A 129,646-nucleotide genomic window follows, 5' to 3' on the forward strand; every position below is an offset into this window, starting at 1 on the left:
TTGAAAGTGTGTCTTTTCTCAATAAATATTTCTAAGTTTTATTGTGGGTTAGGCATTCCCGCAAAAATGTTTCAAAACAAAGGAAAGCATGCAAAACAAAGAAACTCAAGCTGGGGTGATCTGGTAGGGATGATCCGGCACAGATCACCCCTGGTAGAACAAAGGAGCTGGGATGTAAGGTTTATACATCTACATGGTCCAATTCATACTTCGTAACTTATTTGGCATTATTGGATTCGAGCGTCACTAATGAGTCTTTTGAAGAAGAAACGCGCGTCTGACATTCACAATTTTAATCCTGGTATGTTTATTTGGAACACACGTTAACGTTGTTCAATTCATATGTTAAAAGTAGAAATTTGAACTAAGTAAACCCTTAAACTGTTTCATTCTGCAGCTAATAATGAATTTGCTTGACTTTATTATTTGTTAATATGATAATTCAAGAAATTATAGCTCTTTCTGTGCGGTCAGATTGTAAAATCAGATCGCATTATTGTAACATTCCTAATCTACAAAAACAATAAACAGCATGTCATCACGAAGTAATCTTATGAATGATGAAACTTTAAGCTGCACGTAGAGCTAAGTCAATTACAGTGGATAATAAAAATAATTGAAATGCACACTTTCGCAATGTGTTTCCCCTTAAAAGATTTTGAATCACTTTGCTAACTATTGTTATTTTTGCCAGTTCCTAATGTCCGTTATCAGTCTTTGTACACGCTCTAAGATTGCTGAAACAATTGAAAACAAACATATCTAATATTTCTTGTGATTGTACAGATAAAGAATATAACTTTAAATTACCAAAATATTGTTTTTTCTGATTTGCTGCCATCGACATGAGCTTGCTGAACCCATTTAAATGAAATTTGATAAAACGTATGTTTCATGTTGTACAATTGTTACTAATGTGTCCATTGAAATAATATATATTGAAGGTTTCCGGCGATATGTAGAAAAAGTGCAAACGTCTGAACAAATGCAAAAAGATTTCTTTTTGTGGCGCTTACATATTTTTTTTTCACAATGGAGCAAATATTATATAAGCCGAAAAATTTTCTTTCTGGTTACAACTAAGTTATTATCAGTGGAAAACTCATCGGAGGTAAAGTATTGGTATTTGATGAAACTCGTATTAGTTAAAAGTATGTAAAATGTCACAGCGTCATATACTTAGCTGATCTAAGAACATTTAACAAAAAAGATCGAAATTGCTGTTTAGAACGAAAAATATATCAGCCAATCTATATTGCTCACAGATAAGTCCTCTTCTTTTTTTTAGATTGCATACTGTGTAAAATGTAATAACTCATCAAAATTTCTTACCTTATATAGTCAATAACGACGTTGAAGGGCATTAAAACCAAAAATTGCAAAACGTTGTGACACATATGACAGAGGCCATATATGCAATGGGTAGACAAACCATGTTGTTTCGAATAATTAGAACATTTTAATATCAGTAAATCAATGATGTTTCATGCAAGCATGTGGCATTGTGCTATAAAACAGATTTCAATATATTTAAAGTATTTAAAGTCAAACCCTCTTAAACTTTATATGAATAACTTATTTAGTGTCCCTCATTATACCTGATTTGGTGGCAAACATTGTCTAGCTAGCTCTAAAACTGCGAAATCACATTCGTTTTGTTTCATGGGATTTGATACCCTTTTCTAAGATTCCATATTTTGGGCTGATTGAAACCTAATTGGAAATCTTATTTGAACTTTTTTCTTAACCTACATAAATAAGCTGAATCAAATGGTAAAGATATAATGTCATGATTGAAGACCTTTTTGTTTTAAATATTTCATTTTTATCTGATCAGGGGGTTAACATGGCTGATCTGATCAAGGGTTAACATGGCTGATAGAGCCAATTCCTTAATTCAATTACTCAATACAGTTTTGATTCTGATTCCGATTGGTCAATTTCTTTTCCTCTGAAACACCAAGGTAACATTCTTTTCTGGTTTACATAAATGAAAATTTGGGCTTGTATCCTTTTTGGATATTAAATACTGTTTTCTCTGAAAGCGCACAAATATATATGCAGTATTAAACATTCAAGTTATTATATATGGAAAGTCTTTTGTTATACAAAAAGTAAAATAGCAAAAATATAAGGAAAATTCAAAACGGAAAATCAAATGGCAAAATCAAAAGCTCAAACACATCAAACGAATGGAATAAAAAACTGTCATATTCCTGACTTGGTACAGGCATTATTTCCTTATGTAGAAAATGGTTGATTAAACCATCTTGCCTTTAATCTGGTTAGGCTATAGGACGGATTAAGAGACCTTGTCGTTGTGTATTGATCACGTGGTTCATATATGGCGTCAATGATTTCTAAGAACCTCATGGGAAATCTAAATAACTCTTACTTCTTAATGTTAATGGATAGTCTTTCAGAAAGTTGTTTGCTCCAATTAGGTGAAAAAATTACTGCTTGATCCAATTATTAATTCTGATTGATGAGTTTTGTAATTATTCCACCACCTAAATTAAAAATCTAAATCCGTCTACACTTTATACAAGTAATGATTCGAAGATGCTTTATAGGAGAGGGTTGTGCGCTCACAAACATCATTTATACCCCGCCACATTCCTGTCCCAAGTCATAAGCCTGTAATTCAGTGCTTGTCGTTGGTTCATATCTGTCATATTTGTTTTTCATAAATTGTATTGTATAGATTAGGCTGCAAGTTTTCTCAGTGGAATTGTTTGACATTTTTTTCATTTCGAAGCCTTTTATAACTGATTATACGATATGGGTTTTTCTCATTGTTGAAGGCCGTTCGTTGACATATATTAGAGTTTATCTTCGTACTTTTGAACTCCGGTGGATAGTTGTCTCATTGGTTATGATATCACATCTCCTTGTTTTTATATTTATAAAGATTATTACAGCAAAAATGCTTCACACTATGTTCAACACGCTGGTCCGTGTTAAGCCAAAAGCGGTTTTGATTTAGGTCGATTTTAATACAAAGATAACTTTCTGTAGAACTAAGGAGATTGAATAGGTATATGATAGTGCTGGAGCTGTCCGTTGTTGACATGGAGAATATATATATATAATTATTATACAGTGATTCAGGCTCTACTTAGTCTTTCTTTACAGTCCTGATCCAAATCAGAACACCACATTACCAGTAAGTGAGTGTTATACTGTTTTTGTTTTCTTTCTGCAAAGAAAAAATCACAAACTGTGATTTCGGGTAACTTTTGATTTAAAAGGTTTCTTGGGATTCTTTTCTTGATTGTTAAAAATTTTGTGTAAAGCACTACTCACGAGAAATATAATTTTCAAAACGTGTAAAGTGTATGTGCTTTACAAAGTGTGTGCCAATTCAAGAAGTACGTCAGTGGTTGTCGACATTCTTTTGTATCTGGTTCTTTACGTAACAGTTACTTTGTATGAAGACTTAACGTGTATTTGAATCGCATAAAAAATCTTTAAAAAAAACAACAACAATAAAACGAAACAAAAATAATTGTTCAGTATAATTTTATATTTCTTTTCAACGAAGTTAAAGGGATGGCACATGGCTTAAGCATGTTAAATGTACACATTTCATGTATCTCGGTAAAAAATACTCCTACCTAATAAACATGATAAAAGATGTTAGTCCTCAACATGCATGAAATATTTGCCATTGGACATATAGCTCACAACAACTAGTATATTGAATGGCTAATGGAATGATCATACAACCAATTATCCGTTTGAATAACGTACAGACGTTGTTGATATAGTATGCTGTGACTAAAAGATTTGATTGGTGAAACAACTCTAATGAGCATTAATTAAATACGCTGGATATTTACACTTGTGAAACATTTGTAGAACAGTGTTGGATAAAAATCAGTATCTTCAGTCGACACAGATGTAGTATACACGTTTTCTCTCACGAGTTAATGTAAATAATTGATTATATACAACAGTTAATTGATATTTTTCCAACAGTCTAGAATACAATAAGTATCTGACTTTAAGACGCACGTGTTATTCATTTCACAGTGACCAGTGATGTCTTAATATATTGAAATGTGTAACATATAACTATGTAGAAAAAATGTGTTCGATCATAAAAAATTTGTCGCTATTTATATTTACTGTGATGTTTACGTGAATTTATAAATCTACACTTAAAAAGTAAAAAGGTAAGATTTTTTTGTTTTGTTTTATCGACTTTTTTGTCGTTGTACAAAAATGTAAACAAGATTTTTTTCATATGAGTATATAAAGCATCGAAGTTTGATTTCAACATAAATAGCATAGGACAATAGGTTAAACGTGTCAAGTCATAGCAAATGACAAAAGATCAATTACAGATCTTCATTTTAAATTCCCAAGTAAATACATGTAGCGAACAAACTATAAATACGCTAAATCAGTTTTTTAAATGTTCGTGAAAACATACATAACTTCAAATGATAAAAACCCTAATATTATTGTATTCGTAGATTTTAAAACATTAAAATCAATTAAAACTTTTATATTGAAAAATATTGCTATCTTTAGCGAGGAATCATTTAGTTATTTGCACGTGTCCATCTTTATATTCACTTTAACTACGCAAGATATGTGATATCAATAATAAGAAATTAAAAAAGATTGCCATGACTAAACCACAAAAGACCGAAAGTTTAAATCCATTAAACGTTTTTTTTTTTAATCGACTGTTCTTTGCAACCTCAGGTTTTATTTGTTTTATTTTACAAATTTTACAAGAAAAAAAACGTGTATGCTAAAGAAACAGATGTACATGGATGAAATCGCAGAAGGACAACACTAAGACTGATCGACCTTCACCTTAACAATATAGGTTACATTTATGTCATATCTGGGTGTCATCTACTTCATCTCATATGGAGCATAAGTCACAATAATCTTCATCTTTTATCTGTTCCTGTTGTTAACCACGTGCTTAATTTGTCAACAAATATAATCAATGTTTGTACATCTGCTACAACAGATCCCCCAGATGATACGATGTCTGCCCTGGCTTTGCCATTGCAGTAATGATCTTACAGCTTCTTCTTTTCATGTTGACAGCAGCTCTTACGTTTTCTTTATTTTGTTGAATTTATTGTAAAATTTTCTAGACTCTGATCGATTTAGAGCTTATAATTAAATCAATATATATAGTGTAAAAACTTGTGTATCGTTGAAGACTATTTTGCCATCTAGATCTTAACTGGTTCCATTGTGTATCAGGTTAACTGTACCATTGATATACACATCACATTATTCTATTTTTATGCATATGTATTGTTTACCGTAAACAATATCACCGCACAGAAAGATGGAAAAAATGCAAATAAACTCAATGACTTAAATCAATAGACACTTCAATAACGCCTTACTCTTCAAAGTTTTTCTTAGCTTTTCGACTTCAAGTATGTTTGCCTCGAGCATCAATGACGAGACATTAATTATAGAAATGCACATCTTATGCAGTAAACTTAATGTAACGACAGGATGCATCTAATATTGTTATAAATAACAAATTATTTATCTTGTAACATCTCTACCAAATGTCCTTAATGTATGTGTACATTGTAATACATAATGTACATGTCGTATTACTTTATATACGTCAAAGCATTGGTCCGAGCTGTGTTGAATCGAGAAAATTATTACTAGACTTTGTGTATTAAATGATATTCTGAATCCGGGGTGTATTTCTCAACTAAATTTTAAAATAACATTTTTTTCAAAGCATTCCTACCGTTAATCTTACATAACTTTACAATGATATATGACAATCTTTTATTGATTTTCCTACATTTTCCTACATTTTCCTTGTTAGCAAGCAGTAAAGATATTGCAACCTCTCAGGGGATTTCTTGCGATGAACTACAGTGATATTTCCAAAATGTACATATATATATATATATATAAGTGCCTATAAATAGCAGCACATGACATACAAATCTATGGGAGTGTGGATTAATCAGTACAGAGATTAATTCAATTACACAAATAAAATTATAGATTGCCTAACAATGTAATTTTAACACACTATTTAGTATGTAAATATAAGAATGTTTAAAATATTTACAAAATGATGAAAATAAACGCAATATTTCGCTAGACTAACTAGCTTTATCAACCGTGCATCTATCCAGGTGAAATCGGATGTAGATGATAAGAAACTTTTGCAGCTCAATGTATATGTTGCACTTGAATTTAGCTGCCTTGAAAATAATACATAATTTGGATGAAGTTCAAGATTTTTACAAAATTGGTAGTTGAAGTTAGCAACGTCCATTGGCCAATATTACAGGATAAAAAGGACGATGCTGTGTACTAAATTATTCTTTATCTTTCCTGTATCTTTTCTCATCTTTTTCGTTAAGACCATCAGGTTCTAAAGTGTGGAGTTGGTGGATCCAAAAATTTTCTCTTCTCCTTCTCGCCGTGGTGTCCCACTCGGTGTTGACTTCTATGATTTGGAAGGTAACATTATCAAAAGAATGTTTTGTTGAACGAAGATGTCTTGTGAGAGGACAGTTTTTGTTGGTTTTGTACCATGAACGATGGTTATTGAGCCGAATATTAAATTTATCCATTGTTTCTCCCACATACTGAATGCCACATGTGTCACATGTTAATATATAAATTGAGTTCTCCGTTTTACAGTTGGAATTTGAGTAGATGGTATAATTTTGTTTAGTAACGGAGCTGATGAAAGAACTGCTTGTATTGGCAGCTTTACAACACAAGCAGTTCCTTCGACCACATTGTTTGTAGCAACCGGGAGATGGAGTAGGCTGCTTTGCTAATACAGATGTCACTAATTTGTCACGAATGTTTTTAGGTCTTCTGAAGGCCATGACTGGTGGTGAGGAAAATACTTTTTTAAGATTTGAATCATTTTCTATAATTTTCCAATGCTTCTGAACAATGGAAGACACATTTTTAAAATCAGGATGGTAAGTGAGTACAAGGGGTGTTCTGTTAGCTGTTTTATTCTTATCTTTGTACTCTAGAAATTCTTGGCGACTAGTTTTGTTTGCTCTTTCGAAAGCGCTATCAATGATGTTGTTATTGTATCCTCGAACAACTAGATGTTTACGTAGTTGTCCAAGTCTAGCATTTTGCGTATTTTCAGTAGAGCATATTCTCTTGATTCGCAATGCCTGGCTGAATGGGATGCCACGGGAGCAGTGTTTAGGATGGCAACTTTTAGGAGAAAGGAATTGATGTTTGTCCGTTTGTTTTGTATGAAGGTCCGTTATAATGGTTCCGTTCTTGATGTAACTCGTAGTGTCGAGGAAGTTTATTTTCTCCATAGATGATTCATATGTAAATTTTATTGAATGGTGGAAAGAGTTACAGTGTCCTAGAAATTCATTAAGATGTTCTTGTGAATCTGTCCATTTGAAATCAATATCGTCAATGAATCGGAACCATGATAAGGGCTGGTATGGAGCACTAGCCAAGAGGCGTTTTTCAAGTTGGCCCATAAATATGTTGGCATATGACGGGGCCATTTTTGTGCCCATACTAGTACCGTCTATCTGGAGATAATGTTTTTCATTGAAAGAGAAGTTGTTGTTCTCTAGCACTAGTTTCAGAAGTGTAACAAGGCACTCAGTTGGAGGATTTTTTTCACTACGAGTGTTCCATACCTCTTCACACGCTGCTATTCCTTCGTCTTGTGGAATGTTGGTATATAAAGAAGACACGTCCATGGATGCAAGTATAGTATTGCTTGGTAGAGGATTGAGGCTTTCCATTTTCTTTAGATAATCAGTCGTATCTTGGATGTAAGAGGGTAGTTCTTTCACATGAGGTCTTAGATGATGGTCTAAAAATTCTGATATCTTTTCAGTTGGATGACTATTTGCTGAAACAATTGGTCGACCTGGAGAATATATATATATATTTGTCTTATTTCTAATTTACATATTTTGGAGATATTGAAATCGTACTAAATCATTATCGAAATACTTGTTACATGTAAAATGCAAGTGTCAATATTTTGACTGTTTTTTTTTTTTTTTTTCTTTCTTTTTTTTTTTAATACAAAAGGAATGAGTGTTTTATAGGATATTGCAAACTTAAATAATCAATAGCCTACAAAGCGCAGTTGCTCCGAATAACTGCTATTATTATTCCTTGGTGTCTAATAATGATATTAACATAAAAGATGCTATCAGTTTGTGAATCCATTTTCACTGCTTTTAGCGTAAATAAATCACTCTTTTCAAATCTATAAATAATCCCCTGAAACTTATAATAACATTGCAGCTAATACAGATAATATTATTACATAATCCTATATAGAACAGTTATGCATTCACTTAAAGGGTCGTGTTCTTTTCGAACTTATCAACACGATAGATATATCCGTACACTATAATTGTTAACTTGTTATAGTTACATTGCGACTTGGATGGAGAGTTGTCTCATTGTCACTCATACCACATCTTCTTATTTATGTTGAAGTATTTGTGGTTTTGCGGTATACTTAAAAAAAACAAATGAAAATGTTAAAAAAATTTGAATGATATACAATTATATACCTCTTTGGTAAAAAGGTCTGTTCTGTGTGTTGGTGTTTACCGCCACTTTCAGCGAACCTTTCTAAATCACAGTGGCCATTTTTTTATTGCTGACGGAAGCTGTAGAACCCGGAGGGAACCACCGACCTTCGGCGGGAAAACTAAAAATCTTTGTCAATTAGGATCGCAGTTCAACACATCACTCAACACGGTTGAAAAGAGGAGAATCATATGTCGAACCCAATCGCTCCGAATCTAGACAAAGTGAGAAGTTATTTAACAGAGACGAGCATTGACTCATGGACCTAATGGGAAAATAATCAGTCAATTGCTTCTGTTAAAGAGGAATTTACCGTAAAACTGCTGTAGTATACGAATTGAGTATCTGGTCATTTTTCAAACGGTATCTTTGATTTCATGTGGTGTGAATATTCTTTTTTGTGTATAAAGTAGAGATTGAAGGTAACTGTATAGACTAACATAAAAATGATAATTCAAACGTATCAATATTTTTTTTCAATTTCATATATGGGTCATTTTAAAAAAATGTCGAATTTTGAAATTGCAATATTGATTTAAAGTTACTTATTCAAACAACCCTCGTCATAAGCAAATCAAAACAAACAGTACTTATATAAAAAGATGCAATCTTGATAATGTCATACAAGAATATATTGAAACATTTTTTGATAGGTGGTGCAATATTTTGTCTCTCCTGTTACCATGTTCAAAAGAAATTTCGGGTTATTTAGAAAAGGTTTCGATAAAATTTTGTTTTTCGTAGCCAATAAGATGGTTTTCAAGAGTTAAAACTTCTATATATATTCATTCTATGAAATAATAGATTATTTGCCAATTTTCCATGTTGTATGTTGTACTGAAAAATGCCTCTAAAAATTGTTCAGCATTTGTTCTCTCTTTCAAATAAACCCAACATCAAGTAGATCCCTCGCAGGTTGGTTTATTTTTGTCTTTATTTTATTGGTAACAGGAACGTACGTTAATGATATATCACTATATAAAGTTCCATCCTGTTACCTTTTTGTCTATCTTGTTATTGATAGCAGTATTGCACCTGCAAATGCTAAATTGCGAAGATTATAACCTTTAGATGAGTTCAAACAACGAAAAATTTCATTATGTGTGCAACTATGTGTTATTATAAACTTTTTAAAGACGTTTCTGTCTACTATTGTCTATCCTGTTACTGTAACCATAGCAACCATAGTAACATGATAGACATAACAGAATAGTCAAATTTCTTCATTTTTGAATGCTGTTGTGAAATAACTACTCCCTTTGATGAAGTGATAATGTTTTTCTGTTGTGATTTTGGTTTCCAACACGTTATTGCACTTTTTGCAAGTATAATATTGGTGTAATTAATCAATATGTTGGTACAAATGTAACAGCATAGACATAACAAAAAAGTACCCACTATTTTTTTTCACTAAATGTCTTCAAATTTCTTTTCTCTACACTGTTATACAAGAAACGTGCTGTGTTAAATGTTTAGGTTACTTTGCGCTTTTAAAATCAACACTGACTAGTTCAATATGCAAAGGGAAAATTTTAACGGCTGATTTAAGTAGCGGTAACAGGATGGACATGAACTTCATGTACGCTGATTGAATTTAGTTTGTAGAAAATATGTTGCATATAATAATAAAGAAGCTACGATTTTTCGTTAGAATTATTATTTACTTTCTATAAAAGTCCCTTTTGCAGATATCAAGGCGATCAGAAAATAGGACAAAAATCATTTGAAATGTGTTACTCCGACACTGTATGCACATTAATTACGCAAGAATCGGACTTGCATATATTTTAATCTTATCAAAATAGATCTAAATCGTGTTTATTATTAATGTTCTGACTCATAAATCCTACAAACTTTCAGTTAAACACTTACAACTGCATTTTCCATTATACAAATTTTAGCATGGGTGTACTGAAAATTCGACATTTTTTGAAAATAACCCATGTCCTATTGAAATAAATGATACCTCAATTACATCTACGTTTTGTTGTTACCTTGACCTACAACAGCGAGGACCCTTTGAGCATCAACATTGGCACAAACTTATTAATTTATTTATACTCCCCTTTTTTGCAGATCCATTTTTCCGTAGCAAAAACCTTGTCTTCTACGCTCAAGACCTATTATTGAATACGCCTCGTCACGTGATTTTTGCATGGCAAGAGCAACATGACAAGTACTATTAGCGGAAGAGGAACTGCTCATCGTTCAGAAGCAATTGCCTTTGTTCCCTTTTCATTGTTTTGTTGATGCTTGCTACGCTTTTGATAAAAATATTGCCTTTTTTTTTCTTTCTTAAATCTATGACATCACTGGGTGTATAAATGTACCGTGTAGCTATGAGAGGATATCCTAATTGTGTTGTCATATTATGTTTATGACATTTATAACATATTTACATGCTGTTTTAATCATAAACATTCGTTTCTTAGATCAATGAATTGTATGTTCGACATAATTGTTTCGCATTATTAAAGATATTAATAGGGAAAACAAATAACTGAAAAAACAACACAGCATGATGTTTGTTTTTTGCTTTTTTTATGAAAAGAAATATAAAAAAATTAGAGTTATATATATATATATATATATATGGTAAACCTTTTATAATTCTTTATTATTACTATTATGTTGGAATAGATGGCAAAACGATTTTTTTCATTTTGAAATAAATTCTACTCATAGAACCATGTAAAAGGGTCTGGATGGAGGTCATCCTTTTCTTTATTCTTTGACTTTTTAGACATTTTTTCTCTATAATTCTTTGTCTATTTTTTCCCATTATTCTTTTTTCTTTATAATTTACCACCCCATTATTCTCTATTCTTTATCTTTTTTTCCTATTTTCCTCTTTCCTTTATTATATGTGCCCATTATTCCAAACTGTTTGCAATTTATATTCTATTCTGTAAACCTCAATCAGACCCTCATGTAAGAATCAATGTAATATTTTTTACATTGACCAGACCTACATGTAATAAATCACATCTTAATATTTGAAAATATAGTACTAATATTTTGAAACACGTGCATTGTATACGTAACTGATCTAACTTTTTGCTGATACATCTGTTTTGAAAGCTATTTCAAAATAAACATTATAAAAATTATATAAAAATGAGAAGATGCTGTATGATTGCCAATGAGACAGCTCTCCACTAGAGACCAAATGACATAGAAGTTAACAGCTATAGATCACCGTACGGCTTTCAACAATGAGCAAAACCCATACCGCATAGTCAGCTATAAAAGGTCCCGAAATGATAGTTTAGTACAAGTATCAAAACAAATAAGATATACGCTATCTGTGCTCTTAGACGAGTCTTTTTGTTAAAAACAAATTAAACCCAAGATAAAAACAAAACTATATGAAATACTGTACTATTTAAACGCATAAAGACTTATTAATATACAATTGTTATACATTGTATCTTCTGAAGTAGTCAATGCAGTGATTAACAAATTTGAAATATGGGTAATTTTGTCGCCCGTCGTTTCCGTTTTAATCTACTCCGATATATATGATTATACATGAATACACACAATTAAAATTAAATCTATCAAATCGTAATTTTAAAGTTTTGTCAATTTGTGATTTCACTGATCGAACAAATAATAAAATACTGATATTCAAAGAACAGTGCTGCCAATTAAAATAGATGTCATTTACTTCTTATATATATTACACAAGAAGTCCATTACTAGGGAATGCGCATTTCTCATTGCAGATTTGTTAATCACTACTTCAAATTCTTCAGGCGAAGCTTTTATATCAACAAGTCTGTATGCATTAGATAGTACAGTAATTCAAATCGTTTATTTTTATTGTAGTGGACTTCTGATTACACTTTATCCTTCGTTAAGTTGTATAAACTTATCTGATATTACACTTAATTGATTTTCCTAGTCTCAAAAACATAAATGTAGTCATTGCATTACGAACAAGTGCAAATAGTTTTAGAATGACCACAAATGTTTCAATGATATAATGTTAGGGAAGAGTAACCACGATTGATATATTGCAGAATATGCTTTCTGGGATTTATCAAATCAATCACATTAGCAGGTAGGACAACCCGATGTGCCTTTTTGCCAAAAGATGATTCGGTGGTGGCGTTGTGCTCAGTAGTCCTACGCGCAAAATTGGACTATTTTGCATTGGCCGACGTCAACTGAAAATGGCGCGCTTTCGTTTAATGCAAAATACTGACAGTTAAGACTGGTGATTATAAACACAGATATACAAGAAAAATATATGAAAATACGTATTATTGTCATTTTTATATTCTAGCACTAAATATCATCATATGAAAGGTAAAAAAGATTGACTTGATTCAATATCTTTGAGTTTGAATTTCCAGACTGAAAATCGAAAGTTAATTTTTGGATCTGAAATTTGAAATTAATAAAAGTATATAAGTACTACGTTCGCGATCCGAAATTCTATATCTATAAAATATGTAACATGTAACCGACAAGGAGTAACCTTTTAATGTGATTGGCACGCTAATAAATTAGTAAGATAGTTTCTTTATGACAACATTTAGCATGTCATACAATTAGCATGATAAGAATTACTTTCTAATTGACCTATGACATAAAGCACATGATCACCGTTCACGGCAGATCTCTTATAACAAATAATTGTCTTTAGATATATGTCAAAGGCATTATGCATGTCTTATAAACATGCCAACAGATACAAAAAAAAATGCACTAAGACGTTTCCAAACACGAATTATTACTTGATAAGTCTTAGAAATGTTTATTCTTTATTCACAACCCTCCATAATATAGAATGGAAACGGGGAATGTGTCAAAGAGACAACAACCCGACGGAAGAGTAAGGATCAGCCCAAGGCTACCAATGGGTGTTCAACGCAGCGATAGAATCCCGCACCTAGAGGCGGGCTTCAGATGGCCTCTGAATAATAATGTATACTAGTTCAACGAAATGGACGACAGACTAAACTCCGAAACATACAATTGAACCAAAATTTAATCCCACACACACACACAACACTAATAAAGGCTAGAGGTTCCTGACTCAGGACAGGCGCTAAAATGCGTTGGAGTTAAACATGTTTTGTGTTTCATCCCCCCCCCCCCCCCCCCCCGAATTTCAAATTTCTAATTTCAAACTTAAGATGTCGAATTTCAAATCTCTAATGTCATAATTCAGATACAAAATTTGGAATTTCAATAAACCTTTTGGGCTTCATACATAACCAAAGCACTGCCTACCAGGCCGATGATACCTTTGGGGTAATTGGACTAGCAGTGTACCAGGAAAGATGTCGTTCTTTTAAAACTATCATAATGTGAATCCAGATGGTTGATCCCATCCTTTTTCAAAGTTACCAGCAAAATCATTGTAGTCTTGTTCTTATTCCACCAATCAGGTACTAACATACATAATTTTAATTTTTATAACTAACATGAATAAACGCTTCAAAAATAAAAAAAAATAAAACAGATAATAAAATTTCTGTGCATACAGCAAGATTCTTGATTCAATATCATTGAAAGTGATATAAGTATTTGTTGTTTTCCTTCCTGTCTGTTAGTTTGATATCTTTCATCGCTTTGGAATGGTATGTCATCTTGGGATGCGTAAGTGATGTCTTGTTGATGCAAGACAAAATGATTGGAAATTACAATACACTGGAAATTCCCCAAAAAATAGACACTCACTGCATTTACATTTAGAAATCTTATCACTAATATTTGATTGTTAGTGCTAAGTACTATTCTCTGGCAATACCGCTAAAGTACTGTGTACTTTTACTACACTCTTTCGTCTACGATATCATCATTCATGTTTTCAAGTTCACAATTATATATAGTGCAAACATTATGACAATTGCTACTTCTGTTCCGAAAGTCTATCGTAGTTTGTAGCTTACAATAGATCAAAAGTGATATACTGACGGACTTTAACAAAGCAACACTAACTGTAACAACAAAAGTGGGAGTAAAACGAAGTCCACCCCAGACCAGAGGCAAACACTTTAATGCTCATCAGTTCTTGTCCATCAAGTGACATCAGTCACGTCAACGTTTCTTCTGTTAAGAACACTGATGGGTCAGTTACACTCACTGTGATACCTGTACGACATCAAAAAGTAGTTGATTTGTAAATGTATCTTGTGTAACCGTAGGATTAGACCAAGTTTGTAAATCATCGGTAGTACTGGGTTTTCGTGTCGAGTCATATATGATGTTTTAGAGTTTTGAAGATGTTTTAGAATTTACATACATGTATCTGTAGAAAACTAATAAATCTCAAAACAGGAGAAATGATTGATGTAGCAACTACACTTCACTGTTGGCTAAAATACTATCAGTATACGACAGTCGTCTGTCTATGTAGTTCTGATATTTCGAAAAATAACTGGAAGTGTTGCGTTATTAAAGGCTGCAACATTCTGTATGTGCCTGTCTCAATTCAGGAGCCTGTAATTCAGTGATTGTCGTTTGTTGTTGTATATCATATTTGTTTTGCGTTTATTGTTTTGTACATAAATCAGGCGGCTAGTTTTATCGTTTGAATTGTTTTTTATTTCGGGGCCTTTTATAGCTTACTATGCGGTATTGGTTTTGCTCATTGTTGAGGGCCGTACGGTGACCTATATATAGTTGTTAACTTCTACTTAATTTGGTCTCGTGTGTCAATCATGCCACATCTTCTATTTTATTTTTCGATGTTGATTTATTGCACTAGATTATTCGGAAAAGTGATTCATATTTACAATCAGGTACTACGCTGTTGATCTCAATCTCATTATTAAAAAGATAAATTACATATTGATTGATTCATGTGTGTTTAGTGCTCATTGACAAATATTTCATGAATGACGACAGTATCAAAGTGTCTATTATATATGTTTGTGATGTATCTGTCTTAAAGCAAACTGAGAATAGGTATTATTTGAGGCGGATTTTTATATATATATATATATATATATACAAGTCTAAATTGAAAACAACGTTCAAACCTATGATTGCGTTGGATAAAAACCGCAATTTTTATACGTGTGCATGCAAAACAAATTTCTTGTTAGAGGGGTCTAAATACAGCACAAACAACATTTTCCAAAAGACCAAAAGAGTGAAAAAGTATATTTTAACAAAACGCATTTGACTAACAGGTCGAACAACAAATCTTCTTAAACCCTGCTGACTGCCATTGGCGATTGCCAAATAAACGGATCACCGATAAAATAAATGGATCTTAAATATAAATTTAATACTAAACAGAAAACAATAAACTTGCGGAAAAGTATATATATATATATATTGCAACAAGTCCGTATATTGACACAAGCAAGTGGCATATCTTTTACTTTTTCTTACAGCTGTTAAATTGTAACTCGACAAATAGACAATATTTCTTATAGATAACATTTAAACAATCGAAACCATGCTAACTATACCCATCTCTGTGTTTAAAAGTGTAATATTGTCAAGAGTGTATATAATGTGATATAACATGTTAAATAAATTTTTTTAACAATAAATCCATGTTTTACCGTGCATACTAAATGAAACATTGTGCTGCGCTCTAGCGATTTTTCGTCCATACCATCTCATAAGATTTTTCGTCCATACCATCTCATAAGATTTTTCGTCCATACCATCTCATAAGATTTTTAATTTCGCATTAAGACAAAGAATGCAGAAGACGGACTTATTTTAAATACCGTGTATTCTATGTCTGAAGATAAAACATTAAAATGTGTAGTTGTGATGCAAAAGAAATTATTAACGATATGAAAATGTATACAAAACAGTAGAATATAAATACATGTATCAAAATTTATTTACGCAGCATATGTCACCTTAATCCTATCATCTGCACTAAAGGCTTCTCTTTTGAGCTAGATATTTATGTTGTATGAAAATAGGTTCAACATAGTATTATTGTTAGTTATCAAACGCTTAACGTAAATGTGAATATTGGGAAACGGTAATTCTTAGCAATAACTATATCAGATTGCCTCATGTCAAGTTAATCGTTTTATAGAGTCATGACATGCAACACAAAACTTAATCATCAATCGATTATTGGTATTACTGAAAACTACAACAGTAAAGGATAGTAGTTACTGTACATATTATCTTTTTGGGTACTGTTATAGACTCCATCCTATAATTGATTTTATACACGGACATGAACCGTCAGGATACATTTATGTTACATTTATCCTGCAATCGACTTTTCATTTGTACTAGATGTAAACTTCTCATATCGTAGCCCGAAGATGTGTGCCGATTTCATCTGATTTACATAGAAGTAATAAATAAATGTTTAGGTAGATCATAAGTATATATTTTTTGAGACAGAATTTTATTATAATTTGCCAAAATGAAGATTTTAGTATGCTTTTTTCAAAAATATGATAAAAAGTATGGGTCACCGTGCTATTTTTCAAGCTATGAGTCGTTGAAAATAGCCTAAATTTGGTTAGATTGTTCATGAAAAAACACATTTGTGTGCATAAGAAAAATTCTATGAGATAGAATTTTGAAATAAATTGTGAGAAGATAGGTTTCATAATATGTTTTAAGAAAATAAAAAGAAAAAATGGTGTCACCGAACTTGTTTTCTTGCTACAAGTAAAAATTAAAAATTTCCCTATTAGTGCAGTATAAATTGTTTACTAAAAGAGTTATTTCCCCTGAAATGGCTCATTTAAAAAAATGATTCTAAAAACAAAAAAAAATTGATATTTGTTTAAATGTTTTGAATTATACAATAAATCACCAAGTGTTCTTTATATAAATAAACAGTCTAAGCATTAAATTGCAAATCTGTCTCCAAATTTGCAGATTTGGGCAAATAACTAGACCGATTTTGTACGGCGATTGTACAATCCAAGATGGCGGTATACCATGAATCTACCTTAAACAAGAAAATAGTTTGATAAAACAGGAAAAGTGTCATTATCTCAACTTTTTTTTGATGGCGCAACACTTTCAGAAGATGTTTAATTTGTAGTTATGGGTTTGGAATGAAATCTTAATTGCGTCTTTTTTTTCGCATTAAATTGATACCTTACCAGTGCTTTTGTATGGCAATTTGTAGTGCCTTTTCTGGTTTGATAGCCAAAATCTGAATTTTTTGTTGATAAATGATAACACTTCTAAGTAAGTATTAGATATACAAATACAGGTTTAAAGATAACACAAAACGAGAACGTATACTAGACGTTTACAGTCGCCTGGTATTTTGCTTATGTTGCGAGCGAACGGTTATGTTTAAATTACTGTCGATTTCATTCAAAAACTAATTAAACGATTGTGGATTGGAATGAAAACAAAAACTAAAACGTTAAAGCTCAATGTTAAATTGCAAGAAAAAAAAACAATATTCGTACAGTGTAGGAAAATACAAAAATTTGTATTAGACGCAAAACTTGAGAAAAACTCGGCGAGCCTCGCTTTTCTATCTATTTTTTAAGCTCGTCAAATAAATATTATAATGTCTAGGCCTACTCTGTACGAATATTGCATTTGTATGTTTTAAATGAAACAGGATTCAAACAAATTTAATGGTCCGAGTACACAGTTATCGTCCTTTGATTTTCGTTGTCCACAAATGTAGTCCCTAGTGTTGACAGTGTGTTACTTGCCATTTTTTTTTATACCCCTTCCAAATTTATTTCTCCATGTTTTATGACTCAAATAGCAAGTAGGGGGGTGAAATGACACTGTAAAAAAATTTGGGTCATGAATTTTAAAGTAAAGTAGTGATTTGGTCCAGCTGAAAAATGTTAAAAATTAGCACTTCGGAAGCTGTCAAAAGATTTGAAGACCCCCTTAACATAAAATTGTCCATATTTTGAGTTAGAGCCGATGAAGTTTTCTATAATTTTGATATAATTTGTCCCAAAAGTAGTACAACACACTGTAAAAATATTATTGAGAAAGCGCAGGTGGGATTTTTTTAATTTTCATTTATTGTCTAAAAGAAATGCACTACGAAATAACTGTGTACTCGGACCTAATGGATACAAGCGAATAAAAAGATTAAGTATGTCTCACCAAATCAGGTGACTGGGGAATAGAAATATGGTCATCATTAGTCTTCCTCTGACCGGCAGTAAAACCCTCGCCAAAGTGGGGCGTCCGTTTGGCTATGCGGCATGTACAAGTACGCTGCCGCGTCCAGTCAGAATGGGGACGTTAAACTAGATGCCTCGTTTAAAAAGAGTGCCACGCTCTTTGAACCCTTGCAATAACTGTTTGAGGGGTCCGTAGGTGGCCTGTTGCAAGGCTACATTTCTGTCCCTATCCATTATACCCTCATTTTCTAGTGGCAATATAAATTTCCCCGACCTTCATCCCGGGTGGCCTCTATTACAGGACCTACCTGTTGTATTAATTGTTAATTTGTTCTCGTCCTGAATATGCATGAAATATTTGCCACTTGGCGTTAAGCAACCAACAACCAATCAACTAAATCAGGTTGATAGATAGATTTATTTGATCAAATATCATCATAAAACATTACAAAAATAGTATAAAACAAAAGCAGACATGTAAACATACTAGAATCATAAAATCTTAAAACAATTGCTGATACCTAATCAGGATTGTCCGTGAAAGTCATACGGCCTATTTCCAATGGGATTCCTTTATTTTACATTCTTAAAAATATCAAATATAGTTATAAGAAATCATGACCTGGCTGGCTTTATACTCATTATGTTAAAATTAAAACTTACGATGAAAATGTCTAGAATATTTCAGCCAATCAATAAAATAAAAATTTGCTATTAAAATCGTTGTTTTCCTTTTTTTGACAGAAAATCGTTATCACCAGATTTACAAGATTCAAAATTTGTGTTGCTCTTTAATTCATTTGGCAAAAAGTTCCAATCCTTTATAGCATTATAATAAAATGTTAAAGTCTGTTGCCCTTTTATAGGTGGTTTAAAAAATTGTATTCACTAGATCGTGTTGAATAATTACAACAATCTTTGTCCTTAGTAAAATAACCTTGCATGTAGTAAGGGCTTTTGTTATAAGTTGTTTGACCCTATTTTCTAGATTAAAAAAAACAATGCTATTTAGTACATTAAAATTTACAGAAGTTCTATTTCCCATATCTTTAATAAATCTAACAGATTTATTTTGAAATATTTGTAAATTATTTTTAAACTTTTTAAACAAACAAAAAGTTTTTCTAGAGTTCTCTGATAGACATCTACCATGTTTATAAAAGAACTTCAGTCTTGCATTCCGTTTTTGTAAAATATTATTGACAATAATTTCTCCAGACAAATGTCTGTCTGTGTTTAGACTCAAGTATTTTAAACAATTTTGAGCTGGAATAATATGGTTATTGCAACTGACTTGAAAATTGTCTACCTTTGCAAGTTTGCGTGTTGAACCAAACAAAATACATTCAGTTTTGCCTAAATGGAGGGATAATTTGTTACAAATTAACCAATGAATGCAAGACTGGAGTTCAATTCCAAGTTTTACAGATAAACCACCGGGTTCCTATGCGAAAATAAAATTGTGCTATCATCAGCATATAATAATAATTTTCAATTGGAACTAATACTAATAGACATATTAAAATCAAAATATGGAAAGATTGATCCTTTAGAGGTGCCTTTGGTTGATCGACCTTTATTTAGCTTGACGCTAAACCCAGTGCAAAGCAGTCATGAAAATGATTTTATTCTCGTAGAGAGAGAAAACAAAAAGAAATAAACGAATGTATACGCAATTCTCGAGTAAACTTTTGGTCTGTTATTTTCAATGTAATTCAAAGTTATTAATTATAGAACACATAACTGAAAAAAAGTAATATAATTGTTGAACATCATCAATTATTAATAATTGAATTAATTCATATTGATTGGCTAATGGCCTCTGATATACGATAGGCTTTTATTTTGTTTTTATCTTTTTAATCATGAATGAATAAAAAAATAATTGGTTTATTTAATTTACAGGAAATGACAGTCATAAAAGATGATAGCTCCGGGAAAAATAGTAAAGCTTCTTCTTTTAACTTTCATAACATTAGCATCATCAAATAAAGACAATGAAAACAATAGCAATGCAGAATATAGCAAAGCAAGGTAAGTTACAATTTATTGTTACAATCAAATGAAATTATCGGGTTAACAAACATAATTGCTTTATAAAGAAAAGGTGGGTTTAACTTAAAAGACACAACAACAAAAATTACCAAAAGACATCTAGTGGTCCACATATATAGTTTACAACGACCAAATGCTTCAAATAACAAAACAAAAACATTACTTACGGCAACTTCTGACGAAATTAATGTATGTCTTTTGCATCAGTGACAATAGAGAGGCTCTTCATTTTGATAATAATTTTATGTACATCTTACACAAATAAACTGTTTTGTATTGTCCATAATTAGGGGGGGGGGGGGGGGAGGGGGGAGGGGGGGAATGAAAATCAAACTTTGTCTGAAATTCGAAGAAAAATCGTAATAAACACGTTTCTGTATTTTCTACAATTTTATATAAGTCATTTTGAGTCTTATAGTACTGAACTTTGTTACATGTAAAAAGAAAATCTAAATTCAAATATTTAAAAAAAAACTACAAGAGTTAGACAATACAGAAGTAGACAATGACTTGAACACCTCATACATTACATTTATCATTGTACTTTCACACACACACAAAGGCACTGAAAACTAAAACTGAAACAAAATTATGTTGCTTTTAAAAATCATTTCGTTCATGACAATCATATGGAACTATCTATTTTTCAGAGAGAACGTTTTGAAAGAACTTTTCAAGGACACTGGATACGATCCTACAATATCTCCAAGTTTTAATGAAGGTAACAATTGATTTCTGTGCTGGTATTTGCAAATAACATCATCAGGCTAACATGTGTTGACAATCACAGCTTATCATGCACATGCAAGTAACGATTCAATTCCGTATACATGTTATTGTGTTTAGTTTAAATTGTTTCCAACAAATGCACTACTTTAGATTTCAAAAACACAAACGAATCTTCATATTATATACAGAAAAATATCCTGTAACCAGTACTGTAGTTTATGAACGGACATTAACTTTTTATGTTCATCGTTTATTATGTTATTGTCTAAATGATAATGTACAGAAATGAAATGGATATTTCACATCAATTTTTATCATTGTAGATGGTCCAGTTGTGTGCCAGGTCCAGCTGTATATTATGAGCATTAACTCAATAAGTGATTCCTCTATGGTAATATAAATCATAATTATATATATTAAGTATAAATATTAGGACTGCTTCTTTCTAATGTTACATTAAATCTGTTATTAAACATACATCAATGATTGATGCTTCAGGATAGTTTTACCTAATGAACTTCAACTGAACCATGATTTACAATAATATTGCTTTGCATGACAACATATGTGTATACAAGTAACCTGCAACAAAGCTACATTTATCAATGACAGTTTCCTCATCGAAACATATAACTGCCACATACAAATATCGTGATAAAACAATTTTGATATTTGTTACATCTAGTTCCTTATCACACAGGTTGTTATTAATTATATCTCTTTATATTCTGCTACTTTTATCAAAAAAGAAAACAGTTGGTATAGCTATAATTATAGCGAATACCAAAACCTTTTTCCAAACAACACATGTATAGTGCCCATAATCAGTTACTTTTAAAACAGTACATGCATTTAAACAATCTGAGTTCACTGTTGTTACATCCTTTATAAAGACATTTGTTCAAATGAAAATATTTCTTTAAGAACGACATTCAATTTGTATCAACATGCATACAATTAAACTTTTTATTAATCAATTTAAATTATGAACGAATGGGAACTTCGATATATTAAATGAACAGAACAGTTTTTGAAGTAGTATGGGGTAAGTTATACAATCGGTCTATATTTTAATGAAATAAGCAAATTTTGAGACACTTAGGATTGCAATGTATTCTACTATTTTCTACATAAGGAAATGCCTGTACCAAGTCAGGAATGTGACAGTTGTTTTAATTTCCATTCGTTTAATGTGTTTGACCTTTTGATTTTGCCATTTGATAAGGACCTTCTGTTTTGAATTTTCTTTGGAGTTCGGAATTTTTGTTATTTAACTTTTTTCCATAGATTTTTTTTTTAATTGAAGGAATACAATAATGGGATTCAATTAAAATCTTGTCATTATAACTGTTCTTCAAAACAGATATTGTGTTGATTGATTCAAAATTTTTTAAACTTTGTCTGATACGGGGAGATACTTCAGATGATTAAAAAAAATGAAATGTACGATAATGTTTCCATTATTTATCATGGAAAAACAAATTGATGAGCTGTAGTAAGGGGATGCTTTTATGACATTTGAGTTATTTCCTTTTGTCATATATAATTTATTCACAATTCGGATGTGGTAAACCGTCATGGGCATTGCTAAACACAACATACTTTGCAGATGACAGTCATGAACGCTGAATTTACCATCGAACAAAACCATGATGTATTAAAAGTGTCGGTTCCGCCACCAGAAAACTCGCCATTGCTTAATGGAATATAAGGGGAAATTCAAGTAATCGTCTAATATCTTAAAATTTAATATATAGACATAGAAATGAGTACAATCAAAGATACTCAGAATTTTATTTTGGCCAAATTTATAATACAGCTCCTGATAGTGGTCATTGTCCCTAATTCACGATTTTAACCCATGTATGCGTTTTCGTCTATTATCTTGAAAACTATTATACGTTGAAAATTTAGAAATTAAAAAAAGGAAAGAAAAAAGAGTAAATGCAATTGGAGTTGTTAATAGATTAATAGTGAATCGAAATTCATTCAATATTCACAAGTATACAAGTTCTACATGTAGCTGTTTTTATATGAGCTTAATAGGAAAAATGCGCTCCGCCTGGAGCAGCTGGATACGACCGCAGAGGTCGAAATCTGAACAGTTGGGGCAAGTATGGACACAATATTCAAGCTTGATACAGCTCTGAATTTGGATAGTGATTAAATATTTGACGCATTTGAGATTTCTGACACAGAATAAATGTGGTCAGATGACTTAAAAATTTGAAATTGGACATTTAATTTGCTTAATGGTCCAATATCTTAAATCTAATTCCATGGTTAGATTCAGCATATAAAAAAATAAACCATGAATTCAAACAAAGTTTAATTTTTGACCCTTTGGACCTTAATATGGACTAATTTGAAAACAGGGCCCAAAATTAAAAATCTGAATGCACAGTTAGATTCAGCATATCATAGAACCACCAGAATTAAGTTTTTGATGAAATCAAACAAAGTATAATTTTGGACCTTTTGGACCTCAATGTAGACCTATTTAAAAATGTCCAAATATCTAATATAATAATACATGGTAAAAACCTCAAACAATTCAAGACTTTAAATTAATCCTCATTGAAATTGGTTAAAAGATTTTTATTTATTTTCAGTTGAAGATTTCTTGCTGTTGTGCAATCCTTTGTTTTGCGCAATACTTAGTAAATCTGTTTACAAACTAAATATAAAAATTTACACACCCTTTTTGGTGTGTATCTCCTGCCCAATCAGTATTTGTTGTTTCTTTATGTAGATCAGATATAATTTATGTTAGAACCAGAACCAGAAGTTTTGTTTTGGCCCCTATTTGGCCTCTAGTTTCTTAACGATTAACGCCACAACCTTAACAACCCACAAGATCGACCCCAACCTTCTGTGTGTGGTATGGAAACTTGTGGTACAATTTCATAGAGATCCATACACTTATACACAAGTTATTGTCCGGAAACTAGAAAAATGCCTTTTTGGCCCCTTTTTTACCCCTAATTCCTAAACAGTTTGGACCATAACCCCCAAAGTCAATACCAACCTTCCTTTTGTGCTATTGAACCTTGAGGTTAAATTTCATAGAGATCCATTCACTTATACTAAAGTTATTGTCCGGAAACCCAATGTCTTCGGACGACGAAGACGACGACGACATAGCAATATACGAACGCAAAGTTTTTGCCGTCGTATAAAAACGGTATCCTCTCCAAAATTCCCAATAATTCTTTCCCCTGAGGTTATAGTTTCAGCGGAAAGCAACTTTTATTTTTACTACGCAATATAAGTTAGAAATACATTTGACTAAATCTACTTTTACATTCAGTAGATTTACGGAGAGGAACACGTCTGTTGTGGTATGGAAAAGCGAACAGAAAAAAACCTTAGATACTCGCATACAATATATCGCAAATTAATTTGATTATAAAAGTACGTCAACTGGAAACCAATATTTTCTATATACATCATTTCTGTTGAGCTTGGAATACATGTCAAGTTTCTTGAACTATACACGTATATTTCAACGAGGTGTAACATGCAAACGCATGCATAGCTTTTTACTATGCTTTAGATTAGATTGATAAATGTATAAGTAACTCGATCCAAGCAGGTGGTCGTAAAACCTCTGTATCTGTTTTTCAATCTGCAGGATTACTCTATGAGTATGTTTATCCGACAACAGTGGAATGACAGTCGTTTAATGTATAATGAGACTCTTGGAATAACCCATTTGGAACTGGATACCAAAGTAATGAAAAATGTCTGGGTACCAGATTTATTCATTAACAACGAAAAGAAAGCCAATATCCACCACGTCACAGTGCCTAATATGTTGATGCATATATATCCCGACGGAAAAGTAGTTTATAGTATGAGGTATGCTATTGTATTTGTTTTATATAATAATCAAAAATTGCAGTAAGGAGTTATTGTATGAGTTTCTTGCAATACAAATGTATATTGTTGGTCAACTTGGCTGCCTTTTTACTTTAAATAATAGTACCGTTCAATACACGGACAACAGTTAAATATTAATGAAATAGAATAAATATTTAACAATCTATAAAACTACATAATTACATGTAATTGTATGTCAGATAAATCAACTGTTAAGTTGTTTGACACGAAACCTCTAATGCAATGCTTCGATTTTTGTTAGTAAAGAGCCAACCAAATTGAACTCTTTCAAGAGAGCATGTATACATTTACATGAAATTCCCGTTTGTTGGTCTTATTTGTTTGTTTGTTTTTTCTCGACGGGGTCGTCTTTCGCTTGTTCATATATAGAAATTGTTGTCTCTCAGGCTTCATCGTTCTTTTATTTTGTGCAACAAAATCAAATTGGAGCGAACATTAAACACATTTTTTATACGTTATTAAGCTTAGTCGCATCAAGATATAAATAAATTCATCATAGATACCAGGATTAAAATTTTGTACGCCAGACGAGCGTTTCGTCTAAAAAAAACTCATCAGTGACGCTCGAATAAAAAAAAGGCCATTGGCAACAAAGTACAAAGTTGAAGAGCATTGAGGACCCAACATTCCTAAAGTATATGTTAAGTAATACTAATTGATAATTAAACTCTGGCATTAAAACAAACGAATTCTTTCATGCAATACAAAACAAAGAAGAAAAAACAACAACGAAATAAAAAAAAACAGGCAGAAGAAAGAAAAACAACCCCAGGACAAAGGGAAAAAAGACGAACAGAAAAACAGTCCACACAAGTACACAAAAGCGATTACATTTTAGTTGTATATGTTAGTAGACCAGAAAGTTGTATTATAGTTCTTCGATTCACTGAAAATGAACCTGCTGTGTAATACATACAGGATAATAGGTTATACCTCTCTCAATGTAAATGTTTTGACGAAAGCATTTCAATTAATTTTTTTTCTGCACAGAATAACAGGAACATTTACCTGTGAAATGAATCTGCTGAAATATCCATTAGATACACAAATATGCTCTATGGGAATGGAAAGCTGTAAGTACCAATTAGGATCATTGTGTCGAGCGATAACGAGGCACTAGTATCTACGAAAGAAAAATTGCAGATCAGTTTTTAGCGTACTTGATGCTATGTCTATCCAGTTTCACCGAAATTTCTCGAATGCTGAAACTAAACTCAATGTGTCGAAAGAAAACTCTAGATATGATACAAGAGTACTATCCATTTCTTCCTTCTTTGTGTAAAATGTCGGATAGGTGATCAAAATAAGTTTATGTTATGCCTTTATATTACAAATACATGTATAGTATGTTATATCCATATATATTGTTTATAGTGGTTTATACTTTTGTTAATTTGATTAATTATTTTTGTTTTTCTCTTTTCTCTCTCATGTTTATTTTATATTGAACAATAGTGTATACTAAATGTCATTTCAAAGTAAATCATGAACAGTAAAGATGAATTTGTATCAAATGTTTTAGATGGATACAGCACAGAGAATTTAGTATTTGAATGGAACGAAGACCCTATATCGTACCCTCCTAACATGTCTCTACCTCAGTTTGAATTAGATGGTATGGCAACTTATAAATGTGACAAAGATTATGTCGGTAGTAAGTAATATTTATACTTCATTTTAAAACGCCTGTTTCTATTGATTAAAACAAGGGTAATATTATACGTTTGTCATGACAGTAGGTATCATTTTTTTAATTGTTACCCTCTCGTTTTAACCAATTAAAATTGCAAAGCAAAGATTTATAAATTAAAAGACAGCAATACAGTTGAGAGGATGACAGAGCAGACCGGTATCCCTGTCAAAATTTTCTCTGGGCGATACTTTGCTCTATCACTCTCTCAGCTATAAGTACGTGCTATCAAAATATTAACCCTACAAGACATAATGGAAACACTTTATATAAAAGGATCAGCGGAACAATTCATTTGTTCGAGCTTTAGAAATGGGAAGATAAGCTATATTGTTTTTATATCCTGCACTTTATCGTATAAGATTTAAGTTTTTGTTTTTTTTATATCCCAACAGTGGTCTTACTTTTATAGAAATCGACTTGGCTGAATCGTAGATGTTGAATGTGTATTGATTTATATTTTAGTCTTGGATACACTATTTTCTTATTAGTCGTTATTGGCTTTGAACTTGCTTTCAGTTACTGCGATTACTTTAGATCTATTATAATACTTTGTGTCTTTTGTCTTTTAAATTTTAGTTATTTTATTTTTTGCTTTGGATCAATCTGATGAGTTGAACCCTTTTCAACTATATTCATAGTGTGTTTTATGTTGTGCTGGTCCACCACTGTCCCATGTTAGAGGAGGGTAGGGCGCTTACAAACGTATTTAATACCGCCATATTCTGTATGTCCCTGTCTTGAGTCAGGAGCCTGTAATTCAGTGGATGTATATCATATTTGTTTTGTAAATAAATCAAGTCGTTATAGGTGTCTCGTTTGCACTGCTTTACATTTGTGATTTCGGGGTCTTTTATAGCTTGCTATGCGGTATCGGTTTTGCTCATGGAATTTGTTGAAGACCGTACGATGGCCTATATATATATTCAGTAACTTTTATCATACCGTACGCACAAAATAAGATCTAGAAAGCTGGATATTATATTTGAAATCAAAAATCAGGTTACGAAAACATGAAAACCCACATGAAAACTAAAGTTTGATTAATACGAATTACCATATAAATCAGGATGGTATTAGATGCTATAAATAACCCTGTCCATATGCCGTTCAACTCGGCACTACCAAGTTGTCAAATAAAGAAATGCTTTACAGCCAATAAATGGCCAAACTGGTCATAACGGGTCACAATCGGGTAGAAACGTTCACGGTAATTGTCATCCAACTAGCAATGGCGGTAAAAAATAACAGCATATTTTTCTTCACGTTTACATATTTTGGTGCTATCCCTATGATAGTATATCCGCCTTGGATTTTAACATCCGGATTTCAAAATTATGAATTACTGTTAATATAAATGATAGTCTGAGATAAGACCATCTTAGATAATGGTTTGGATATCTTCTTTCTAAGTGCTTTTTTATTTCATAATTGTGTTGAAACTTCTTAATTCTATAACCTTTTTTATTCACTGATTACACATATTGTACTTGCTTTGATATTTGTTTATTTCAGTAAGTTACACATGTCTGAAAGTGGACATAACTCTTACCAGGAACTATGGGTACCATATAATCCAGATTTATGTTCCAAGTTTCCTCATTGTATTTCTCTCTTGGGTTTCCTTTTGGTTAAATATTGACGCCATACCTGCACGCATATCATTAGGACTGCTGACAGTTTTGACAATGACAACACAAAGTTCTGGTGCGCGTGCATCATTACCTAAAGTGTCGTATGTAAAGGCTATAGACGTTTGGATGGCGATGTGTTTACTTTTTGTGTTTGGTGCTCTAGTAGAATTTGCTTATGTAAATGTTCTTGCCAGAGTTGAACGGAGAAGACAAGCCTCGATATCAGAGAGACGAAAGGTTCATACAGATCCCGATACAAATGGAGAGCCGGTAAGCTCAAACTATTGATTGTTGTTTGTTGAATTATATTAAGCGTTATAATATAAGTTGCGACTAGGTATTGAATTATATAGGTCTCCAGATTGTATGATTACGCAGCTGTTTGCTAAATATGAGGCAAAATCTTTATGTGCAAGGTCATTCCAGTAGTTTTTTGTTTTTGTCAGTTTAGAGCAATAAAATAATAATAAAAAAACACAATTAATGTGCATACAAATACCAAAATTCAAACAAGGAAAAATCATGAAAACAATTAAGATTTTATTAACTCTGTCCAAAAATCGACCGCGAATGAAACTAGCAATAGGCAGAGGAATTATTTATGGTGATGCTGCAAGAAATCTTGTAGACTACATGTAAAAGTCAACGTTTTGTAAACAATGGTAGTTTTATTTAATAATTCATCTTTAAACAAAACATAACATTTTTATCTTCTACACTGACTTTTGTGAAACCAGTTTTAAGGATGTACTTAGGTCATATTTAGGAATTTTTGTCAGATGTTCGGACTCCATGGTTTTTTTCCTACGAAACAGGGTAAAATAATTTGCCTCATAACAACCCTTTTTCTGTTCATATAAGACTTCAATAGCTCATAAAAGGTCATTTACCAAAATTTAAGCAGATTCTAGATTTCTTTTCTTTCGATTTGAGACCCAAATAATACTAATGCAAATTTAAGGTAAAAGTCCGAGTCAGCCTTTTCCAGCCATTTTTAAAATATCAAATATCTCGAAAAGGAGCTCCATAACCTATCAATATTTTAAGCTTATTTTGTTCCGTAACTAATACTCTTCTGACTTATAGTATCAATTTTAAATTCTAGATTTTTTAATTTCACTTAAGTACATCCTGCATTACAGTCTTCGTTCTTACTTTTAAATTCTGTGTGCTTAGCGAGATTGTTTTCACATTGTATGACCTTTATATTTCAGGTTGAATGGGAAAAAGCTCCACGATATCGGTTATTTCTCAAGAGTGTTACAGACCGAGAGAAAGCTAGAGTCGTTGATAAAGTTTCCAGAGTGGCTTTTCCTCTAGTCTTTGTAACATTTAACATTATTTATTGGACTGTTTATATATTTTGGGAACCAGTTCTTCGTGAAGAGAGCTAGTTATCGGTTATCTGTTATTGACAAAGTTAACCTGTGATACCTTTTTATATAACACCTTGTTATTTTTATACACCAATCATTGTTATGTATACACCATTTTCATCGAACTCACACCACTACATGTAGATGGACACTGACTTAAGATTTATGTTATATTGCCTATCTGGTCAACTCTGTTTATAATGTATTAATCTTAGAAAACAAATAAAAAAATATCAAAAATTTCGATCACACACTCTTGGTTGTATACGAATAAAGCTGAATCATTAACGTTTTTATATGACTCGAGCTTCCAGCAAAGTGTCTAGGTTAAAAGACTGAAAAGAAAATTTTACATACTAGGTATTGAGGCCAGGTGCTATGTGAAATAAAGTACAGACATAGGAATACAACTTCTTTCGATGCAGTTTTGAACTAGTTCATTATAGTGTCATGTGATAAGTGAAATCAAGTGAAGGTTTAGGATTGAAATGTTCTAAGAATGTTCAATGTATTCTTTAACCAATCGATGAAGTAAGATGAAATAGTTAAATTTACACATCATTTGATATAAAGATTCAACATTAAACTAATTGAGAATTAAGAGATTGTAATGTTAAACCTATTGAATTTTAGGTTTTAGTTAATATGTCTTTTATTATAGTCAAGTTAAACCGTATGTTGACCACTAGGTGACTTTTGGTTTTGTGTCTTCGGGTTGCTGTCCTTTTGAAGTAGTCCCATTATCTCATTTAACCCATACATAAGTTGACCGTTATATATCCATCTAAAGCGAAGAAATAACAAAAGGATTTGTTTTGCATTTTTTGCGACTCTCGCGTATGTTTTCTTGTAGGTGTGGATTTACTTTTACCATGATTATGTGTGTTGTAATTGTGACGATTCTTTCAAAACAATTCATGATAAGCAAGATAAACGTTAAGAGTGACATAACCAACAATATTTATATACATTTATTTTGTGTTAACGAGAGTGTTTCGCTTAACATTGACAGAATATACTAATTACATATCAAAATGATGACGCTATTTTTTATTTATTTATTTATATTTCTGAAGAGTACATTATCCATTAAGAAATACAAACTGAGGAATAAACATCGTTTGTGTACAAGAGGGAAATTCAATAATGAAAATTACCCATATACCACAGTTCATTTTAGAAAGTATACCAAAAACATACTAAAATGTATTTCTATTTGTATCCATGTGATGAGTTAAGACATTTTCAACTGATTTTTAACCGGATTTTCGAAAGAAAAATCGATTATTGATAATTATAGTTTGTTCTTATGTCGTACTGTCACACCACTGTCCAAGGTTAGGGGGAGGGTTGAGCGCTCACACACATGTTTAAACCCGCCACAATCTTTATGTGCCTGTCCCAAGTCAGGAGCCTGTAGTTCAGTGGTTGTCGTTGGTTCATAGATATAAGAAGATGTGGTATGAGTGCCAATGAGACAACTCTCTATCCAAGTCACAATTTATAAAAGTAAACCAATATAGGTCAAAGTACGGTCTTCAACACAGAGCCTTGGCTCACACCGAACAGCAAGCTATAAACGGCCCCAAAAAAAATACTAGTGTAAAACCATTCAAACGGGAAAACCAACGGTCTAATCTATATAAAAAACGAGAAACACTTATGAACCACATCAACAAACGACAACTACTGAACATCAGATTCCTGACTTAGGACAGGTGCAAACAATTGCACCGGGTTTAAACGTTTTAATGGTACCAAACCTTCACCCTTATCTGAAACAATAATGTAACATCACAACATAGAAAGACTATAAAATATCAATTGAAATGGCTTAACTCAATCAAAAGACATATTAACACCAGTGAACATACACTGAACAAATAAATTTGATCTATGATACAATGTAAATACAAAATAAATAAACTAAGGGAAGAATAATTTAAGTAACATGTTATACCGCTGTGAAATGTTAAACAAATTAAGAAAAACAATATGCTTGAACAAAAATATCAGCCATTTGCAATTACTTTAAACATAGGTAAATGAAAATAATTTTGTTGCTAGGTATACTTGTACAGTTCAAATGGAGAAAGGAAATATTTTTACAAAATAATTTTGATGTTCATAGTACGAAGAAGTAAAAATTTATAGTAATACCAAACATTAATCAAAGCTGGTATATAGACCAGATATAACCCTGAATAAGTAAACATTGAATAACAAAAAAGCATTACAATTAGTATCAACAGGTCAAATAAACAAGAAAGTACGATTTGAGAGTAGTCGCAGTTACTGACAGCTAGTTAAAAGCCAAAAACAATTAATAATAAAAAATGTCTGTCATATTTGTTTTTCGTAAATTGTTTTGTTATAAATTAGGCCGTTAGTTTTCTCAATTGAATCGTTTCATATTTTTCATGTCGGGGCCTTTTATAGCCGACCATACAGTAGGGTTTTTTCCCATTGTTGAAGGCCAATAATTGCTTACATCCACTTCATTTGAACTTTGATGGATAGTTGTCTCATTGGCAATCATACTACATCTCCTTTTTTTTTATAAAACAAATTGTCATCGAAAGTATATCAAGATTGGACAGCTTATCAAAATTTTCTGAATCGTTCAGACAAAATCTTCTTTTTCCAGTTCAATCAAACTTTTCAACTTGCAAGATAGCAAGGTAATATTTAAAGAATTATCGTTCCGGAATGTTGCTGATAAAATCAGTTGCTTTCTGGTCGCAAAAAATTTAGGGAGACTACAGGCTCCTTAGAAGTCCATATTATTGATTTTGTTTAATGATTAAACTTTCCAAAAATAATACATGTAGTATACGTATCTTTTAACAGAATTTTTAAGATGTAAATTCATTATTATGAAAATTTAATATAATTTTCTGTATATCAGTTACTTTTACTTTTTAAATGTAATGATCAAGGTCTTTTATTAATAATAATTTTTAAAATGACTTTGTGATTATTTTAATAACGTAACTTGTTTATAGGTGATTTATATCTAAGACATAAATGATCCTTGGCCATCCGGAATTTCTCTCTAAAGTGATAGATACGGGTGTATGTATACAACACGGGTTATGTTCTTCTCGTATATTTAATTATGGTATAATACTAAACCCCTAACAGGAGGGATTGTGCCTGATATTCATATGATGAAGACATAATCTTTCAATCAGTTTAATTGAGGTCTGGAGCTGGCATGACAGTAGCTGCTAGTAGTCTGTTGTTATTTATGTATTATTGTCATTTTGTTTATTTTCTTTTGTTTCCTATTCTGACATCGGACTCGGACTGGAGGGATGAGATCTCAAAAAACATGTTTAACCCCGCCGCAATTTTGCGCCTGTCCCAAGTCAGGAGCCTCTGGCCTTTGTTAGTCTTGTATCATTTTTAACTTTAGTTTCTTGTGTATAATTTGGAGTTTAGTATGACGTCCATTATCACTGACCTAGTATACATATTTGTTTAGGGGCCAGCTGAAGGACGCCTCCGTGTGCAGGAGTTTCTCGCTGCATTGAAGACCCATTGGTGGCCTTCGGCTGTTGTCTGTTCTATGGTCGGGTTGTTGTCTCTTTGACACATTCCCCATTTCCATTCTCAATTTTATATATATATATATATGTACGTCTGAACCAGTGACGACTCTACAACAGATTTTATCCATCGGATCACCAGCAGTGATGGTGATACAAGGCTGAAAATACATTCTGTATATATAATTCGTCTAAACAACAGCCCAACAATGTTAGATCTGTAAATTTGCGGAAGCAAATATTTTGTTTTTCCCTGGCTGGGATTCGAATTCATGCTGCTGAGATATCGTGGCACCAAATCGCCTTGCACTATGCCCAACCACGCTAGATAAAAACTGACGAGGAAAGGTAACACCCGGCCACCGAAAGCTTTATCTTTATAGAGCCTAGGTGGTCGAGTGGTCTAGCGCGTCGGGCATAGTGCAAGGCGATTTGGTGCCACGATATCTCAGTAGCATGAGTTCGAATCCCGGCCAGGGAAGAACAAAAAATTTGCTTCCGCAAATTTACAAATCTAACATTGTTGGGCTGTTGTTTAGACGAATTATATATAAATATGTATATATAAACAAGTCTAAATTTATATATATATATAATTCGTCTAAATAACAGCCCAACAATTATGTTAGATCTGTAAATTTGCGGAAGCAAATTTTTGTTCTTCCCTGGCTGGGATTCGAACTCATGCTACTTAGATATCGTGGCACCAAATCGCCTTGCACTATGCCCGGCGCGCTAGACCACTCAACCACCTATGCTTAACTAAAATCAAGCTATCGGTGGCCGGGTGTTACCTTTCCTCGTCAGTCTTTTATCTATCGTCGTAACACAGTACATGATATATAAGGCATGAGGATGGAATATTACAGATCAGCTGAATTATCTATCGTAGGGGATCTTACAAATTAATATAGGATGCAGTCACAGAAATAATTATATTATAAGTACGTCTGAACCAGTGACAACTCTTCGACAGATTTTATCCATCGGATCAGCAGTGATGGTGATACAAGTCTGAAAACACGTTCTGTATATATAATTCGTCTAAATAACAGCCCAACAATGTTAGATCTGTGAACAACGTTCAAACCTATGATTGCGTTGGATGAAAACCGCAATTTCTATACGTGTGCATGCAAAACAAATTTCTTGGTAGAGGGGTCTAAATACAGCACAAACAACATTTTCCAAAACACCAAAAAAATGAAAAAGTATATTTTAACAAAACGCATTTGACTAGCAGGTCGAACAACTGATGTTCTTAAACCCTGCTGACTGCCATTGGCGATTGCCAAACAAACGTATCACCAGATGTAAAAAATGGATCTTAATTATTAATTTAATGCCAAACAGAAAACAATAAACTAGCGGAAAAGATGGTAAACCGCAAACATGAGGTGCAAAAATTTGTACACCATATCCGGATTTCGACAATTAATGTCTCTTCAGTGATGTTAGGAATCGAAACGGTATTTGGAAGGCCATATAATTTACCTCTATTTAGGATAGACTCTTGAATTTTGAAGAGTCATAATATAGGATGAACGGATCATATAAACTCGAAGGAAAATATAATACAAGCCCAAACGAAAAAATATAAACAAGTCTAAATTGAAAACAGCGTTCAAACCTATGATTGCGTTGGATAAAAACCGAAATTTCTATACGTGTGCATGCAAAACAAAATTCTTGGTAGAGGGGTCTAAATATAGCGCAAACAACATTTTCCAAAAGACCAAAGAAGTGAAAAAGTATATTGTAACAAAACGCATTTGACTAACAGGTCGAACAACTGATGTTCTTAAACCCTGCTGACTGCCATTAGCGATTGCCAAACAAACGGATCACCAGATGTAAAAAATGGATCTTAATTATTAATTTAATACATATATATATATATACATGAGGAGATGTGGTATGCTTGTCAATGATTGATTGGTGTTTAACGCAACTTCCAGCACTATTGACTATTTCGTGTCGGTCAGTTTTAATTTGGTGAGCGAAGCCTGAGTGCCCGGAGAAAACCGACCTTCGACAGGAAAACTGACAATCCTTGTCAATTAAGATTGAAGTCGAGCGCACCTGCCCGTGCGGGGTTCGAACTCACATATTCAGTGTTGCCAGGCTAGTGACACAGTAGTCGAACTACTTAGACCACTGGGACACCGAGGCCCCCTGATTGTCAATGAGAGAACTATCCACTAGATATCATTAAAGGAGGAAGTAAACAACTATAAGGTATTGAAAGGCTTTAAACACTATGCAAAGTTCATACCGTATAGTAAGCTATAAAGACACAAAGGCTTCGGCTGTGAAACAGTTCAAACGAGATAGTCAACGGCCGATGTGTGTTCAAACAATAAACGAACACAAATATTGCAAGCAGCAATCAACGACAACAACTGAATTATTGGACAGGCACACAAAGAAAATGAGGGGTTAAACAGGTATGCAAGCGATCAGTCCTCTCCTAATTTAGGACATTGGTGTACATACGCAATAGCCGAACGTCAGTGTACATAATTATATGCAAAAGTGGGACGTAAGCGTAGTGTACATATGCAACATCCGAACGTAAGTGTAAATTGTGAAACACAGTTGGAAAGGGTTTGACAAATCTGATCAGAGTTATGCAAAACACAGACATATTAAGACACAAGGCACCTATCTGAATGTACTAACTCACAGTTACAGACAATTAGTTAAAATCAAATAATTAAAACTAATAGATAAATCATGTTTTCCCTAGACTAAGATACCAATCATTACACATACAACGGATTTATCTAGTAGGTACTTTCCGATAAACTTTTTGAAAACCAAACTGACGTCTACATCGACATTGGAATAACAAACCATTGAAAATATAGTTTAAGTTATCCATCGTACTTTAGTGTTACCACCAACACATTTCGGCGTAGCTTTCAACAAGGTAGCGCTACAATGACACCATCACACTTTAGCGTGGTCGAAAACGTACTTTATACGTATTTAATTGCAATACTCATAGAAGAAGACCCTATATTAATACTGAACGAATAACAATGAGATGAAGAACAACGATCAAGAGTTGTTGACGTATTTTCTAAACTATGTTGAAGTCCTTCCTTTAATCACAAAGTGATTAAAAATTGTTCTAGAGTTGTCTCTCTTTGTCTGTTGTTAATTGTAATTCAAAAATACCAAATTAAAATACTACAGACTTTCTGTATATGATACTCATTTGTGTAGAGGTTCCATCCTCTGTTTTTCATTTATAACTTTTACAACTTATACAAAAACAATCATTCTAATTACACATACATTTTATTACACCAACTTGTATTTACATTTTCATGACTAGAATATACATTTTTACTTTGTGGCATTACTTTGGCTACAGAGTATTCTATAATATTTTGTTGAGGCGCCAGGGTGACTACCGATTACCTTTACATACTGGCTATCAGCTGACCTATGTTGACATAGTGTAGTTAAACACGGTTATACCACCACCTACCATGGGGAGTGACCGGGGAAAACACTCGTATTACCAATGCTTCAGTTATTAGTGCCCCACCTGTTGGCAGGTGTAGGCCTCCCCTCTATAAGATGAGGTGGAGGAGGTCCCAGAGTTACCCATCTGTAGACCCCACCGTTACCACTAACCACATTTTCCAAACCTGCAAAATGTAGAACTTGTCAGACCCAGAGCAAGGGCCGAGTGAAATAATCCCCCAATCACTACCAGTCTCCCTGGACCGCCACATGAGAGCCCAAGTCAGCTACCAAATCTGACTTGGGTTCTCACCTCCACAAAATTTTCATTATTGAAGCATTGGAAAAGTTGAAATTGTTGTGCGTAGGAAAGACTCAACCCCCCCCCCCCCCCCCCCCCCCCCCCTTGTATATTATTTAAGAAAACCTGATTTCCAGTTTGTGATAAATGAGTTCCATCTGTTCTGTATAAAGACACTTCACTTGCCCTAATGTTCTCATGTAAAATAGCTTTCCCCCCATTTTCTATAACAAAGTTTTGGACCACGGAATTCACTCTTTTTCTCTTCTGTTCGATTATTGCACCCGCATTCAAGGGTGCAAAATGCCAGTATCTGCGCTGTAGCATTGAAGACCATATTATAATAACATTTTTAAATAAAGCCTGGTAACGTAGGATAGAACATTTTACATTTTCAATTAAACCCTTCCCTGTCAATTCTAAATCTGTCAAATCATTAGCTCCACAGTGAATAATAATAAAATTAGGAGAAGGTAAAAACTTTCTTTTTGCATCCAGTAGGGAGTCCAAATCTTTAATCTGTAAACCAGGTTGCCCAATCCAGTATGTTGTAACACCTTTGGACTTCAGTCCCAGGTTGGTCCTACCATATTTCTGCGCCTCTACATTGGCCCAATGAACAAGGGAACTTCCAACAATCCATAAAATCTTGGGACCTGTGAAAACTTGTAGCTTGTTAGCCTTTTGAAACAAGACAAATTGCAACCTAATATAGCGCGAATAAGCATGCGATTTCCATCTGCCTAATTTCATAATTACCTCCTCTGAGACCCCCTGCCTGGCTAGTTCCGTGGCACCCCCAATTCTAAAACTATGTGACCTAAAATGACCTTTACTTATATGAAAAAAATGTAAAGCCTTTTCCAGTATACTGCTGAATTGGTATCTAGTTAAAGGCATACCATTATAATGAATAAACAAATCTTTATTGTTACAGGTAGGTCGTACCTTTAAGTATTCGTTAATGAGTCGTATCGGACAGTAGTTTTTTCTGTTCTCAGGTATCAATAAAGTAATGGACTTTCCCTTTTGGTCAGTTTTTGACCACCTTACTCTTAGCTCCAGGACTTTTTTCTTAACTAAAATATCAGAAATTGTTAAGTTGGAGCCATTTATAACAGACTTAGTTTTCGAAGTAGTGATTTCCCCTACCCTTAGCAAACCAAAGAAGGCAACTGAAAAAACTGCTGAAAATAAAGCAGCTTCATATTTATTCTTACATACTTTATCTAAACAATCTATCATATCTGCTAACAATTGCACTGTAATTGGTGCTCTAATGTCATTACGTTTCCCTCCTTGAATTCATTTTATTCCTTCTAATGCCTTGCCAATTATAAAGAATTTTGTAGTATCCTGTATGCCTTGTATTTTATGAAGGTATGAAACTCCTGATATATAAGATGATATGGTACCCCCAGAAAGACCTTGTACTGACAAAAAAGCTATAAAATTTAGCAAATCATTGACTGGCACTGGCCAATGCTGTTTCAATTTGTAAGATGATCTAAAATTACAAAGTTTTGACAGAGCCAAATTGTATGATTTTTGTGTATTTTTGGACACATCTTGATTGACAATATAATCCGCCACCTGACTTAAATGTTCCAGATCTGTGTTGGAATTTTGATTGGCCACTGGTCTGCTTCTGGAGCTAGGCTTCTGAACTTCCCCCACTGAGAACGAGAAAGACAATCAGCAATTTGGTTTTGTTTTGAAGGGATATAAATTGCCGTAACTGACGTATTGTTTTTTAAGTTCATTAAAACCATTTGTCTTACTAAAGTCATAACTCTACTTGATTTGCTAGTTTTCATATTAATGATTTGAACAACCGCCTGATTATCAACATGAAAAATAACTTTTTTGTTAACAAAATATGATTCCCAGGACATAAGTGCTGCTACAACTGGAAACAACTCTAACAATGTCATATCTCTGGTGATTCCAGTTTCAACCCAATGTTTTGGCCATATGCCTTGGGCCCACTGACCTGCAAAATAGATCCCATACCCACCTTTGGACCCCCCCCCCCCTTGCACTATCCGTGAACAACTCTAATTTTTCATTTGAAACCCATACATTGTCGGTTATTACAGTGACACCATTGTATTGTTTTAAAAAGTCTAACCAAACTTCTAAATCTGCTTTCATCTGCTTGTTTACTCGAATTTTGTAATATGATTTTCTTACCCCGATTGTTGAATTTATGAGTCTGCGACAGAAGGTGCGGCCTGGAGCAACCACCTTACAAGCAAAATTCAGGAGCCCAAGAAGAGATTGCATATCTTTAAGAGTTGTTTTAGAACTGTCCAAGGTATCTCTGATTTTTTGTGAGAGTTTGACAAGTTTTTCATTTGGAAGCCGCATGAATAAATTCTGTGTATCAAATTCTATACCCAAAAAAATAAGTAATGTAATAGGCAAAGTAGTCTTGTCACTAGCAAGAGGAATACCTATTTTGCCGCATACCTCTTGGAATATCTTCAAAGTATTGCCAACTTTTGATGTTTGGCTCGACTCGACAAAAAGAAAATCATCTAAATAATGGAGGATATTATCATTTCCGCTTATTTGCCGTATTATCCAATGCAAAGCTTTTGCAAATTTCTCCAACAAGGCACAACTTATTGAGGCCCCCATTGGCATCATTTTATTAAGATAATATTCACCCTGAAATTTTATCCCTAACAAGTCAAAATCCTGCGGGGCAATTGGCAACAAGCGAAAAGCCGCATTGACATCACACTGACTTAAACGGGCAAATGTTTTGTGTCTATTAATCAAACATGCTGCTTCGTCCACTGAACTGTACTGCACTGAACAATGATCTTTATCAATAAAATCATTTATTGAATTATTCTCAGGATAGGATAAATGTTGAATAAGTCTAAAATCCCCATCCTTTTTTGGCACTAGCCCCATTGGTGATACCTGAAGTGTGGGAAAAGGCGGGTATCTGAAAGGACCAGTAATGCGACCAAGTTTAACTTCCTTCATTAATTTTTCTTTAAAAATGTTGGGTAGCTGTAATGCACTTTTTAAATTGGAACTCTCCCTTGGTTCCCTAGAGCCAAAATATTTTAATGAAAAACCATATTTGAAACCAGATATAATTTCATGTGCTACATTGTTATGTGGGTAAAATTCCAAATAATTTTCCAAGACCGATACTTTAACAGGAGTATTTTCTAATGAATAAAAATTAATACTTTTTGTTACTTCTGCCTTGGGCCCGGTTGTTACATTGGGCCTTTCTGTGTTTGCCACTGCATATTTCACATACATGTTTAAACCTACAACAAGGGAAGTAGGGACAGTCATTACCGTTATTATAGTATTTACATGACATATTTACACTTCCACTAGTTACCTGTGATTGTTGATGTGTTCTCGTGTTAGTGTTTGAAAAATAATTTAACTAATTTCTGCAGCACCTGCTTTGTTGTCGACAGCAAATTAACAAGTGCCCGATACGGGAATTCCAAAATGCAGATTCCGCCTGAGAGCGCCATCTATGGCCATGCCAAATATGGCAATGAGCTAAAGGCTGCAACACCCACACATCCACACAAATATTTGATTGAATTAAACCAGATTATTGAAAATATAAAATTTTGATAATCTCTAATATACTTATATAGATAAGGCTATTTCTGTTTTCGTCATCACCTTCATTTTTACGCATTCACGATACGTCTCTAAAGTTCACTGATTTGAAATTTTTCCAAATATTTTTGGTTAGTCCTTATTTTAGTTTTATACTCTTTATTGCGTGAATTAGTGACTTGGTGTTTTTTTAAAATGCTATAATAACGTTCAAGATACTGTAATGTTAATCTCTCTGTTAAAAATAACATTTTTATCCCTGTTAAATGGAGCACTAGCATCGTGCTTCCAAAAAAATATAGATCTCTGAATTATGTACCATTAAGAGCATTTTCTTTTTTTTTAACATTTGTTATTTTTTTCTTCTTTACCGTTTGTTTTGTATGTCCTTTGAGTTTTGATTTCTAATTAGCCTAACTGTTATTTTTAAACTTTGAAATAGTATGATAATGTGATATAAATATAAACTCTACTGTGTTCTAGACCGACATGATGAGCCGGATTTGTTAACGTGCTACTTCACATGATAACAGTTCGCATGGAGACATGTCACTACACGAACGCATTTTGCTGCACAATCTTTGTACTTACTCCTGAATGCCATTTTGGCACGAGCTTAGCGGAGAAGCAGCAAATACTGATTATAGAATATATAAGTTCAGTATCGCTGATAATTCTGAAAGGGTATCGGGGAGACCACCATATATTATTTAAAAGGCATTCTACTTACTTAAATAAAACTAGTATTGCTTATTGGTAGGCCATAATCGGTCACAGGTCGTATGAGAACGGGACTCATTGTGTAATATGTCTATGACTACTTCGGAATCAATGTTCCAACTCTCAAAGTCAAAGTTGACCTTAGATGGGTTTGACTATTCTCTTTTAATCCCATTTGTTCATACAGCTCCTCAGTATTTATACATTCCCAGGTGTCAATTTGAAATTATTTTACTATGAGAGTTCCTGGTGAAGTTAAATTCACAAAAGCCAGCTTGGGACGCATCATATCTATAAAGTGTTTTCATTTTCTATAGCACTTAGTGGATGCCACTGCTGGAGGACTATTAGTCCCCAAAAGTATCATCAGCACAACAGACAGTGCTTCGCCACTGACATGAGTTAGACATATATTTCTTTAATTTGGCGTTAATAAATTGAAAACTGATTAAAAAAACAACATATATAAATAGTCTTATTCTTTCAGGCAAATTTGACCTCAGATGTATTTATGGGAAACCATAAACAAGTTTGTGTATTATCAAAATTAGCGACAACAAATAACTAGGAACTCTTTTTATGAAGATAATAAAACGCCTGAAAAAGTTGTATGATGGGGGTGAATTTCGCCGGAAGCATAGTCGTCGGCAATCCATACTGTGTCACCTTTGTTCAAACGAACAATATCGTGATTAGCTGCATTTGTGTCGCCAGAATTTAAGGCAGTAGCATACGACCATCGACGGACTGCACCATTCACCATCATTTTTATTTGTGTGCTGTAACCATGACTCACCATGATGTTCCACATGAATAAATACAGTCCTGATTTTGGACAGGTGAATATACCTGTGCCGCCGTTAAAAGCATTTCCTTCGTTTGTGGTGACTTTTTCGAAAGGAATTACTGCACCATTGATAAGTTTGTAAATAAAGTGCTTGATGTATGCCGAAAAAGCCACTGGAGTTGGCGGGTTGACTGTCAAAATGAATATAAAAAAGATAAAATTATGAAATTAAAATAAAATGCATACATGTACATATATGGATTGTCTCCAGCTTGATGCGATATTAATGTATAATATATTGATGTCTGTATACAATAACTTTATTTATTATACACTAACATTAGGAGTAAATAAACGAGTCGGTAAAATTTTATGCGTAAAATAATTAATCATGACAATGGTGCTGTATCAGCCATCCGTGATGATATCGATATCAGTAACGATCATTGTAAAAGCTTTATCAAACCCATAATCTGTATGACGTAACGCCATCGATATCAGTCACGGTTGAAAAAGGCTTGATCAAACTCCTAATATTTTTTTGCGTCATGTCACGTGAAAAAATGTTTTTGGTGTATTATAAGTGAAAATTATATGGCTTATTTTCAATAGCACACACCGTATCAACCATCAATCAATAAAATCCCTCTCGCAGAGCTCTTGAGATTGTATTGGTGTCTCGGGATTTTGAAAAATTCATATCATAACTTTTTTTTTAGATTTCAAAATTTGCAGAAACAGTTGTGTAAATATGTACATCATATTTTTACCTTCTAGTCGTTTGTTGGGGTGTTTTGAATCATTTCCGTTACATTTTATTGACAGAGCTTTGGCACAGATGTCTGACACTGACAGCTTTTCAACGGTCTTTTCTAGTGCTTCAATACGAGCGTGTAGTTGTTTGTTCTGAATTACCTCCTCTGACGATGGACATTTTCCAATGAGACAAAGTAAAAACAACCTTCGAAAAGTCATTTTAGAAAATTCTTCGTTATGTCATGTGCAGGTTAACAATAATCTTCTGGAGATAAGAAATTAGACCCTATAAACGTGTCGTACAAAAGGTACTATGACACAGATTTTCAAGGATGTTCATGCCGCAAGTTGATAAAAATTCATATGAAAATGCGTTGCAATTTGCTTTCCTTTTTTATGTGCATTTATGTTCGAAGTGAGCACTAAATAACACAATATGGAATCATGAATATTTACAGCATCATTGATGCCTTTTCTTTTTACAGCTTATCCAACCCAACTGCAGAAGGGGGTATTTATTATAGAAGCGCATCTCTGACAGATAATTGAAAACATCAACGTGTGCAACGTATCAATTAAGATATGTAAACGTTATTCAATGGGATAGAGCGCTTATGTCTCTGTACTTTAAACATCCCGCCATTGTGTTATTGTTCTATTATAATTTTTGCATACTTTGAACGACAAAATTATTTTATATCTCTACCTGTGTGACGTTTACATTCTGACGTAAAACACGCGATTCTACGCCAGAGTTAATGTTAAAATTACGATTCGGTCCCAGTGCTAAAAATCCCTCGATCCTTTATGGGTTGATTTGGCATACATAAAGAAAATACAAAAATAAGTAAGTAATGAACGAGGTTGTTAAATATTTGTTTGTTTTTGTTGTGATTAAGATTGTGACACGGTGTTGACTGCTGTACCCCTATTTTGACATTTTACCCATTACGTCTGTTTGTTTTATTCACGCATCGTTGTCAATATAATGGAATTTGATGCGACTGTCATACAAGTGAGAGGTTTGGCGCTATAAAACTAGGTTCAATCCACCATTTTCTACATGGGAAGGTGCCTGTGCGAAGTCAGGAATGTGACAGTTGTTGTCCATTCTTTTGATGTGTTTGTGCTTTTGATTTTGCCGTTTGATTAGGGACTTTCCGTTTTGAATTTTCCTCGGAGTTCAGTATTTTTGTGATTTAGCTTTTTGTTACAAAATGCTCTACTGAGAAATGTGACGTTGACATTTTTCACGTTTGTCATATATTCTAGTTTGAAATCATCACATTGTACCAATTTCAAGTTGGGGAGGGAATTATATATATAAAACATTTAAATTCGGTAAAATCATCAATTCAATTTACTGAGATATCGGTATTCGATTGCATGCAAGAGCTGAAGTATTGGTTATTCAGTGATATAATAAGATTTTTAAATTTCAATTTTCAATTTCAAACCATTTAGAATATATGCATGTTTGCCTTGTTAAAAAAAGCACTACTAACGAAATTCCAATGCACAATGATAACTTGAATAATGAATAAAGTCTTCCGTATTATAAAATTTAAAGTATGTTGCGTTTTTGTTTGTTTTGTTGCATTAAATCAGTTGTTTTTAGAGTTATGGAGTTGAGTTATCTGATTTTCATACTTTGCGTCTAGATCTCTTTTGTTTTGTTTTGTTTTGTTTTGTTTTGTTTTGTTTTGTTTTGTTTTGTTTTGTTTTGTTTTGTTTTGTTTTGTTTTGTTTTGTTTTTGTTTTGTTTTTGTTTTGTTTTGTTTTGTTTTGTTTTGTTTTGTTTTGTTTTGTTTGTTATGCAACAAAGTTTCTATGTAATTCTGTTGTTAAATCGCTGTTTCAGAATCTAATGTGTCCTGGATGATATTTCTCAAAGGGTACACCAAAACAATGTGTTTGATTAAAAACGTCCTAAACAATGAAAATTCGTCCAATGACGGGACGTTATTTTATATTTTGGTGTACGAACAACGACATTATCCATAGTTCTTTAGATTCTGAGATGGCGTATTAGGATAATCGTTGTTGATAATCGTTGTTGATAATCGTTGTTGATAACCGTTGTTGATAATCGTTGTTGATAACCGTTGTTGATAACCGTTGTTGATAATCGTTGTTGATAACCGTTGTTGATAACCGTTGTTGATAATCGTTGTTGATAACCGTTGTTCTAACAAATTTTGCAAACAACTTAATTCCAATATTTTGGTAGTAACACACAAGCCATTGAATAGGAGAGCAAATATACCGAAGAGTCAATAAAAAGTCCAATAAAACAGATGACATCATGGCCAAAAATAAAATCGACGAACAGATAAATAACAATTATTATAACAAGATACTACACAGAAAACTGAAAACTGAGCATCACGAACTCCTACTAACCAGTTGGTGAGCTCATGTGCTCAAAAAGGGTAAGTACTTCTATCCTACTGGTGGCAATGGTCGTGTTACTCATTGCAAGTAAAAATGCAAACTTAATCAAAATTCATCAAGTGTTAAGAAATAATTATAATTGACATGAAGAAATACACTGTGTTTTATTGAGATAATAAAACACCAGAAAATGTTGTATGATGGGGGTGAATCTCACCAGAAGCATAGTCGTCGGCAATCCATACTTTGTCCCCTTCGTTCAGACGAACTATATCGTGATTAGCTGCATTTTGGTAGCCAGAATTGATAGCGGTAGCCACAGCATATGACCATCGACGGATTGCACCATTTACAACGAAAGTAATTTGTGTACTGTGACCTTGGTCTACCATGACATTCCACATGAATATATACAGTCCAGATTTTGGACAGGTGAATATACCTGTACCACTGTTAAAGGCATTTCCTTCGTTCGTGGTGACTTTATCGAAAGGAATTACTGCACCATGAACAAGTTTGTCAACGGTGTGGTTGATGTATGCTGAAAAGGCAACTGGGGTTGTCGGATTTACTGAAAAAATAAATAACATATATATTAAGTTAAATGGATGTATACACCGGTTCATGTATTGACTATAAGATCAGTTTCACTAATTATGTGTCTTGCTACATAGATTTTTGTTTCAGATGATTTATCAATGCAGTACATTTTTGTCATAATTACACCGTATGTAAAAATCCTGGGTTTTGATTGGTTGATAGCAAGTGTATTTTTCATAAATTTACTTTTATCAAATGAATATCATTCATTTTTAAACAGCGCCGGGGTATATGCAAAAAGGATATGCCTTTTTTACCCTCTCTTCCGTGGTATTTGCCAAAAAATACTCTATCCGACTGGACGCTTGTAATGTCACGATCATCAATGCGTTTTATGTCACGATCATCAATGCGTTTTGTACGTTAACATTCGGTGTAATTAAACAGATATAGCATGTTCTTGAGAGGTATTTGCGAAAAATACCAGTCTTGAGAATGAATTTCCCTCGCCTTACGGCTCGCGAAATTTAACATTCTCTCGACTGGTATTTTTCGCAAATACCCCTCCTTAACATGATATATCTGTTCAATATCCGATCAACTGAAAAGAGAGTTCACTTCATCCAATGACTGCTGGAAAAATCTTGATAAAGATTAAGTACTAACTTTTCTCCTATGCCAACGCACTTTTCTGTTTTAATTTCTTGCACATTTGCTCTATAATTAGAATTTAAAGTTATGGACATGGGCTTATTTTTGAAATGAAAACTGTATGGTTGAATTGTAAAATTCTAAATAATGTCAGTAGTTATGTGTTGTCCTCTTACTTAAATTAACCACGAACCAATCACAAAGGCGAGACATGTGTTGACTTTTCACATCAATGTTGAGTCGAGCGACTTACATTTAATCTCAATATAACAATGTTATGGATTCGTCTTACAACTTAGATATATATTCTTAAGACTGCATCATACTGTAAATTCAGAAATTATTACGTGCATTTATTTTTGCGATTTTTGAAGAATGCACTTGATGCGCGATTTATTATTGCGATTCCGGGAACAGCTTAATACAAATATAAGTATCGAATTCAGAATGCGAGTTTCTATCGTTTCAATACTCATTCAGTCGCGTTATTCGCAGTAATAAAAACCTCGCAATAATTTACAGTAAGAACGTGTGCGTTTACATGTACACAAAAAATGTAGACCATGATAGTGTGTTAGTAATACATTCAAGACGTTTGTTGAGACGTTCTTGATCATTTCCATTACATTTAGCTGACAGAGCTTCGGCACACCTGTCGGATTTTGACAACCTTTCAACAACATGCCTCAACTCAGTCTGGGTCCGCTCTAATGCTTCAATACGATCGAGTAGTTGTTGGTTCTGACTCGCCTCTGACGATGAACATATCCAAAGAAGACATACAAATAAAGACTTTCGGACCGTCATTTCAGAACAGTACTTTGGTATGTTAATGTTAATCGACATGAGATAAGCAACTGCACTCTGTCAATGTGTACATACTGTGTACTGTGAAAGCGATAAAGTGTCTGTTAAAAGTTACAAATGCAAATTACTTTTTCATTAACTGAATTTCATTTTCAAATTTAAAGCAAAATTTCTCCCTTTTTTCCAAGAATTCATTAAGTTGAATTGTTTTAGTTTTCTGCCCACAAACAATCCAATAACACAAAGAATACTTGAGTAAAAATGCATTTTCACAGTATATATTGTATTTCATTACTAAAAAAAAATTGGTAAGAGAGAAAACTAAACTTGAGTGTAAGTTATAACCCGGCATTAGCTAACTTTTAGGAGATTTCAGTTTTGTGATTTACATCTATTTATAATGATTAAGATAAGGTAAACGTTACACACTTTTGATACTAGTTACTCTATTGCTTAGCTCTCCCTTTTCAACTGTGCATACTGTATGTCAAATACACTTAGGAGTTATACAGCTGCAATGTTATTGTTTGTCATGTCTTCTATAGAAACTTCTCAAGAAAGCAACATGATTACATTACACAAGAGATTATAAATAATTACATCAACAATCAAAACAGTTTGATTGGGCTATTATTTAAAACAAAATTATTGATTAGTTTTATAGCTTACCAAACTAACAAAAATATATACATTATGGAATTAATCGTATTCTTATTTACGCTATTGAATTATCCACGATTATGACTTCATATTGCAATACAATCTTCAAGCTTTAAAACAAATCGGCGTTAAAACCTAAACAGATGGCATACAACATGATGGTCACTTGTATAACTCTTGTGGTTTTGATTGCATGTACAAGACCAGCAGCTTCACTAATTAGGGACAAAACTGACGTTAGCAAAATAAGGTAGGTCTAGAGCACAAGATCATATATTTCTGTGTGATGAAATCTTATCTGAATTACAGCAACCGATATTAGTCTGTAGGACGGTGTGGTACTTTCAAACAGCAGGTTCAATACTTTGAGATGGCTTAAGCTTTCAGAAACTGCACGTTTTCTTTGATAAGTAAATTTACAGTTACTTGTTTTTCGTGTACTAATTTTTGTTGTATGATCACATGAATACCTTTTTAGTAGTCCACTGATAGTGTTTTACAGGGAGGTTGAAGTCTCATATACTAGTTAAACAAAAAGTCCACCACATAGCCATAGGTTTTGAGTCAGAAACTTCGTCTGTGTGTATTTTTTAATTTGATATCTTAGGCGCCGACCACTCCTTGTTTGCTTGTGTCAAGGGTTTTTCTTTTAATTAGATGTCTGATTCTAATTCTTTTCAGAAGGGAAGTGACAAAATGATTTTATTATTTTAATTCTATTGAATATTAGCAAAAAGCAGCATAATGATTGATATTTGAATTTGTTTTTCTTTATCAAGCTTTTGAAAAAAAGATAATTGAAAAATGATGTGTAGACACTGGTCCTGTCTTGAAGACTTTGTGCATTGTATATGACAATGTCTTCAGATTATTTTTGTGATATTGTTGCCATCTCATTTACGTATACCCCACATCTCCTTTCAATCATAATATGAAATATAATCTTATATTTAATTACATCTAGACCATATAAAAATTCTAAGTACTATGTTTAAATGTTTTAGATATTAATTCAAACCAGGTTGGTGTGGTTTTATTTTATTTTATTTATTTTATTTTGTTTTCCATCGAAAAACTACTACAGGTACATGTAGACTAAAACATTAAAAATAACAAAGTGACTTTATTCAAAATTATGTATACATTTTTATATTTTAGGACAACAAACAAGTTTTATATTTTCGGACAACAAACGTTTGGTGTTTTATCTTTCGATCTAACCATTGGCGTTTAAACGTTTATTTCATTGAAATTCCAAAACAGCTTCCTTTAATTTTTATAGAAACTTAACCCATTTCTCTGTCGTCAGTCTATTGTTCTTACTGTAGATTATTTTATAAGAATCCACTGACCATAGTATTAACTTAAGAGACCTTATATTATAACTTTAAACTTTTAACTTACGATCTTTTATCCTCTCAAAACCGAGTGGTATGTGTAGGATTCGAACCCGCGCGTATTTTCTGCATAATCAATAAAGTCTATGCATGATACCACTAGACCACGATGGCTGCATCAATCATTATATTAATAGTACTCTTAAAGCGCTTAATTGTCAATACATGTCATTTAACTGTCATTTAACTGTACTGCTGTCTCATTGATAATTTGCTTTTGTAATCTAATGAAATATATATATCTTGGTTTGTTCATGTTTGTTGAATTTGTTTTATTTTGGGTGTTATTTTTTTTTTTAATAAATGAGTTAAAACTACTTCTTTGACAGTAAAAAACAAAATCATCGCTATTATATGAAAATGAAATATATAATACTTCTACATGTTCTAGGATTAAAAGAATATTTTGGTCCAGGAAAAAATTATAATGAAAAAATTTCATTCCCGGTACAAGGTTCGAACTTTGCACTGTTAATATCACCGTTATGACATAAGTTACCAACGACTAGACGATCACGGCTATGAACAGCACGATTGTAAGTTTATGAAATCAACATTATTATGCATTGTACATCCGTAGCAAGAGCAATTATGATGGGGATTCAGAATGCGTACCACAGATAAAACTAGTTTATTGACCGGTGAACGATATATGCCAAATGTAATAACGTTAAAATAATCTTAACTTAATGAAACGGAAACAGTTGAAACAAAATTTAAATAAAATTGTTCAATTTAAATCGTAAGCACATAGTTTTAATATTTTAGGAAAGCAACATGAATTTGAACATTATGAAATGGCAGATTTATGGCATCTAGTACGCTACTTAATTATATTTGATTAATAACTTTTTTTTTAATCTTTATTCATATTTGATTATGAATTGCTCAACGGTGTTTAATCTTCAATATACCAAATCATGCTGCTAAATATTATATATATAAATTTTGAAGGTTCCAAATTTTGGTAATTCAAATTTTTTAACTTTTCAAAACAAGATAAATAAATTCTGTATATCAATATATGTCTTTTTGAATAAATTAAATATACCAAAATCTATTCAATTTGAATAATTTGTAATGATTAAATATTAAATGAAATATGTATATACAAAAATAAAATCTGGTGTTAAAAAGGGGAGCTAACACCCCATTTAAGTTATCTTAAACTTATGTTAACTTATCAAATGTCTAAATATAGATGCGAACCGTGTGGATATAATCATTTGCAGCTATTATAGAATAAAAAAGACAAAAAACGAAACTATTTTTATGAAATATCGTTGATTCATTGTCAAAACGTAAAACAGACAGTTGTTTTTCTAGAAAGGGTTAAGCTAGAGAATTGATAAGAAGTAGTGAATTCGGAAACGATAATCAACTTGCGACTAAAGTCGCTCGTTGATTATCGTTTACGAATCCACTACTTCTTATCAATTCTCTTCTACCGATACCAACTGTAATGTGAACAGTAGTTTTAACATTGTCCTTCGCTTTACAAAGAAGCAGGACACCTGGAGACTTTATTTGTAAACTACAAATAAAGCAAAAATTTTATTTATATAGGCCTGTCTGATATTTGTAACACTTAGCTGATTGCAGGATGAATTGAACCCATCTTCTACTTTGAAAGAATTTGCCGTAAATTACCGTGTATTTCTGTCGAACGAGTTTGTGTTACAAGATACTAGTAGTTAGAATTTTGAAACGATCAGCTTTGATTTCTTTCTTTTGTATTAAAAGCTTCCATTATTTTAGGAAGAATATTATGGAACAGATCTTTGAAAAGTATGATCCAACAGTTCCTCCAAACTTTATGGAAGGTAAGTTTTTTACCGAAGAAATTATTAAATTATAACCTCCAGATGTCTTTTAGTGTTTGTGTCGTTGGGTTATTAATTGTCACATTGGCTATATCTGGTACACACGACTTCAAACTGGTGTGCATGACTTTCAAACTCGTACGCACGACATTTTAAAACTGGTGCACACGAATTTCAAAAAACTGGAGCCCACGACTTTAAACTCGTGTGCACTTTCAAAATGGTGCATACGACTTTCAAAAATGGCGCCAATGACTTTCAAACTCGAACACTCGGCTATTACACAAAAGTTTGACTAACTCTATACGAACATGCGCACGAGTTTAAAAGTCATGCGCACCAGTTTTTGAAAGTCGTGCGTACGAGTTTTAAAATGTCATGCGCACGAGTTTGAAAGTCGTTCTCACGAGTTGCGAAACCGTGCAACCGAGTTTCGAAGTCGTGTGCACCAGTTTAAAGGTCGTCCGCACTAGTTTTAAAGTCGTCCGCACCATTTTTCGAGATTAAATCTCCGGCAAATGAAAATGTTTATATGTACATGGCACTTAAGGGACTCCGTTAAATGGAGTGCTGTTTCCCGTTTTAAAACATCAAGCATAGTAAAACAACCAACAAAGTTTAGAGGAACTCAAGCTTCTTGTAAATTTGCTTGATTGTCCACATATATGTATACTTTTGAAATCTCAAATATGTTTAAACATTGATATAAAACAAAGAAAATCAAGATTTTTTTAACAGTCATAGTTAAGAACAAATTTTGTCAAGGTTTTGGTATCATGGTATCATGCTTAAATAAGGGTGTCAATACATGTACCATTATTTCTGGGTTGTTTTACATGTAGGTTTGAAATTGTAAGTCTTTATCTATTTTTCGTTACAGAAATCCCAGTGGAAAGCTCCATACAGTTGTATATCTTAAGCATTGATACAATCAACGATTCATCGATGGTAAGATCATTTTCACTTGTCATGATCGGAAAAGATAAGAAATACGATAGATGTATTTGTTCATAAATCTTGTTTCGTCATGATCATGTTTATATCTCAATGTCTACAATACCAGGTGAAGCCGAGCAGCAAAACATAAGAGTCCTCGTACTTGGAAAAATTCATGTATTCTAGTAAACTCATCAACAGAATCAACAGGAAGTATTTGAAACGGAATCACCATTCTTATAATATATAAATTTGAAATTTCAAAAGTTAATTATAACATACTTTTTATATTATATCATTATTAGACACAATTACTTCATATGTTCTACTTTTTATATTAGATCATTATTAGACACAATTACTTTCATATATTCCGGTCAATTCTTAGGAGAAGTTTAAAAATTTGATTTAATTGGATGTCATTTATTCTAACACTTTTCAGGACTTCTCAGTTAGTATGTTTATCCGTCAACGATGGACCGACATTCGTCTAAAATATAATAACACTATTGGTGTCTCACGTTTAGAGCTAGATACTAAAGTAATGAAGAACGTCTGGGTACCAGATATGTTTATCACCAATGAAAAGAAAGCAGATATTCATCACGTCACAGTTCCTAACATGCTGATGCATATTTATCCAAATGGAAATATCCTTTACAGTATGAGGTACATGTAATAATAATATGGTTTTATGACTTATACAAACGCTGTCAATATTACCAACTTGAAACAGGCAGACATTTGTTTAAGTTAAATTGACCAGGTAGGTGAAGGAGAAGATTTTAGAAAGCAAATGTTTTACTCTAGAATTTGAAAACTTAAAAATTTTTATAATTTAGCTAAATAACATCCTTCAGATGTTCATAAGACACTATTCAGAGCTGTCTTTCAGATTTATCAGCATCTAAATTTTTTAGTGTAGTCTTCCATTTTATACGAGGGCTTCAAATTCTTTCAAATTCTGGCATTAGGTGGAAACGTTCTAAAATAGCCTCAGTTTGAGAACTTATCATTATTATATTTAGATATAAGCCAATTTGAAAGCTGTATCCTAAAAGATAGTTTGTTACAAGATTTATTTTACACATAGTGTATTTTGGGATAAGGCTTTAGCTTTTATATATATTTTGTAGAAACACAATTTGTACAATTGCCTTTAAAGATCAATTTTGACATCACTATTAAAAATTGCACTGAATTGTCCAAATTTAACATACTTTTGAAAGAGTTGATCTATGAAAAATTATATTTGTAATATGATTTCAGGGGCATGAGGGGCCAAGTAACGGATTTTATCAAACATTTGTTTTTCCAACTAGCCACGTGATGATCGAAATTGCATAATATAATTTAAGGAATGAGAAATATTTTTTCTGTCTACGAAGAAATAAAATAAAAAATGTGGTGCACACTGAATAACCCGCTACGCGTGCACCACATTTTGTAGGTTATTTCGAATAGACAGAAAAAATATTACAACCAGTCCTTATAATTTAATTCTAAAATTCCATTTTTAAGGAGTAAATCATGAAAAAAAGTTGATGACGACACGTTCCTATGACAAAGTTATGTCTATGAGCTGATAGAAAAAAAAAGATTCAGCCAACCAGAAGACGTGTTACATCCAACATTAAATTATTAAGATGTACACAAGCTATGATCTTAATTTGACAACATATCAGATGTAAATGGTACCGACTTTCAAATAGACAGATAAAACTTGAATTCATAGATTTCAATTTTGTAGTATTTGGTGAGAAATATTAATATACTAATATTAATTTAATTTCTTGTTTAATTTTTCACTAACAGAAGTCAGTGACTAGGTTGGTCCTAGAAATCATGGACTTCTGACACTAATCATATATAATTGCTTATTTTTATTTGTTTTGCACTGTAGAGTAACCGGGACATTTTCTTGTGAGATGAATCTGCAGAAATATCCATTAGATAAACAGATCTGTTCATTGGGATTAGAAAGTTGTAAGTTGAAAGTATGTTAGACATTTTGTATCTTTGTTTTGCATTTGCTATGGAATATATATATTATGGAAAAATTGAGAATGGAAATGGGGAATATGTCAAAGAGACAACAACCCGACCAAAGAGCAGAAAACAGCCCACAATGTATAACATTATTGTAGCTCTGGTATCTGTAGAAATCAATTCTTATAAGGAAAATTGTGAATATTAGAAATCAGATGTATTTTTCTACGATAATTTTGCTGTTATTAGCTTGTTTTACACGGTGTTCAATTATATTTACCTGTCCGTTTTCTATGTCTTATTAGGAGGGGCGGAGATATGTGTTGATATACTTATGCTTAATTTTTGGATAGATTCACTTTATGAGACATTCATGTAATAAAACACTGAAAGTTTAAGTAAATGTGATTTGGTTGATTTTTCAGACGCGTATACTACTGACAACCTCGTATATAGATGGAACGACGACCCCATAGTGTACGACAAACATATGTCGCTACCTCAGTTTCAGTTAGATGGAATAACTACGTACAGCTGTGACAAAGGTTATCACGGAAGTAAATATATATAATCAAATAATGATTAAAGCATCACAAGACAAGAATTTAATACATGTCTAAGTAAAAACGAGAAAGATGACAAAATGATTTGGAAAAAAAGAATTATAAACAATGGAATATTTTATGCTTTTGAATGGTTGTTTCGGTCCATCCAAAATAATTGTCTTTCTTACTCATTAATAAATCTGTATCACGTTGTACGAATATACAAAGTAAAAACATTGTATTCGTGTAGTTCAAGTTGAACAAGTATAAGTCAATGGAATTATCTATGTAATATCTTGTTATTATTTAGTGTTCGGAAATGATTGTTTATACATGGTTCAAATCTCACCAATCGATTAAGAAGACAAATCACGACAACAAAAAACCTGAGGGGTTCGTATGAACTTCAAAAGGAGCTAGACTGTGTGCGTCGACAGAATTTAAGTCTCCTGCTACATGTACAATGTATGCACAAATAAGTCAGTCTTTGGCTGTACTAAGAATAATGTTCATAATTCGTACTTTAGACGATTCTGATTCTGTCTGTTTTGTTCGCCTTATTAATAATTTTACGGCCCTAGAATGCTATACTTTTGCTTCAAAGGTACTTAAGTGAACTTAATGAAGGTCGATTTTTGTTTTAGTGGACAGTAATTCGTATATCTTACTGAAACTATAAAACCAAATCCTACGAGGCATTTTATCACAGGGAAAATTGTTAAAATTTATATGTTGGTTATAATTGCCATTGATCTTAGAATTTAGCCGAATAAATATGCAATATGTATTGTCACATGCAAAAACTATCAATGCATTTTTGTAGGAGATATACTTATAATAGTCCAGTTTGACAACTAAGGACATTATCTCATTTTATTGAAACATAATGACATAACTAGAATTAAGCATAATGAATTTAAAACCGTTGGTACGTTTGTTTTATAATATTGAGTTACTTTTTTATTGCAGTCAAACATAAATATACGTGTCTGAAAATGGACATAGCACTCACGAGAAATTTTGGGTACCATTTGACCCAAATATACATACCTAGTTTTCTTATAGTCATTCTATCATGGGTGTCGTTTTGGATTAATGTTGATGCCACACCTGCTCGTATATCTATTGGAATATTAACAGTCCTTACCATAGCAACACAGAGTTCCGGGGCGCGTGAATCATTACCAAAAGTGTCTTATGTGAAAGCTATTGACATTTGGATGGCTGTCTGTCTACTGTTTGTATTTGGAGCACTGATAGAGTTTGCCTTTGTAAATGTCCTTTCAAGAGTTGAACGACGCAGAAAGTCGTCAAGGTCAAAACAGTCTAATGAACCCAATCTACATTCAAATGATAAAACTGTAAGTTTTGCAAACTAATACTAGTGATCTTTCATAAATTACAAAAGGCAATCATTTTGGCTTACTTGAACTTTTGTATGTGCCAATGCATTCTATATAAAAACAACGACCCATTTCATAAAAAGGACTTGATGTTATGACAAAGAAATCGCATATAACAGTTGGAGCATAAATAGTACTTTATACTTGATTACAGTTGATCGTTCCTGGGTGAAATCCAAAAGCCATGTAACCATCTTTTTAGTTCATTTCTAGAATCACCCAGATTTCACTAGATTACTTATCATATACAGAAACTTTGATAAACACTGTTTTTTTTAATAACTGAAAATGGGCTTCAAATCATGTTCCCGGCTTAATCATGCTTATTCAACTTTACTATAACGGCTTTAGTGAAAGTTCGTCTGTCTTCTGATATTATTGCGCAGACTTCCATTTTCGAATTCATTGACATTCAGATGTGAATAAGAAAATGTTCTTAATTGTTATACAACCTGGTTTATATATATACGCTTTTATTTCACGCAATCTTATATAAACAGAATTTTCAGAATTTTTAACAATAGTCCAAAAATACATTTTGTGTAATCATACTTTAAATTCTTGCAACATTATATATATAGTAAACATGTTATAATTATTAAATATTGTAAACACAATACAACTTTTGTTTATTGTAGATAAATCGAGACAAGATGGCAGATTTTATCCTATTTGTAAAAAGGAGTCTAACAAACAGAGAAAAAGCCAGAATTGTTGATAAACTTTCTAGAGTTATCTTTCCTTTTGTATTTCTAACATTTAATTTTTTTTATTGGTCTGTGTACGCATTATGGGAGCCAGAATTGCGTTAGGGAGATAAATGACACGAGTTTCCTTTATGAAAACTATAATAATGATAAGATGACTTGATATATATTAGAAGTTTCGCATGAAGGTTAAATGTAGCTGTAATCTGTTTAGTGACTTATTCAAAGAAAACACATATCTAGCTTCCTTACTTCTTACTTCCCTTTCTATTTACTTAACTATACCATTGTTTTACTTTTCATGATCTACCATTTACATGTAACTTATATTTAGATGTCTGCATTTCATTTGTGATCTTAAAAAATGTGATTTTACTACATGTGCCGTTTCAACGTCTATTTCACGATTTAATATTTATAATTTAACTATCATGTGTTGCATGCTAATGAAGTCGTGACACTACTTTTAGAGTCGATTTCTGGTAAGGCGCTAATATATCTGTTCAAGAATCTACAATTTGGGGGACATTCTCCTACCTTGATGTAATCAAATTCAAATAAAAAAACTTTGTACTTGTAGTTCAAAGTTTTGAAAATTTATAAGACGAATGAATCATCTAAGGAGAATGGAAATGTTTTATTTTTGAGTGTTTGTTGATGGATCGCGTCTAGGTTTAGGCATCCGACACGTTAATGATTACGATATCTTTCGGAGAGTTTGTTCATTCAAAAGATTTGAGACATGCCATATAACCAAATATAAGTCAGTTAATGGCTACAATAAGAATTTTATTTTAGCTCACCTGACCCAAAGGGTTATGTGGGTTATTCAAAGGGCGCCAGTCGTTGTCCGTCAATTGTCGTCGTCGTTGTCCGTCCGTCTCATAATGTTTTTCATAATTCTGAAACTACTGAAATGCTACCAAACTTACCTGAATGTTCTAGTTTAAAAACTGTACATCAAAAAACATGTTAAAAGTAGAACATAAGATGTTAGAATTCAGTTTTTGGCTTATATTTCAAAAATGAAAGCAGCTAGATGGGTTTTAAATGCTTAATCCGTAGTTGTCTGCGTTATGGTTTGTTAATATTTCATATCTTTATGGACATGGCAATGTATATTTATACTGGAATTATTATCATTGTTGATTTTGGCATCTTCTGTCTTTTTTTTACGTCTCCGAAAATAGAATTTCTTAAAAGTTAAAATTGGAGAAACACAAAGATGATTCTCAATTATTTGTCTTTTTGTTAATTTGTGTTTTGAGTCTATAGTTATATGAATTAAACTGTATTTATTTAAGATATATGTTGTTATTCGTTTTTGATTGCAAGTCCAGTTAAACATGTTCATGTTTTCTCATAATAAATTTGTTTCCTGACAGTAATTTGAACAAAAATCCTTTTGACAAACATTTCAATGAAAGGTCAAGTGACAACATTAAATGTATATTCAGGACAAGAGCACACTAACAATTATGAAAATATGTGATTTCTGCGCGGTAGGTCACTCGGGATAAAGTGTGGGAAATTTAAACTGCAAATGTAATGTTGGATATTGTCAGGTTTTTTTTTCCTTTCAACATGTCACTTACGAACCATTCAAAGGGTTGTTGCAAGGATTCTTATATACATTTTAATGTTCAATTCAGACCTGACCTGGCTCCGTATTTATACACCACGCATTGCAAAACAAACACATCCTTTATCAAGGTCTTTTACTGTCGGATTGGAGTAGTCCACTGATGCTCATATTTCTAAACCTGTCCATCAAATAAATTGGTGGAGCTATATTTTAACGATATCGATTCTTAAATTAATTGTGTATATTTACCGAAAACAAGAGATGCGAAACTTGAAATTTTTAGACTGCATAAAGATCTGATCTATAAAATTTAAAGCAAAATTTACCAGACTGAGTTTAATATTACCATAATCCAGATAACCCAAGTAAAAACAAATATACAATAATATGAATTGTAAATCGGGAATTAAGGCGAGTCATTTTTTCAGGATTAACTTGCATCATGAATGCTCAAACCAAACCATTTGAAAGCTAGGGATGTTTAGAAATGTGGCCAAATTCATCTACGGTAAACTTTGTCTGAAGAAGTTCTTAATTTGTAAAGATCATTATCGAAAAGCTTTTGAAGACAGCATTTTCCTCGATACAATCTGATGCTAACTTATTTCCAAAGGACTTGCTATCTGTTTCGAATCTGGTGATGTCATAAGAGGTAGGACGGGACGATACGAAAAATGGAAAGTACCACATATTCAATAACAGCCAATTGCAAACAACTCCGTCATAATGGCATATCTCAAACTTTTTTAGAGACAATACTTGAACTCTACCATTAAGACCCTCCTTTCAGAAGCTTTCTGTACGCAGCAACCCTGTATCAAGGTAACTATGATAAGGAGCATAATTCATGGAATTTCGTATCACCTTAAAAATGTTAACGGGTAAAGATAAAAGCTAAAACACACTAATGTAAGATATCAAATGATCAGGTGTCGATGAAAACGTTTTAAAGAAATGACACATAAAAAGAGCATGCAGTTATTAAAAAGCAGTTACAGCATTTATATCATCCCAATGATGACCCTTGAAACTCTTTAACTTTCAAATGTGTTTGGATGTAGCTATACTTCCTTTTGAAGGATTATTATAAGAGCATTAAGAACCAAACATTCCAAAAAGTTGTGCCAAATACAACTACGACAATTTCTGCCTAGGGGTAAAAACATAAGTGTTCGAATAGATTAAAATTTTATATGTAATCAGTAAATATACAGAAAATAAACATATAAAGATAGTTTGTTGTCCAAACGCCAATGTTACGTGTGACTGCAGAACTCCATCTATTTGTCGAATTGTGGGGTCTTTATGCAAAAATATGACGGCATTACCATTGGTACATGTAAAAAGTAATAGTCTACACTCAGTTCAATACTAATAGACAAATCGTTGTCGTAATGTAAATAGGCAAAGGACACAAAGGATCACCGCAAGTTATATTTTTAAGATCGGATTCTGTTCCATATATATTAACGAATTGCTATCTTCCAGCCACATAAACTGACAGGTTTAAATTTTCGTTTTCTTTTAGAATAATTGTTTATCTCTGTTTCAGTTCTTGATGTTCTTTCCGGGAATTTTTGGAAAGATTCACTAGATCTTTAATTAGTTAGCCAGAATGCTGACACAATCTATTAGAAATCTCACAAGAATGTTATCTTTCTCTGTGATTCTTACAAGAGTTTGGATTCGAAGCGTTTGAGGATGAACTAACCATTCTTGCATAAGACTAAAAAAATAATGCCACAACTAGAAAGAACAAGAAAAACTTACAGGAGACTTTGTATACACTAATAAATTCCTCTTAATGCAAAATTAACATTATTTAGTAATACTTAATTTTTAGGCTAAATAAGGACTTGAATGTCTCTCGTCTTTTCAGTCTTTGATTAATTAGTTATAGGTATATCTGAATAATTTTCTTCCTCTTGTTTACGTCAGTCTTGCTTTTACTAAAAAAAAAAACAACACTCGAACAATCCTTGTATTGAAAAAAAAATTATAGCTTGGAATAATTCTATTGATACACTAAAAATAGCAAGCATTTTTAAAAGATTTAAAGCTGATATAGATTATGCCTGTTGTTTTAAATTGTGTAATAGACTATTTTCATATTACAGACTTCTCTCTCTGGAGTTTATATATTTTCTACAGGTTACCTTTTCTGCAGTAGGACATCCTGGTACTTGGTCAAGTAAGAGCAACTTAAAGAAGAAAAATCAAGCTTACAATCGGTACAAAATTTGACAGAAAATTAATTGTTTTATGTTTTCTAAACAAAATCATTAGAAAACAGTTAATTTTTCCCCCAATTGCACCGATTATATGTTTGATTTTACTTCTTTTGGTCGCTCTTACTTGACAGAGTACCAGGATGTCCTACCATAGAGAAGGTTACCTGTCGAAAAATTATATAATCCGGAGATAAAAGTCAGTATTATGAAAATAGTTCATTAATACACGGGTTTATTCACAAATGATGACCGTCCCCTTTTCAAGCATTTACGTTATGCAACTTTCAGGTATGATTTTGATTTTATTATGACAAAAAATATTAACACAACAAATTAGATAAAAGAGAAAGTGTGAGTAATGTTTGTGCATATCTCAAAAATGTAAATAGTTATTTTAAAATAACGCATTGAATTATTGATGATGTTAAACGTCCTACTACTCCATCAATATTCCCATTGTACAATTTACCACAGCTGGCATTTGCAGGATTTGAACAAAAAATTATAGTTCATCAAACAAACCGAGTTTATTATCTGATTAAAATGTATATGTAGCAAGGATAATTGACATGATTTTTATCATCAATTAATAAGCAGTATCAATTACACAAACTCTAATAAAACGTGTTGTGTTCTGGAAATTTATCACTTTGCTCGTAGCTGTATAACACAGAACAAGTAAGTGGTTTGAATATTTTAGTTCTTATATCTTTAAAAGATCCAATCAAATCAAAATGCATCTAACCAGTATTGCGGATTTATAAGGGACGTTTTCTAAGACTTAACATCGACTTTAAATTTGATTTATAACAGTATATTTAGAACTCGACACTTTTTCATCTTTCATAGAAAAATTTCAGAATCTAAAAATTGGTCGTGAGTGAACACTCACCATGTGTTTCCGCTACAAACTTCTTCTAGTATGCTCGAAAACATAAGACTGGAAAGCCAAACACACTAGTCATTGTAAAATTAATTTATACATATTTTACAATTTTCTACATCGTGTTTTAGAATATCTTTTTAATGTCAAGATATGTGTAGGACTCTGAACCGCGATGGTCACGCTGAAATGCATATTTGATCACGCTAAAATGCGATGGTGGTATTATGACGCTATCTTATTGATAGCTACGCCGAAATGCGTTTGTGGTAATGCTGAAGTGCGATGGATTACGATGGATTACATCAATTATATTTTTAAAGTTTTTCATGTTCACATACCGATGTAGTCTAAGCAGTTTTTTTATGTTTTTAAGTAAAGAATCGAGAATATCCGTTTAATATAAAGCAGCAATGATGAATAGACAGTCATTGCATTTCCCGTGAAAAGACTCATGAGAGGACAAAAGTAAAGATAAAATATAAACACAGAATTATGTCTACATGCAGCAAAATTAAAGAGAATGAAACTGTAACTATAAGCCTATAAGCACATTCATATAATGAAATATATTTTTAAATTTCGAATGTTGCAAACACCGTATAAAGTATATTGTAACATGCTTATAATAATTGCAGGATAATCATTCATTTAACGATTCTTTTATTTCAACCATACCCATACATATCATCGATACCGAAATGCAATAAATGTTTTATAAACAATAATGAGTGCAAATTTATATATTAACTAATAAAAAATTTACTTCTCATTAAATTGCACATCTGTAGATTTTAAACTAGCCATCACGCTTTCATATTGACCATCACACATCAGCGAAAGGACCATCACACTTCGGCGAAAACCATCGCACTTCAGCGTGACCATCGCACATCAGCGTCCCCATCGCACCCCCGAATCTCACATTTATATTTGGCATCTAATCAACAAGGAGGATGATGCATTGGGGTGGTGCATTAGTTGATTAGCAATCGTACGGGCATCAGTGGCCGTGTAGTCTAAGTAGTTCAACTACTGGACCACTAGCCTGTCAACACTGAGGTTTTGAATTCGAACCCTTTGAGAACCCCGCACGTGGCTTGCTATTAATTGACAAGGATTGTCAGTGGTTGTCTCCGGGCAATCCTGCTTCCTCCCCACTAAAAGACGGACCGTCACAAAATAGCCAAAAAGGCTGAAAGTGGCGTTAAACACCAATCAATCAATCAATCAATCAACCAACCAGTCAATTAGTAGACGTCCGTTTCAATAATGGCTAGCGTCCATTGTAGATAACAAAGCGTTACAATGTAACAGCTTTCTAAAAAGCTGCAAAGTATTTGCTTTTCTAAAAAGCTTAGCGATTAAAAGTTGATTAAAGAGAATTTGTTTTTTGGCATAACAAAACAAAGACAAGAAAAAGGTTACAAATACAATGTATAATTCAAATTTTGATGTTTATTTATACATTTGGTGAACAAATTTTTGCACCTCATGTTTGCGGTATTCCAATCTTTTCCGCAAATTTATTGTTTTCTGTTTGGTAAATAAATTAATTATAAGATCCATTTTGTTACATCTGGTGATCCGTTTATTTGGCAATCGCCAATGGCAGGCAACAGGGTTTAAGAACATCAGTTGGTCGACCTGCTAGTCAAATGCGTTTTGTTAAAATATACTTTTTCACTTTTTTGGTCTTTTGGAAAATGTTGTTTGTGATGTATTTAGACCCCTCTACCAAGAAATTTGTTTTGCATGAACACGTATAAAAATTGCGGTTTTTATCCAACGCAATCATAGGTTTGAACGTTGTTTTCAATATAGACTTGTTTATATCTTTTCGTTTGGGCTTGTATTATATTTGCCTTCGGGTTTATATGATTCGTCATCCTATTTCGACTCTTTCAAAATTCAAGAGTCTATCCTAAATTGAGGTAAATTATATGGCCTTCCAAATACCGTTTCGATTCCTAACATCACTGAAGAGACATTAATTGTCAAAATCCGGATATGGTGTACAACTTTTTGCACCTTATGTTTGCGGTATTCCAATCTTTTCCGCAAGTTTATTGTTTTCTGTTTGGTAAATAAATTAATTATAAGATCCATTTTGTTACATCTGGTGATCCGTTTATTTGGAAATCGCCAATGACAGTCAGCAGGGTTTAAGAACATCAGTTGGTCGACCTGCTAGTCAAATGCGTTTTGTTAAAATATACTTTTTCACTTTTTTGGTCTTTTGGAAAATGTTGTTTGTGCTGTATTTAGACCCCTCTGCCAAGAAATTTGTTTTGCATGCACACGTATAAAAATTGCGGTTTTTATCCAACGCAATCATAGGTTTGAACGTTGTTTTCAATTTAGACTTGTTTATATCTTTTCGTTTGGGCTTGTATTATATTTGCCTTCGGGTTCATATGATTCGTTCATCCTATTTCGACTCTTTCAAAATTCAAGAGTCTATCCTAAATTGAGGTAAATTATATGGCCTTCCAAATACCGTTTCGATTCCTAACATCACTGAAGAGACATTAATTGTCGAAATCCGGATATGGTGTACAAATTTTTGCACCTCATGTTTGCGGTATTCCAATCTTTTCCGCAAGTTTATTGTTTTCTGTTTGATAAATAAATTAATAATAAGATCCATTTTGTTACATCTGGTGATCCGTTTATTTGGCAATCGCCAATGGCAGTCAGCAGGGTTTAAGAACATCAGTTGTTCGACCTGCTAGTCAAATGCGTTTTATAAAATATACTTTTTCACTTTTTTGGTCTTTTGGAAAATGTTGTTTGTGCTGTATTTAGACCCCTCTACCAAGAAATTTGTTTTGCATACACACGTATGAAAATTGCGGTTTTTAGGCAGTTAAGCTGCCTTATGCGAGCACCCTAGATTTGTGTTCTACCTAATAAATGCTGAAATACGTGCCATTGTTATCATCTAGCTGGCTATTTTGGTTATTTATAACTAATTGGGCATTTTGTTTAATACTTTTATTTCTGGAATACAAAAAATATGACCAGAAAAAACTTAAATGATCGTCGAACTACCCAAAACTTTTGAAGTTGCACATAGGAAGTAGTACTCAATAGAAATCCGTACGTAGTTTATTATCCCCTGTGCTTTTGGCTACGATGTCAAAGAACAATTGTATGAAATATTTCATCGCCGAAAATTGGTAATTACAAGTCGTTTATATTTCCCAAATGGCAAAATGAGCAGGAATATTGTTCATGTAAAACAAATCTCTATGATAGAGGAAATAAAGTTATATAAGAGGGCGGTAATTTTTAACTTATCTTGCCAAATAAGGTTGTTGTTATTTTATGAATGAAACGAGGTCAGGAAACAGATGCGGAAATCGACGTTGATGGGATGTTTTGAAAAATTTTGAGATCCCCACCCCTAAACCATATATATTCATGTATGGGACAATATAACAAATCAAATGAAATATATGGGGAGTCCCTGGGGTCACCCCAACCCCTCCTGTTTGAGAACTTGGAAATGGTTGAGATCCCCACCCCTAAACCATATACATTCATGTATGGGACAATAAAACAAATCAAATGAAATATAGGGGGAGTCCCTGGGGACACCCCACCCCCTCCTGTTTGAGAACTTGTAAAAAGTCAAGATCCCCACCCCTAAATCATATATATTCATGTATGGGACAATATAACAAATGAAATGAAATATATTGGGAGTTCCTCGGGTCACCCCACCCCTCCTGTTTAAGAACTTGGAAATGGTCGAGATCCCCACCCCTAAACCATATATATTTATGTATGGGACAATAAAACAAATCAAATGAAATATAGGGGGAGTCCATGGGGACACCCAACCCCCTCTTGTTTGAGAACTTGTAAACAGTCAAGATCCCCACCCCTAAATCATATATATTCATGTATGGGACAATATAACAAATACAAATGAAATATAGGGGACTCCCTGGGGTCACCCCAACCACTCCTGTTTGAGAACTTGGAAATGGTCGAGATCCCCACCAGTAAACCATATGTATTCATGTATGGGACAATATAACAAATCAAATGAAATATAAGGGAGTCCCTGGGGTCACCCCACCCCCTCCTGTTTGAGAACTTGTAAATGGTCGAGATACCCACACCTAAACCATATTTACTCCTGTTCATCATATCAAAAAGATTTGAATGACATACAGGGTCAATCTCTTAGGTGTCACATATGCATATCACTATACTAGACCAAACCAATATGAACTTGACTTTGCCCAATGCCAGGAGACCATGGGAATGACGAATTATGGGGGCTTTGTTACGGAGACCTCGTAATGGCATCCTGTTACAATTATTTCTTGTTTATTACAAAATTTTATTGATGCAAAAAAAGAGTCTAGGTTTATTTAATTTACTTTAATTATTTATTAAATTATTTCTGGGCCTATAATAATTTTCATTTATGGCTCATTTTAAAGAAAACATACAAATCTTTCAAGCAGTGTAAAGTCCGAGAATGTTTGACCAACTGTTTTATAATCACCTGTCATTTTATTCCAAACTTGGTATGAAGTAACATCATGCACTTGGGGTGAAGATGGGGGTCATTTACATTGATATATGAGTTGCTTTTGAAAACCTTGATGAAATATTAATTAATTTGCCTTAATAATCAATTCATTTAATGAACATAAATGTACAATATACGAATGTTTAATGTTTGTTCTTTCAAATCTTAAAAAAAAATTGAAGCAACACTGCCACAGTTTTCATAATTACGTTTGCCTTGGTTTTTGGTTAACTGCCTACAGCGCTTACAGTGCTTTGATTATCCAACGCAATCATAGGTTTGAACGTTGTTTTCAATTTAGACTTGTATATATATAAATATATATTTATATAAATATATATATAATTCGTCTAAACAACAGCCCAACAATGTTAGATCTGTAAATTTGCGGAAGCAAATATTTTGTTCTTCCCTGGCCGGGATTCGAACTCATGCTACTGAGATATCATGGCACCAAATCGCCTTGCACTATGCCCGACGCGCTAGACCACTCGACCACCTAGGCTCTATAATAAAGCTTTTGGTGGCCGGGTGTTACCTTTCCTCGTCAGTTTTTATCTATCGTCGTAACACAGTACACGATATATAAGGCATGAAGATGGAATATTACAGATCAGCTGAATTATCTATCGTAGAGGATCTTACAAATTAATGTAGGATGCAGTCACAGAAATAATTATATTATAAGTACGTCTGAACCACTGACAACTCTACGACAGATATATAGATATATATATATATATATATATATATATGTATATATAGACGCTAGATTAAAACTGACGAGGAAAGGTAACACCCGGCCACCGAAAGCTTTATTTAGAAGCCTAGGTGGTCGTGTGGTCTAGCGCGTCGGATACAGTGCAGGCGATTTGGTGTCAGGATATCTCAGTAGCATGAGTTCGAATCCCGGCGAGAAAGAACAAAAAATTTGCAAAAGCAAATTTACAGATCTAATATTGTTGGGCTGATGTTTAGACGAATTGTATATATATATATATATATATATATAAGTCATGTGCTTGACGTGAGCAAATCAACGATTAATACAACAGATAGGTTGTGCAATAAAGGAGTGGACCAGGATGAAAAAAGGGGGGTATTTTGAAACCACTTGAAAAAGAGAGCAGAAAGATACCAAAAGGACATTCATTCTCATAAGTCGAAAATAAACTGACTACGCCATGGCTAAAAAAGAAAAAGAAAAACAGACCAACAACAGAACAAAAAACACAACATAGATAACTAGACTGAGCACCACGAACCCCACCAAAACCTGGGGGTGATTTCAGGTAGTCCGGAAGAGTAAGCAGATCCGCCCCACATGTGGCACCCGTCAAGTTGCTCATGTAAGTAAAAACCAAGTGATAAGTCTGACAAACTGACAAAGGGCACTCCAGTTTGAAAAGCTACAGCTTGTTGCTTCTTTTTATACTCTCGGTGACTAATTTGACATCCAAAAAAAAAAAATACGTATCATTATTAGAGATCAATTGGGTCCGATGAAGGTGTATGGGTTAGCAGTTAATATAATGACTAATTGAATGTTTACACTGATTGATTTGTTCAAACGTGTGCGTGAATATTGATGATCCCTTTAACAAAATACCTGTCTATGTTTAGCTTTGCCAAAATCAATAAATAGCAATTACAATGTATCTTATTTGGTTTCTGGCGTTCGAAAGTTTTACTTACGGACATAAGTTGCTGCGATATAAGTGCAAATGAGACATTTATCTTACATAATCCACAAGGAGTGGATTTAAACAACTCTTAGGTCAGTGTACTGTCTTCAACAATGAGCAAAATCCATACCGAATAGTCAGCTATAAAAGGCCCCGACATATTTATTAATAAAGCAACTTATTGGGAAGATTTATATTGTTTTCTAATAATTTTTTATAATTTGGACACTCGTAGAGGACAGTAATAACGCAGCTGAAGTATCTTTATCTGGTAAAGTTGTATATTTTCGATTGTTTTAACTACCCTGGCCTGAAATCGCGGAACCAATAACATTCAGTTTTGAATCCGGTTCCTTGCCTGGAAGAAGAAGAAGAAGAAGAAGAAATGTAGGACTGTAGTAACCATTGGAATTCATTTGTTTGCGTCTATGGTCTGTGGTTCTGTACTAGGTCCTGTTTTTTTTTAATCCTACATTATAGTATATAACTGCGTAATTGGCTAATTAAAAAATCGGAAAAAGCATGTCATACTACTTTCTATAGGGACAGGGATGTAATGAACTGTTTTGCATAATTCGGCTTTTTATAGTGTTTTTGCATGTTTTAGTACTTTTAAAGGGGTTTAAGGATAATGAGAAGGCACTAGATGGGGGTTAATTGATTTCTAGTCTGGATTCAGATAGGTCTGATGAATACAGTTATCTGTCTCTTCTGTAGTGTCGCATTCTCATGTATTGATCATTTTTCGTGAACTGATTCAAACATTCCTAGGGAAATCAATTAGTTTATATGTACACAATTAAATATTAACAGACCTTCCATTCATATTACTGTTAATAACTAATTCTTGTCAAATATGAAGGCTACAAATCAATATTGCAATAGTTTTTACTAAATTAAAAGCTTAAGTAAATTAATTATACTGATAATGGACTTTCGTAATATTACAGACGCCGCCTTAATTCTGTATATATTGGAGAGTGAATCTTTTTTGAAATGTATGGAACGCCACAGCTGTCTTATGTGGAACTCTGATATTACGTTATGTTGTTCTAGTTTTACTTGATGATAGTTTGTCTTCACATAATATGGTTTTGACATTACGTAATGATGTTTTGATATAACTCAATATGGAATAGTCATTACTTAATGATATTCCGATATTACATTATATGGTTTCGTATGGACTTGATATAGTTTTGTCATTACTTAATATGGTTCTGTCATTACTCGATGTGGTTTCACCATTATTTAATGTGGTTATGTCATTAGGCAATGTGGCTTTAACATTACTTGATGTGTATGTGACTTAACGTAATGTAGTTGTTTCATTACATGATGTGGTTTTGTCATTTCGTAATGATGATTTGCCAATTCTTTATATGGCTTTAACATTACGTAATGATGTTTCAAAATTTGACGATTTTACACTACATGATGTGTATGTATCAGTATTTGATGTGGTCATGTCATTCTTTGATGTGGTTATCCCATTACTACTACGAGGTAAAACCACGTGACCATTTTGGAAAAAATATGTTCTATTTTTAAACCGATTTCCATATGTCGTTTGTGTAATGCGCTTTGGATGAGTACCGCTATGCATTAAGTTAAAGTTCAAATTAAAGTTCAAGTTGTAGTTCAGAGTTATTTGGTATGAAAAAGGGGAACGACAGACAAAAATAAGAAAAAAAGTACTAAATAATTAACAGTAATTCGGACATAAGGGGGACATCCCAAAACCATTTGGTCCTGCCGTTTTTTCCTTAGTTCTCAAATGGAAGCTGTGAATTAATAAATAAATTAAAGATTCTTATTTACCCTGTGTCTCGCCTGATAATTCTGCTGTCAGTGTAAAAGCGTAATGTTGACTGACTGTACATTAACCGGTTCACTTAACAGGGAATAAAAAATGTTTTTCTGTAGATGCTTTTATCTTGATCTTGAAGAATAACTCCTATACAAGTTTTATAACAATTCATGGAGGTATCAAATTTATCATGTCAAAACAGTTTAATTCGGTAATATTTAATGCATTAAAAAAAACCTTATATAGAAATAAAGAAATGTGGTATGATTGCCAATGAGACAACTCTCAACCACATACCAAGTTTCGAGTTGAACTTCGAGTTTGAGTCACATTTAAAGATAGAGTTCCGAATTACAGTTCGACTTCAACTTTGAATTTGAGTCACCTTTTGACGTAGAGTTCGAGGTAAACCCTTATTTGAGTCTCATTTAGATTAAGATTAAGAGTTGAAATTCGAGTTATCTAATATGAGTTCTATTTTTTTATATCGCGAATCAAGGGCTTTTGCTCGAGCTTCCGAAAAGAGGATTCAGGGGTAGGTATGCGTACAAAAGATAAACAATTTTACAGCATACAAAACACAACATAGAAATTGAAATAAAGTTAGATGTGGTGTGATTGCCAATGAGAAAATTATCCACCGTAGTTTAAATACAGTGGATGCAAGCAATCATAGGCAACCGAACAGACTTCAACACACCGTATAGTCGGCCACAAAAGACCACCACGTGAAAATGTGAAGCAATTCAAACGAGAAAACTAACGGTCTAATTTATAGCTAATCAATCTACGAAAAACAAATATGACACACATGAAACAACGACAACCATTGAACTACAGGCTCCTGACTTGGGGCAGGCATATAAAGAAAGTGCACGCGGCGGAGTTTAACATGTATGTAAGCGCTAAACCCTAACCTAACCTAGTGTATAATAGCACAGCATAAGAAGAAAATGTAAAGACAGTTTAAATTTGATTGGCTCAACTCAATAGATCAGTATGACTGGGTAACATAAATCTATCAGCGTGATCTCGGGTCCTTCGGAAGGGTAAGCGGATTCTGCTCAACTTGTGGCACCCGTCGTGTTATTCGTGAAAGTACAAACCCAGTGATTTGGTTTTATTTGGTAGTTTACATCCGAGGAAAAGATGACGGGATTGTGGTTACGACAACTGGAACCTATCGGTTGTCACCTTTGAAACAGATATTTCAAAAAGTTTTTTTTTTTAAATTAGTTCGTGGTATATCAGAAACTGCAATTAATAAAAATAAAAGTTTAATATTCATATGTTCAAATGAACATACACGCTAACAAAAAAATCCGAGAATTCTTATTTTATAGAATTGATGCTTTGTCGCTTAGTCCCCCCTAATTTTCCTTTAACTTCAGTGCGAGTTGAATTAAAGTGTCTCATTTGTTGAAAATACAGTACAAGTCTTTTGATTTGTGTCGTACCTGCGACATTAATGTAGCGACAGTGAGATACAACAAACCTATATGCCGTCGTCTGTAGTATCGTCGGCGTCTTCATCATTTAGATGGTTAGGTTTCTAGTTTGAATTGTTTTTTATATTTTTCATTTCGAGACCTTTTTAAGCTTACTATGTGGTATGAGTTTTGCTCATTCTTAAAGACCATACAGTCACACATATAAATTAACTTCTACGTCATTTGGTATGTGGTTGAGAGTTGTCTCATTGGCAATCATACCACATTTTTTTTTATTTCTATATAAGTTTTTTTTTTTGGATTGAATATTACCGAATTAAACTATTTTGACATGATAAATTTGTAAACCTCCATGAATTGTTATAAAACTTGTATAGGAGTTATTCTTCAAGACCAAGATAAAGCAGTGTTCCTTGGAATCATTTACGAACTTATTATAATACTGCTTCCATTTGAGAACTAAGGAAAAACCGGCAAGTGGTTTTGGGATATCCCCCTTATGTCCGAATTACTGTAAATGTTTTAGTACTTTTTTCTTAATATTGTCTGTCGTTCCCCTTTTTCATACCAAAAAAACTATGAACAACAACTTGAACTTTAACTTAATGCATAGCGGTACTCATCCAAAGCGCATTACACAAACGACATATGGAAATCGGTCTAAAAATAGAACATATTTTTTCCAAAATGGTCATGTGGTTTTACCTCGTAGAAGTAATGGGATAACCACATCAAAGAATGACATGACAACATCAAATACTGATACAAACACATCATATAGTGTAAAATCGTCAAATTTTGAAACATCATTACGTAATGTTAAAGTCATATAAAGAATTAGCAAATCATCATTACGAAATAACAAACCACATCATGTAATGAAACAACAACATTACGTTATGTCACATACACATCAAGTAATGTTAAAACCACATTGCCTAATGACATAACCACATTAAATAATGGTGAAACCACATCGAGCAATGACAGAACCATATTAAGTAATGACAAAACTATATCAAGTCAATACGAAATCATATCATGTAATATCGAAATATCATTATGTAATGACTATTCCATATTGAGTTATATCAAAGCATCATTACGTAATGTCAAAACCATATTATGTAAAGACAAAATATCATCAAGTTATAATAGAACAACATAACGTAATATCATAGTTCCACATAAGACAGCTGTGGCGTTCCATAGAAATGCTGTACAGATGGAACGGGGACCCAGTTATTTCCCCCATTGAAACGCATTGAAAATCATAGTAAATAAATGGGGTGCTGTCCAATAAATAATTTTGATAGCCACCTTGGGACTTCTGTTTCACGTTAGGCATTTGTTTCGAAGTTTCTAAGTGCAATCTCAGTGCCTCATGACCGGCATTCCGTTGCACAATTTTGTTTTGATTGACAACAGGGTAGGTCGGTCTACTTCCGGGGAAGAATAAAGGCTAGAATTTAGGCAATTTACTCTATGTACCGACGCCAGATTACATTTAAATCAATCAAAATTTTTACAGAAATTCAAGCTAGAAAGCCTACCCATTCAAATAAATCTACATTCAGTTACAGAACTTGTGTAATAATAAAACTACACCATTTTAAATAAAAGTTATATATTTTTTTTAAGAACTACATTCGTGGGTACCGGACTGGTTGCCGTAACTGGGATCCTATTCCTGTCAGACTTTAATTTTTTTTCCAGACTTTAAACTGCACTTTTAAAACAAAGATATACATCTCAGTAGTTATTGTGCAAAGTTTCAATAGATTTGATCCAACAGTTACAGAGTTATTGATCCTTTTCTATGACATCTCAAATACCAGAAAATTGATCGGATAAAATCATAAATTCATGAAGAAAATATGCTTAAAATCAGCAAAACTTTTTTATTTTAAAAGATATTTACATTCTGTAAATTACACATGGTAGATAAATTCATTTTTGATATGGAAATCTACTTAAAAAAGAAATTCTGCTGAAAAAAAATTAATTATAATTATTTTTTTAATTAAAAAAAAATCTTATAAGAATTACATATGCAAAGAAGCATACCCCATAACAAGGGTATAAATCATGAGACTAGTCTTCAAACAGTCAGCTAAGTTCATTTAATATACAATGGAAAAGGCTAGATGCAGAGAAGTTCTCACTTGTAGCTAAAACCAGTCAAGACGGCACCTCCTACAGTTTAACAAATGTCGAGGGAAATCCTGGATCTGCCTGAATGCTTAATGCTACTGTGCGTTGTTATACTTGTGACTGCTCTAAATGTCCCACTAGTTCATACGTGTGTGGTGGTGGACACTCAAACTGTTGGTGGCTCATAGGAGATCCATGTACTTGGGTCCAAACAAGTTAACCAACCTGAATATGGATAACAAAGACAAGTTAATAATGCAGGAACTTTTAAAAAATGAAACTTAGCGAAGAAGCATTAATGAAAATGAAATTTAATCATAACACTCAAAGAGGTGAATCTGTTAACAGAGCACTAAGTGTTTCCTTACCAAAGAATATGAACTTTTCTAGAAATTTGAAGGGAGGGAGGGCATCATCAATAATTCACACTTTGAATAATGGTACAGCTTATTCCTTGTGACAAAAAGCAGAATGTATTGGTTTTAAAATCTCAAAAGGTTCATTAAAACACTTCGACCAGATGTAAAGGGAGTGTGAACGGAACAAAGTAAACCAAAATACTCCAGAAAGGAAAAAGAAAAATTTACAACGCACCGGACAGAAGACTAAGGTTCATGTGGAAGAAAAGGATCGAAGTAAACGTACAGATAGATATAAAAAAGGGCAACCTGATCAAAAACTTGATGCTGCATTTGTAAAAGCATAATGGACGATCATTCATATGGTAGAGTAATACCTGCTAAGAAGAATATACATACCAGAAGCTGTTCTTCAAAAGTTCCAAAATCAAGGAAGATATAGCTGCATTCATCTACTGCTGAAAAAGATACAGACAAAATTAACGGTCCTTTTAAGGACCACCAAAATCTTTAAAAAGGAGTCTAAAATTGTTGTACATTCAATTAAAATTGTTTATATAAGCTATAGCCCTACCCATTATATATCTTCAAAAAAAATCCAGGCCCAAATCTTTAAAATTGGAGAGCCCCTGGCAAAATTTTCTGAGTTTACAAAATATTCTGTCGTTATTTATGTGATGCGGCTCTTCAGTAATGTGAGCCGCATTCCCACACAAACTTTTATGACACATAAAATGGCATAAAGTGTTTTATTTAATTTTTAAAACTTATCAAAAACTAATTAAAAACCATAAAACTGAATCTATGGGCTTTTTTCTTTTTCCAGGTCCCAGAAATAGGATACTGGAAAGAAATAAGCCCATATTTTCCATCTTTTGTTGTCCCCTGATCCCATATAAGACATTTGTTATTTCTTGCCAGGTGGCTCTTTTCTAATATTCTTTGCTGATATTTTTCGAAAAATCCCTCCATTTTAACTTACAAGTGTATGAATACATAATACCATCAAAATGACCTTACTGTAACCCCTTTTGAAACTTTAAATTGAAAAACAAACTTTTTAAAAATTTCATAAATTTAAATTTCAATTTAATTTAAAAAGTTTATTTCAAATTTTAAAAATAATTACACCATTGTTTTCCTTATTGAATTTTGAAGTTGCTGGCCAAATTTCATCTATGTAACTCCACAAATAAGCTTACAATTGCAGATTGAAGTGTTCAAAATATGCCCTCTGACAGGAACGGGGACCCAGTTATTTCCCCCATTGAAACGCATTGAAAATCATAGTAAATAAATGGGGTGCTGTCCAATAAATAATTTTGATAGCCACCTTGGGACTTCTGTTTCACGTTAGGCATTTGTTTCGAAGTTTCTAAGTGCAATCTCAGTGCCTCATGACCGGCATTCCGTTGCACAATTTTGTTTTGATTGACAACAGGGTAGGTCGGTCTACTTCCGGGGAAGAATAAAGGCTAGAATTTAGGCAATTTACTCTATGTACCGACGCCAGATTACATTTAAATCAATCAAAATTTTTACAGAAATTCAAGCTAGAAAGCCTACCCATTCAAATAAATCTACATTCAGTTACAGAACTTGTGTAATAATAAAACTACACCATTTTAAATAAAAGTTATATATTTTTTTTAAGAACTACATTCGTGGGTACCGGACTGGTTGCCGTAACTGGGATCCTATTCCAGATGCCGAAATGCACCTTTTTTTCTTTTCTATAGCCCTTCAATTAAAATTATCATATGTTTTTGCATCAACTATTAGACGGTTATTGGCATTAATTTGTATCTATAGTGTATAACCTTGAAAAATGTAACCCACAATTTGTTTAAGAATTACCACAAAGAATATTTTTGTGTCGATACAAATATATTATAAAAGATTCGCTCGCCTCACAACCTAAATGATTTTCAATATTGTAGATATATTCAGAATCGGAAACAGTTTATTTGTAAAAAAAGTAGATTTTAGAAAAGTTAACAGAAAGAGGGAAAAACACATTAATTTGTAAGGAAGAGGATACTAGTTTCTTTTATATACAAATCACTGTAGAATCTCTGGTAAAGAATATATGACTGCCAGGGTTGTCTGTAGTATCAAAAACAGTGAAAAATGTCCCGAGGGAATATTAAAAATAAATAATAAAAAAAAAATGTTATTATTGCTTTTCAGGTCTTTTTAAGTTTACATATTTGCTAATAATGTTTATCTATGTGTACTTCCTGGAATTAGTCTCGATCATAGGAGCTTCATTGGCAGTAAACAATACAGAGAGGTATTTATGTATTCTGTCTTAAGTCTTTATATTTGTTATAGTTTTAATTTTGTGTTTGTTTGTTTGCCATAAGTATGAACTTTTACAATTGTGAGATTCTGCCTATAAACTTCTATCATGCACAGGGCAAATTGCATACACATAAAAACAAAATGGGAACTGTTGGATCTATATACTGTTCAACAAAAAAGACGAAACGCATAGCTGGGATGATTTTTTCAAATGCAAAATGTATATTTTACAAGGTAAAATGAAACGGTCAATTGCATCTTCGAAATTTTACAGGTAAGTTTTAAACTCTAAATGTCCGTTCTTTTGATTTGGCTTTCTGCCACATGAAATTTGCGACTCGCCAAAAATGCATATGACCCTTTTCTCTGCGAAATTTTGCTAACGTTTTTCACGACAATTTTGTTGTCAACTCAACTGTTACACTTTTGTGCATATAAGGACTAAGTTTGAATATTTATTTCATCACAACGTAAAAACGCTGCCATGACAAGGTTGGACCCTATTATTTGAAATATCGTTATCGGTCATCTGCAGGCCGGAGTGTCCTAAAGTGAAGTAGCAGGAACTGAAAATGTTAACCAGAGCACAATTTCGCGACTTTGGAACAGATAACAGCAGACTGGCTGTACTAAGGACCGCCCGAGGAGTGAACGACTCCTGGACAAGATCGCTACATCCGGAATCGAACCGTTGCCGCAACAGCCACTGCAGTTGGGATACCAGGATTGAGAAGAATCAGCTAACAAACAGTTAGCAATCGACTGCGACAACATGGGATTAGACACAGAAGGCCGTATTTTGGACCCGTTTTGAAGCCGTTACACAGACGGCATTAAGTCCGATGGTGCAGCAGATTGAGGGCCTGGAAATTCTGCAGCTGCTTCAGTGATGAGGCCCGTTTATGCTTCAGAAACGTGATGGAAGAACTCGTGTCTACCGGTGCATGAATGAACGTTTCGCTTCCTCGTGTGTCCAAGAAGTAGACAGCTTCGGTGTAGGAAGTGTCATGATGTGGACGGCTATCTCTTATGACCGTAAAACGGAATTGGTACATGTTCCGGGTAATTTAACGGCTTAAAGATACAGAGACGAAATTCTCCAACATCACCTTATGCATGTTATTGACTGACAGAGGGAGTTATTCCAGCAGGACAATGCTAGGCCTCACACAGCGCGCAATGCCACTAAACAACATCAGAACATTGATAGCATCCATGACGAGGATATGCGTACCAGTCTTAGCAGCGAGAGGTTGTCATACACGGTACTAACTTTAATGGCACCGGAAGTAACTCTAATTATGATAAATCGACTATTATTCATCAATCTCGAAGGAATTGACTGTCCTCTTCTCAATCAAACACGTTTTGAGTGAATAACTTTATTAGTAATTTCCATTCAAAATACATGTATTAAAATTCTTAAAAATCCATTATGCGTTTCTTGTTTTGCAGAGTATAGTTACGTTAAATGATTATAAATACAATACATGAACTTGCGTTTCGCTTTTTGTCGTAAGAATAATTCTGCCATATTTGGTGATTAAGTTTTTATAGCGAGAAATAAGAGGTTAAATATACCAAGGGAACATTCAAAACTAATAAGTCGACGACAAACTTCTCTTGTGAGAGTTGTCTCATTGGCAATCATACCACATCTTCTTTTTATATTTACAACGGCATGGCAAAAAAAAAAACCGAACAAATTCACAAGACAAAACACTACATAGGAAACTAAAGATTAAGCAACATAAACCTTACCAAAACCGGTGGTAAACTCGGGTGCTCCAGAGGGTTTGTAGTTCCTGTTCCACATGTGGCACCCGTCGTCCTGCACATGCAAGTACAATCTGGAGATATGTCGCATTCAGTGATATCACAATCGACGAAAAAAAAGGACGGGATTGTAAATACGACAATTGGAATACATCCGTGGTCAACTGTGCCAAAGATATTCCATATCCTTCAACCAACTCGTGATGGCGTCCGTAAAACTTTCGAAAGGATGACTTCAACTTCACCACTTGAATTGGCTTCCTTGCAAGCAACAACCCTCTGTCAATGAAATCCTGATAGAAAGGAAACACAAGGTCTGGAATATCGTATCAACTGGGATTACTCCATATGTAGGCACTGATTGTGTTGAAGACCCATTGGTGGCCTTGAGCTGTTTTCTGCTCTTTGGTCGGGTTGTTGTCTCTTTGACACATTCCCCGTTTCCATTCTCAATTTTACTGATTGAATGTTGCTACATAGAAATAGAATGTTCAAAATTAGGATGCCAAATCATCCATTTTCTCGCAAAGTTTTGTTCTCAACTTACCCTCATTGTAAATTTCTTAGTATATGTAAGTCATAATATGAGGAAGACTTAACTATATCGGTGGTATCCTTTATTTCAAGTTCGATATGTTAGATGCGTTCAACATACTTTGGATTATTTAGTGAGAGAACATCCTTTATATAGCGGAAAGTCAATAGATAATGTCGGAGAAGTTATGCATTTGTTCTTGAGTCAAAATCAATAAGTTTGACTAAAATTTGTAATTGAAACGTAAAATTCAGATGTTTTGTTCTGATAACCATATATGTAGACCTGTTTTTTTCAGAGATTTGGTATTGAAGGAACTGTTGAGGAATTATAATTCTGCGGTTCCGCCAAATTATAATCACGGTTAGTGTCTTTTACTTGTAATGACGTCGTTTAAAAAAGTGTAGAAAATAGAATATATCATTCAATCGTGTTTGCACTTTATATGTTATATTTTGATTAAAATTGAGGATGAGTTACTGTTTATAAAAGTAGTTCGAACTCGCCACAGTATAAATGTTTCTGTTCAAAGTAAGGTATGCGTATGTAAATGTTTTTAACAATTATACTGTAACGCGTTTTGTCCTCACGGGATTTACGTCCGGATGATACTCTTCGGTCTTCTAGTCTAGGAGTTTTATCTATTGTAAATACACTATTCGATTATTAAAGACTTTATTTTTACCTCCAAATATGTTCTTTGTTGATTTGATGAAATCTTTTTACTGTACACCCCACATCATTTTTGGTTAATAATTTTTTACAACAAAATTTTGACTTTAAATCGTCGATATCATGTTGATATTAAAAAATATACAAAAATTTTATCAACAAAAAGCTGCATAGTTCAACATATCCTTTATTACTGTTTTGTAAGTTTCATTGATAAATATGATTTAAACCAAAAAATATTATAAGATATCAATCAATATTCTTGAAAACCCTAATAAATAAATTGTCATACTTTTCTGTATACTTCAGGGATGTCTTTATTCAAAATGTTAATATGGCATTCTTGTATAATTGATTCTGTTTATGTTTTGAGAACATGGCTAAGGATCAAACTTGATGTTAAATTTATCAGCATTGTTTTTAAAACGTAACCTGCAAGTGACAATTCCCCTCTTAGATAGCTAAAAAACTATACAACATATCAAGTGTCACAGGAGTTCAGTATGATTGGTTGAGAGCTTTGCTGATATTTTGTTACCCTACTCAGCATGTATATCTACAGATAATATTGATGTCTCTTGAATAGATGAATTGTATTTTCCATGAAGGCCTTTATTATTTTTCATTATTCATTTATAAAAATATTGATGTTATCTTTTAGTAACATCAACTGTATATTTTCATTTTGTAAATGGTATTGTACTAGAGAGCTGAGTTTAACTTTTCAAATCTATCGTGAAAAATTATATGGTTTTCGCTATTTTGTTTAATTTCTTTCTCATTCCGATGTTCCTAAAAAATTTACTTACGAATTTTGAGCTCGATCGATCTAGAAATAAATTCAGGAACACTGATGTTACACGACTGAAATCACCCAGCGTCCAACTTTCGGAATTCATCCTAAATTTCTGTCTCGTTTGCGTCCTCACTCAAAAATGCAACTTGTAACCCATGTCTGCCGATCTTACATTCCAAACTCAAATAGTTGTACAGACCTTTTTTTTTATTATACTTGTATAATATTGAGGTTGGTTTTCATATGTATATACTGGTGGTTTACAGATGTAGACCGCGGTCATGTTTTGTTTTGAAAGGTCGTAGATGTAACATAAAACAACAGTCAGTTAAATTTGACAGGTTCAGATACATCTTTGGCTTTCAATTATTCGGCTTTGAGTGTTCCTGTTTATACGGAAACACAGAAACGCGCTACGGACGCATGCAATTTATAAAGTGTCGTTTGAATTATTTTTTTAAAGACATAAATTAAGTTGGTTGACCGTTATGGAATATCCGTTTCACAGATGGTAGCGGATATGTTCCTAATGTCGTAACTACAATTCCGTTCCCTTTTCACGAATGTGACCTACCGAATTAGACTATTTACCGGGTTTGTACTAACATGAGCAATACGACGGGTGCCACATGTGGAGCAGGATCTGCTTACCCTTCCGGAGCACCTGAGATCACCCCCAGGTTTTGGTGGGGTTCGTGTTGTTTAGTCTTTAGTTTTCTATGTTGTGTTTTGTGTACTATTGTTTGTCTGTTTGTCTTTTTCGTTATTAGCCCTGGCGTTGTCAGTTTATTTTCGATTTATGAGTTTGAATGTCCCTCTGGTATCTTTCGCCTCTCTTTTATTGTTACGACACATGTACATGTAATGTTTTGCCTATAGTGTTGTCCGTCTTTCATCATTAATTGAATTTATGGTCCTTTTTGTATCATTCTGTCACTTATCGTAATTAAACTACAATCGAATAAACTCGAATGATGTATTGACTATGTCTGTCTTAAAGCGTAACTGTAACAGGTTTAACTTACAAAATGTAACGAGTAGAGACCATTACACTTGTGTAAGAGTATTGGTGTTCATTTAAGGAAGACGTAACATTATTTAATCTAATACATGCATATATATTGTTATACTAGTTAACGGCCATCCTTATAAAGACGCCCTTTTTTATGAAAAACGTTACACCAAGCATATAGTAGACAAAATGTACACACAATGCGTGTACATGTGATATTGTTTGTGTATAACATCGCTAGTGTACACATGTCGCATTAACTATTTCTTTTGTCTACGACATATTGTTAGCTTTTGAATAAGTCATGAACACAATCTAGTTAAGTATTCCTGGTTCTAATAATGTATTATAAGATTTACATGAAAACCGTTGAAATATCAGTAAGGACATTGTTCTCATTTATATACTAGTATTTAAGGAGTTTGATGGACAACAGATATTTATAAGGATCATGGACATTATTGTCATTACCCTAAGAATTATAATTTTGCTTAAGGACCATATGAAAAAGACGCAAGATACCAAGGGGACATTCAAAACTCATAAGTCAAAGACAACTGACAACACCATGGCAAAAAACAAAAAACGACGAAATGACGTAAAAATCAATACATAAAAAACGAAATCAATCCACTGATCTACTTGATTGTGTACATGTAACTATCTAGCAAGTTTTGACTTATCTAAAAATGTTCACGTTTTTCTGGAAAAAAACTTCTGGAATTTGATGCGACTGTCATACAAGTGAGAGGTTTAGCGCTATAAAACCAGGTTGAATCCACCATTTTCTACATAAGAAAATGTCTGTACCAAGTCAGGAATATGACAGTTGTTGTCCATTCGTTTGATGTGTTTGTGCTTTTGATTTTGCCATTTGATTAGGGACTTTCCGTTTTGAATTTTCCTCGGAGTTTTTTTGTGATGTAACTTTTTAATCATATAAGAGTGATGCTAATAACTTCAAAGTCAACAATATTAAGGTTTACATTTTAGAGAATAATAATCATAAAAATAATATGTAATAAAAAATATTAATAAAACAAGGATGCTACGTACTTTTTTTCTATCAAGAAGGGGGATTTTGAAACAAATGATATTCCTATCTCTAAGAGTTACATGGTTCGTATAAAGTTGAACAGAGAATACTAAACAGGAATGCAGAATACAGCGTTTTAATTTCCAAAATGTGCACATACTTTTTGTTATTCAACTCCTCATTTCAGATGACCAATTGAGAGTAGAAATTCAAGTTTACATTTTGAGTATAGATTCCATCAGTGATTCTTCTAAGGTATTTGTTTGCTTAATTAATTTACCATCAGTTGTATAATTTCTACATTAATTTACACATTCTTGCTTCTTGTTACCACTTTTGGTGTGATTCATTAGACATTTTCTTCAATAAATTCTTTTCAGTAAATGAACAATTGAAGTTTTTCGGCAAAATTCAATTATAAAGGAATCAATGTTTATTGATGAGTAACGTTTAGATTTATTTACAGGATTTTGCGTTAAGCTTTTTCCTGCGACACAGATGGAATGATTCTCGTCTGATACATGACCCGAAACTAGGCACATTTCAACTAAGTCAAAAATCTATGAATAAAGTCTGGGTACCAGAACTATTTATTCTAAATGAAAAACGTACAGCCCTTCACAGAGTATCTACACCTGATAAACTACTGCATATCAAACCTGATGGATTAATGTATTACAGCACTAGGTACACTTTAACATAAATGTTTCAATATTATTTTAAATATTATTTTAAGGTAGACAGTAATGATATCTAAGTGCTTTATTCAAGGCCTTTATCTGACTTTTGACTCCGGTGTAATCTTATGAGACAGATAAATGTCATCCGTTATTATTTGCCGTAATTTCATACATTTGTACATGCTTTGTTTCTGATGATTGTAATTTTTGCGAATATCTCAGGTCCCTCGAAAACTGTTAATATAGGATGGTTTTGTGGTTCTTTTTTTAGTTGTTTATTGATAAAGCTCCAAGTTCATTTATTTTATTCCTTTTGACTTATGGTATTCTTAACGGGTTGTTTGTCCTCACATTCGTATCGACGGTAGTACAAGCGGTCTGTGTGTTTTCAAATTTATTTACGCGAGTGATAAAGGTACCTATTGAGTTATGACGATCGTTATGATGTCTGTACATAGAGGCGTAAAATGAATTGTGCATGAATCTTTTATATTCACCAAATACCAAATACATGTAATTACAATTTATATTCACTTTTGTAGTTTAACACTATCTTCAATCATTTTTAGTGCGATTTTTCATTCGTTCATTTAATAACTTTGCTATTATTGAAACACATGTTGTCGGTTTAGTCTTGATAAAGATATAAATGACAGACGGTATGCATTCTTGATCATCAAATTAAACGATTCGAATAGCTTTCATTAACTACGAGCTTTTTTCTATACTGTATTATACCGATTTTTTTTTTTCTTTTTTCTTGTTTTCTCCTCTTTTGTTTGTTTTATTGATACACATTTAACTAAATGGCCATTTAGAAAAAAATATTTTTTTTTAAAAATATATCGACCGTTTTAAATTCACCTCTAGATCATCCACCAGTTAAAAAATATATGGGAAATGCTGACTCCATTACATGTATAAATGTCTGTCCTAGTTAAGTTTTCGGGTGTCAGTAAATGTAGTAGCTGTTATTAATTTTCTGGGTATATACCGATTCTTGCCAGGTTTTATTTCTATTGAATTTATCACGTTGTTTTTTAAGAAAGATTGGTAAATTAGTTTATGGCAGGCAATCCCTACAGGTACATAACTTTTATTTCTTTTTTTTTAAATATTAAAGTCGCATTCTTGTCTTCAACAAGCAGCAAATCTCATACATTACTGCAAGTTCATGCCGATCACAATAAATGGTTTTAGTAAACGGGTTTGCTGTCGTCTATAACGCTACGTTTGTGCATTTACGCACTCACATACGGCGTTATATCAATCATTGATAAGGAATTTAAGAAATGCTTGCACTATTTTTCCGGTAATATTAAAGTCAACGAAAACCACAGGGCACAACAAGATATCATTTAGCATGACATAATGCATTATATAGGACAACAAATTCGAATTGAATAAACGAGAACAGATAAACATACAGACAGAAAGAGAAAGTTTTTATTGACGATTATCAATATTCTTTTCAAGATACTGACGGTAATTTCCAATTTAAATATATTGTTTTGCAGAATTTCTGGAACTTTTTCTTGTGATGTAAATCTGTTGAGGTATCCTCTGGACCATCAAATGTGTCCTTTAACAATTGAAAGTTGTAAGTATATAGCCATATCATCATAATTGCAATTGTTTGTGCAACTAAACTTACTCTTGAAAAAATATTTGTTTCAGAATCTTTTTTTTATGAAGAAATCTCTTTAGAATGTCTTTGCTCGTTGCAATCGATCAAACTCCTTCGAAAGATTGAAACGGACATTTTTTTTTTTAATTTCAACTTGACATTAGTCATTTCTGACTTGCAATTTCTTAGTTCCAACTTTTCATTTCTGAGTTCAGACTTGACTTTTCTAAGTTCCAAGTTGACATTTGTTAGTTGCAAATTAATATTTTTACTACCAACTTTCATTTTTCACTTTGACATTTCTTTCTTGAAAATTCCATTGCGTTAAATATTAAACTACAAACGAGGTGCCATTGGAACCAATTGGGCTCCTCTTCTTGCTAGCTTGTTCCTTTATTCCTATGGAGCTGACTTCACACAGGAGCTTCTTAGGAAGAATTAAAAGAAGCTAGTAATATCGTTCCGCTATACAAATGATGTCCTCCCACTAAATAACTCAATAAACGTTTGGTAATGTTGAAATAAAGGATACAACAGATACAGTTAGATCTGCCTCATATCTTGACTTACATCTAGAAATTGACAAAGAAGGTTGGTTGAAAACAAAACTTTACGACAGAAGACCCAATTGTGATTTTAACATTTCTACGCAGCAACATTCCAACAGTACCTATGTAGGGAGTATATAACACCCAGTTGATACGATATTCCATAGCGTGCGTTTTTATCATGATTTCTTTGATAGATGGTTTCTGTTTACAAGGAAGGTAAGGAACCAAGAGTTCCAAGTGGTGAAGTTGAAATCATCCCTTCAAACATTTTACTGACACATCACTAGTTAGTTGACCTTTATGGAATATGTGTTTCACACATGACGACGAATATGTTCCATTTGTTGTAACCACAATCCCGTCCTCATTTCCTCGAATGTGAGGTAAAAGCAGTTATAACAAGTTATTCACTAAAAGGGAACCATCATGTGTCCCTCTCTAGAACGCTGCATAAACTTAAGTTTTACGTAAGGACTTATGGAAACCTCCATGGAGTCAGTAAACTTTAATAAGGATAGTTGATTCAGCTTGGACACTATTATTCATTTATTATCACATTTCATACATAAAAATGTGATATTTACCCCAAAATTTTAATTTATTAGCCTAAAACATTTTAATTTTAAGGAAATGAGAGGTTTAACTAGTCCACAAAAGACCTTATAATGAAGACAAAGAGGTGCATTATAGTTTTGAATCATATTCAACTGTTTTTTTGCAGATGAGATGAATATTTGGATTATTTATTGGTCTACACTACATTTTATCATGATGCGGCTTGATTTGGTTTCTTTTAAGACATTTTACTCAAATCGCTATATGATGTCGTCTCACATTACACAAATTTTCCCTGTATAATTGAACTGATTATAACATAACTTGATATTAATGCTTAAAATAACCAGTATTTCAAAGAAAAAATCACATTCAGTTTATTCAACAAAAAGGTCTTCTTTAAATTTGATATCTAAGGTTTGTTATTTGCTATATGAATATACCTATTTAAAAACTCGATAACTATTTACATCAAATATTGGCCATTTAGAAGAATGCTTTTCAGTTATGAAAATATAGTATTGAGACTGTCATTGAAATGTCTGACAAATTAATCTGTCAAAATGCAACCCTATAAGGGACATTCAACGTGTTCATGCTATTGAAACACAAGCATGGGACATATCCAATGATTATTTGGTCATAATGTTTTGCTTAAGGTAAAGATTTCTTTATTTATATTCAAGACACCAAATGGATTGTTTTTCTTTCAACTTTACATAGCTTTGTAATATATAACTGGTCTGTGTCCCCAATGGTACTAAGACAAAGCAGGTAAATGGAGTGATTTTTTAGTTGATGAAAGATGGCAATCTTATTACTTACAGTTACTATAGGTCAATATGTCTTGGTAAATCATATGTCGCCTTTTTAATTAATATCTGACCACATTCAGAAAACTTAATTCATCATATAAAAAATCCGTATTTTTAGTCGCTGTGTTGATATAAATACGAGACGGCAACCAAATAGAAAACACTGTGTAAGACTGCCCTTCTTTTGTTTTGTGCTCTTCTTACTGTTTTTATGTGGAATAGATCACTATTTGAAATCGTTATATAGGGAAAGCTCTTTAAGACTGGTATACCTCTTTCTTCACATCCCTGATTTTTCACACTTTTTTACAAAGTATTATTTTATTCATATGTACATGAGATCAAACCTACAGTGATATACCAGGAAATCACTTATATTTAAATGCAACGCTTTTTAGTGATGTTTTTTTTAATTTGGCATTTGCTTTAAAGTATTAGAATGGCATTTGCTAAATTCAACAATCATCTAAAACTTAACATGCATTTCTTATCAGTAAATTTTTGGATAATGTCGGCTTGTTTTTGTTTTCATAAATGATATTTTTTGTACTTAAAATCTTATATTCTTATAACAGATGGGTATACTTCAGAGACACTAGATTTGCAATGGTATAAGGAACCAGTAGAAGAAAAAGACGACATCATTTTGTCTCAGTTCAGTCTTGGCTGTGAAAAAACAATTAAGTGTGATAAAGTATATGCAGGATGTAAGATTTCAACCGAAATGTTATATTTTATATATCTTTCGTGTATTTCAGGGCTTTTTATTTAAAAATAAATCCGGGCAAGCCCACATGTTAAACACATATGATATATGGGTGTATTCTTAACAAACTAATATTTTAAGCCATCAATTTTATTTATCGAAACTAAACGTAAGCAACTTGTTAGAGATATTTGATAAACTTTGTTTATATGAACATAAAAAACTATAGCTAATGAAGAGTAAAGATAACAGGAATTACCGAAAATATTTGACAGTACAACAGACTATGCATACCCACCACATAAAATAGATTCCACCAAGACAATAGACCTTAAAATAGACAAACATATAAAGATTCCAGATAACATAACTGGGTACATGCGGGACATGTGGATAGGTTAAACTAGTTTTACGTGCGCACAAACATGACCGTTTACTCATTTAGACTATATGTCGTAAACGCGTTTAATTTGAAAAGCAGGGTAAAATCATATTTAAATCTTAACAGAGAGGAAAATGAACATATTGAAATGATAAAAAAAGGTGCTTACTGGTTAAGCTTTATCTTTTTGGCATAAAACATTATTATCATAATAGTATGCTTAGTTTACAAAGAAAAACAACTCGGTTCTCGTCACATCATCAGTAGTCGAACTAATAGGTCGCCATTCTCATAATTTGAAGATCTAGAGTACAGTATACCATAAAATTATTAAATGAGGTAAACCATCTTTGAATATCCATGGAATATTAAATGTGCTTTTAATAAAAAGGTGTAAACGTTCTAATTATACAAAAGGATATACCAAGGGGAAACATAGTTGAAGAAAGACTGAAAACAACATAAACAAAAGGATCCATAAACAACTTTTAAGGAAATAATAGATTGACCTTAACGAACAACATGACTAACTTTATAAAAACGTTCTGACTAGAGCTCGTGTGGTTTGGGATGGTATGCAAGTCTTGCTCCACTAGAGTCACCCGTCCTGGTGGCCATGGCAACTTACAAACCGATAAAATCATAAATGATGATAATATAACAATACATAGGAGTCAAACAATAGCAATTGTAAAGCCTACAGAAATTAACAATGATATATTATTTCAAATAAAGAGTAAAATTTGAATTTATTGGATCATATTTTCAAACTTTGAAATAATTGCCTATTAAAAAAATGACAGGCCTTCAACAGATTAAATTGTAGTTACATTCAATTTTAGTATTCTTTTTCAGTAAAGTTTTCATGTGTCCAAATGAACATCAAACTAGATCGTTTATACGACTACTATCTGATTCAGACCTATATACCAACAACTCTTATTGTCATCCTGTCGTGGGTTTCATTCTGGATAAGCATTGATGCTACCCCTGCAAGGATATCACTGGGACTACTTACAGTCCTCACCATGACGACACAGAATACGGGATTACCAAAAGTCTCATATTTCAAAGCAATAGACGTTTGGATGGTCTCCTGTATGTTCTTTGTGTTTGCAGCATTGATAGAGTTTGCTTATGTAAATGTTTTGTCGAGAGTGCAACTGCGAAGGCAAACATCTGTGGTAGACAACGGTGATCATGATAATACACCAAGTACAAGGAAAAGTTTCCCGTCAAAGGTAACTTGAACTGTAACATAAAAATAAATTGATGGCAGAAAATGTTTACAGCTGCATTAAATGCATGTAGCTTTTATCGTTTAAAAAAAGTTCTCTTTTTGATCAAAACATACATATGAAGGTGAACTAATGGTGTGGAAACATGTCCATTGTTGAAGACCGTATGTTTCATTCCAGGTGTCTTTATGGTTTCTGTCTCATTGTTGTCCTACTTCTCTTTCTATTCATTTTGAAAATCTACATAAAATTGGAATTCTCGTTATAGAATTGTTTTTCTAAAACTGATACCATTCTTGACTTACATTCTTAATCAGTGATAGTTGTTTAATCCCGACTCTCATATCAATCGTCATTTGCAATACTATAATCTTTAATAATGTCTGGATATGTATATAATTTTATATTTTTAGAATGATTATCGAACCGGATGCAGGTTCAACATATGTTTTCAGAATATGGCAAATAGAGAAAAAGCTCGGAACGTGGACAGAATATCACGATTTATGTTTCCGTTACTTTTTGTATTATTTAATTTGTTTTACTGGATTATTTACCTCTTTGTCTTGAAAACAAAAGCAGACATACAGCCATGTTAAAAGATAATAATAGTATGTTCAATCTTATGTTTCTATTTACTTCAGGTTTCAATTTTGCTTACATTATTTATATTTAATGTGTTCGGTTATATATTGTATTACAAAATAATAATATTTTGATTATGAGAATAATTTATTGTATTAGAGTGTCAGCTATTTGTCTACATTGTTATAAACAATTTGTCAAATTATAAAATATATATCGTATAATAATTAAATAAGACAAAAACACAATATTGTAACACTATATATATATATATATATATATATACATATCTTATTAACTGTTGAAATGATTAATTTAAAAGTAAAACTGCGAACTATATAAAAATAATGAAAGTAGATAAGAAAAATGCAATTGAAATTCAAGCTGGTTCGGAACCATATGAAATAACAAAAAAGTATTATATCAGAATTGTTTCACATAAAAATGACAATAATTTAAATGAGACGGCTTTACTGAGTATGGAGCAAAGCAAATGTTATTTTAAACATTTTTTGGAGTTAAAACAATATTAATTTGATTTGTGAATATGTTCAATGACTCAATCCTATCAAAGCATGAACATTCACATAATAGAAACGTATGTTTACATTTTTCATTTTGATTTAACGCAAGTATATAACCAAAAGTGTATACATATTGCTTATCAAAGCATGACGCCTTCGTATCATATTATACACCAAGTTAGATAAATCGTATTGCAATTCAACATTCGGTATTAAAAACTCAAATTGGTCAAAATGTGACTTTGGATTGAAAGATCTAATCATCAAAGACCTTAGCTCTGTGAAACAAATTAAAAAACTTAAACCTCAAGTCACTGTAGATCAAAAAGTGTATCCCATTTGAAACTGATACATGACAAAATGGACTCAGGTTTCATTAAACAGAATGGTGTGGTTTCGTGTAACGACCCGTTTCGACAGACGATAGTTACTAGAAATTACAAGTATATTTTAAACATTTTTGTATTTCTATTAACTTCTAGTACAAAACGTACTTGGGTGCAATTTTTCTCGATTATTGACATTCTGCGTGTGCCTTGATTGTTAATTAAATGAATGTATAGTATGAACATTTTTATATCTTTATTAATATTTTAAAAACAATTATAAAAACGATTTATCTTGTATAGTTTTATGTTGTCATTTCTTAATAATGTTTATAACTTTGATGAATTTAGTGTTGGTGATAGATCGTCGGGAAGTGGCGTAGATATATACCAATTATAAATAAGAAGATGTGGTATGAGTGTCAATGAGACAACTCTCCATCCAAGTCACAATGTATAAAAAGTTGACAATTATAAGTCAAAGTACGGTCTTCAACACGGAGCCTTGGCTCACACCGAACAGCAAGCTATATAGGGCCCCAAATTCACATTCAAAATATAAGTAGAGATAAACTGACAACGCCATGGCAAAAACGAGAGACGATGAAAAGGCAAACAAGCTTACAAAACACTACATAGAAAAACTAAAGACTGAGCAACACGAACCCCACAAAAAACTGGAGGAGATTTCAGGCGTTCCGGAAGGGTAAGCTATCCTGCTCCACTAATGGTACCCGTAATAATCCGGGGATGAGTCTCATTAGTTGATGATGAAATCGAAGAAAAAGAGGATGGGATTTTGGTTATGACAATTTGAACATATCCGTGTTCATCTGTGAAACAGATATTCCATAACGATGAACCAACTCGTAATGGAGTTCGTAAAACTTTCGTAGGCATAACTTTAATTTTATCAACGGGAACTTTTGGTTCAATAGCTTCTTTGTAAGCCTAAGTCTCTCTCTGTCAAGGAAATCATGATAGGAAAACCAAGCTCTGGAAGAAACGTATCAACTTAGGGATTGATACTACATATGCAGAACTGTTGGAATGTTGCTACATAGAAATGGAAAGTTCACAATTGAAAGCTGAAAACATTCCTTTTGTCGTAAAGTTTTGTTATCAACAGACCATCATTGTCAATTTTTAGATGTAATTAAAGATACGAGACTGACTAGTGTCCCATGTTATGGGGAAGAGGGGTGTTAGCGCTCGCAAACATGTTTAACCCGAGCACATTTTATATGTGCCTGTCCTAAGTCTGTAAAGCAGTGGTTTCTGTTGGTCGCGGTCTATAACTTTTTGTTTTTCGTTTATCGTTTTTACATAAATCTGACCGTTTGTTATTCTCGTTCGAATTGATTTTCATTTTATCATTCTCGGCCTTTTAAAGGTTATTATAACAATGATATCCCGGTATATAACAATATACTATTTACTAGTAATATAATTATACGGTAGGGACTTACTCATTGTTGTAGGCCGTACGGTGACCTATAGTTGCTTACATCTGCGTCATTTTGGTCTCTTGTTGATAATTGTCTCATTAGCAATCGTACCACGTCTTCTTAGTTTTATGTTACCTGTATATATGGTATATCTTATTTCAAGTTCGATGGGATAGATATGTTCAACATACTCAGTAGTCACAAAACTTTGAACTATTTAGTTAGAGGACAACATCTATATAGCGGGCCGTGAGATTATTTTCGGTCATATAGCTCTTCAAGTGTTTCGGTTCTCATACATCTTGGCTTTCAAATATTCGGCTTTGAGCGTTCCTGATGAAGGTAACTCCAGAAAAGCGCTTCGGACGCATGAAATTCATAACGTGTTGTTTTCATTTTTTAAAAGATAAAGCTAGGCACTTTTGATTCTTCCTGATCAACTCTTGTATATAGTGTCTGTTTTATTCTAACCAATTTTTTAAATTAAAAAAAAACACATTAATAAAATTCGAATAGACAGTGTAAATGAGACAAAATGAGGAAATATGATGAAGACCGTAGTATATGATCTGACTGCAAAATGTTTGTTGTTTTTTTGTGTTTTTTGTTGTTATTGTTGTGTATTATTTTGTTCGGATTCTTTCCTAATGCCGTATACCCTTCATAACTGTATCGCTTTTAAATCTGCTAATATGTGTTTTCAGTTTTCTTATCAAGTTTTATTCTGTTGAAAACCGTGTATTCGCCTCTAGATATGTATGTTTTTTTGTTTTGAATCGCTGTCTCATTAATGCTTTGTGTATGCTATTTTCTGTAGATTGATAGTTTGACATTTTTTACAACAGTGTTTATGTTTGGGTTACGATAAGTAGCTATTCTTTCAAAAATAATCTAGGTAAATATGGTTTATGTAGGTTGTATCATTTTCTTATAATTGAATCGATGATGGAAAAACTGAACAAAAATGGAGAGTAACACCTTATCAACTCTACATGTAAAGCTAAATTATAATTAACGTATATGTACTTATTTATCTGATTCCATTTAGTTGTATAATTTGTTTATTCCAAAAAAAGTCAAATGCAACAGCCAATGTACCTTTGTCATCTACTATTCCTTCAATTCGTTTAAAGGAATTTATCTGAAAATGTATGGCCCTGAAGCACAACTTGATGTATATTCCCTCTTTGAGAGTTCCACCAGGTGCTACATAATGCTTATATGTTTATATATATATTTTTAATTTTTCACAATTTACGTTTTGCTACTGCTGGTAGACTTTTCGTTTCCCGGTGGAACAACTAGCCCAGAATTCAGCAATTTTGTATTGATAAGACATAATTTGTTTTTGTGCTTTACAAGATTTTAAATGTTGATCCTGAATTATTCGAAACATTAAAGATTTTTATACCCCCAATGCATAGATTGCCTAAATCGTATGAGGCGAAACTTTTCAAAATTTTCAGTTTTTAATGCTCTTCAACGTATTTGATTTAACCTTCCAATTGTTTTGAATCGAGCGCAACAGATGAGTATGATGTCGACGAAACTCGCGTCTGGTGTACTAAATCTGTTAAACGAATGAATCATTGTGTATTTATCTATATGATAAATGTTTACAAAGTTTTTACAAAATTCGGGACATTTTCAGGATTGAAAACAGATAAATTTCAGGTAAATTACAGGTAACTTCCCATAAACGTATTACTAATACCATGTTTTCTCGCGAATGTATTGGATCTCAAAATTCAAATTCGCGAAAATGTAGGTCGCCAACTGAAATTGCGATTTGCTGACAGTAATCCAAATACCGCCATGGCAATTAAGAGCCAATCCGCCAGAAAACCATGCAATATTCAGAAAATCGTCCAAATCGACAATCACAACTTGACAAATTTTTATACATCATCTTAATCCTTGACATAAAATAAAAGAATTTGACCACTTAATTTTTCCCAGAATCGTATCTATTTTTAGTAACAGCCTCATTTGCATAATTCTGTAAATTCATAATGAAACCAAGGAAAAATCCAACTTTTTTATGCCTTTTAAGAATGACCCAGAAGCATATTAAATGGGGTAGTTGAGTTTTTAGAGTAATGTCACCTGAAACTCATCCATTTTACTATGTTATGAACAATACAAATGAAAATTTAAACGATTTGGCACATTGCCAGGAGCAGGGACACAAAGGCGGAGTTTTTCATACATGAATTTACCTGGTTTTCATTCGCTTCTATCTTGCAAGACCCATTCCGGATTTGTTTGCAACTTATATCGGTTTTAACTATGGGGTATGTTTTATATCAAAACAAAATATTAAGCTTGGCAAATGACTATTATATGTTAATTTATGCCTTGGAAGAATGGTGATTTTAGTCCCAAATTGACACATATTGATTTTGATTTTAACTAAATTATAAACACAATTGGTACTAAAATGGCTCATAAAATCATTCGAACAAGTAAAATCAATTTGTCTGAAAAATGAAATAAGACGTATTTGTACTGCAAGTCCAAAAATCAATTAATTGTCTGAAACCAGGAAGTCCATCTTTTATGCTCTTCCATTGACTTATCTCCCTTGGGTAAGATCTCAAACATGTCAGCTCCCAGTGATGGTTTGGCAGACAAATGTTTACAGTGAAGTTTGTGACTTTAATAATCTAGGATGAGCATGTGGGCTATCCCAGCCTTATACATCTACATATTACAAACTATTTAAGATATCTGAATGCACTAAAGACCAAAATAGCATTTCCAAAAAAAAAAATTACTGCCAAGAAATTTGACAATCATGACAATAATTTAGTGAATAAACATGATAAATATTGATTGGAAAAATAAGTCCATGAACAGCAAAAAGTGTTTTTAGATTTCAACGATCAAAACAAAAGTATTCTAAATCATTCTTCATAAAAAAAAAGTGAGCGAGTGGAACCACCTTGCTCGCACCAGAGACATATAATACAAGAGATTCGCAACTCTAGTAGAGTCTATATAACAGCCAATGAAATGACGTGGCCACCGGAAAGCCGATTAATCCGATGGATTTATGGGTAATAACCCGTATTGTTGAGTAAAAGGTTCTACGCCTCACGATTTTTCTAATGGATAATGCCGATACCTTTCACAGCTAAAGAATGCAAGTATATTTAAAAGTTACAAAAAACTAATTCTAATAATTTGTTATTGATAAAATGTGTTCTAATGATGAGATTAATCAAATACAAACAAAGTTAAAACTCGGCCCATTTTACTTCACCTATTGCCGTAGAAACCATTTGATCTCCCAATTTTTTTCTTAAAACTTGAAGATATGCTAATAAATAAATAATTTTATGGGCCAATAGTACTCCCAAATGTTGTTTCGTGAAAATAAGACTATTTTCGTAAAATTTGATCCAACAATGTGGCGATTTTTTCTGATTGATACCCGAATTTTTTTATTAAACTGGCTAAATATTGAAATTGTTCATGGACAAATTTCCTTAAATCAGTCCTTCTTTTTTGTGCACTATGAAATTTATAGCCTGCATTTTGTTAGACATTTTATTCATTTTTCGTTCTGTTTATAGCAAAGTTGTTTATTTTCTCCTATTCTGAAGTCATTGTTTTTTTCTTCTTTTTAGGGTGCCAAAGATGAACGAATGCAGTAAATTTACAAAAGGAGTAAAATTTTCCTAGTAAAGGAAACCTTCTGCTGGTCGTAATATTATGAATGAGCTTCATATGCATCTGTTGTCGTTTCAGACTACGCTTCTCGTTCAAAACATGAACCTAATTCATTTTTAAATTAAAATCGTATTGAGGACATTTCAATGGTGACTGCAAAAGATATATATATATTTGATAATAAAAGATTTTATTTACACCAAGAATTTGTATATGTATACACATAAACAATCTTACTTTTAAATTGCCATCTCTTTACCCCAGAATAAAAAGACAAAAACCGCTACAAATGATTAAAAGACAAAAACCACTACAAATGATTGTCTCGTGGAAACAAGGTTATAAAATACTTTTTAAATAGTGTCTTCCGTGTTGCTTTGATGTATGACCTGTGTTTTTTTATAGATTTTTTGTTGCTTCGAGGACACACATATCCATCTATGTATGCAGTATTGTCAATTGTTTTTGTTGGTGGGTCTCTCGAATATGTTTTCGTCCTTTTCACTATCAACAAAGAGTTCGTTATCAGTTTATTCAACTAGGAGTATATCTAAGTCGTAACTATTAAGATTGTCATCCCACGAAATTAAGATTGTCATCCCACGAAATAAAATCGGAATTTTCCATATTGCGTGCACATGAATGAAGCTTTATTCAAATGAGAAATTAATTGTAATTTTCTTAAATATTAATTCTCAATACACACTTCGAACATGAAGAAACCATAAATTTACCGACAATCATTTAAAAAAACAACTCAATGCAAGCCTATATGATAAAACTGTCAAACAACACTTAGAAATCAGACATTTACCGACAATCCTACAGAAAAAAAAACTCAATGAAAGCCCAATAAATGAGGAATATAAAAATAAATAAAATTTTAATAATTTATAAATATCAAGAATAAAAAACAAAGCCTATCATGATTAACAATTAATTAACAAATAAATTAAGTTTTTTTCCATATTAATTAATTATACATTTTGTGACTTGTATTTTTGGAAAGAGTGTGGACACCTGTGGTGTGACAACTTCTTGTTTACAGGGTGTCAATTAAAACTCATTATTTATAACATGTTCGTGATTTACCTGGTCATCGAATAATTCAAACCTAATATACATGTCACACTGTGAAATTATGTCTCCGAGACAGGTGTATATTCAATAGAAACCCATTATGTAACTATCAAATAAAATGAACTCTGACACAATTTATCAAGTGTTAATTATTTAATATAAGTTTTGTTTTTTATACAATATCAAATTATGTCTCTTTTTCAATAATACAAATCTAAAATCAAAATTACATTAAAATAAATAATTATATATGTACTCAAATTATATTTAATTAATTATGACAAATTTAACACTGAAACAGTTTATGTTATGCTTAAACATTCGTCCTTACTTCGAGTACTTTTAATACTTTTATTAATGACTTTATTACCTAAGGAGATCTCGCGAGGTTTAACTAGTGGCCGCGTGTTATTACGGGATTTCGCCGAGTTGCGAATCTCTTGTATTATATGTCTCTGCTCGCACCAAAATTGAGATTGAGAGTGTCAAAACTGCTCTGGCGCACCATCAATAAATCAATGACACTCTCTCTACCGTGGTATTGAAACCAGCATTGGTAACCAAACATATTCATAGACATACAGATACAGACTACCATTCATCTACATTTAGGAAGTCTGAATAATACTGAAAACTATGGTGTAGAATTTCCAACAGGACTCCTTATTTTATATAAGACAAGGAGTGGTTTATTTTCCCATGGTTGTTACATCATCTTGTCTTTGAATATGCTCGAAGTACAGGGACTTTTATGGAATTCATTGACATGATAGTCAAGCCAGATGTCAACATCTCGTCCAACCCTCTTCCAGCAAAGCCAAAGCTGACCAAGGATCTTCACCCTTTCAAAACAGGCTGTATACAGGACGAGTTATTCCAGTAGGAACAGGTACAAATCTTACAATCAATTTTCATTTGTTCCATTTAGTCAATCTGAAATTAGGGGACCAACAATTGATACATTAGCTAGATTAAAAAAAGGGGGGTGGGTGTTGAAGGGTCATGTGAATATTCTTTTACACCTGACCTGTTTCTAAGACATCTTATTTATTTCCTATGGCAAAGTGCAAGCAAATAATATATATCCGTATATACATTGTTGTGTCTTGGGACCATTTGATTAAAAAAGCAAGGGGGAGGGTTAGAATGGTCAAAATATTTATGTCCTTGTCAGCTTAGGACAGAATTTAAATTTTCAAGCTATTAACCAGGGTACAATATATATTTATTTTCTGCTTTAAAAAATCAATTTATAGACCAGAATCATGATAATAATCAAAATCTATTTCAACATATTCAACGTTTAGCAGGTCAGGTTTTTATTCTCTTCCCCTATTAAAGTTATATTTTCAGTTCTTACTGGAAGTTGTTCAGCTCTTTGTCTACTAAAAAAAGTTTTATCTCGTGGAAAAGCCTCCTACAAATACATGTTTTACATACAACAAACTGTACATGTAACACTAGACAACTTTATCCAGAGAATAATATTTTTTTAATGAACTAACAGGTCATGGAGACTAAAAAAATCAAAAGCATTGCAAACTTTTGTAAAGTTCAATTTTAGGACCCTACATGTACATGTACATGTATGTAGATTACTTATAGAGCCCTTTTTAAAAGAAAAAACATACATTTAAACTACATGCACAGTGATGCTACACTACCCTACATTTCCTGTCTGATATATTTTATTTCATGTAAAACAAAATTGAAGAATTATTTTATAGTTTAACACTTTTTATTTGTAGGACTATATATATATGCAAGCAATGCTCAATTAAGATGAATTTTTGTAAAAGTGACAATAGCCAGGTCAAACTAAATACATGTATAGAAGAAGATATTGGTAAGTTATTATTAACTTATTATATTAATTTAACTGTTTGTATAACATGGTAATCATACAAAGTATATGTAATCACTTATATAATAACATAATTATACAATTACATGTTATACATTTGTACATCAGTTTTATTAAAGGCAGTGCTTTAATGCCTTTCTAGTTGCCGGGTTAATCCTTCCTTCCGCGATATCCAACTTATCTACGTGGGGGGTCGTTAGGCTCCAAGTAGATCCGGAAATGTTGAATTCTCTCCTCTTCTTATTGTGATATAAAATGTTTTTTGTTTCATTTCATTTACATTGGGAAATAGAGAAACGATCATTGTGTTTTGTTAGTTTTAAAAACTTTTGATATATTTGTATTTTGCATTATAAGCAGTCAACCGATTGACAAACTAGAATTATTTGAATTCCGTGTGGAAAGAGCTCGGGTTAATTTCGAGTGTTATCTGCAATCTATATGTTTATAAATCATTTCAGTCGTTGATATAATAATTGAAGGTCGACTGAACATGAATTATATTGTACAATTTAAAGCGCATTTCTGTTTATGCACGTGAACCCGTCTAACGTTATTGTTATTTCACAGTTATATAAAGTAGCAAATTATCGTTCCTGAATAGGTGGCGCCGTGGTAGCCGATCCTGTTCCTCAACTTCCGGTTTCTGCACTGTGCAACTATTTCAGTTACATTTTTAATTAACGATGCCAAGTACTTGTTGTTGTGTACCTGGATGTCATTTAAGAGGAGGACATGCATTTCCAAATGACTTAAAAAGAAGGAAATTTGGATCAACGCCATGGCCCATACGCAGATTGGACGAGAACACGATTTCATCGTGGAGTCCATCTCAATCAGCTGTTGTTTGCAAGGCACATTTTACTGAAAAAGACTACGTGCAGGAAACTATTCATGGTAAAACTCTATTTTCTTTTTGAAATATATAGTTATATATGTAATCGCCATGCGAATAAACCAAAGTCTGTTTACAACCGCAATTATCGTTTTAGAATAAAAGGGGGTGGTTAATTCAAGACGTCATAATTTTTTGGATTACGATTCAATGTGATCTGTTTGAGATTTTTTGGTGATTGCTACAATTATAATGATTTCTTACAAGAGGTATATCATACTGAGAATTATTTTAGCAGTAATTATGCTAATGTAGTAATGACAGGAATGCATAAGCTATGCCTCATAGACTTTCTTGAATAATATCAATGACAATGTTAACAGGAACAAAACAATGACATGCTCTCATCTATATTATAGTTATTTAGGTACAAACAATGTACGTTTATTGCATAAGTCTCTCATTGTTTGTCCTTTGGATTTACATAACATACATTGAATCAGGCAAACATAGTTTTATCCAGATTGTAATGAATAAATCTAGTTAATATTTCGCCAGGTAATACAAAGTATACATTGCTAATGGAAGTTCATTTAATTATCAAAAAACTAATGTTTTATAACCTTTTTCAGGGCGCAAACCCACCATTCAGAGACTTAAGTCTACTGCCATTCCCAGCCTATTTTCCTGGACCAAGCAAGAGACTGAATCGTCCGCAAAAAGAAAAATCAGGGCAGTTTCCTGTGAAAACAAAAGAACTAAACTTGATGAATATTGTAGTAGAAATCTAGAGGAAAGTTTTGATTGTAAAGTTGGTTTTCCTGAAGAAGTCATTCATACTGCAGAAAGGATTTATGACTGTCCACCACCAACTGCCGAGCTAATGTTGAGCTTCACAGATGGAATTATGCAAACACCATCAATGCCTATGTTTTCAGCAGAGAATTTTGAAATGAAGACACGTGACACAGCCATGCATTTTTATACCGGTTTTGAGTTGTATACTAAATTTTTATTTGTTTTGACCACACTTGGTCCAGCAGCACATTGTTTGAGATACATATATTTTCAAATTGATAGGGTGTCAGTTGAAAATCAGTTTTTTTGTGACTTTGATGAAATTGAGGCATTATACAACCAACTTTGAACTTTCTAGATTCTAGATTGAATCTAGTGTTAAGAATATTGTGTATACATGGATTGTTTTTATGTCTAAACAGTGGTGTGAGGCTAACACTTGGCCATCTAGTGGTTTAGTCAGGTATTTTTCACCATCCAACTTCACATTAAAGTTTCCTACGACTTGGATTATTATTGACAGCACAGAATATCCAGTGATAAAACCTAAAGCTCCTAGAGCTCAGGCAACCTTTTCATCATATAAAAACAGAAACACTGAAAATACTTGTATGTTCGACACCTGGTGGTTTAGTCAACTATGTCTCTAATGCATATGTTGGTTCTACCAGTGACTATGAAATAGTTGAAAGATGTAGAATAGTTCAATTATGTGATCCAGGTGACAGTGTGATGGCAGACAAAGGTTTAAATGTGCAAGATTTGTTTGCTAACTTTTTTCAAAAAAAGAAACCGAATTAGTTCCAAAACTCTTATACGGGATAGAAAAGTCTCCAATTAACATGTGCACATAGAGCGAATTATTGGACTTGGCAAAACATACAAAATTCTAATAAATCCTATGAATGGAACTGAAACAAAACTTTCATCTGAAATAACATTTAGTTGTACTATGTTGTGTAATTTTAGAACTTGTATTGTGCCAAAGGATGCATAAATAAAAGTGACGCAATGAATTTTGTTCTGATATATATATATTTATAATTACATGCACATGTAAATTGTAATGCATATAAAATAAGGAGATGTGGTATGATATTCAGTGAGTTGATCGAACTAAAGTGCATAAGAAATGGGTTTAAGCAGTTACAGGTGTTACTGTCGCCGTACAATCTCCAACAATGAGAAAAACTTGTACCGTGTAAAACATTTCAGAGATCTTACCACTAAGTTTTGTTGTCTCACCTTGACTTTGGTGAATTGTTTATATCTGTTGATGTAAATATAAAAAAGAAGATGTGGTATGATTGCCAATGAGACAACTCTCCACAAGAGACCAAATGACACAGAAATTAACAGCTATAGGTCACAGTACGGCCTTCAACAATGAACAAAGCCCATACCGCACAGTCAGAGCTCTATAAAAGGCCCCGAAATGACAATGTAAAACAATTTAAACAAGAAAACTAACGGCCTAATTTATGTACAAAAAATGAACGAATATAACAAATATGCAACACATAAACAAACAACAACCACTGAATTACAGGCTCCTGACTTGGGACAGGCACATACATGTACATACAGAATGTGTCGGGGTTAAACATGTTAGCGGGATCCCAACCCTCCCCCTAACCTGGGACAGTGGTGTAACAGTACAATATAAGAACGAACTATAAAAATCAGTTGAAAGAGGCTTAACTCATCAGATGGATAAATACAAATACAAGTGGACGTGGTCGGGTAGTTGTACATCCAAACAACAAAAAGACACTAAGTACAGATCTGAGAGTACTCAAAGTTACTGACAGCTAGTTCAAAGCCACTAACAACTGATAAAAAAATCTTGCATCTAAGACTAAATTATCAATCAGTAAGCTCCCTTTAGAATTTTATAAATTTTAGATTTTACATTTCTGAGTTATGGGGTTTTATTCATTAAAAAAGGGGTGATTTTCCAGTTTTTGTCGAGCCTGCGACTTTTGTCGCAGAAAGCTCGACACAGGGATAGGGATGTGGCGACGGCGTTAGCTAACTTCTTAAAAGCTTTATATTTTAGAAGGTGGAAGACCTGGATGCTTCATACTTAGTATATGGATGCTTCATGTTACGAAGTTTCCGTCAGCCACATGTCCAATGTCCTTGACCTCATTTTCATGGTTCAGTGACTACTTGAAAAAAAAGTTAACATTTTTTGTAATGTTAAATTCTCTCTTATTATAAGTAGTAGGATAACTATATTTGGTATGTGCGTACCTTGCAAGGTCCTCATGCCCGTCAGACAGTTTTCACTTGACCTCGACCTCATTTCATGGATCAGTGAACAAGGTTAAGTTTTGGTAGTCAAGTCCATATCTCAGATACTATAAGCAATAGGTCAAGTATATTCGGTGTATGGAAGGACTGTAAGGCGTACATGTCCAACTGGCAGGTGTCATCTGACCTTGACCTCATTTTCATGGTTCAGTGGTTATAGTTAAGTTTTTGTGTTTTGGTCTGTTTTTCTTATAATGTATGCAATAGGTCTACTATATTTGGTGTATGGAATGATTGTAAGGTGTACATGTCTAGCTGGCAGGTCTCATTTGACCTTGACCTCATTTTCATGGTTCAGTGGTCAAAGTTAAGATTTTGAGTTTTGGTCTTTTTTTCTAATACTATATGCAATAGGTCTACTATATTTGGTGTATGGAATGATTGTAAGGTGTACATGTCTAGCTGGCAGGTCTCATTTGACCTTGACCTCATTTTCATGGTTCAGTGGTCAAAGTTAAGATTTTGAGTTTTGGTCTTTTTTTCTAATACTGTATGCAATAGGTCTACTATATTTGGTGTATGGAAGAATTGTTAGCTGTACATGCCTGCCTGGCATGGTTCATCTGACCTTGACCTCATTTTCATGGTTCATTGGTCAATGTTTAGTTTTCTTGGTTAATGTTAAGTTTATGTGACAGTTGTAATAAAGTTTTATATTCAGGACTATCAACATAATATCAGTGATTAGTAAAGAAGGCGAGACATTTCAGCGTGTGCACTCTTGTTGGACAACAACTCAAAAATGCTTTAAGCAGTTCGCATGAAACTTTGGTGAATTATTTATAGCTATTGATGTAATCTCCCTATAGATTTTCATAAATTTCAAATATGACATCGAGAAGAAATTGAACTTTATTTGTTTATAGTCTGGCAACAGATTTATTAAGTATTGCGCAACAGCACAGTGTATTGCACAACAGCAAGAAATCTTTAATTGAATATAAATTCAATTCATATAACCGATTTCAAGTTCTTTGACTACATTTATTCAGAAACTATAATATGTCAAATATTTAATTACAATCCAAATTCAGACCTGTATCAAGCTTGAATATTGTGTCCATTTTTGCCCCAACTGTTCAGGGTTGGACCTCTGCGGGTGTATCCAGCTGCGCTCGGCGAATCAGTTTATTTCTTAATTAAAAACTCCTTTTTTCATTCATAAATTACTTTAAACTTGGAAATATAATTTTGCTTGGAGTTATAGTTTCTTAAAAAAGTATTGTCATTGAAAGAGTTGACATGTTGCAATGTACATTTATTCTACATAGTTCTATGGTACCAAATCAAAAGTTTATATAAAAGAAAGAAGTCAAAGGTTTCCCATCATAGTTAAGTTACATACATTTTTTTTGTACCTGAGGTCGTTGAATATAGATCATTATATAAATAAGGAGATGTGTTATGATTGCCAATGAAACAACTATCATCCATACTTAACAGTAACAAACCACATTTGCAGAGTTGAATAAAATACAGTTGATAACATTTACTTATTACTAAAAAGAAAATGCCTAACTATTTTAAACAGTATTTGAATATCAATTATATGGTCATTTTTATAAACTTCCTGTTACAAAACTTTGAATTTTTCGAAAAACTAAGGATTTTCTTATCCAAGGAATAGATTACCTTAGCCGTATTTGGCACAACTTTTTGGAATTTTGGGTCCTCAATGCTCTTCAACTTTGTACTTGTTTGGCTTTATAACTATTTTGATCTGAGCGTCACTGATGAGTCTTATGTAGACGAAACGCGCGTCTGGCGTATTAAATTATAATCCTGGTACCTTTGATAACTAATTTGACTATAAACATAGATAAAAAAAGGTACAAACTGGACATAATGCACTAGTTCATAAACAAGTGAGAACAATCACCTTCATATAGTGCTCAGAATATGACATTCATATAACTTATCAATATCATTAGAGAACTCTAAATCTTAAATACTGAAAGCCACCTCTGATAAGTACACTGTACTATGCAAGATAATGATATAACTGGACTAAAAATACACACAACCTGTAATTAACTGCCTTTACAGCGCTTTCGCGCTTTGATTAAACAGGTCTTTGTTAACTTGGTTTTCCCATTGAAAAATCACTTTGCTAATTTTAATTTGTAGTACTATATTGGGCGGCTCCTATAGTTTCCATTCAATAACTAACAATGACTAATGAACTGTTCATACATTCCATTTCAATTATTTTATTTATTAATACGTATTACTTTTACTGTTAAGTCTGTTTTTTGTGATATCCATTTTACGTGACTCTGTATTTATGTATCCCGTCATACTTTGAACGACAAAATTATTTTATGTCTACCTGTGCGAATTTCAAACGCACGATTTTACACCAGTACTGAAAACCTTCCATCCTTTATGGGTGGATTTTACATAGATATATAAAATCGTATAATATAAGCAAAATGAGGATGTTAAATTTGATGTATGCCTTTTTGTGCTTCTTCGTTACATTTGTTTGTTTTTATAGTGATTAAGATGATAACACAATGTTGACTGCTGTACCCCTATTTTTGACAATTTTACCTATTGTGTCTGTTTGTTTTGTTCACGCATCGTTGTCAATATAATGGAATTTGATGGGACTGTCATACAAGTGAGAGGTTTATTATCTAGCTATAAAACCATAAGAAAATGCCTGTACCAAGTCAGGAATATGACAGTTGTTATCCATTCGTTTGATGTGTTTGAACTTTTAATTTTGCCATTTGATTGGGGACTTTCGTTTTTGAATTTTCCTCGGAGTTCAGTATTTTTGTGATTTTACTTTTTCAAATATAAAAGGGGGAGATTTTTATTGGTACTTTTGAAGATATTTCACCTGTTCGATTAATTGATTGGTTGTTGGTAATGCTAATGTCCAATGGCAAATAGTTCATGCATGTTAAGGACAAGAACAAATTAAAATAAATACATTATTTGGGTTCTTAATATGCTAAATCTAACAATGTATTTAAATAATTTAAGATGTTGCAATTGGACCCCATTTTAAATTGGTTCACATTGATTTCAAAATGGTCCAAAATTTTTTTTCTTATTTCTACACAACTTGAATTCTTGAGGTTCTTTTGATATACAAAATGCAAATGTTTTATATTTAGATTTTTAATTTTGGTCCGGTTTTCAAATTTATCCATATTTTAAAGTCCAAAGGGTCCAAATTTTAACTTAGTTTAATTTTAACAAAACTTGAACTCTAATTACAATGAATTAGGGTTCTTTGAATGATAAATAGAAATAATCAAATATCCTGAATATAAATATGTACTTAGATTTATGATTTTGGTCCCAGTTTTCAAGTTGGTTCAAATGGGGTCCCTAATTTAACTGTGTTTGATTTCAACAATAATTTTAAAGATGCTGATTCAGCCTGAATCTAACCTGTATTTAGTTTTTGGGCCCTATTATGAAATTGGTTTACATTGAGGTCCAAAGGGTCCAAAATTAAACTAAATTTTAAATCTTAATTTGATCTTGGGGTTCTCTGATATGCTGAATCTATTAAACTTTATCTTTATACCATATTTATTCTGTGTTAGAAACCTATTCTTTGTCAAATATTTAATCCCATTACAAATTTAGAGCTGTTATAGCTTGAATGTTCTGTCCAAACTTGCATTTTTTCTTCATCTTCCACAAAATTTGTCATTTTCTGAGATAACTGGTGTTATCTTTTTAAATGAAACTTTAGTGAAAAGAAAAGCACAATATGTGGATGATTATCTGATGTCAAACATTTTCAAGATGGCCACCAAGGATGGCACAAATTTCAACACTGGTTAATTTAATGAAAATTGTTAATTAGGGATAGTCATGGTAGTTTGACTTGCTAAACAAAATAAGGTTGTTTTTTCTTCCAAAATGGCAAACATTTTCAAGATGGCCTTATATGAAAATTGACATTAAGGAATTATAGCACTTTTGACATGCCAACAAAACAATGAAATTTTTTTTTAAAGATGGACACAGCAAATAAAGGGTAAAATTTTCAATTTTGTTGAGTTTGATTTTAAAGAATATGGATATTTAGCTGTACTTTGACACAGAGAACAGATATAAAGATGGCCACCATTTCAAAGATTGTCACTGAAAGCGGTCAAATTATCACCATTGTCTGTTTTCAATGTAAAATTATATTGAGAGGTAATTTGACATGCCAAACCAAATGGAGGCAATTTTTATTGTTGTTAAGATGTTAAGGGCTATTTGGACATGCTTAAAAGGAGTGGATAATAACTATTCTGCAAAAATGATTTGGCTTTAGTTGAGAGAATTTTGTAACTGTCCACTTACAGTAAAAGTTGTCAATTTTATTTCCTGTCAGTGGTATATATGAAATTAAAAAAAAATGTGGTATGATTGCCAATGAGAACAAATGACATAGAAGTAAAGCTATAGGTCTTCATACGCCATATGGCCTTCAACAATGAGCAAGACCTATACTGCATATATATTCAGCCATAAAAGGCCCCAAAATAAGAAAATGAAAAAATATGAAAACTAACAGCCTGATTTATGTATGTATGTTTTGTGGTTTTCAGATCTAGACTCGCAGCTAACCTTTCTGTCAGTGTCAACAACAACTGAACTTTCACAGCAGTCAACATCAGATTGGGAGACTGATAATGCTTCTAACAGAAACAATTTCAACCAACCAAACAAGCAACAGAAACTTTCCAACTTTAAAACATCAATTAAATCTTCCATGGGATGATGTCTCAAAAAATAACAGTTCATCATTTATGGAGATTTTAATGTTATGGTTTTTCTTTTACAAGAAAGTTAATGTACACTTGTTTTATAGTAAAACCTATAGCCGTTCAAGTATAAAAAACACATTCAACTTTATTGAAATTTGAAGATTCATATGACTTATTTTAATTCTGTTATCTCCGAGGATGTGATGTAGAGCATTATAGGTACAGTTATCTTAACAGCTATCCAATTTCATTCAAAATTCTTTATAAATTTTGCACTGGTATATATAGACTAACATAACTAAGTAATTTGTTTTTCGTCTAGTTATGGGATTTTTTTTTAGAAGCATTTATGATTTTCATGTTTGTATTGACCACATTGCAGCAACATAGATATAGGTACCTGGCAAATCTTGCCTTGTTAGCATACTAGGCTCAAAGGGTCATAAAAAAAATTCCATCACTAAGTGTCTGTTAAAATCATCTGTTTACAGTTTTCACTTTTAAACCATCATCTTAATAACTTTAGAAGAAGTGTCATACATATATATATGTATACAAAATTTAAAAACTTTTCAATATATATATATATATATATATTGATAAAAACTATCAACATGACAAGATCTAAATACCCAAAATTTTTCTGAAAAATTTGACATAACATCTATGAGCTATTGTCCCTGAAATGTGTAAATTTACAAATTTTCACAGTTTTCTGCTACTATCCGACAACTATATCAATATATTATAAGAATAAATTGCAAAAGTGGTCAGAAGAAACTTTTTTTTTACAGTCTGAACTTATTCTGAATTGTTTAACTTCTAATTTAAATTGATTGCGTTTGAAATATGTGTTTTTTATCGTTTTAGGTGCATAATTTGTCAATACGATCTATTTCGGCTCCTGGGAGCCTCTAGATTTATAATGAATAATTTGTATTTATGTATGATTATTTTCTTAATGTATTAAATGAAACATTAATTATTCTTTTCCATTTGTTGTTATACTTATTTATAAGTCCAGATCCTATCATATGTCAGTAGTTACAAATTAGACGGCAAAATTGAGAAAATTTGAATATGCAGTTTACCCCATTTTGTTGTGGCATATACCAGACACCAACATTATTTGCAGAGCTTGATATTTTTTTTGATTGGGTAGTATATAGTTATACTTTGCAAGTAGATATGTTGTTTTACAATAATAAACGGGTCTTGGAGTATTTTGGCTCTGAAAGATGACCAAAATCAGCCATTTTGGACATGTAGCTAAATAAGACATATTGAAACAGTTAGATTATACATACAATTAATAGACAGCATTGTTAATTCTATGCATTCTTACACTTAAAGTGATGTATTACTAGGAACAACTATCAAAAAATTATAAATGTTACCATATTTTTTTATTTAAACCAGCGAAATATGCCAAAAAAGGCTTATTTTTGCTGTTTTCGAGCAATTTCATCTGTTTAAACATGGCGCTCAAAAAATATCCAGATCGGTTCAATATTTTCCCAAAAAAATTTGTGTGGTTATTTACATTACTAAGGTGCACCAATATGCCAAATATGAACTCATTTGGAAAAAGTGACATTCGGACGGTTTTGCATGGTTTTCTGGCAGATTGGCTCTTAATAGGGATCGTTCTGCTTTTCTATGTTTTGTTTATGCGTCCCCTATTGTCAAAAGCAATTATAAACCAGATTTGCTATTGCGACCAATAGCGGATGGCACCCTCGTCCAAAAATTGCCACTTAACTGCAACCATAATGAAATTTTAAAACAGTCAGTGGACAGGAGTGCATGACGACGCATATTTCTGTAAATTTGCAGAAGGTTTGAAGCATTTGTCAATTTTTCACGTTTTTGCTGTTTCCATGTAATGGCGACCATTTTGAAAATTTGAAAGTCGAATATCAACTCTTCGCATGCTATATACAATGAGAGATCTATGTAAAGGGATTAAAAACTTGTAGTTTCAAGTTCAGTCTCTGTTGGAGAAGTTTTTGTGTAAGAAGCATTCCCTTGCTGATGGAGTCCGTATAGAGGGAATAAGCACGATAGTTATTAGACATTAATAAAATATGATACCTAATATACTTTTCAATTACTACAACTGTTATGATAGTATTATTGTCAGTACCCGGAAATAAAGCAGAAATTTATTTGATGCGTTGTTACGATTGTGTCATAAAGTATTGAGGTTTTAGATGTAAAGTTTGTAGATATATAAAAATCACAATCTATATGCGGTGTTAGTCTACCTTTGAAAATACAGTTGAACATTTGACTCTTTCTGAAGAAATCAAATTAATTAGAATATATACAATGATTTCACAAAGCTGTCTTAGATTTAATACATGTTTTAGGATGGTCTTAATATATGTCTTAGTCCTAAGTGGGTCTCACAAAGTGGTCCTTACTTAAGACATCTCTTCAAGTTTGTAATAAAGTTAGGACTAAACGAGAGGTGTATATTGGTGGTCTTAGGATAGTCATAAGTTAAGACATCAGTATGATGTGCTAACATGTGGTTGCAGTAGTTTTAATGCACCTCAGACGACGACAACAAAATATACTCAGAAATAGAATTTTCAGAGACCCTGACAATCCTTTGGATTACTTAGATGATGCAGAAATAGTAAGAAAATACAGACTGTCACATCCTATGATTATTGATATTTGCAGAATGTTTGAATTTGATCTCCAAAAACCAACGAGGAGATCTCACGCTTTCCTTCTGTCTTTAAAAGTTATTGTTGCTTTGAGATTTTTCGGAACTGGGAGTTTTCAGCTCGTCAGTGCCGACGTACATAACATTCCATCTCGAGTGTTTCAAGAATTACCCGTGAGGTGACCGTGTGTTTGAAAAGAGTATGCAACCATTATACGAAGATGTGAAATGATCGAGCAAAGCTGCATAACATGATGGAAGGCTTTTATAGCATTGATGACTTCCCAAATATCGTCGGAGCAATAGACGGCACGACCTTTAGGATAAAATCTCCATTAGAAGATGAACATTTACATGTGAACAGAAAAAAACTTGAAATTTCTGAACATTGTAGCTAAATGGCCAGGTGCAACTCATAACGCCTTCGTTTAGGCTAATTCTAGCTTAAGCGAAATGTTTGAGGACAGATTGGTCCTGGATGGCTATTAGGAGATAGTGGGTATCCACATAGACCATGGCTTCTCACTCCTGTGCTAAAACCAACATTGAGAAATCAACAAAGATATAATGCTTCCCAAATGAAGACAAGGAGCGTTGTCGAAAGAAGTTTTGGAGTTTTAAAATCACGTTTCCGTTGCATAGATGCAAGTGCTGGCACATTGCTTTACAAACCATGAAAATGCTGTGACAATTTTTTTGATGTAGCTGTTTTACATAATATGTGTATAATAAATAGAATCCCATTGTCGGCAGACATTGACGGCAATCGCCCAGACCAGGGACACATATACAAACAATAGTATGCCGGCCATTTAAAAAACAACAACACTAAACTCAATAATAATTCAAATGAATTAAGATAAACAAAAAAGTAGTAATAGCAATTATTGTATATTAGATAATTGAATTTAATGAGGCCCCTGGCGTACATGTACGTTGTTTTTGTTTATAATCTGTTAGTATTATAAATCAAATGTGTGTACTGATGCTGACACACATAAGGAACGCCTCTGTTATTTTAGAATGATTATTATCACGTGCTTTTAATTCTTAAATGTGTAAAGCACATCGAACTTTCTCACTCGTAATACTAAAAACTTGATTGCAGCATCTGTTTAACTATATACAAACATTTTGATTATCAAAAAATATTGTACCAGTGACTATCGCAACAAAACTTTGTATTTTAACATCATACTGCGGAATTATTCAGCTTAGTGTATTACAGTTATTATTGTGACATTATAATTACTGGAGATCACCCCTTTACTGTGGCATTATAATTACTGGAGATCACCCCTTTCTTGTGACATTATAATTACTGGAGATCACCCCTTTTTGTTCCCTGATCCTACGTTGACCACTACACACGATCCTACGTTGACCACTACAAACTATTATGCCAGGAGGAAAGAAAAGTCCTGCAAGAGAAAAGAAAAGTCCGGCAAGAGGACAAGGCGTCAAGAAAAGAAGGATGGCTGATTCCCAGGAACCCACCTTAGAACATAATGAGAGATCTGGTGAGTCAGTCATTGATTTTAACAGTATTCAAGGGGGTTCTCAAACGTTAACTGGGACAGAACCTTCATCTAACAAATTTAATGAACAAGTTCATTTTTCTCAGAACCTTCCCAGCCTCGAGGAAAGTATTTTCGATCCTGTTGGATGTTACATACTTTTGAAGCTAAAAGAGAAAATTTGGAAAGGGGAATTTATTGACCTGAGTTTGTTGATTAAGTCTCCAAGAGAACTAGCAAATTTTCCTGATCAAAATGGTGACATAGTTGTAAAAGGGGGGCATATGCGGGTTGAATCTTTGCCATGTCGCGCAATATCCAATATCCACATTTGGACAAGCGCTTTTATGTTAAACCGTATAGCGGGTTATTTTAAGTACATCAAAGGTCCGGTTACTTTCTTAAATAATCAATCGTAAAATTAACAAGACGTTTGAATACCTGTAACAAATATCTAAGTAAGCGGTATTCTAATGATTAACTGTATCAGAATCTATCAATAAATAAGAGGTCATTCCGGTAAAAAAAAATCAATTAACCATAACAAGAGACACTTGTTTGTCAAGTTTTACAGCTTTTTAACTGCAACAATTTCAGTGTCCAACAAAATATTTAATTTGGATTTGAGAATCCACCAAAATAAAAACCGCCAAAATTTTTCGTATACTTTGTTGCCCCTAAATCGCGAAATTTTACACCCGCGAAAATAACCCGCTATACGGTAAATGAGTGTTTGCCTGAGAAACACGACAGAGTTCCTTGGCTCAGGATCGAAGCTTCTAAAGTATATGAGAGATATTTGTTTTGCAGCAAACAAATCCAATGGTTGGGGAACTTATGGTGAACAATTCAGACTCCGCAAAGTACAAAGACCCCAATCATCTTGGGCTGTCATAAACCAAGACGTATGGTCGTTTTACATTACAACAGCTATGCGAGATCAAGGCCAAAGTAATGATAATAAAGAGGGTACAATAACCCAAACTGAGCCCCTTCATTCCTTTCGTCAGCCATCAGGTCAGCATAATTTTCAGCAAGCAACAACATGTAATGCGTACAACACAAAAGGGAAGCGTTGCAACTTTAACCCTTGCAGATTCAAACACGCATGCTCAGCATGGGGAGGTCAACACCCAGCCTACTTTTGCAAGCGGCACTGAAATGTCAAAACTTAGCGACACATTTTCACTTGGGTTTCCCCCAGTTAATGTAGAGCATTTAGAAATATACTTACATGATTATCCACTTTTATCAAGTGCATTGTCTTTATTGTCAGGTTTTAAATTTGGTTTTCCTTTGCATTAATATTACTCATGCCCTCGTTTACCTACAGATGCCAAAAACTTAAAAAGCGCTAGAGAGAGGCCAGCTATACTTTTTTCAAAAAATTCAAAAAGAAATAGATGCAGGGCGTGTTGCTGGTCCTTTTAAATTAAGGGTCAATGCCAATTTTACGAATTCCCCCATTGGGTTTAGTTCCAAAGGGGAAGGAGGAGGGTCAATTCAGGGTAATTCATCATTTATCTTATCCTGAAATTACATCCGTAAATGATTTCATTGATCCAAAGCAATGTTCAGTTGTTTTTTCGAATATTGATGATGCTGTTGACATTATTAAACTGTACGGAAATAAAACATTAGTAAGTCCAACGTTCGATCAGCTTTCAGATTATTACCTATCTCACCGATTGATTTTGATCTTCTTGGTTTTAAAATAATCAAGATCTTTATTTCGATAAATCTCTCCCTTTTGGCGCTTCAATTAGCTGTGCTTTATTCAACGAGTACGCCTCCTTTCTTCATTGGGCTATATCTGTAAGACAATCCGAGGGCGGTACATTACCTTGACGACTTTTTATTTTGAGAAGGGGCGGAACCAGTCAATGTGCTGACCTGCTTCATACTTTCAAGGTTATCTGCAATGACTTGGGAGTTCCATTAGCGGATGAGAAAACGATTTTTCCCACGGCACGGCGTACATTCTTAGGTGTAGAAATTGACACTTCCGACATGACTCTCCGTTTACTTCCTGATAAGCTTGATGAATTACTTCAGAAAATTTCATTTGTTTTAAAAAACAAAAAGGTCATGCTAAGGGAAATGCAATCCCTTTTGGGTCGTTAAACTTTGCATGTCGGGTTGTTGCGCCAGGTAGAGCTTTTTGCAGAAGATTGATTGACGCAACGATTGGTTTGAATAAATCACATTATAGAATAAGAATTAATTCGAACATTAAAGATGATCTTATGATGTGGAAATCCTTTTTAGAGAATTTCAATGGCCTTACTTTTATGCAAGATAGGCTTTGGACTTCTAATGAAGCACTAGAATTTTACACAGACAGTGCCGGGGGTTCTTCCTAAGGTTTTGGTATATATTTCAAGGGTAGATGGGCTCATGGCTTATGGCCAAAAACATGGCTAAAGCGCGGTTTATTATCAAACATTACATTTCTAGAAATATTTCCTGTGATGGTATCTATCATCTTATGGGGGTCTGAACTTAAGAATAAAAAATCTCTGACACCAACTCCAATTCCGAACCAAGTATGGAATCTATAACAGAGGAATCTGCTCAACTATTTTCCGACTCTTTATCCGAAAATACATGGAAAAGGTATTCAAGAGCTAGATCTGTTCTTGCTTCATTTCAATTTCAATATACATTGGAAAAAGTATGGCCAGTTCCTATTGAACAGTTAGTACAATTTATCACTTATTTATCTTTGAAGCATCTATCTACAGCTACCGTTCGATCATATATAAGTGGTATATCCTTTTCGCACACAATTTAGAGGATACTACTAAGAATTTATTATTTCTAACAAAGGTTTACATAGAAGAAACTCACAGAAAGACAACAGGGCCCCGATAACATTATCATTACTACGACCGATCACAGATGCCCTTCCTAGTATTTGTACATCTTCTTATGAATCGTTATTATTTAAATCTTCATTTATTCTAGCATTTTTAGCTATGTTACGTGTAAGTGAGTTTACAACAAAATATAAATCCAATTCTAGTACCGTAGCATTGCAACTGTCGGATGTGGCCTTGTCAGATCATCAACTCAAAACTAACATTAAGAAAAGTAAAACAGATCAGAGAGGTCATTCAACGTGCATCGTCATAAATAAATACACAAATAACGCAGCTATTTGTCCAGTCTTATCTATGCGGTGTCAGGATGTAATCATTTATTAATTCATTTTGACGGGTCATCGCGTACCCAATATCAACTGTCACTTATGCTAAGAACATTTTTGTAACATTCCTAACCCGAACATTTTGAAATCTCATTCTTTTAGAATTGGAGCCGCTACAGAGGCGAGCAATCGCGGAATAAAAGATGAAACTATAAAAAAGTGGGGCAGGTGGTCGTCATGTGCATTTGAGCGCTACATCAGAATTCCTTGTTGATAAATTATTGTTCGTTTATTTTTCTGTAAAAACAATTTTGAAATTTCCTTTACACATAAAGAACAACTTTAAGACGGTTTCAGTTTGTATGTGATGAGCTGCAGACTACGGTGTGGATACTGGGTTCTTCTATTTCCCATTGGGCTGGTATAACAGCTGCTAGCCGTCCTGGTGGGAAAAACCTTAATTTGAAAAGAATAGGAGTAGAGGTTCAATGGATAACTAAATCGGGAATGAAATGGAAAGATCTAGATTCGACCTTTGAACATGAGATAAAAAAAAAAAGGCCAACCCCAAATTACATATTTGTACATCTAGGTGTAAATGATTTAGTAGAATTAAAGTCTAAAGAACTAATCGAGAACATCAAATGTTCTTTTTTTAAGAATCAAAGTTTTTGCACCTGACATAAGAATAATTTGGTCAGATATATTACCAAGGCCCTATTGGCATGGCACATTAAGGCCCAAGTTAATCGAAATCCGACTCCATGGTCAATCTCTGTTTTTCGACGCAAACAGCCTTTCTTCTTCTATTTGCAGTCGTCTCTCTTCGATGACAATCAAACTCTGCATTTTGTTTTGTTCTCAAGCGTCTTGTTAGATTTCATTGTCGATTGGACGATTGGTGCAATTTCTGTCACACAATAATCCTTGGAGCTCTCTGTCCAGAATGAACAGCTTGGTTTTGACATAAAATGAACTGATTTATATTCATCGTTTTTACATTGTAAAAGATTGAAAATAACAGATAAAGAGCAATGCGAGTCTTAAAGATACACAAGCTAAATGCATCAAAATAGTTATAAACCCTCCTAATGTTAGTCCTTTCACTTTGTTATACATTTAGAGTTTAACAAGACGTTGTTAAAGCTTATTTATAGTTCCACATGTGAAAAAGCGCGCATGATGCACTAGCTCTGACATTTTAAACACAAACCAAGTTTTTTTTTTCCTTGGTACTTTTTCTTTAATGCGTATTTCAGGTAACGTACTACAACTGTGTAAATTATAATAAAAATCCAATAAGCCTTTGCGGGACCTTTAAGGATTAGTTGCACTTACAACCTCGGAAGGACAGACAGACGGACGGACATAGTGGTTCCTATATGCTCAATCTTTGTTTGCCAGGGGGTATAATACACATTTAGGCACTGGAATTTGTATTGCATATTAATTGAGTAAAAATTAGGGGTGGTACTAGTGTATACGTTTAACCCGCTGTATTTTATATGTAACCGTCCCAAGTCACACGTCATTGTGTGGCCCTCTATATATTGCTGTTCAGTATGAACCTAAGCTTCGCGTTAAAGGCCGTACCGTAACCTATAATTGCTTACATTAACGACGTTGGGTATTGGATTGAGATTTGTCTCATTGATGCTCCAGGGGTGGATCGAGACATTTTAAAAGGGTGTTCCAACACATGCAAGTCATATAAAAAGGGGTGTTTCAATAATATGTCCCCAAACAAAAGCATTAGTGGCCTAAAACAAGAAGGGGGTTTCAACTTACATACACTGTCCTCATACCACATCTTATTATTTTTTTATAAAGAAACTTACCGTTTTCCATAGACGAATTTGAACTCCTTCTAAAATTCAGACAGGTAGGGAAAAGTGAAGTCCAAGACATCGGTTTTACTTCCATCAGCAGATACTGATCATGTGTCAGTTCCTTCTTCCATGCTTTCTATTTGGGTTTCTCCAATGATCGACTTTATCTTTAAGTGAAATCAATTCCTCTGGTGGAGGTGCGCCGCCCGTCTTCCGTGCTTTCTTTACTCTTCTCATGTAGGTCGTCCACTTCTTCCTTATCTCCTCTACCGTACGTTTATGGTCAGTGTGGTTTGTTGCATTAATTTTACAGCATTTATTCTCCCAAATCTTCTTTTGGTAATATGTGTGATCCTATTTGAAAGTTTACTGAGAAGTATGGACTTTCCACGGCATCCAAAAGAGTTTAAAGCTCTGATTTTGTGAAATTGGGACTCCTTTTCCTGCTCATAACTAAATCTTTGTAGGTTGACGGATTATCAAAATGATTTATCAACAATAAACATTCGATGTATTTATAGAAAGAATGCACTATTTTATCCTTAAACCTTATAATAACCGATACAGTGATAAAATGAATTCAACTCACTTGTACTAAAAAAATGTCGTCATTCTATTCTTTTTTAACCATTTTGTATTTGAATTGTCATATGTATATTGGTATACTAGTTTTATTGATAGATTATTTATATAAATTACACTTATTTTTTATATTAATTTTGCAAATTATCTAATTATCGAATATTAATCAATACGTTTAGTAATGTATTGGAAACACATTCTACATTTACATGAATTTTTCCATAAATCCATGTTCATATTTCAAAATTTAAAGAAGTAGCGACAGGTTTAGATATTTTTGCTATGAACATCCTAAGGCAGCTTCAAGGCGATGTCTGAGATATGTCCTAAGATAGGCACAAGAGGATCATAAGACATGTCCTAAGATATATCTTATGACAGGTCTTAGGATAGCTTCTTGAAACCAACCTCAGGTATTTTGAAAACTTTTTTTCACAAGCATAATCATTCGAGCAAATGAACTATTATTCAAAAGGACGGATTATTGTCGCAAACGGATGCGTAGCCAATAATACTAATTACATTTACTTAATAAACAAACACGATTTTCTGTATAAAAAGTGTCAACTACCGCTTTTAGCAGGAAGTTTGGTGTTAAATTTGCCAATTAGCAAATGGTCGCAAATTTGTGTCATCTCAAACAATAAAGTATTTTCTAAGATTTAGACTACAACCCGTTTTTTTGGAGAATTTCTGTCTAAAAACGTATTTCAGACTCGAACACAACATTACCGTTTGAAGGTTAATTCCGCTTTTTTCTAACTGAGTTATCTTCTGCGTATGTGTATTATCCGCTAAATGGTATATTTTCTGAACCCTGTTATATCCGTTGACATTAGTTTTCTATATTTTGAAAACGAGAAAAAACAGAATGTTATAGTACTTTCCTTGTCGATTTTGATTTCGTTTTGTTTCTATGTTATGCGCTCTCGGTCTTTATTATTCGTTTTTGCTACGATACGTTTCTGGTGTTTGTGCGTTTCCAACAGAATTATTATTCAAAAAATGAATACAAAAAATATTGTAAAATAAAGAATGCTATAAAGAGATTTAGTAGTATAGCAACAGCATTTATCTTTTTCACCTTACTTAAAATTTGTTAGTAGTTTACTTCTGCCTTCATTTTAATTTACCTTAACACCGTAACTTCACAAAGTTAAAAATTTCTGCCAATATGACAGATGTGTGTGTTGACATTAATGTAAATGACTAAATCATAATTGGATCGCTGCCTATTAAGTATAAAATGTTGAAATCTAATATAAACGGAGCAATCTAATATATCGAATCAATTGTATTAACAAACAAAAAAAAAGTTATTTTTCACTTTTCATTTTCTTTTCAAATCAGTATAGTGTAGTTAGCTTCTAAATTGAATTACGCTAAATATATTATTTCAAATATGAATGTATATTTGATTTAGAGTTATTCAGCCAATAAATCTTGTTAATTTAAGATAAAAGTTCACATTGTTTCCTGACGTTATTATTATAGTTTATCGATCAATTGATCAGATATTTCACCACAAACAATAGATATAGTAATAAAAACAATAGATATACTAATGAAAACAATAGATATAGTAATAAAAACAATCGATATATTGTAATAAAAACAATACAAATTCAATGACCAATCAATACTAAAACTCGAGGAGATAGTTTGAAACTGGATATATTAATTGTGTCGAAAATACACTGAATCGACGAAGGCATATGGTCTGACTCCGTTTTGAATTAATCAGCTTCCTTTTGCGTTTACTTTTGTTTTTTAACATATCTTTCAACTGATGTCGGTATACTACCTTTCTTTGGATCGTTTTACATTTATCCTCGATCTCGATTCACGAGGATGCTCGCTACTCAAAATTTTCCTCGTATTTATCAACTACCCCCCTGTTCAATTCTGATTTGATATTTTCAATTCTTGTTTTTTCACTACATTTGCAAATGTAATAACTTGGGCCTGGTTTTCGAAATTATCCTAAGATATGTCATAAGATATATCTTTGGACAAATTTTATGACCATCTTATGACTATCATATGATATATCATAGAATGCAACTCAAAGCTGTCTTAAGATAGTCATACCTCTTATGACTGTAATCAATCCACATATTTAAAAAAAAATAGATAATGATTAAAAAAGATAATTATAATTATCACCATTCTAATTATTAAAATTTTTTTTTTTTTTTCGTTATAATGAACATGAAATTATTTATGAAAAGGAATTAAATTCTTAGTTGATAATTTGTTTAAATTTAGTTTGTATATATATAATAAAATTCTAGAACTTCGATATATTTATGATTATACAGTAAATGGTAATTGTGAATACTTTTAAGATTTGGTTCATCGGCTACCCGCTTAACGAAATTCCCGTGCAAATACGTCAATAAACTACAGTATATTAGGAAAGAAATAATATATTTATTTACTTTACATAATTATGAGTAAGAAAAGTAGTCCCTTTTACGTCACAGGAGATTTAAGTTTCAAGTAGAGAAAAATAAATCTTTACTATTTAGAAGACTGGGCGACACAACAACAAACAGTGTCAGACAGAGAGCATGGAAGGCTACATGAACATTAATAGAATGGGATCTGTTTCTATTTACATAGATGTGTTCATCCTCTATCGGGGCTTTGTATTCGAATGTGTGTACAGTCAATTGCACCGAATACACTTGGAAAGTTTTCCATTTCATAAAAACCTCCCATATTATGAATTCAAGCCTTTTCAGTTTGCATCTTTATATATTCTTTTTTCCACGTGATGTAACTTTTATGATAATTATACGACCATGATAAGTCACTTTCGAGAGATGTCTTAAGTTTACGATAAAAGTTATGACATATCGTAACTTAATTGGGACTATTTCGAAAACATATCTTACGACTATGACATTATATAAATAACACATAGCTGAGAGGACGATGGAGCAGATTGTTACCCCGCGAAAACATTGTCAACTGAGGCGAAGCCAAGGTTGACATTGTCTTTTCAAGGGGTAACAATCTGCTCTATAAGACCTTTCAGCTATGTGTTATTCAATTAATTATATTGCATGTTCTGTTATTACTATCCATTAAATTTCAAATTCAAAGTACCAGTAATAATCTATGACGTCTTGTACATAACAATCATCATTATCTATTAAAGCGCACACTTGAGCAAGCGTCACCATGAAAGGTAGTAGCGTATTTGGCATGGGAAAGAGTAAATTATCTGGCATTTTGACAAGAAGTATAATAAATTATCATACTTCATGTCAAAATGCCAGATTTTGATTGGTTAATACGAGGAAGACGATTTACTCTATCCCATGGCAAATACTCTATTACCCTTTACGTAGACGCTTGCTCAAGTGTGCGCTTTAATAAATACAGATGATTGTATCTGAGAGTTCTGCTTCGCCTCAGTTGATAATGTTTTCTCGAGGTAACAATCTGCTCTATCACCTTCTCAGCTATGTGTTATTTGTATAATGTCTTAGTCATAAAATACTTTCGAAAACCAGGCCCCTGACATTTATGTACTTACTGTTGTAACAGGTTGACACTCTTTAGCCCAAAAATGATTCTTTATGCAAATAGATTTGGTATGATTGCAAGTGCGACACCAGAGACCAAAGGATGAAACTGTAAGCGATTATAATGATATTAAAGGTGAGCAAAATTGGCTTCGATCTGTATTTGCAATTGTGTACTTCAATCATGTTGAAAGTTTGAATCTTTCCTGGTGAATATAATCATATGATGAAATGATTAAATTGATAATCTACTCAAACTGCACCATAAATACAATCCATTTGTGTTCAAATAGATTTTGTACTTACACGGGGAGTTCAGTTCTTAATTGCATTTCTATGAAAGTATCATTTTAAATGAAAAATCAGGAATCGAAGATCATCGAGTGTTATGCTGTTTTGTTTAATCATCTGTTCTTTGTTTGAATCATCACAGGAGTTTTGTTCTCATATGAATAATAACATGTGATAAGCATTTACGACAAAATCAGAATCATTGATTACTTCCTTAGGTGAAGCAATCTATTGAAAATATTGAAAATAATGTTATAAAAATGATTTATAGACAACTAATTTAATAACTTTGAATCTTGAATATAGAAATGCGGTTATCAATTGAGACGACATAATCTGACACTGTTGTAACTTTCGAGCAGCATAACAGATGTAAACGGTAAGGAATGTTAACTTCATAAAGTAAAATGAAAAATATATGCAACTTTTTATGCGATATTGTGATATGAATATATTAAGTTCAGATTTCAATTATTGATTTCATTTTTCAACAAATTTTATTTTAAAACGAAATAAATAGTAAGTGTAAATAAAACTGATCATAGATACCCGAGTCCATGTTAATGAAAGTATCCTAGGATATGTCCTAAGATATGTCTTTGGATATTATTTAGGATGATCTTAGGATGTTTCGGATGTCTTAGGATGTAAAACAAAGCTATTGTAGGACAGTCCTAACTACGATTGTCCTAGAACCATCCTAGAAGACCATGCTAACACATTTATTTAATTTGAAAAAATATGTAGAGAATTAAATGAAATATTTGTGATGTCGCATCTATTATGGAGAAAACAAATAACGCAAAATAGAGTTCAGACGTTTTACTAAAAGATACATTATTATGTACTCTTAAAAATTATTTCATACAGCAACATAACTTAATTATCACAAAACTTTGTAAGAGGCTATTATCGTGCTGCAATTTAAGCTATATAACTAGTTTGTACGTATGTCCACTCGATTTCAGTACATGCATTGAATTAGCATGTTTAAGAAAAGAAATCCAAATTTTTCTGAAACCGAAATTCAAATTCTGTTGGCCGAGGTAAATAAGCATAAGGGAATTTTATTCAGCAAGCTATCAAATATGGCGACGAATAACAATAAAAAGAATACATGGAATAGTATCAGCACAAAGATAAATTCTCCCAAAACTGACCATCAAAGAACAGTTGAAGAAATTCGGAAGAAATGTACAACTTATATAAGCAATTCCGAAAGGTTTTGCAAATTGCAAATACAGCTAAAGTGAATTTGACTTGTTTTTTTTTCGTGTGATATCTGGTTTCTTTCAATATTTTTTTTGATTTGTTTAATATTTTCTGTTTTTGCCTTACCTTTTAAGGGTTCACTTGGTTTGGTTTTTAGTTGTTTTATAAAGCAAAGGGTTGATTTCTTTTTTTTACACAACGATAAAAATTGCAATGAAATTACTCTCACTAATACGACTCAATTATTTGATATTTGTTTGGAAATTAGCATAAATCATGATATTATCAATATTATTATTACAATTTATACCAGAATATATAATTACAACAATTATCTTTATTATTACTTTTTTATACAAATAAAAGGAGATGATTTGTTAACGTCTATGAGGCAACAATCGAAAAATTTTTATTTAAAAAATAACAAATGAAATGCTCTCCGGGCCGCAGCTTGAAACGACCACAGAGGTCGAACCCTGAACAGTTTGGGCAAGTATGGACACTACATTCAAGCTTGATACAGCTCTGAATTTGAATTGTGATTAAAATTTGACACAGCAAGGCTTCTGACGCAGAATGAATGTGTTCAAAGAACGGAAAAATTTGAAAATAGACTTTTACCTACTAGTATTATGGTCCAATATTCAAAATCTAAATACACGGTTAGATTCAGCATATCCAAGAACATCAAGGATTTAATTTATTTGTTTATTAATGGACAATATTAGACAATATTTAAGTTTTTAAAATGCTCTATAAAGGAATTTAGTTTAAGCTGTAATTGGTAGGAAACCTTTTATTGAATTAACTGATATTTTTTGGGTTTGAATATTGCTACAAGTGGGATACAGATGGATGTGTATTGTAGTTGAGGTTTATTTGTCATCAGGTAATGATTGAAGTTTTTAAACATATTGTTACTTTGGGTGCTGTAAAAGTGGAGGACATTTTTTTTCCTTGACATTAATAAACTGTTAGCAATTAGACATCAATATTCAGAGTTTAACAATTTTAAGAATGAATGATGTAGTGAAAATGAAATTCAGAATACAATTATATCTAAGTTAAAAGGATAATAGAATTATATTATAGGCACTGGCTACGGTTACATGGAAATGTAACAATAATAAAAATATTATTGTTACATTGGAGACTAATCTCCTGAATGCAGGGTTGGGTTAGGAACCGATTAATTACGACTGTAACAATAATAATTGAGTCTACGGTTACATTGCGTTATTGTTACATTAATGCACTTCCATGTACGCTGGGACTAGTAATACTTATTTAAAACAAAATCGAAAACTCTTATTTGAATTTTACTATATTGCATACAATTTTTCAATATTTTATTTACACTGACAAATTTCTACAAATTCAGTATACTGTTTCGAGCATGTTTTAGTCCGACGAATTTTGGTGAAACCACTCTAAGCAGCCATCAAACACAAATGATGCAGCAATGTCTGTATTGCAAACTGTACTATTCCATTCTGTACTATCCCTTTTTGAAGCTAAAGAAACTTTCAATATCTGTCATGATTTATGAATGTGAAAAATATTTTTTTTGGTATACTCTTGCAATTTTTTTTTCTTCCAATATTTTTTGTTGGAAGGATGTGAGGTTATGATTCATTGCCGTCCATAACTGATTTTATGTTCACATCCGATTTCAATATCCAACTTAGCATAGCAGCAAAAACCCAATGAAACTTAATAAAACTTAAAAATACAGGTCAATTGTGAAGGCAATTGACATTTGCTGACATGTTGAAACTGGTGGAATCAGTGTTTTCAGATATTTTGTGATCGTAATTTCGTTCTTTTTGGCGAAAACAAATAGGCAACAAAACTATAGAAGGTTTAAGTTTACTAGTAAATCTAGCGTACATTGTAAGTGCATTTAATGTAACAATAACGCAATGTAACCGTAGACACAACTATTATTGTTACATTCGTAATTAATCGGATCCTTACCCAACCCTGTATTCCGGCAATTAGTCTCCAATGTAACAATAATATTTTTATTATTGTTACATTTCCATGAAACCGTAGCCAGAGCCTATATTATAATCAACTGAAATGTTTTTTTTTAATATTTTAGCAAAATAAGATAATAATATGGGATAAAATTGTGGCATGAAATTTAATTATACACGTAAACAATCTTAAAATAGAACAATGCATGAACAATAATCACTAAATTAATATATTCTCATTTGTATATCACCTAAAAGATAAGACATAAATTATAAGATAAAACATTGTAAGAGAGTTAACTCTTAATTAAAAAAAAAACCAAACAAATGAAATTTATCAAATATGAGCAATTCAGCATAGCAAAATCCTCTCACATTAAATTTTTGTTGAAATCAAACAAAGTTTAGTTTTAGACCCTTAGTTTGGAACCTAATATGGACCAATTTGAAAAAAGGGCTCAAAATCAAAGCAATTTAATACATTATTAAATTCAGCATATTTAAATCAATCAAAGTTTTATTTGGCACCCTAATTTGGACCCACTTGAAAAAAACGGCCAAAATCAAAATTATAAATACACGGTAAGATAAGGCAAATTAAAGAACTCAATATTTCAAGATTATTTAAACCCCATTAAAATTGGTCAAATAAAGCAATTCAAACAAACTTTAAAAAATTGCTTGTTTTTTACCCCTGTGGCCCCTCGTTTCTAAGAGGCAAACGGCCATAACCACAAAATTCATTCCAATATTTCTTAAAGGGTATGGAACCTTGTGGTACAATTTCATACAAATCTATTCCCTTATACTCAAGTTATCGTCCGGATACCAGAAAAATGTAGTCACCCTCTGTCGATTGAATCTGGAAGGTGGCAGGGTTTACCGAGAAAAGACAGAGTCTGCCGTCTCTGTGACTCAAACGACATTGGTGACGAGTACCATTACACTATGAATTGTAGAACATTTGAGTTAGAAAGAAAGAAATTTTTACCACAATATCGTTGGTCAAACCCTAATACCTATAAATTTAATCAACTGTTTAACTCATCAAATATTGTAATATAAGAAAAATGATGTAAATTTATCAAAGTTATAAATGTGAAAGTCAGTCCTACAAGATAATCATATTCTACTGTTCACACATGCATGTAATAATTGTACCTCATAGTTATGTTTATATATGTTCTCTATATCTATGTAACTGTAGTTTTATGAGAAATAAAGTATTCGTATATTCGTCAGTGTAAAAATTATAATTAACGCTGACTGCCAAAGCCTATGTGGAATTTATTCGTAATATACGGAAAATAAAAAAAAAATATCTTCAGATGCTTTTTGTTGATTATTAGTTGAAAGAGTTGCCAAATATATGCCCGAAAAAATTATTCAAACTCTCTTATTTGATACAATATATACTAAAACAGTATACAGTAGGTATGGGATCGGATTTATTTTTTAGTGATTTGATTGGGTTTTGTCCAGTGTGACCACGTTTTTTCGAGTGAATATGATCAAAAATCTTTTTTTGTAAGACGTGAAATAGATGCTTTAACTTAATATACAAGATCATACAAGGAAAGTTAGTATCGGTGATAAAAAGAAATCATTACCCATACATTATTTTGTGTTCTAAAAGTTTAATTTAGCTTTACAATGCTTTTATTCCAAAATATAGAATAAAGGTATTTTCATACAAGTACCCATGCAAATGTCAAAGGAAATATACTCGTCTTTGTCTTAAGCGTAACTAATGCCCATTTGAGATGCTTCTTTCTAAATTTCGTAACATTCCATGAAGATTTAACAAGTAAAAAGTAAAAAAACAAAAATACCGAACTCCAAGGAAAATTCAAAACGGAAAGTCCCTTTTCAAATGGCAAAATCAAAAGCTCATACACATCAAAAGAATGAAAAACAACTGATCTCTTCCTGACTTGGTACAGGCATTTCCTTATGTAGAAAATGGTGGATTAAACCTGGTTTTATAGCTAGCTAAACCTCTCACTTTTATCACAGTCACATACAATTCCATTATATTGACAACCATGTATAAACAAAACAAATAGACATAATAGGTAAAAATGTCAAAAATTGGGGTACAGCAGTCAACATTGTGTTATAATCTTAATCACTATAAAAACAAACAAATATGTCACCAAAGAAAAACAAAACGGCATAAATGAAGGACACAAATACAAAAAAAAAATGACCATAGCACAATTACACAATGACAGGATGTATAATTACCATGCCACGTCAAAAAGATATTACCAAAAAATGGACTAAACAGTAAAGGTTGATAATTTACAAAGACAAATATAAGAAATCTATAACACTTAAGATGATAAACAACGTCAGTACCAAGAATCTATACTTCAAGACCATCATGTATTATTTGTGAAGTTGTTACAGAATATTTATCAACAAGGTCCTGGTATTTTCCGATGAACTTTTTTAAGAAAAAGGACGAGACGTTCTTTGACATAACTCTGGTTCTTAAACTTTCTGCTCAGACACTGGTGATGTTTTATAAAGTCTGAGAAGCAGCTGCAAGATCTTGAATACCGAATGAGTTGGGAAATGTATATCCCATGCTCATACCGTAGAGCCGGCTATAAAAGGTGGGGGCAATTGATAATTTCAAGATTAAAAATCGTCTCGTTTGTCATAAATTCTGGCAGTGAGATGACCGCTTATGTCCAATTCGAGGTATAAGTCTGAAATTGAGGCGGAGGAAGCCATGTCTGTTGTTAATTTAATTTTTAGTTCTGGAAGATATATTAATGGAACCCAATCAGAAAAATTTGGATTTTTAATGGAAAGAACATCATCAATATATCTGAATGTAAAATTAAATGATCTCGTTTCTTTGATCTTCTCGATTTTGACAAGTGTCTGAAGGAACTCTGACTCATATGAAAATATGAAGATGTCGGCAAGGAGAGGCGCACAGTTCGTTCCCATAGGAATGCCCACAATTTTTTGAAAAAAGTCTACTTCCAAAGCCAACAAATATGTTGTCAGTAAGAAACTCCAACATACTGATCACTTGTTCCTCTGTGTAGCATGTTTTATCTTTTTGTTCACTAGTAACAAAATATGCCGTATGGTATCCAAAAGTAATAAATTCATAGCGTATGCTGAAAGCATTATTGGTTATTTCTTTTAGACGATTTTTCAATTTCACAATGGTGGTATACAGGGTTAACAAATCAAAAGTTTTGATAGAATTAATTTCAGAGAAAGATCGAGTTTAAAATTATCCAGAAGTTCTTTAGAGTTTTTTAAAATCCACAAATGGTTAATACCACTACGCGGGTAAACAGTTTCACAGTATTTCAGAAGACCCTCTTTCACTGCGGACAGACTTTTTGTCAATCTAATGGATAATTCCTTTTTAAAACATGCAGATGAGCCGGCAATGTACCGTTGTTTGTATGGAAATATGTGACGCTTAGGTATTTAATACAAACAAGATAAGTCCTCAGATTTGCTGTTCAATGTAATGTTCATTGGAGCCATGAAGGACTTATGATTCGCCAAAAACTCATCCTTGTCTAATGATATGTTTTTGTATGTGGGATTACCTGAGTGTTCATTTATTCTTAGTAAGTGATGTCTAAAGAACACTCAATCATATTTAATTGTTTATATGCGCGACATATAAACAACCGAACGAAATTGAGGAGCAATTGCGGAGAACTAATTTTGATAATATTGAAATAAATTCAACCTCAGACTGTATGTAAATGTTAACGGCGAAAAACTAAGTCATTCCTTCAGTATAAATATTGACAAAGGGAAAACAATCAAAATTTTGCTTTGTATATTATCTCTTAATCATAGAAAAGCGTCTCTAAACATTTTAAAACATTCTGTGTAGGTTTAACAAATAAATAGTTTTCGATGTCTAAATACTTAACCCAACTGAAACTATATCTAAATGTTGACTGCAAAACACAATTTGTCAGTAAATTACGGAAGAATAAAAAAGAGTTTGCTGTGGATACTATCTTTTAATAGTCCAATTTTCATATAATTCCATAAACGTTCTAAGGTTACTGATGTATGACAAACTTTAACCTTAGATTGCATCTTAATCTAAACTACAAAACATTTTAAAAAGTTTATTTATCAGTTAAACTCGAAAACGAAAATCGATAATTTCAAAAAAAAAATTTGAATGCTGTTTTAGGTCTTAAAAAGGTTATGTAAAATGTTCATAAGATCAAATGTAAGTTAGATAAAGTTATTTATGTCTAAAGAAAACTTTTAACTATAGACTGACCTAGGTGTTGACAACGCCGACGAACAAAAGAATCGTTACGTTTCGCTTATGCGACTTTCATCTCTAGGTCAACAAAAACAGGAAATGAAGATATAGCTATAAAATAGCGGGAAATCTCCTTTCGGACAAACAATTTAACCTTCATACTTCTAACGTATTTTCATTTCTATGAAAATAAATTGTTTGGTCCTTTCCACCTTTTCAATTACATGCTTTGTGATTGTCGCCTGCACTGAATAAATAATGTTGCTGTATGAAAGACATTCCATACTTTCTTTTCAATCAACACACGTACTTAGAATCCAATAGCTCCCTCGATACATTAATGATTACTACAAACATATCTTATGATCTTTGTTGTGATATAATGATTAAATGTATGAAGACTATATTTGGAATTAATCCTATTGTACATTGGGAGATAACAATTTGACCAAAATTGCATTATCATAGCAATTTTACCATCAAATGAAATAGTGTTATCAAATATTTTCTGTCTTGAGTTTGATTTTTCAATTAATCGTTCTATTCATGTAGATTTGTTGGATGTAATGAGTAAATGACTACAAGGTAAGCTGTTAAATTATTTGAATCATATTTTCGTTTGATATTGATTACATTGCCATTAACTGATTGGCAGATTAATGAAGAAATACATTGCTATTCACTTTAAACCATTAATAAAACAATCATGACACAATGTATTACATGCAATTTCTTCTCAAATCGAAAAACGCATTTAACAACATTATAACAGACAGAATGCCTTCATTGAGCAAGAGGTAACATAGTAAGGTAATTTGTGTCTCTGAAAACCTACACATTGTATAACCAAGAACAGACAGACCAACAATCAAGAAATAACAGAAAGTCAATCAGATTTGCAGAACTCTTTTGAAGACAATTACCTGATCAATAACTTTTTACAGAAAGCTTGGATTCATTTTAATATATACGCAATAGAATAGTTGAAGAATGTCCCTTACATCATTGTAAAATAATTATGTCAATAGTATCATAATTTGCAATAATTGATCCAAAATATGTTACATATAAAATAACTAATTTCTGTACTTCAATGCATAAATGTCTATCAATATGATGACTTTACTGTGGTTTTATACAGCTGTTGATTAATATTTCCAACCAGTCGAATATTCTGGTTTGAAACAAAAAAATGCAATTTAGTCAGAAGTTTGAATGGACTGCAACAGGTGAAAAGCAACGCCCACAGTCAAGTCACAGAAATAATTCTTTCGGTATTTTTTTTTTATATTCAACCATCTTATTAGTAGTATCTATTGAATCTCTATAAATATAGTAAATAGATGTTTGCTTATTAATGTATCATATATTAGGCTTCACTATTTTTATGCCTTGCCCTGACGTATGAAATTCTTCAGTCTGGTATTATCATAATCGACATCAACTAGCTGGATAAATGACCATCTGTCAACGACTTATGTATTTTAAAATAAATGTAGAACTAATCTTAGACTTTACATAAAATATCAAGAAAATACTTTGAAGATATTATGTAAGATGTGAAAATGTTAATACTCTCACGGTAAACGTTAAGTATCCGATCTAACGAAAATTTCTTATTTGTATGTGAAGCATATCGGATATGTAAAATTGAGTTTTACATTATGCTATGAATTATAAAGATAACTGCGCGAGAAAAAAATCTACTGTATCATAAATGATGGAATGAAAGTTAAAAAAGTACAATTTATTAAATACAGAATTGCTTCATGCCAGTGAACACTTTGCGTTCAATTGTGGTTGCAATAGTTTGTCAAAATGAAAACTGGAGGCTCTAAAGAGCCTGTGTTACTCACCTTGGTCTGTGTGCATATCTAACAAAGGACACTCTCCAACATTGTAGACGAGAATAGAATTCATGACAAAAATCTTTGTTTTGTTGATCTTGTAT

The 129,646-nt window shown here is 32.7% G+C and overlaps 4 protein-coding genes and 1 long non-coding RNA gene across 5 annotated transcripts; all 5 read left to right on the forward strand.

The window, feature by feature from the left end:
- The first annotated feature begins 3,863 nt into the window (after positions 1-3,863).
- On the forward strand, positions 3,864-31,047 carry LOC127714811 (glycine receptor subunit alpha-2-like). Its single transcript, XM_052220841.1, has 9 exons — positions 3,864-4,178; positions 20,544-20,672; positions 21,344-21,414; positions 21,746-21,813; positions 25,057-25,283; positions 26,316-26,398; positions 26,848-26,979; positions 28,531-28,919; positions 29,864-31,047. The coding sequence occupies exons 2-9, from the start codon at positions 20,563-20,565 to the stop codon at positions 30,041-30,043; spliced, it is 1,260 nt and encodes a 419-aa protein (XP_052076801.1). The 5' UTR covers positions 3,864-4,178; positions 20,544-20,562; the 3' UTR covers positions 30,044-31,047.
- Positions 31,048-51,443: 20,396 nt separating this feature from the next.
- LOC127715809 (glycine receptor subunit alpha-3-like) lies at positions 51,444-58,381 on the forward strand. The gene is made up of 7 exons (XM_052221947.1): positions 51,444-51,498; positions 52,379-52,446; positions 52,877-53,103; positions 54,338-54,420; positions 54,849-54,980; positions 55,938-56,329; positions 57,010-58,381. Exons 1-7 carry the CDS (start codon positions 51,444-51,446, stop codon positions 57,181-57,183), a joined length of 1,131 nt encoding a protein of 376 aa, XP_052077907.1. The 3' UTR covers positions 57,184-58,381.
- Positions 58,382-61,517: 3,136 nt separating this feature from the next.
- On the forward strand, positions 61,518-90,206 carry LOC127714633 (glycine receptor subunit alpha-2-like). The gene is made up of 9 exons (XM_052220695.1): positions 61,518-61,572; positions 75,979-76,081; positions 78,702-78,766; positions 82,107-82,174; positions 82,386-82,606; positions 84,117-84,199; positions 86,723-86,854; positions 88,091-88,476; positions 88,887-90,206. Exons 2-9 carry the CDS (start codon positions 76,008-76,010, stop codon positions 89,070-89,072), a joined length of 1,215 nt encoding a protein of 404 aa, XP_052076655.1. The 5' UTR covers positions 61,518-61,572; positions 75,979-76,007; the 3' UTR covers positions 89,073-90,206.
- Positions 90,207-97,857: 7,651 nt separating this feature from the next.
- Positions 97,858-107,641, forward strand: LOC127714258 (uncharacterized). The gene is made up of 2 exons (XR_007987664.1): positions 97,858-97,957; positions 106,493-107,641. It is a non-coding gene; the product is annotated as an uncharacterized LOC127714258 (long non-coding RNA).
- Positions 98,092-100,624, forward strand: LOC127714257 (uncharacterized). Its single transcript, XM_052220320.1, has 2 exons — positions 98,092-98,872; positions 99,443-100,624. Exons 1-2 carry the CDS (start codon positions 98,662-98,664, stop codon positions 99,955-99,957), a joined length of 726 nt encoding a protein of 241 aa, XP_052076280.1. The 5' UTR covers positions 98,092-98,661; the 3' UTR covers positions 99,958-100,624.
- Positions 107,642-129,646: the final 22,005 nt, after the last annotated feature.

The sequence above is a fragment of the Mytilus californianus genome, unplaced genomic scaffold (genome assembly GCF_021869535.1).
Source record: "Mytilus californianus isolate M0D057914Y unplaced genomic scaffold, xbMytCali1.0.p SCAF_9, whole genome shotgun sequence".
Classification (NCBI taxonomy): domain Eukaryota; kingdom Metazoa; phylum Mollusca; class Bivalvia; order Mytilida; family Mytilidae; genus Mytilus; species Mytilus californianus.

Coding starts and splice junctions, on each gene's coding strand:
- LOC127714811 (XM_052220841.1), top strand. CDS start 20,563: ATGATAGCTCCGGGAAAAATAGTAAAGCTTCTTCTTTTAACTTTCATA. Junction 20,673..21,343: donor GCAGAATATAGCAAAGCAAG/GTAAGTTACAAT, acceptor TCTATTTTTCAG/AGAGAACGTTTTGAAAGAAC. Junction 28,920..29,863: donor CCGATACAAATGGAGAGCCG/GTAAGCTCAAAC, acceptor TTTATATTTCAG/GTTGAATGGGAAAAAGCTCC.
- LOC127715809 (XM_052221947.1), top strand. CDS start 51,444: ATGGAACAGATCTTTGAAAAGTATGATCCAACAGTTCCTCCAAACTTT. Junction 53,104..54,337: donor AATATCCTTTACAGTATGAG/GTACATGTAATA, acceptor TTTGCACTGTAG/AGTAACCGGGACATTTTCTT. Junction 54,421..54,848: donor TTCATTGGGATTAGAAAGTT/GTAAGTTGAAAG, acceptor TTGATTTTTCAG/ACGCGTATACTACTGACAAC.
- LOC127714633 (XM_052220695.1), top strand. CDS start 76,008: ATGTTTATCTATGTGTACTTCCTGGAATTAGTCTCGATCATAGGAGCT. Junction 76,082..78,701: donor GCAGTAAACAATACAGAGAG/GTATTTATGTAT, acceptor TGTTTTTTTCAG/AGATTTGGTATTGAAGGAAC. Junction 78,767..82,106: donor TCCGCCAAATTATAATCACG/GTTAGTGTCTTT, acceptor TCCTCATTTCAG/ATGACCAATTGAGAGTAGAA.
- LOC127714257 (XM_052220320.1), top strand. CDS start 98,662: ATGCCAAGTACTTGTTGTTGTGTACCTGGATGTCATTTAAGAGGAGGA. Junction 98,873..99,442: donor CGTGCAGGAAACTATTCATG/GTAAAACTCTAT, acceptor AACCTTTTTCAG/GGCGCAAACCCACCATTCAG.